Source organism: Gouania willdenowi, chromosome 4 (assembly GCF_900634775.1).
Source record: "Gouania willdenowi chromosome 4, fGouWil2.1, whole genome shotgun sequence".
Classification (NCBI taxonomy): Eukaryota; Metazoa; Chordata; class Actinopteri; order Blenniiformes; family Gobiesocidae; genus Gouania; species Gouania willdenowi.
Genome location: NC_041047.1, coordinates 10,589,228 through 10,708,879, shown reverse-complemented (window position 1 = coordinate 10,708,879; position 119,652 = coordinate 10,589,228). Strand labels below are relative to the sequence as shown.

The 119,652-nt window shown below is 39.2% G+C and overlaps 4 protein-coding genes and 1 pseudogene across 6 annotated transcripts; 3 read left to right on the top strand and 2 right to left on the bottom strand.

Annotated features, from left to right (window-relative positions):
• Positions 1-5,375: 5,375 nt before the first annotated feature.
• gtpbp3 (GTP binding protein 3, mitochondrial) lies at positions 5,376-27,810 on the bottom strand. Its single transcript, XM_028445630.1, has 11 exons — positions 27,533-27,810; positions 26,093-26,373; positions 24,591-24,677; positions 20,438-20,520; positions 19,379-19,498; positions 17,438-17,510; positions 15,343-15,486; positions 12,811-12,976; positions 9,928-10,058; positions 6,740-6,914; positions 5,376-5,864 (listed from the first exon to the last, which is right to left on the bottom strand). The coding sequence occupies exons 1-11, from the start codon at positions 27,592-27,594 to the stop codon at positions 5,633-5,635; spliced, it is 1,554 nt and encodes a 517-aa protein (XP_028301431.1). The 5' UTR covers positions 27,595-27,810; the 3' UTR covers positions 5,376-5,632.
• Positions 27,811-31,770: 3,960 nt separating this feature from the next.
• On the top strand, positions 31,771-94,084 carry ano8b (anoctamin 8b). Of its 3 annotated transcripts, XM_028445575.1 has the most exons (20): positions 31,771-32,156; positions 60,504-60,614; positions 61,718-61,850; positions 66,484-66,622; positions 66,932-67,028; positions 67,161-67,277; positions 69,178-69,305; positions 69,392-69,553; positions 70,817-70,969; positions 73,527-73,653; positions 73,788-73,843; positions 73,923-73,997; positions 74,150-74,284; positions 81,105-81,352; positions 82,234-82,393; positions 82,480-82,863; positions 85,049-85,240; positions 86,614-86,745; positions 87,459-87,569; positions 89,539-94,084. In XM_028445575.1, exons 1-20 carry the CDS (start codon positions 31,967-31,969, stop codon positions 90,247-90,249), a joined length of 3,561 nt encoding a protein of 1,186 aa, XP_028301376.1. In that variant the 5' UTR covers positions 31,771-31,966; the 3' UTR covers positions 90,250-94,084. The 3 variants fall into 3 exon arrangements, with proteins under 3 accessions (XP_028301376.1, XP_028301377.1, XP_028301378.1); XM_028445576.1 differs by lacking the exon at positions 74,150-74,284; XM_028445577.1 differs by lacking the exons at positions 31,771-32,156; positions 60,504-60,614; positions 61,718-61,850 and adding an exon at positions 64,076-64,217.
• A 3,605-nt stretch (positions 94,085-97,689) lies between these two features.
• On the bottom strand, positions 97,690-101,876 carry dda1 (DET1 and DDB1 associated 1). The gene is made up of 5 exons (XM_028445686.1): positions 101,561-101,876; positions 99,527-99,607; positions 98,408-98,459; positions 98,249-98,310; positions 97,690-98,123 (listed from the first exon to the last, which is right to left on the bottom strand). Exons 1-5 carry the CDS (start codon positions 101,567-101,569, stop codon positions 98,019-98,021), a joined length of 309 nt encoding a protein of 102 aa, XP_028301487.1. The 5' UTR covers positions 101,570-101,876; the 3' UTR covers positions 97,690-98,018.
• Positions 101,877-103,656: 1,780 nt separating this feature from the next.
• On the top strand, positions 103,657-108,575 carry LOC114461670 (uncharacterized; annotated as a pseudogene).
• Positions 108,576-114,337: 5,762 nt separating this feature from the next.
• Positions 114,338-119,344, top strand: LOC114462635 (zinc finger protein 23-like). Its single transcript, XM_028445629.1, has 2 exons — positions 114,338-114,635; positions 117,286-119,344. The coding sequence occupies exon 2, from the start codon at positions 117,557-117,559 to the stop codon at positions 119,120-119,122; it is 1,566 nt and encodes a 521-aa protein (XP_028301430.1). The 5' UTR covers positions 114,338-114,635; positions 117,286-117,556; the 3' UTR covers positions 119,123-119,344.
• The last annotated feature ends 308 nt before the right edge of the window (positions 119,345-119,652 follow it).

Below are 119,652 nucleotides of genomic sequence, written 5' to 3'. Positions count from 1 at the left end.
GATTCCACTTCACTCTGTGATGGTTACAAACTCAGAGAAGTGATGTAAAGGTCCAGATGCTGCAGCGGCCAGTGAAGCTTGAACAAGCTGGCAGAAGGAGGAGTGGATGTCTTCCACTTTGGTTGAGAAAGAAAATGTGAATTTATGACATTGTTTGACAGTGTTGTTAGTGAGTGCAACAGCCTGGGATTGAAGAGGCTTGTTTACTGTGGTGAAGAGCTGCTTTGAGTTTACAGGGTTATTGTTAATGACGCTGGAGTAGAACATAGACCTAGCTGCAGTGAGAGACTCCATTACACTCTGCTAACTTAATACAAGTGATTAGCAGAGAACTGATATATCCGACTCAAGTTCAAATTGGACTCAGTGACAGTGTGTTTTAGTTTGTCCATCAATTCTTAGAGCAGGGGCGTCAACCCTAATCTAGCAGTTATAAAATGTGTTAATCCTGCTCCACCACTGGCTATGTGAGAAAAGCTTTAGAAACTTTGAGAAGGATTTTCTCTGATTTTTACTTTTGAGATTCTTAACATTTAAATGGCCATAAATGAATCAAGCAGCTTTGCAGAAAGTCTGTGTTGGAGCAGCTCCAGTCTACCTGGCACTTTAGGAGTGGGGTTGACACCTGTGTTTTAGAGCTCACAATGGGATTAAAAACCAGTTCAGTCAATAATCAGGTCAATTTCAGTCATCAATTTTTTTGAAATTGTAACATCAAATATCAAGAGCTCTCAGAGAACGCAAACCTCCACCAGGTCCCAAAAATCCTTGTTGTCAGATATTGGCAGTTATCTAGAACAGTGATTCTGATCATTCATACTTTAAAGGCTTGGAACAAACAAATATCCCCAATAAAATCAATACAGTTTTTTTTTTTTTTAATTATTATTCTTTATTTAACAAGGAAAGTCTCATTCAGATTAAGAACCTTTTTTTCAAGAGAGTCCTGGAAGCACTTATGTCTAATGTTGCATTCACATCGGATGCGTCACGAAATGTTTGTGCGTCCAGAAAAAGTCAATGGATAGACGCGGCCCAGAGGCAAAATCTTTCCTGTGCGGCAGTGCGGTACGATCCGTGCGTAAGGAGCGTTGGCCGTGCGAGTGCGCTCCCAAGTTTTCGTCATATTTGCAAGAGTTGAAATTATTGAACTCCGGCGACTGTTTTGCATGATGCGCTGCCAGTCAGAGTCCTCGTTGACAATGACGTCAGGCCATCAATGAGAAGACTGTTCTTTACCGCCAAAAAACTCCACATAGAAGAAGAAAAAACCATGCATATAGCGCTGCAGACAGATATTGGATTGAAGCATGGAGGATGTCGCAGGTACCGCTGGAAGCGATCATCATCCAGGCGCAGCACCTGGAGCAGGCAGTGAAACTCACCAAGTTGGATGCGTCGCTGGTTCACCTGGTGAATCCAGGAACGCCGGAGGCAAGTTTTAGTTTAGTGTGAAATAGAAACAGAGCGTGGTTGTCGCCTTTTTTGGGAGTCTGGTGGGTGGTGCTTCGCTTCAGACGCGCATATGGAGTGAATTGGGGACATTTTTTGATCCTACGAAACCTGCGGAATGTTTCGTGCTGCAAACGCGTCCGGTGCCGCAGAAGACTCATTCAGTGTGAACGCAGCATAAGGGACTTGCTCAAGTTCCCACAGTGATAGGACACAATGGATTCAAACCAATGACCCTCAGCTTATAAACCTGCTGCCTAAACCACTTTGCTACTCAACCTCAGAAGCTTTGTCACCACCATTTTTTTTCCTCGAAAAATCGCGATGAATTATGAACCGAGATGAGAATTTTTTTGATATTTCAAATTGTAATTGACAAACGTAATTGACCCCAACTCTGATAGCCGTCCATGTTTAGTAAAATTATGCGTGCTGCTTAAAAATAGCATTAAATGCAAGCAATCGTTGTGCGTCATGTCAAATTATTGCAACCTTTATTAACAGAGGAGTCCATGTGTTACATGAGCTCCCACCTTGAAAACATATTGTATGGTCTTCTATATGTTGCATAAGTAAATGGCAGGAGGAACAACCTCTGACTCTGTGCATTGATGGATGTGTGTTTGTCACAGGTGTGGAGGTGCGTCTGCAGGAAATCCTTTGTTTGACGTTAAGTGTTGTAAGTATAGCATATACATCCCTAAGTACACACACACACACACACACACACACACACACACACACACACACACACACACACACACACACACACACACAGGCACTGTAAATAAGATACAGGGTGGAGTTAGCTGTACTGCTCCCTGCTGCGTTCATCAAAACAATCTAAGATGATGATCTTCCATGACGGTTACCATAGAAATGCAAAAAACATTTTACGTACACTATATTTTCTTTAATTTTTGGAGAAAAAGATTTTTTTTACTTCTTTTTACTCCGTTTGGGTCATGCATATACAATCAGTACCAGTTGTTTTCATTGGATTATTGCTTTTGTATTGTCTGGTATTGTTTTTACTTTTTGTATTTTGTATGTTTATTTTTTTTTACATGTTTACTTTTTTCTTAAAATACAACTATTTAAACAACTATTTAGCATTTTCTGTTTGTTACATGGCAGTTTTGCTACTTTTGAATTGTGATTTCAGGAGAATTAGAATAACACATTGTGCCATAGGAAGCAAGAAGACCAAGGTTCATTTCTTGATGGATGTTCTTTACATAAATAGTTAGAATCGTATTGTTCCTGTGATTGTGTGCGTTCTGAACATTAACTCCTGTTTCCACCCTATGTAAGTCCCACATCATGTGTTCAATGCATTAATGACAGTTTTCTACATGTGTTGAATGAATCTGTGATGTAATCTCCGTCCAGCTGTGGCTACACATATAGCTTACCTCCACTGGTATGCTGTATGATGTTATTGACTCATTTCCGTCTGTGCTTCTGAGTTCCTTCGCTGAAGATTTAAGTGTCAATCAAATCCAAACCGGGATTTTAGCCAAGTTTGTGTCTTTCAATCAGGATTTCATACACATGATGCAAACGTGACATAGAAAGACTCAAATTAATTGATCATTAATTACAATTATGATGTCATTATAATTGTAAGTGTGATTGAACAAATCTGTTGCTGTTGTAATTGTAATTGGAAATGGAAATTCTATTAAAAAAAAATATCAATTACATTTTAATGAAGTGCAAAACTGGGGAACCATGTTACAGTTCTGTGGATTATCTTACACAGTTAACAATGTTAATAATCAATATGTTTCAGATCAAGTTTTCCCACTACTTGTCAGTTCTCTTGAGTTTCAAAAGTTAGCATTCAAAATATAAACATACTGATGGAAAAAAAAGATTCAAACGCCCACACTAAAAACATTAATACCAATATTTTTGTGAACAAGGAAGCCTAACAAGGAAACCAAGAGATGAGAAGCAAATTGGATGATATATATGTTTGTTAGTGTCTTTTACAGCTGATTTTAGACATGGGACAAAACCGACCTGTTATTTTTTCATTAGCCTTTATTTAGTCAGGAGAACCACATTGTTATTAATAATCTATTTTACAAGTGTGTCCTGGCAGCAGTACATAAGACAAGTTTACAGTGTCAAAAAAACACTAAAGCCTCTTATCATATTAGAAAGCTAACACAAGCGGTAGGGTACGTTCTCTGGGGTTGTTTAGTTCAGACTCAGTAATTGTGATTCATTGTAATTGAACTTTAGTAATTGAGAACAATTATAATTGACTTTCAGGAAGGAAAATAACAATTGCCAACAATTTTAGTTGTAATTGAACATGAAAAATTGAAGACGTAAATGTAATTGACCCCCTAAGATGTTAAGACATCAAGAAAATCCTCTCCCCTCAAACATGATCAGCTGCACCTTTGTAGTTTAGGAGGGTTAGCTAGAAGCGTTAAGTTTTATGAGGGTTATTTATTTCGTGCTCAGTAATTGTGATTAATTGTAATTGAACTTTAGTTACTGAGAACGTAATCGTAAATGAGTTAGAATTGAACATGGCTCACTGAAGACGTAATTATAATTGAAAAATGTAATTGACCCCAACTCTGAAAGACTCCATATCCACCCGTCAATCAACGCTCGGCTGAACAATTACAGCAGTATTTCACAGATAAGCTGGTCTTTAGTGCATTTTAAACACAGGACAACTTTGCACTGGTAGAATATGAAAGAAAAAACAACATAATTTACTATCAGCAGTCTGTGGCTCAGCACCACTTTTAGCCCAAACTTCCCCAGAGTTGTAATTAATCAGAGGGACATGAAAGAGAGCTGGTGAAGAGGAGAGGAAAGGTTGAGTGGGGGGAGAAGGAGGCAAAAAGGCAGCGGGGGCGACTGTTACTGAGGGGCAACATGTCGTCAGAGGCCAGAGGAGGAGAAACCAGCAGGGGAAGACGGGTGAGGAGTTCAACCAGGAAACATAAATATTTGATCGTAAGCAGATTGACAGGCAAACAAAGGGCACGGGCGCCATCGCCTCCAAAAATGACCCATTTCCACCAAAGGAACAACTGGTGTTGTGTTTAAGTTTATTTAAGAAACGTCCAGATAACAAAGGAAAATACAAACGGTTTAATTATGAGAGAGAAATAAATGCAACAGTCCTGGTAACAGCATATATAATGAATCTTTTCAGTAACACTCCATAAGTAATCATATTTAATCAAACCAGTCACTTCACCAAACCAGTGGATGAAATGGTGAGAGATTTTGAGACATCTTTAATCCTGAATATTATGAGGCAGATTATAAAGTTGCACATCCTTAAACAGCAACTCTTTGCAAAATGTAGCAATAAACTACGTTCACAAAACGCATGTGAATATTTTTTATGTTACTTTTGACCAGATTTGCAGCAATATTTGTGAAATTTGCTCTTGTAAAAATATAATGTCAATGTTAAATCTAAATGTTAAATGTAAACTTAACTGATAAATGTTAAATCTAAATCTAAAATCTAAATGTCACGGGTGAAACTAGATATTTAGCTAATATGCAAATTTACCGTTTAGATTTAGCATTTAGATTTTGATTAAGATTTAACTTAAATTATGTTGTTAAATTTAACATTGACATTATATTTTTAGGAAAAAAAAAAAAATCACAAATATTGCTGTAAATCTGGTCAAAAGATTCACAAAGGTTTTATAAAAATGGTTTGTTGCTAAATGTTTGCTTTAGCATTTACTTTACTTTACAATCGGCGCCCCACACTTCATTAGTTTGCCTTACACTATTTTATTTCTTTTCATTTAATACCTGATTTTCATTAGTGCTGCATTCATGTTAAAAAGGCTGGAAGTTCAGATGTCCAGTGGCTCCACTAATATAAAGGATTCATCTTTGGAACAAAAAGAGAATAAAATATGAACATTTTAAAATGATGTATTTATTCAAATGACAGGAGACAACAACACACTTAGAGGTAAAAGTAGTTTCTGGTGTTAAACACTTTTCTGTAACAGTTTCACACCAAATATCGTGGTCTTTTTGTCGAGATTCTCTGAGGTAATGTTCATAAATCAAAGTCTATTTTGAAGTTGTAGAATTTATCTTCTCCGTCACTCCCGTACATCCCATCCTTTCATCATTGTGACTTCCTCTGCGAGCACTCCTACGTACGTTTCTATTTCCCAATGCAGAAGTCTTTGAAGATAATATCCAGGATCTCCTCTGCCCCGACGCGCCCCGTGATCCGGCCCAAACACGTGAGGGCCAGTCGGACGCCCTCGGCTGCCAGCGCCAGGTCAGCGTCACGGTAACGCTGATACTGAGCCAGAGCCGCTACGGAGCGCTGCAGGTGAGTCCTGTGACGGGCCTGTGTCAGCGTAGGGGAACCAGACAGAGGGTTCCCACAACTACACAGACAGAAAGTTTAAAAACAAAAGGTCAAATCACAGCTAATTTACTCCCAACAAGTACAACATCTTTGTTTCTGTTTTTTAAACAATTATTACACTTTCATTTCTATTTTAAAGCAGTTTAAACAGATCGCTACAACCACATGGAAGTACTATACATTTATTTTGGATTGAACAACAAGCAAACCCCTCAATGACACAAAGTGTACACAATGTATGTTTGTCTGCTAATTCCACTGGTGCTCAAACTTTTTCTAGGGGCGCGCCCCCCATTTTGGGAACCACTTTGCAAAGGTTGAAAGCTCGTAGATTTTCTGACTCTTTGGTCTGAACTGAAACTAGAGGCTGCTTTCTAGGGCGAGAGATTTTTCTCAAAAATATGAACAAATATATCCACAACTTTGTGGATTTTATATTTTTTTTCAGATTTTCACATGGTTTTTTTTCTCACTTCTTTTTCTGATATTTATGTTTTACTGTTTTTGTTTTTTAATTTCCACGTTTTTTTCAGATTTTCACATGTGTTTTTTTTAGATTTTCACGTGTTTTTTTTAGATTTTCATATGTGTTTTACAGAAACGTCATCGACACACAAATTACGCATGTGAAAAATCAGAAAAATACACGGGAAAATTGTGGACATATTTGTGAATATTTTTGAGACAAATCTATCCCCATAAATAAAATCATTCCCCATAGAAGGAAAAACTTGTATTTTTTTAAAGATAACCCATTGGGATAATGTGAAAACCTCTGCAGTAAAATCTAAAAATTGGGAAAACTTCCTGACTACTTTAACTTAGAGTAACCTAATCTGATTTCCTCATTCATTGACAGTGTGTTGCGTGAAGTGCAGCAGAATGTGAACTCACAGCGTCTTTACTCGGCTGTGCAGTGCAGTGAGAAAGTCTGTGAGTCCTTGGTGAGTCTGACAGGAGATCAAACAGAAAGGAGGGAGACCAGGAACACTTTGGAGTCCAACAGCCAACTTCTCTCTCTGACTGTCAGCGATCAGATCAGTTTTATTCAGCACCAGGAGGCATCTGTCTGTGAGAAATGATACATACAACAACAATCCTCCTCCATGAACCGCCACCTTAACGTGGTGGAGGGGTTTGAGTACCCGAATGATCCTGGGAGCTACAGTATGTTGTCGGGGGCTTAATGTCCCTGGTAGGGTCTCCCAAGGCAAACGGGTCCCAGGTGACGGGTCCGACGAAGAGCGGTTCAATAGCCATATATGTACATTAAACAACAAAGGCAGTTCACGTCGCCCGGATTGGCGCTACCGGGGCCCCACCTTGGAGCCAGGCCCGGGGTTGGGGCTCGAGTGCGAGCGCCTGGTGGCCGGGGCTTTGCCCACGGGCCCTGGCCGGGCAGAGCCCGAAAGGACGACGTGGGCCCGCCCTCCTGTAGGCCCACCACCCGCAGGAGGGATCATATGAGGCCGGTGCAATGTGGATCGGGCAGTCGTCCAGGGTGGGGGCCTTGGCGATCTGATCCCCGGCTACAGAAGCTAGCGTTAGGGACGTGGAATGTCACCTCTCTGGCGGGGAAGGAGCCTGAGCTTGTGTGCGAGGTCGAGAAGTTCGGACTAGATATAGTCGGTCTCACCTCGACACATAACAAGGGCTCTGGAACCAGCCTTCTCGACAGGGGTTGGACTCTCTTCTACTCTGGAGTCGCCAATGGTGAGAGGCGCCGGGCCGGGGTGGCTATACTTCTTGCCCCCAACTTAGTGCCTGTACGTTGGAGTTTACCCCGGTAGACGAGAGGGTAGCCTCCTTCCGCCTTCGGGTGGGGTGACGGATCATGACTGTTGTTTGTGCCTATGGGCCAAACAGCAGCTCGGAGTATCCACCCTTCTTGGATTCCTTAGAGGGAGTACTGGAGAGTGCTCCTTCTGGGGATTCCCTCGTTCTGCTGGGGGACTTCAACGCTCACGTTGGCAGCGACAGTGACACCTGGAGGGGCGTGATTGGGAGGAACGGCCCCCCTGATCGGAACCCAAGCGGTGTTTTGTTGTTGGACTTCTGTGCTCGTCACAGATTGTCCATAACAAACACCATGTTCAAGCATAAGCGTGTCCATATGTGCACTTGGCACCAGGACACCCTAGGCCGCAGTTCGATGATCGACTTCGTAGTCGGACTTGCGGCCGCATGTCTTGGACACTCGGGTAAAGAGAGGGGCGGAGCTGTCAACTGATCACCACCTGGTGGTGAGTTGGCTCCGATGGCGGGGGAGGATGCCGGTTAGACCTGGCAGACCCAAACGTATAGTGAGGGTCTGCTGGGAACGCCCGGCAGAGTCTCCCGTCAGAAGGAGCTTCAACTCCCACCTCCGGGAAAACTTCAACCATGTCTCGGAGGAGGCGGGGGACATTGAGTCCGAGTGGGCCATGTTCCGTGCCTCTGTTGCTGAGGCGGCTGATCGGTGCTGTGGCCGCAAGGTAGTCGGTGCCTGTCGTGGCGGCAATACCCGAACCCGTTGGTGGACACCAGGGGTGAGTGATGCCGTCAAGCTGAAGGAGTCCTACCGGGCCTTTTTGGCCTGTGGGACTCCGGAGGCAGCAGACAGGTACCGACAGGCCAAGCGAAGTGCAGCCACGGCGGTCGCCGAGGCAAAAGCCCGGACATGGGAGGAGTTTGGTGAGGCCATGGAGAACGACTTCCGGACGGCTTCAAAGAGATTCTGGACCACTATCCGGCGTCTCAGGAGGGGGAAGCAGTGCACCGTCAACACTATGTATGGTGCGGATGGTGCGCTGCTGACCTCGACTCGAGACATTGTGGATCGGTGGGGGGAATACTTCGAAGACCTCCTCAATCCCACCGACACGCCTTCCAATCAGGAAGCAGGGCCCAGGGACCCGAGAGTGGGCTCTCCTATCTCTGGGGCTGAGGTTGCCGAGGTGGTTAAAAAGCTCCTCGGTGGCAGGGCTCCGGGGGTGGATGAGATCCGCCCGGAGTTCCTCAAGGCCCTGGATGTTGTGGGGCTGTCATGGCTGACATGACTCTGCAACATCGCGTGATAGTGTTACCCATCCTGTTGTATACATTGAGTTCCACTTTAAGTTAAAGGTATTGTGGGGCGTTGAGGGGATCCGGTTCGGGGGCCTCAGTATTGCATCACTGCTTTTTGCAGATGATGTGGTCCTGTTGGCTCCAACAGACCGTGACCTTCAACTCTCACTGGATCGGTCCGCAGCCGAGTGTGAAGCGGCCGGAATGAGAATCAGCACTTCCAAATCCGAGTCCATGGTTCTCGACCGGAAAAAGGTGGAGTGCCTTCTCCGGATTGGAGATGAGGTGTAGGAGTTCAAGTATCTCGGGGTCTTGTTCACGAGTGAGGGAAGGATGGAGCGAGAGATCGACAGGCGGATTGGTGCGGCGTCTGCAGTGATGCGGAGTCTGCACTGGTCCGTCATTGTAAAAAGGGAGCTGAGCCAAAAAGCGAAGCTCTCGATTTACAGGTCGGTCTACGTTCCAACCCTCACCTATGGTCATGAACTTTGGGTCATGACCGAAAGAACAAGATCACGGGTACAAGCGGCCGAAATGAGTTTCCTCCGTAGGGTGGCTGGGCTCTCCCTTAGAGATAGGGTGAGAAGCTCAGTCATTCGGGAGGGGCTCAAAGTAGAGTCGCTGCTCCTCCGCATCGAGAAGAGCCAGATGAGGTGGCTCGGGCACCTAATTAGGATGCCCCCTGAACGCCTCCCTAGTGAGGCGTTCAGGGCACGTCCCTCCGGAAGGAGGCCCCGGGGAAGACCCAGGACACGCTGGAGAGACTATGTCTCTCGGCTGGCCTGGGAATGTCTCGGGGTCCCCCCGGAAGAGCTGGAGGAAGTGGCCGGGGAGAGGGAAGTCTGGGCCTCCCTACTGAGGATGCTGCCCCCGCGACCCGAAAACGGCTAAGCGGGAGAAGATGGATGGATGGACAACAACAATCTGCATATGAGACCCAGATCGTCCCACCTACGAGGACAATTACAGCTCCCATGTGTTGGTATCTAAGCTCTCCAAGTGTCACTAAAAGCACTTTATAACCAATGTCATACCTTCCTCAGGCAGCTGGTCAGAAGGCATCAGCTTGTGAAGGTGCTCCCTGAGGAAGGAGGCCGCTGGTTGGACATCAGCAGGAATGTGAGAACAGTCCACGACCATCAGTGTTAGATCAGCCTGCTCCAGCCTGGACAAACAACGTTTTTATTCTATAATGCATATTACTTACACAAAATGTAACGCTTAATATTTGCGTTTCCGTTTTCCTGTGGAAAACATCATGGTTTTTAAAAACAAGGACCTTCTGAAGTTCTTTGATGATACAGACTTTGGAGGTAGATGTGAAATACTGGCAAGAGGAAATAACTTATCTTAGATCAGATGCTGTAAATAGTAGAAACTAACTCTAACGTATTCATGTTTACAGTAGGAATAGATCCCACAGCACTGCATTACAACTGGTGGAAAAGACATATCAAATGATCGTTTATAGGTTTTTGTGAATCAATATCGGGCCATTTGAAGTAAAATCAATTTAAATTGATAAATTAAATTATTTTAACCCAGCGCTACTAAATTTAAACACTTTATTAAACTAATTTATCCATTTATTTTTTTTTTAGTCTCAATGATACTCTTGACTTTAGCCTATGTGCTTTACATATATTAGTGTACAGTACATATTTATTGAGATGGTTTTTAAAAAAAATCATTTTAAAAGCTAACAATGAAGTATACTTTGAAAAGGAAATGAACTGCAGTTCTTAAAAATGTGATAAAAAAAGAGAAAGGAAAAAAAAAAGCACTATCAATTTTTTTGATATTTCTGACATATTTAGTGCTCCAACCTGGAGAAACACAAAGTTTTTTAATGCATATTTCTTCCACAAATGTAAAGCTTAATGTTCGCGTTTCCATTTTCCATTGCGGTTTTTAAAAACGAGGACCTTCTGAAGTTCTTTGATGATACAGATTTTGGAGGTAGACGTGCTGCTGAAACACTGGCAAGAGGAAAGAACTGAGTGATGTACAGTTTCATGACCATATTTATTATACAGTTGCCATTTTTGTACAGTTACATTTTTAATTTGCATTAGCGCGCACAGATTAAGGAGTGACTAAATGTATTGTGCTGCGTGATTAGGACTTACGTCAACTGTTACAGGATGAATTGAACCCAGGTGATGGAAACAGTAACTATCTATTCTATGGAAAACTCCAGTCATTCCCTGGCTTTAACGTTTCTCCCCAGTTATTTAGTCTGAGTGCTGTTGATGTGTGATGCTCCCACTGTGAGGTAGCAGCGGAGGCAGCGGATGCTTGGACTTGCCACGTCCTTCCTGTAGTGACCTGTGTCACGAGCCTCTGTCCTGCTCACTGAGCAGAATGTTTTTTTTTTTTTTACATAAACTTCTCGCCCTTCCTAAAGCTCCACCGGGTCACTCGAATACCTCAAACAAACAGCGAAGGGAATTTATGCATTCACAACGAGGATAAATGCATTAAATCCATTTATTCTACAAGACTTTCACATCAGTAATTATTTGAAATATAGAGAATCTTTATGAATACATATTTTAAATTCAGCTGTGATTTTCTTCTAAACAGTCTTGTTTTAGTTTCAAAGGAGTGACGCAGATTGTTGATGTTTTCAATGTGCAATGAACACAAGCAGTTGTCACGTTTTTAGCTAAACATGTTTTTTTTTTTTTAACAAATATGTTTTACAAATCAACATTAAGAAACAATCACAGCAAGGAAAGACCATTTTGCATAGTTTTATGTGTTTAAAAGGTATGCAACTATTGTGGCACATATTTGGATTTTTAAAAAGAACATGTAAAACATATCACAGGGCTGTGCATTGGGATCACTTATTATTTTATACCTTTTTTTATGTATAAACTCTCAGATAAAACATATTTAAAGAAATACAAGTCACTGTTTTGAAATTTGCTTTGAATGTATTTGTAGTTTCTCCAGATATGTCTCAGAAATCAGTAAAATAGGCATTTTAATCTCAAAAGATTGTTTTTTTTTCTTCCCATTTGTGTGGTTTATGTCTAATTTTGTGTCGCTCCCAAAGTAAATGCCCAAATTGACTGCAAACACACACAATGACAGAACTATGCATAAGAAGAGAACAAAAAAAACACAAAAATGACTCCAAAAACCAAAACGACAACATAAATGCACAAAATTACTCTAAAACACACAAAATGACAGAAAAATACACAAAACAGACTCAGAGAAAGACAACAAAAATACACCAAAGACACACAAAATGACAGAAAAATACACAAAACAATAACAAAAATACTCAAATTGGCTCAAAAAATACATAAACTGACAAAAAAAAAAAAACGAAATGTAAAAGAAACATATCCAAAACGACAACAAAAAAACACAAAACAACATAAATCCACAAACCTTTTGTTCTTTCCTGTAATAATGCTAAGATTGGTCATAATTCTAAATGCTGACATGATAACGTGTCCCTCCGATCAGACATGCTGTGATAAAATCAGCCGATCGCTGATGTAGAGAACACGAGTGAGTTCCTTACGTAAGTCATGCACATGTATTGGTCTCTGTAGTAACTAAACTGCTGCCAATGAACAACATTATACATGTATTTCTCCTAATGACAAAAACTCTTCATTATGCAACCTCCTGAGTGTGTTTGTCTCTGTGTATTTATAACCAGGGCTGGGTTGTAATGTAAACTCTGGAGGTTACACAGGCATGAAAAATTTGTAGCTTTATGTCGCGAGGAAAAGAAGTGAATGATTTCTTCCTTTCTTTGTTTCCAAGTGCCTGATGCACAGCTGCCCGGGCTTATTTTGTTTGTTAACTGATCCATGTGTGAACGCTGCTAAAGCTGTAGTGCAGACACCATCTATTGTCCCGCATCCTGAAGTCATCTTAAGTCGTCCTACCTCTCCACGGCCCGCCGTATTCCCTCTCTCTCCACCAGGTCCGAGCTGTCTCTGAGACCGGCGGTGTCGCTGAGGAGGACGGGGAAGCCTCCGATGTCCAGAGCCGTGTCCACCACATCTCTGGTGGTCCCAGGAATAGGAGACACAATGGCTGCAGGTCTCTGGCCTGAATCAAAATAAAAAAACAGCATTTTATTTATCAATGACACAAATAATAACTTCTTGTGTAGAGTTTGCATGTTTTCCCAGTGAAAGTTTCCACCTCTTGATTTCTTCTACACTAAGAAATAATGTATGTGGTGAGGTTCAATGGCAGAGTAGAGCTGACATGAATCAGTGCTAAAGGTGGAACACATCATCCAAAAGTACATATTTGACATTTATTTATACAAGGGACATTGTACGTTGTATTTTAAAATTTGCTTTGTAAATACTTACAGCGTCTCCAGATACAATCAGTAAAACTGGCACTTTAATCTCAACTGATTGTTGTTGGGTTTTTTTTTTTTTTTTTTCACGCAGTTCATGCCACATGCGACACTCCCAAAGTATATGCACAAAATGACTGCAAAACTATACAAAATGACATAAATATACATAAAACCAGAACAAAAATGACTCCAAAAACCAAAATGACAACAAAAAAACACAAAATGACAGAAAAACACACAATACGACAATAAAAATGTACAAAATGACCAGAAATACACAAAATGACAGAAAAATACATGAAAAGGAAAACAGTAATGCACAACGTACAAAAACCACTAACCAGTATAGACATTTAGGGCTAGATTATTGCTTTATGGCTAATTTTCATGCGCAATCCTCGGAAAGGCTCAGAAACCAGGATTAAAAACAGCCAATAACTGCAGTCATATAAAAAGTTCGCTGGAGTTTGATTTTGATCATGCATCGTATTCTGGGTCGTGACAATGAGCAGGTAAAACAGACTGAAGCTTCACCTGGAACATCTTCCATCTTCAGCTCTGCTTTGGCTCGGTGTGAAAAGAGGAAAATTAAGCAGAAAAAGTAAACGTCACTGGTTCCTAAATCACAACCGTAATAATCTGTTCACGGGCCAGAGTGGCTCAGTCTGTAGAGTAGATTGTCCTACAATCCCAAAGTTCAAGGTTCGATATTGGGTTCAGCTCACAAATATTCTGATGCATTAGTGATGAATAAAGTTTGGTTCTTGTGTACAGTGGTACTTTTTGGTGAATGAAGTGAACACAAACTATGGAAACACACTAGTTGCAGTACGGCAGCACTACTGCACCTCCAGTATCCTCATGTGTCCTCCACATACTAACGCAGCCGGCTCATTATTCATCCGACATGTTTAGGAATGTGTGCAGGTCATAACAAAGACTAATCGCAACAGGAAAAGATAACAAGGTTATTTCTTCAGTTTGATTAATACACTCATTATTCTCCTCAGGCAGAGTTGACTCGGCATTCCAGAATCACTTCAGGAAACAAACGCAAACAGTAAAACTTCATTAGATAAGCATGAGCACACAAAAGAGTAGAGGTGATATATATATACTGTATATATTTTCAAAAGGGACTTTTAGACCTGACATAATGATATATTGACTCAAATTTAGCGTCACGTGTGCTTTTATCACCAACACAGACTTGAATGGGTTTCTACAGATCCTCCAGTTTTTTCTCATGGTTCAGATAAAGGTCGATAAAGGTCTGGATGAAGCTGGTTTTAAACAATGAATGTGATTTCAACTTTTCCTTTTTTTCTATAAAGCATTTGAGATCATAAGATCTGTAAAAAGTCTCTTCAGATTTTCACAAAATGTAAACTATCCATCATTAATAATTGTGCTAACTCAGGAGGAAACAGATGGTCAGAGTTTATTTTATCTTCTTTTTGAATAACATGTTAAAGTTTCATTTATTCAGACGTTTTTTCAGGAAAATTTACTTTGATCTCCTGACATGTTTCGACTGTTAACTGCCAATCAACTGCCATTCTGCTCATCGCTTCCATGTTTTCTTGACTTCTGCGTAATAATTCCAGCAAGTTCATTTTATTTTCTTTGGTTTCATTTATTCAGACCACTTTTTTTTGACAAAATGTACTTTGATCTCCTGACATTTCTCGACTGTCGACTGCAAGACTTCTCCAGAGGCGTCTGCTGATATCACGCTTTGATGTTTTCTTGACTTCCGCGTAATAATTTCAGCAGGTTCATTTCGTCTTCTTTTTGAATCATACGTTAAGGTTTCATTTATTCAGACAACTTTTTCAAAAAGAAGACAAAAATAACTTAGATTTTAGTCAACTAAATCTGATAGTAATAGTAATATAGTAAGCAGGACTATTTCATATGTCAAGGCTTCATTTATTCAGACAACTGCCAGGCTTCTTCAGAGGTGTCTGCTCATCGCTTTGATGTTTTCTTGACTTCGGCATAATAATTCCAGCAAGTAATATGTTAAGTTATGTCTTCATACATCACGGCTAACTACGCAGTGACTCAGCAGAAAGGTGTGGTTTGCAGGTGCTCTTACACAGTGTGTTCAGGAGGCTGCTCTTTCCTGCGTTGGTGGCACCGGCGATCACCACCTGGACTCCAGTGCGCAGCCGCTCCCCCCTCCGCTCATCCTTTAGGTGCTGCTCCATCTCTGCCTGAAGCTGCGCCACCGTCCTGTCCACTGTGAGAAGAGAAGAGGATGTGACGTGGGGCTTGTTTGACCTCGCTTTCACGGCCTTGAATAAGGAATTTCTTTCCTCTGCAGGAAAAAGGCCAATTTGCCTCAGTCTGACACCGTTTATGTGGAGCAAAACTAGGCCAAGGACATTTCGCTTTCAAAACAGAAAGCTATTTTAGCAACGCAGGGAGTCGATAATAAAGAAAATACATAATGTAATAATAAAGAAAGGTGTTCAATGTCTGGAAAATACAATTCTGCCTAAAAGACGATCTGCATGCTTGTCTGCCCAGTTTGGTATTATTGGAAACAAGTGCATGTGATTGCGCCAGGGTTGGGTTCAACTACATTTTTTAAATTACAATTACGTCTTCAATTAACCATGTTCAATTACAACTTAATTACGGTGACCGGCATTTTTTTTTTACAATTACAATTACAATTACAATTAAAATTAAAATTATTATTTTCCCCCTGAAAGTCAATTACAATTTTGTTCTCAAGTATTAAAGTTCAACTACAGTTAATCACACTTACTGAGCCTGAAATAAATAAATCCATAAAATGTATTCTTCCTCTTGTGTTAGCTTTCTGTTAGCATCTCTTATGATAACAAGTTGGTTTCTACCCATGTCTTAAATCAGCTGTAAAATACACTAAAAATATTATCTATCATCTAGTTTGTTTCTCATATCTTGGTTACATTGTTAGGCTTCCTAATCAATGAAAATATTGGTATTAATACTTTTGGTGTGGGCGTCTGAGCTTTTTTCTATCAGTATATACCCCTAGATTTATATATGTTTTTACATGCTAAAAGGATCATAAAGAGAACTGGGTAACACTTTACTCGAAGATTTATACATAAAGGCTGACATTACGCTGTCATTATGATGACACAACATCTGTCATTGGCATTGGTTACCAAAACATTAACCCTATGTCTACCTAACCCCGTTAGATCCCCCCACCTAACCTTAAACATGCCAACATAGCTCCAAAGGTCTGATAATTTAGTAAACGACACTTAATGACACCCTTCATGACACCTTATTCATGCTAATGACAGATGATGACAGTATAAAGACAGCCTTATGTATAAAACTTCCAGTAAAGTTGATCTGAAACATGTTTTAATACTTGTTAACTACGTATGTGAAAGCCATGGAACTGTAACATGATTCCACAGGTTTGCATTGAATTAAATTGTAAATGACATTGTAAATGTTTTTATTGAATTTTAATGCCAATTACAATTACAAAGTCAATTATCTAAACTCAATTACAATTCAAATACTATTACAACAGCAACAGATTAAACAAAAAAAATATGTATATATACAATTACTCCAACCCTGGTTTGTGCTGCTGAGAAGAGTGAGCTGACATTTCGTGACACCAAAATAAACATTTGAATGCTGCGTTTCGTTTATCGTGTCTAAACTTCCCAACATCTGAGGCGTGTGGAGAGCTGTGGCTGAGGCTGAGCCAGACAGCTGGCGACAGACCCTTGGGGGACATCCCTCTCTCCGGCTGCATAGGGACACGGATACGCAGACACACACTGTGGGTTTCATGGGAAACCCGGAGATAGAGTAAAAAATGTTTGGGCTGTATGTGCTGCTGCTGCTGACAGCACTGTTTCTGTGACTGACGTGACGGGTTGCCTTTGAAGGTAAGACAAATCCCTCTACTGTCCCAGCGGCCTTCTCTCCACGCTTCCTTGAGGAAATTTGTCTTCAGAATGGTTTTATGTTGACATTTCTCCCTGAAGTGCAGAGAATGAAGTAAGATCTAAACAGGAAAGCATGCCGGACTCCTCTCCCCTTAAAAAGAAACAGAGCCCAAAATACCCGCTCCACATGTAGCACCAGTCACCACCATCCCAAACTCAGAGGATGACTGTTCTGTTTTGTTTTTTTTAACTATACAAAACGTAAGAGTGCAAGTGTACCTTCAGTTAGAATCCCATCGTCAATGAGCTCATCCTCACTGAAGTCTATGAAGGCCTCTACGTGTGCCAAACACTGAAACAGCAACAAAAAACACTTAAAAGCACCATTTAATCAAAGTATTTGTCTATTTCCTTCTGGTAAATGACTTTTTTTTCTTGTTAAACAATGTGAAACCAAGTAAACAATGATTATATGAACGTAATCCTCTAGGAACTTGATTCACAGGTAGAGATTTAGTGCTTTTTTTCATTGTATTTCAAAAAACTGCAGTTAATTTTTCTTTCAACACTATATTTCATTGTTACTTTTTTAAATGACTAAAATATATATATATATATATATATATACTGTACACTCAAATGTAAAGCACATAGTCTAAAGTCAAGAGTATAATTGAGTACAAAAAAAATGGGTAAATTAATAAAAATTTTAAATTTAGCAGGGCTGAGTAAAAAAAAAATTATTAATCGATTTGAATTAGTTTTCCATTGAATGGCCCAATATTGATAAATAAAATCCAATAATCAATCATTTAATACTTCTTTTCTAACAGGTGTAATGCAGTGCTGTGGGATCAATTCCTATGTAAACATAAATATGTTAGTTAGTTTATACCAGAGTTGGACAACTTTTATCAGCGTGGGGGCCACAATAATGTTTTTGTTTGATCAAAGGGCCACATTGTGTACATTTATGTCAGCAATGAGAATAATGACATTAACACTGCAAACAACAAAGGGTTTTTAGAGTAATTTTGTGTGTTTTTCTGTCATTCTGTGTATGTTTGTTTATTATGTGTCATATTGTGTATTTGTGTTGTCATTTTGCTGGTTTTTAGTACTGTGGGTTTGCGGAGTCATTTTTTGTGTATTTCTCATCTTTTTGTGTACTTTTGTTGTCTTTTTCTGTAATTTTGTTTTAGTTATTTTGTGAATTTCTGTTTTTTTTAATTTTTGTAGTAGTTTGGTGTGTTTCTGCAGTATTTTCAGTGTTTTTCTTGTCTTTTACTGTATTTTTTGTAATGTTTTTTTTTTTAATACCATTTTGTACCTTTATTTTGGGGGCTGCATACAAGTAGACTGAGGGCCACATGTGGCCCACGGACTGCCAGTTGACTACGTCTGGTTAATACTATTTACAGCATTACATATCTGAGAATCACTTCCATATTCAAGTAAAACTGGAATTGTGATTAAAAAATCCTTAACCAAATTGAAAATCAAACGGAATTGTGAATCGAATGAAATCGATCAGGGAAATCTGAATCAATACTCACCTCTAAAATTTTGGAATGTAAAAAATGACTGTGTGCATAATGGAATTGTGAAGGTGATACTTAAAACGTGAAGGCTTCTCCAAAAGAAATGTAGGAACATTAGTGGGTCTTATCTTAATCCAATTAGGTGAAATGTTTTATCATAAATAAGCCTAAATGTTTAAAATAATCACAATCTAAAATGGTCTAAACATTACAATATAATTATTAATTTCATAATTCTTACTGCGTTCCACAAAAACCCCAAAACGGAGATTTTCAATTAAAACATAATCCACTTTTGTTTGTGTCTGAGAGTGAACCAACAAAACATTTCCATAGGTGATTTCCAATGTTGTAAAAAAAAAAAAAAAAAAAACTGAACAGAAGGAAGTTTAACATTATATTCACACAGTAAAAACTACTTCTCTGTTCCGTCCGTGTCTCTTTTTAACCTACAGACGGAGAAGCACTTAAGTATTTCCACTTCTGTGCTGATCCGTATCTTGACTGACATGATGTAAAATAAACACAATAATAGTATAACTGCACAAAAACAGGAAGCATTGTATTCCCTTCACTTTAATCCATTGGGAAGCCAATGTGCTTTCACACAGACGGGCCACACTTCGCAGAAAAGTCACAATATTCCAGTGGTGGAATTTATCTTGCCTGGAAGACCTACCCGCTTCATTCTGTGGCTCCAGGCCTGGTAAAGTCTTCCCAGATCTCCAGACATTTGTCGTAGTGCTTGTCTCCTCTGGGCTTCAGTCTCTGCATGGATCAGATCACCGAGTCCTTCCACCTTCAACAAACAGCCGTTTACACTCCTTTTTAAAGAATCTGTACATTTGTACAGCTTGCTTCTATTTCTATCCTGTTCGAGATGTCTCCATTTGGATGTGTTTAATGTGTTTCCTTTGTTTTATGTGATTACCACAGAGCAGATCATGATAATCTGTTATAGGCGTTAGTCAGACTAGTCAGACTCCCCATGAATACCGTTATGTCTCATACAGTACATGATTTTATACAAATGTATTAGGGCTGGGCGATATGGACCAAAACTCATATCTCAATATTTTTTCTCAAAATGGTAATATATGGTATAAATCTCAATAATTTTAATTCAAATGAAGTCTGACCAGAAAGACAATTCAGGATTACATTTGCTGATGCAAAATGCCACACAGGCACATTTATTAACAAACGGCTGCACAATATGTGCCACTTTTGGCTTTTACTCCTTTCAGGGACAGCATGTGTGAGTGTGAGTTCTGTAGTGTGACTTGTTTAGGGGGAAGGACTGTGTTACGACGCACTCAGAAATCCATCAACTGTGCTTTTCATGCTGTTCTGTGAAGCATTTTGATACAAAATTAACTATATATATATATATACTGTATATATATTGACATAGGCGATATTGTAATTTTCTAAATCGCCAAAATAGAAAACTCGTGATATAATGCCCAGCCCTAAAATATATCTAAAATCGCAAATCCCATATCATTGCCTGCTATCTTTTTCCTAAAGCTAAAAATAAGGCCTAGCACAACAGCTACATTTACTCATTATCCTATGACCCACACAAATCATTCCCAAAGGGAAAATTGAGTCTAGAGGAAATGTGTAAACTCCCTGTTTCCACTCTCTGAGACAAGTCTAAAAATATATCACTTGATACACAAATCCACAAATCTGCCACACGGCAGGCATTTGATTTCGCATGCTCATCACTCGCCTCGGTCAAATCCAATTTTCCAGCTTGAAACGCTCTCCGTGTGAACTCTCCAGCTTCTGCTGGCCTCACGCCTGGCACACTTCCTGAAAATCACACACACACACACACACACACACACACACACACACACACACACACACACACACACACACACACACACACACACACACACACACACACACACACACACACACACACACACACACACACACGGGAACAAGAGAGTTACTCAGAGTTCACATTGTTACAAAAAAAATGTACACCATTAAGTCATCCTAGATTTATTCATAACTTAGGTTATAGAATAATTTTGCCTAATTTTTCTTTAATTAAATACATTTTCATAATAATGATAACAAGAAAACATAGTCATCAACATCCTCCGCCAGATTGGTTCTCATTATAACTCACAACCTTTTCCTGAATGGATTTGAAGATACCAGACTAAAAAAAAGAAACAAGGGCAATAACTCCGGAAAAAATTATTGCGCGCTTCTCATTTTCAAACTCAATCAAGGTATTGATACCCTGAAGCCACACACCAAATTCTGTTATCCTATCTTAAAAGGTTTCTGAGAAAAGCTCTCCCTTCTAACTCAGATGGACGGATGCTTGAACAGAGTAAAAAAAACGGAACAAGGGCAATAACTCTGGAAAAAATAATGACGCACTTCTCATTTTCGAACTCAATCAAGGTATTGATACCCTGAAGCCACACACCAAATTTGGTTATTCTATGTTAAACAATTTCTGAGAAAAGCTGTCCCCTTTAACTCGGACGGACGCACGGATGGACCTAAAACCTAAATCCCCCTTTCACTTTGTGGTGGGGGATAATAATAAAACATTTTGTACATTTTACTTATTATAAGTTCATTATAAAAACATTGAAAATATTTGTTAAAACAGCACAAAATGTGAAAATCCAATTGTACAAACAAAGAGAATACTGTGTTACATTCTGTGAGTCATTTTTGTGTCATTATTATATTGTTTGGTAAAGAAGATCAAAATCCATGTTGCGCTACTGTGAGACAACACTGCCCTCTACAGGTCTATTAGCAGCAGTGCAGTAAATGACCAGTGATGAGAGGATTGTCATGCCTGTCAGAGTGGATATTCCAACTGTGAGAAATAAGACCTCATGTGACGTTTCAGGAATAAGTCCCACTGATAGATTTTGTGATGAGATCAGAAATAGCAGCTCAGATATTGGGAAACTGAAGTTTAAAGACTCACAAACTAAAGCCACTCAACAAAGTGGAGCACTTTTCTTTTACTATTTTCAACATTTAGTTATTTCACGTGCTTCACCTAGAGTTAAAACATTGCTTCTCAAATAGAGATGTGACGTTTTCTATTTCATACCAATATTTATATAGTCCTAGTGGCATGATAAGACAATATCATTTTAATAAATAACAGAGTACTTAATGATCATTTTGATATTTTACAAGTACAAGTGTTTTTTTGCATTCAAACACTTTTTTTTATTCTTTGATTGAAATGTTTCATTTTATGATTAGATAATAAAGACACAGATGTACTACCCATAATATGGCCCAAATACAAAAAATGTTACGTTAATAAAAAAATATAAAAAAACAAATAAAAATACAAACATTTTCAATCAAAGAAAAAAGTGTTCAAAAGTAAATTGTTTGGGTATCAAATATGTTTTTGCATTTGAACACTTTATTTCTTTGATTGAAAATGTTATTTTTTGATTGAAACACTTTTTGGAAACAGTGAAAAAAAAACCTACGACTACCTACATACTGTATGACTTTAAAAACCTTTCTTCATTGACAATAAAGATCATTAACACAAAAAGAAAATAATAACGAGAGGCCTAATAAGAATTTATCAGAAATAAAAGGAGCAATAAATGATTAGACTGCATTAGAGATTAAAGATTCTTGAGAAAGTTGTGGCAGCTCAGCTCTGTGAATTTCTTCAAAACAACAGCCTGTTCGAGGACTTCCAGTCAGGTTTTAGAGCTCAACACAGCACAGAGACTGCTTTAGTTAAAGTAACTAATGATCTACTCTGGGCTTCAGATGAAGGACGACTCTCAGTGCTGGTTTTATTAGATCTTAGTGCAGCTTTTGACACTATAGATCACTATATTCTACTAGAGAGATTAGAGAAATTACTTGGAATCACAGGGACTGCCCTAAACTGGTTTAAGTCCTACCTATCTGATAGGTACCAGTTTGTACACGTGAATAATAAGTCTTCTGTGTACACTAAAGTAAGCTACGGGGTTCCTCAGGGCTCTGTGCTAGGTCCAATCCTCTTCTGTATCTATATGATCCCCCTTGGTAATGTTATGAGAAAATACTCTGTTAACTTTCACTGCTATGCTGATGATACCCAACTGTATGTATCAATGAAGTCAGGTGAGACAAATCAGCTATCTAAACTTGAGGCCTGTCTAAAGGACATTAGGGCCTGGATGGACCAAAATTTTCTTCTTCTCAACTCAGACAAGACTGAGGTCATTGTACTGGGCCCGCGACACCTTAGAGAAACCTATGCTAGCCTAACTGCCCTAGATGGCATTACTCTGGCACAAAGCACAACTGTTAGAAACCTTGGGGTTCTATTTGATCAGGATTTATCCTTCAACTCTCACATAAAACAAACTTCAAGAACTGCCTTCTTTCATCTCCGTAACATTGCTAAAATCAGATCTATCCTGTCTCAGGGCGACGCCGAAAAACTAGTCCATGCTTTTGTTACCTCTAGACTGGATTATTGTAATTCTCTTTTAGCAGGCTGCCCGAGCAAGTCGCTTAAGACACTTCAGCTGGTTCAAAATGCTGCAGCACGTGTACTGACTAAAACTAGGAGAAGAGATCACATTACTCCTGTATTAGCCTCTCTGCATTGGCTTCCCATAAAATATAGAATAGAATTCAAGATTCTTCTTCTCACTTATAAAGCCCTAAATGGACAGGCACCAGTCTATCTCAAGGAGCTTGTAGTGCCATACAATCCCCCCAGAACACTACGCTCTCAAAATGCTGGACTACTCGTTGTTCCATTCATCTCTAAAAGTAGTATAGGAGGAAGAGCTTTCAGTTATCAGGCCCCACTTCTCTGGAACCATCTACCAACCACGGTTCGGGGGGCAGACACCCTCTCTACCTTTAAGGTTAGGCTCAAAACATTCCTCTTTGATAAAGCTTTTAGTTAGGAACCAGCTCATAGCTCATAATTAAGATGCAATAGGCATAGACTGCCGGGGGGGGGGGGGGTCTGGCATGCTCGGTTGGAGAGAGGTTGGAGAGGGCGTTAAGAGAGAGGTCATTTAGGTTAGAGAGGGACCGGAGAGGGTCCCATTCCTCTTTCAAACACTCCCTCTATGTCTGCTTACTCCCTTGTGTGTTTGCTCCTGTACTCCTTCTGGCTTTTGTCTTGCAGGTCCGTGGGATCCTCAGTGTGGAGTTACAGAGACTCAGCGGCTCTGTCTCCACCCTTTTCTCTGCACACACCCAACACAGCATAACGTGGATGGCTGTTCATCATAGGAATGGGATCCACACAAGGTTCCTGCTGCTTAACAGAAGGTTTTCCTTGCCGCCATGATGAATTCATGTTGGGTGTGGGATACATATGTATGTGTATATACGTATATATGCATATGTGTGTATCCATAAAATGAAGAGTCCGTCCTTAAGACTGCTCTACTGTAAAGTGCCTTGAGATACCATTGGTTATGATTTGGCGCTATACAAATAAAGATTGATTGATTGATTGATTGATTAGATATAGACCAGGAACAAAATGTAACGTGGAGAAAAACAACAATTGACGTCGACATGAAGCGGAACAATAAACAAACTTTCAATTGTATAATTAATTTCCTTTTTTCTTTCCACAGATTGGAAACAATGTTTCTTTATTTCCTGTATTTTTGACTGCTGCACTGTTTTTTTTTTTTTTTTTTTTTTTATGAAGGTGATGAGTTTAATTTAGTTGTGGAGCCTGAAAATTCACCAATTGGTTCAAAGTGGGAAAGTTTAAGAAACACTGAGTTCAGATGAGTTTCATTGTCATACTGTATGTTTTTGTGTGTATAAGGTCAACAGACTGTCACAGGAGGTTTGTTTGCTTCCTTAAACTCGTGATGACAGCAGAATGATACCTAGAGCCTGAAGCACTGAGGTGATGACAGCAGGTCCACCGTGGATGTGAAACTCAACACTGTCTTCTCCAGAGAAACTGTGAGGACCTGAAACACACACATTAACATTTAGGTGAGGATTCATGAAAACATCAAACAAGAGGATTAACCGATATTACAGCCTTACGTATTAGCCGATACCGATATCAATCCGATACCATAGCAGCACGAATCATACATACTTTTATTATTTATTTTGTAGTGTGAAATGTTAGAAAAGGTTTGATCTAGTGATGTTACTCAAACAGAGAACAACAGTCAGCAACAGTAGGTATGAGAAAAACTGACCCACTTATTAATAACTAAATCGTTACACACATTTTAACCTTCAACATAATATCTACAGTATCTTACAATTTAATAAAATAAATAAAAAATAAATTATGATACCCTGAAAAATATATATAAATAAAATGTATTATTATTATTGATGGGACAAGCACGATTTCCGAGTGTGAAAAGGACAGTATGAGTTCTCACTTTGAAAAGGTAAATTTACGAGGTACACCATTCACTAACCAGGTCCATGATTATTTTTATGAAGCTATTATTTTAGTTCAAATTAGGTCGATAAGTGAACCAGAGTCACCTACGGATAGAAGTGCTGCAGCGGAAAACGGTCTGCTTATCATAGCGCTTATATAGGAGATTTTAGATGCAGCCCGATAAAATCCGATATTCGTTTTCTGGTTGATATCGGACCGATAGCCAATATCGAATCGGGCGCGCCTTATCAATTATCAAGTCTCACTACATTCATATATATGGCCATACCAGCCTGTCATTGCCTGATCCCGTTAGATCTCGGAAGCTAAACAGTAGTTGGATGGGAGACCACTGAGAATTCCAGATTCCCTTTTATAATACTTAAAACTTAATTGTAAACTTTGTTCAACATATACTGTATGTATAGTGAAACCCTATTTTTCTTTTATTATTTTGCATATTTCTTATTTTGTGTGTACATCATTCTATGTCACACTTTCCTTTGCAATGTAAACTTGTTTCTCAGGCCAATAAAGCTGTTTAAGTGACTTGTACCTGTAAACAGGCCTGGGATTTAAAATATATCGAGATTTATATTTTGGTGACATAGAAAAGTACAATATCGCCTATAACAACATATTTTTATTTCATAGCTTATTTTGAATTAAAATACTCATTTCAGGAGTCGCTGCTTTCACTATTACTACGTGCGTTCTAACCCAGACCTTCCCCCTAAACAAGCCACACTACAGAACTCACTCACACGTGCTGTCCTTTGATATTGTGCAGCTGTTTGTAAATAAATGTGCCTGTGTGGCATTTTTCATCAGCAAATTTAAACCTGAATTTTCTTTCTGGTCAGACTTGAGAATTCTTTTTTATTTTTTTGAGTTAAAAATATCGAGAGTGATATTGCATATTGCCATTTTGAGGAAAAATGATTGAGATGAGTATTGGTTTATATCGCTCAGCTCTACCTGGGAACCACAGAACCAGTCCACGGTCTAAGACTTCATTGGAATGAGGGTCTGTGATGCTGCGTAACACAGCAGTGCGTGGAGGAGGCATGAGGCCCCGTCTGAACCCAGCCATACAGCTGAGGGCCGTAGGTGAGGCAGGGCCGCTGACACGCACCACTGCCACCCCACACCTGCCGTGACCCGATGACAAAGCAAAGATGGTGTCTGCGTCAGCCATTCCAACCGAGGCGCCATCCAGGGATGATGAGTGTCTGCAGCCTGGAGTTCCTCTGATGTCACTAGAACAGGAGAAACACAGCATAAACACATAAATATATTGCAGGCATTTTCATGGAATTGGAGTTACAATCGTTTTAATTTATTATCTCATTTGTTACTCGATTTGTTTTTCTTTAAAGTGATTTTTTTTTTTTTTTAATGATTTATTAGAGTTTAGTTTTTCAAGTAAGCTTTTCATGAAATTAAGTCTAGCTTATTACAATTAATGTGGCTTAAAGAGGTGTCATCAAATGGTTAAAGGATGTATTCATTAATGTACCTACTGTACCTGCTACATCCTGCACAGCAGTGGTTCCCAACCTTTTTTGGGTTGAGACCCCCAATTTGATTGATATCACAATTTCTGGCGACTCCAGGTATATTTTTATATATAGATATTTTTATACTGTATTTGATTTAAACTAGATTCATATTCAAGGAATTTTCGGTATATAATACAGTTTTATATGTATTGTGTGTGATGTGTTAATTTAAAAAATAATAATCAATTGAAAATATAATTCTAATCAGTAAATGTTTTTTTTTAACCAATTCCGAGACATTTCAGGTGACCCCATTTTAATTCCAGGCGACCCCACATAGGGTCACGATCCAAAGGTTGAAAAGCCCTGCTGTACATGGAGACAGGGCTCTGATGATCCTAGAGAGAAAGTAGAACACACTCACACTCTCATTCACTCCCACAGGCCATTTATTGACTCCAGTGAATCCAAACACAGCTAAATGATTTTGGACGGAAGGAGGAAACCATGGAGGAGAACATGCAAACTCCTGACAGCACAAGGAACTGGATTATAACGTGTTTTAATCTGTAAATCACGTCTTTTCACGTCATCTGTACTCCTGTTCCATGTATACAACACTGCTTGCTTAACCTGTGCAGTTAAAAGCTTGGTCACCAAATACCACAGCACACATCACAGCTAGGTTTAGTAAAGCCCATGTTTAGAACATGTCACAGACATTCAACTTTAGATGTTATTATATAACGTCACATGAAAAGCCATTGACATTCTGTAATCCTCACTGAGGGCGTCTACTTACTGTTCAATGTGAATGTTTTTTTGTTTAGTTACCATGTTATGCTGTATGATTGGTGGGATTGGCGTCAATGTGTAATAATTATAAAATTTAAAAAGGTAAACAACGTGCACAGACCTGGTTCTCATAGAGCGGACAGCAGCTCTCCACATCCCACGGCACAAAGACGTCAGCGGCATTGAAATGTAATAAACTAACCCTACTATCTACTATATTTAACTGTCAAAGCGAAGCTTCATCTGAGCTGAGCTTTGGAGTTTTTACTAAAATATCGAACATCGAGACACAATGAGGATATATATTAGTGGATTACGACCGTCCACATTTTAAAGATTAGTATAGTTGTTACATTTTTATTTCATTGATCAACCATAAAGTTGACTTTACTATCACTATGTGGCCCCGCCCTCTTTCCACTGTGATTGGTCAACTGCTAGAAGTATCTGGGTTTCTATTGGCCGAGAGTCTATCCGTCTATAATAAGTAACGCCTACTGTGTGCGCTGAAAACTACTTCCGCAGAGCAGAAGTTAACGATATTAAGGTTCCGCTGTGCCGACGGTTGCCAGTTTGGGTGAAAGGAAAACTAATTAATTGCAGGGTTTTTTTTCAGAGTTCATTTTAAATTATTGTAAGGATTTTGAATTTCATGTTACATATTTTGTTAGTTAGATTTTAATTTTGACATTAAATACCTATTACATATATAAATTATATATATATATATATATATGTAATTTTTGTTTTGTATTATTTTCATTATTTTTCAGGGTTCATTTTAAATTGGAATAAGGATTTCGAATTTCATGTTCAAATTTAATTTAGGTTTTTTGTTAGTTAGATTGCAATTTTGACATTAAATATACCTATATTTTTTTATTTTATTTTCTTAACTATTGTATGTACTTTTTGTTTTGTTGCACAGCACAGTTTTTGACAACCATGCAACCAGTGGCGTGTACAGGACATATTACCTGGGGTGGCCCATTCATATTCATATCAATGGTGTGGCCACAGTGAGTGTGGGGTGGGAACTACTTTATCGGTGTCATTTTCTACAGTTTTTACATTGTTTTGTGATACATGCCAATGTTTTGTTATACATCCCAAAAATAATAATAATGATAAAAATAAAAATTTTGAATAGTCCTTCCTCAAATTTTTAAAGTTTTTAAAGTCAACTTTCATCTGAAAAAAACGTTCTGTCTTATGTGTCTGCCTGCATGCATATGTGTATGATATCCCACTAAAGTGTTCTGCGGCTGTGTCTGCCCATTGGGTGGTGACTGGTGGTGAGTAAGCAGATATTCTTCTGTACATCATGGTGAGCAATGGGCTGCTCCCTGCCTGTATTAATGCAGCTCAGTGAAACACGGCGTCCGGGAATGACATCAGGCTCGGTAGCAGTGTTGAACCTGTGGACTTAATAATTCATACACTGCTCCATGTGGGCAGAAAAGCATGACAGCTGCTATATCACAGCTGCTCTGTAAGACACAAACAATTTTCTTACTTATAACCAAGTGATGATGTGCATAATTCTGCTATTTAACATCCTCACATGTACACTAAAACTCACCCAAGGTCATTTTGAACTGTGCCACTGGAAACATGTCCAAAGTGTATGAGCTCCATGGCTTAATAAAATTAGAAAGTATGAAAATGAAACAGTATATGACAAATAAGATGAGAAAAATGATGATTTGGAATGACAGCAGCTGTTTGTTTTACATAAAATCACCAAGAACACCATGTTTGATACTTGCTTCATGCCTTCTACTTGCATGTACAGAATGTCAATATCACTACAATAAACTTAATTAAAACTAAGGTTCTTTCTTCAAATGGTTCATCTTTTAAAGGGAAAATTTGCATTTGAACCTTCACATTCTGACAGAGCTCCCTTAACTCTCCAGACTTCTCATTTAGTATTTCATTAATTATGTCAAACTTATACATCTATACAAAGATTGTCCATATGCTCAAAAGATTGGGTCTTAAAGAAAGACTTTCCCTGCCCCAAGGTGAACAAAATGTCTAGAAATCGACTGTGGTTCAGGTGGTAGAGGGTCGTCTTCTGATCGAGAGGTTGGGGGTTCGATCCCAGTACCTGACTATGTATCGAAGTGTCCTTGGGCAAGACACTGAACCCTAAGTTACTCCCAGTGGTCGACTCACGCCTTGCATGGCAGTCCTGTCCCATTGGTGTGTGAATGTGAGAGTGATTGGGTGAATGAGCTGATACGTAAAGCGCTTTGAGACTGCTTCAGTGTGGGGATAAAGCGCTATATAAATCAAGTCCATTTACCATTTAGTCCAAATCACTGGAAAAAAATGATAATTTTGGTTTCTACCTTGGTCCTGTGTGACCTGCCATGCACTTATTTTAGCTATTTTGTGTGGTAGATGTTGCTCATATCTTCCCACAGGAGGCCCATCAAATCTGCTCAATGATTGTTTCACCAATGTTTGTTTAAGGCGGAGGCTGCTTTTATCATTAATGTACTGATGTTTGTCTTAACTGTTTGATAGCAGGGTTCAACATGTGACGATGACTTACTTGGTGCTTTGTATTTGGCCTTGAAATATATTGACATTGGGTAGGTGTGTGGCCTATAAATTGCTTCAGCTGTCGATCTCTAAATCGATTATCATGAGTTTGCATTAAAATCACAGCATGAGTTTAGAAACACTTTCTGAAATCATTGTCTGTGATTGCATATTTTTGCATATTTTAGGAACGTACAGTTTACATTATAGCCGATTGGTGGAAAAGAGAGTTTCAAGGCCAATTTTCTATTAGAATCATTCTAATAGCTCAATCCCTAGAGGCTCCAGTACCCAGAAGTTACCTTGATGAAGACAAGTGGGTAAACACAAAAAGAGACATTACTCACCACAACCTTCTCTAAAACGTGTTTGTGTCATTAAATTAAAATGGAAAAACAATAGAAATTAAAAAAAAAAAAAAAAATGCTAAAAAGTTATGATGAACAACAACAATATGCCATATAGTGCTGCACTTGTTAGCGTCTGTGTCTCACAGGATGAAGGCCCTGGGTCCAACTATGCTGAGACACCTTCTCCACTTATAATTGGAGGATTGCAGATTCAAATCTCCTCTTTGATTCTCTGGGGCCACTTTGAGCATGGCCTTTAACCTCAACTGCCCCTACACTGTAAAAATAACAAATGACCCCAGCGCAAAACAAATAATGAGCTGTCCAACAGAAAGACAGAAACCTCTGTAACAGTTCTCAGGCCCTCAAAATGCCTCAGTTGTGCTCAATATTTCTGGGAAAGGTGTGACGTGACGAATTTGCACAAAGGAGAAGGGAGCGACAGAGGGGGCGTGGGACAGAGCTTCAAGTTTAATTTCGATCGTTATACCACGGGCTCTGACGAATGGTCAGGTGATGTGTTTCTATTAGTGCGAGAAAGACGCACATACCATCCAGGCTTTTTGCTCGGCGCTTTTGATCCCCTACCCTGTGATGTCGCCCCTTGTGCTATGATTTAACCAACGTAGGAGGCTTTTTTTGTTATGTTTTCCTTTTTTAAATAGTACCGTCATAATAATTGTTGCACACTCGGAAACAAAAAGGACTTCCAGGCATCCATGTGTTGTTTTAACTCTCTTTATAATCTGCATAACCGAGAAACACATACATCAGCCGCATCTATTGAATGCAGATGATATTGTCCATAACAGTCCTAATATTACTGCAGGTTAAACATAATACCTCATTTAAATTTGAAAAGGGCGTCTTAGAATCGGTCTTTTGAATAAAATGTTATTTCTTGTCTTTACGGCGTCTGTGAGTATTTATTAGTGGAAGACCTATACCAAGCATGAGTAACTGTCTAACGCTTCAACAAATAACTTTCGTCTTTAAAGTAAGGCAGTAAAAAAAATATATATACATGTATATATAATTTGGACGTCAGAGGGTTATACATTTTAAAATTTTCTGCAAATTTCCTACACTGTGAAACATTCCTGGTGAGAACCCTGATGAAGACATGTGATTGGTTCTTTCTGTTCTGACCGAATGGCAGAGATTGGTCAGTGTTTTTACTGGATTCCAGCGGCTACAGAGGTTTGATTTATTTTGTTCCTTTTACTGAATAAATAAAGTATTGACTACTATCAACATGGAAGGACCATTTCACTCAGAATAACAAAATAATTTTTTTTTTAACAGGATTGTACAGAATTTAAACGGCCAAAATTGCACTTTTTCCTGATTGAGCTTGTGTGTGCGTGCGTGCGTGTGTGTGCGTGTGTGTGCGTGTGCGTGTGTGTACACCCTCCTCCCTACCCTACCCCCGCCCTCCGTCTCTTTGTCCCTCCTCTGTAGACGGTGAGCTTCTCTCTGTGTCTCCATCCTTCCCCCCCATCAACAACCTTCACCTCACTTTCACACTCTAACCCGCACCGGCCGCCCCTGCCTCACTAATGCTCTGCCCTCCGCCTGCGATGCGACACCGCTGCATGCTTTCCCGGAGTATAACACCGTTATTTTCCGTCACTCCTCGCTGATAGAGAGCCATGCCGGACGCGGGGACCACGGCAGCGGGAGCGGGAGCCGCATCCCCGGCGGCCGCCAGCGGCTCCTCAGCCGGGGACGGTACGGACAGCTCCTCCCGGCACCGACACCGAGCTCAGCAGGGGGACGCAGGTGAGAGGCCGGAACCGGGCGCTTCACCGGCGGCTCAAAGCTCCTCCGGCGGTGTACTGGGTGAGTACATGTCTGTGTGTAATGTTTGTGTGTAAAGGACGGGCAGGTGTACCGCACACCTCGTGCGGCACCGTCCTTTTGTCTCCACGAGGGCGTCCTAAAGCAGAACCTACAAACACTGCAGTGTATCAGTGGAAGATATTTACTTGGTTGTTATAAAGTGTCCTCTTAATCTCTTCTTTTCCCTGAAAATGGCTTCATTTGGTTCCCTGAGTGAGTGGTGACCTTACTGTAGGGTATCTATTATCTATTGTGTGGCCTGTCCCGAATGTTTATCAGTCTTCCTCAAAGCTACTTATTCCTGCTATTTTCCATATTAATTAAAAAAAAAAAAAAAAAACCTGAACTGATATCCCTCATAAGGGATGTTTTTCCTCCCCAGTTTGAGCAGTCACTACTCCAGTGTTGCCCCAGCCACAGCAGCCCATCACTAACACCACTGTTAGTCACTTGGTGCATGTTTTTCCACAATAACAGTTAATGCCTCCTCCTGTTTCCTTGTTCTCTTGTTTACCTTTGCCGCCTGTAAAAGGATAACATCTCTTTTTCCTGGCAGAGCAGACGTGCCTCGTCTATGACACTGACAGCGAGCTTGAATCACATTGCATCCCATGCTATTTTTGGAGCAGACCACAATATTATCGGACAGGCTCCCTCGGATGCCAAGCCGAGGCTGTTTTCCAGCATGTATGCCCGCCTGCCTCGCAGTGAAAAGCCTGTGAGCTGCTGCTGCTGCAGATTGATGCAGTGGAGCAGCAGGCTGTCAGAGAGCTCCTCTCCACACTTGGTGGAGGTAACTTGAGCAGGTCTCTGCTGACTGTAGGAGCAGCCTGATGTCATCCTGTAGAGTGCGGCTCTATTTAAAGTGCTTTCAGAGAGTTGCTGCTATAGTTTGCAGGGGGAAGACAACTAAGCATTTTTTTGAATTCGGATAAAGCTTCAGCTTTGACTCATAGTTCCCCAGAAATGTAAAATGCTAAACTTTGGACTCTAACCTTGTGTTGTTATAATTCATGTTGATGGCAACATTTTCTGACCAAAAATGCACGAGTAATCAGCTAAGGGATGTGTAAAAAGTTCAACTTATAAGGACTCAACTTTGTTCTTCTCATCAGTAACTACAACGTTTATTCCGTTTTTCTTGGACTAGAAATGGTATAGTTTGTTTTGGCTGAGATTAATATGATTTAAACTTATGGAGTCACAATACAGGCTCAACTATCAAAGGACACCATTGGCAAAAGTACACATATGTATAACATATACGTATAAGAACAACAATCAATGTAAGAAGTTTCTCTGCTGTAATTCATATTAATGAAGAGTATAGAGCGATTGATGCTTCTGCGTCACATCCTGGCAAATAACACATTTTCAAACGTATTGAAACAAAAGGGAACAAATAACACAATGTTTCATTATAAATCAAAAACTAAATTAAACTTGCCACTTGCTGCATAGGTACACTATTCAAAAATACAGGAAAATAAAGACACATTGTTTTCAGTCTGTGACTAGTCTGTGCTAGTTAGAAACGAGCTAATAGGAAACATGTTTCATGAACAAATAAAAACTCAAAAATTAAATTAAACTCATTCTTTGCATGAAAAAAATGCAGTAAAAAAAACAGGAAATAAAGAAACATTGTTTGCAATCTGTGACAAAAGCTTCAGAAAACTAAAAAAGGAAATACATTTTTTAATTCAGCTTTTGAAAGTTTGTTTATTTTTGCACTTTAGTTCCACGTTACATTTTATTCCCAGACCATATCTAATGCAGTCTAATCATTTAATGCTTTTTTAATTTCAGCAAAATTTTTAGGCTTCTCATTATTACTTTATTTGTGTGTAGTCAGCAAGAATACCAATATATTTAGATTATTTACCTGGCTTTTCCGCCCTGTCCGCTCTATTTCCTGTGCATACTGAGACTTTTTTTCACATGTTCACTGCGAATGAATGTTTAGGGATTTCAGTGGGATTACAATGATGTCACACCTTCACGCGTCAGTCACTGAGCGACACATCCGAGTAGCTTCTCTGAGCTGGTGAGTTTGGGCTCACAGTCCAGGAGGATTTTCTTTGTTTCATTGTTTTTTTTTTTTGCCTCTCTTCTCAAAAATTTCTCTAATCCCTCCCCACACTAGACTAGAACGACTTTGATGTACTCTTCCATTCCTCTATAGCTCCAGTTCTGTGTTTCAAGGATTAATGAGGCACCCGTCATTAGAAAATGTAATGTGAAATTCTCACCAATTAGTTTGTGTTCCCTCTGAGGCCACTGTGGATGAGATCCTTCGTTACAAAAACCAGGTCATGTAATTTGTGGTTGGCTAGTCATCCAATAATGTGGTTTCAGATTTAGGACACTCACTTGGAGTCATTCTGACTTTTGAAAAAGATTTATTGGGTGGCAGGCGGCCACATGTGTGGATTGATTCAGCATAAAATCACACTGAACCATCCTTTGTTTTAATTTTTGTATTTAATTCAGAACTGCATTTTAGCTCTGACTCACCATTTGCATTGTATGGAGGCAGAGATTGGAATAACTTACACAATGCGCAAAATACAACAAATATTATTACAGTGAATATTTATACATGCCAATTAACTAAAGCGATTTATTGCTGTAAAAAAATTCCAATGAAAATACAAGACAGACAAACGTCAAATAAATTACTTATATATCAGAATCAGTTTTATTGGCCAAGTACAGTTTAAAAACAATACAAGGAATTTGACTTGGTGGATGGTGCGAAAAACAAACCAGAAACACTATTATAACTAATGATTTACGTCATCAACGAGACAAAACAGTGCGCACCAAATCCCCGAAGCAGCCATGTACTATCATTAATAGGGCAAATTTGTTTACTGTAATCGGCCCAGGCCTAATACCAGCATCATGTTAACACCGTACTTTGACTTTTGTCCATGACTGTAGTATTTGACAGTTTCATTGCCTTTAACTGTTTAGCCATATTCAACCAGAGAACACACATTATTTGTAGTATGTTCAAAGAAGAACTTTTATTTGGAAGACTTCCTGAAACTGCAGCACAATCACGGTACTGTAAACTTATAGGTGTCCTTAGAGGCAGTGCTAAAGATCCTGGTTTCATTTTATTATCTTATATAAACATATTTAGCTTCACCCTTTATCCTTGGAATTAATAAATGCACTTTACGGTCTGCAAAATGCATGAGGAAGATGCTTTAAACAGGAATCTGCACTCGTATATGGAGAATGGACTCCAGGCCAGGTCTCTGTCTGTTTTTCTGTCTCATTCTGAGGTGGCTTTAAATACAGTGGTGAGAAGGAGAAGAAGCATCGCTCTGAACCTCTTAAGGTGTCTTTCTGCAGCAGGCGGGCTAAGCTGCTGCTGCTGCTGCTGTTGCTGCTTGTTGCTGTGCCATCCCACAGCTTTCTAAATGAAGGGTCCAATGAATGTAATGCCATCTGAGAAAGAAACAGCGATGTGTGGCGCCTAATGACTCTAAACCAATTGCCTCCCTCTGCATTTACCATCTCACTCTTATTCATGGTGAGCTTGTCAGAGATCCTTCCTGTTCTCCTTCTTCTTTGCACTGAGCTGCACATTGGCGGCTTTAGCCGGAAAGGAATTTCATCTCTATGCTCTGTGACCTTGCTGCTCATGATGGGACGAGCTATATTAACTTCACCTGTTAGGAACAGGATAGAAACACAGCTGACGCATCATTCTGAAGAAATTGAATTTCGTTTACACAAGACACATTGCAATGAAACAATTATGCACACTATCAGGAGGGCTATAAAATTAGACAAGCTGCTCTAGAGTTGAGATTTATTGGGATTATTCTGCCTATGAAGTAAGATCATGACTGTAAGGGTTGATGCAACCTTAGTGCTGCCATAATTTCATGGATTTTCTGTTGATGATGGTATACTTCTTCAGGATGTTGGGCTCAGTGTTTGTGAGCTCTTTGGTTTCATCTTCTTGCTCTACTGTTTGATTTTAATTGTTATGTCGCCAGTAACATAAAGCGTTTCTTATGTTGCTTGGAAGGTCAGCAATGTTCTGAATAGATGACGTTTTTTTCCACATGCCCTGAATCATCAACCAACATACATTTAGATTGACAAACTTGACATTTGCCAAAAAATATTGTCAATAGCTGCTTTTCCATTTCCCTAGTAAATGCGTAAACTCTAAATTGCGAAATAAAAATTGGTAATGAAAACACCCGAATTTCGAAAAAACACTCAAATATCGTTAAAAAGATTTTACACTTTCATGATGAGGTTTTTCAGACATTTGTAGGGATGTAACAATTAATCGTAAGGCACTTAAAAATTCATGTATCACGTAGGTATCGCGGTTCACATCGATACTGTGAAAGTTGAATCACAGTACTTTTTTTAAACAGCAGAGGGCGCTATCCAGAAGTGTCGGCGGCGGGCGGAATCTGCTACTACTTTCTTTCTGGCCGCCTTCTACTCTTAAACATGTTCATAAATTCCTTTATGAAATTCCTTACCCCTTTAGCTCCGAAAGAATATCTGTAAAAGTCATGTTTTTCTATTAGCTCTGTCTGCTAGCGCATAGCATCTCTTCTTCACTGCTAGATTAGCTACATGCCAACCGACCACTGGGTTACTAGCGCCCTCTGCTGGTCCAAACAAATATCTGACCTAAATACAGTGCAATGACTGTTTGTTTTTTTAAGTCCAATTGTTAAGGCACAAAATACATTTTCAGTTGCACTTTTAAAAAGAAAAAGAACTATTATGCAGTTTTGCATTGTTTAATGGTAAGTGGTAAATGGACTTGATTTATATAGCACTTTATAACCACACTGAAGCAGTCCCAAAGCGCTTTACATATCAGCTCATTCACCCAATCACTCTCACATTCACACACCAATGGGACAGGACTGCCATGCAAGGCGCTAGTCGACCACTGGGAGCAACTTAGGGTTCAGTGTCTTGCCCCCAACCTCTCGATCAGAAGACGACCCTCTACCACCTGAGCCACGGTCGCCCTATAGATTGTTTACTATAGAACCAGAATTGAAATTAATAGGCTTCTTCTTCATTTGTATTATTCCTTTATTTATTTCATTCAAGATTTATTTTTAGTTAAATTGCAATGTTTTGAATAGTTTATCAAGGGATTCTTTTGACAATGAAAAATAAAAGGAAAATAGTACATTATTTTCTAGTTTCCCCAAAAAAATAAAGGAATATTTTTCATCATCATTTGTCTACAGTCCCATTTTGTAAAATAAATCGTGAGAGAATCGTATCGTGAACCCAGTATTGTGAATCGAATCGGGAATTGAGTGAATCTTTACATCCCTAGACGTTTGATATTAAAATGCATTGGAAAACCGCAATGGAAACACTTTTTCCACAATTACACATCACAGAACGTGACGTACCTGGTCACATGACCACTTCTATTTGAGAAAACATGGCGCGGTATGTGTAGACAGAAGAGAACATGAGATGTTTCTGAGCATTATACTTTAAAAACAAAATTATAACTGCCATATTAGGCAGCAAACAAAAAAGGAATGTGGAGTGTTAAAGGAAGTTTGCATCGTAGTCTCAAGGAATTAGATTTCACGGGAGTTATGAAGCTTCTGCCTAAAACAACCTTCAACGGAAACACGATCAAAGAGCAATTATACTTTGTCGGAACTTTCGAAATATCACTTTTATTTTGAGAGAAACTGTGGAAACACAGCTCATGAAGTGTCAGGGATTTTTGTTTCTGTTCTGTGTGCATAAAGGACATTATCAGGATACTCTTGATTACTTTCTGGAAAACGATCTGCGAGAAAAGTACTTTTCCCATTTTTGATTACACGAAGGGACAACAATGCTTTCTATGAATATCTTTCACACAATGCCTTGCATGAAACCTTGTACTATAATACAGTGCAATACTTGTAGTTTCCATTCCATGCTACCTAGCAGCTTGTCTTTTGAACAATAACGGGACTGGACAGATCCAGAAGATAGCTTAATAAATGAACACCTCCTGAGGTTTCAATAACACTGTTGTCTTAAACAGCTAAAAGACAATTTAAGTAGGGCTGGGCGATTTTGCCTAAAAAAAAAATCTTTTTGCATTTAGTGCAAGACTAACCTCTGATGGACTGGATTTTTTTTAATGCACTTGAAAAGGACTGCAGACATCAGATATATTGTCAAAAGTGCAACTTTATTGCTGTGATTGTCCTCAAAAGTTAAAATGCATAAAACAATCCAAAAATAAAAAGTAAATAACGCTCTGTCATTCAGCAATTTCAAGCTTTAACCCAGGTTTAGGAAACAGTGCAACGGCAACTTCACAGTAGCTTAAATTTTCTGATCAAGAAATCTGATAACTATGTATTTTATAACATATAACATTACAATTAAAAAAATAACAATCTCTTCCCTTAGTATCTCAGCATAGTGCGAATAAAAAATCGAACATGCCTGTGGCGCACACATAGCCTACTCAAAGGGTAAACAAATGTAAACAAAGAGGGGGCTGCTCACATCGGAACGTGGAAAAGTCTGAAAAAACTGTGGTAGGAAAAAAATTTAAACACTCAAATTTGCAAAATAAAATAGTTTTTATCTGCAAACTCGATTAATCGATTAAATCGATTTTTAGCCCAGCCCTAAATTTAAGTCATTGTTTTCACCTGAAAACATTGTGTAAACAAAGCCTAAGGTTGACCATGGGTCATCATCTGTGTCCTCTGATGGACTGAAGACTTGTCAATCTGTCCCTTCATCTTCCCCAATGTGTCATCAGTGAGTAAAAAAAAAATAAAAACCTTGTTGAAAGTACATTTGGTTAGTCTTGCACTAAATGCATTTTTTGTTTTTGTTTTTACCATAATTGAAGCAACAGGAACTAAGTGACAAGCCAACTTATCGTTGAAAAACTCATTTGTTTTTCTTGTCTAATGTTTTGTCTGAGATTTAACTAGAGCTAATTTTATTTATATATACTACATAGCAGAATATGCCACCACTAGAAAAAAACAGTTGAAAGTAATCTTAGTAACATAATGAGGAAATTTCAGCTTTTTATTTTTTATTTTTAATTAACATCTTCAAATAACATAATAATATTATGTTTCTGATGAACTTGTTTTAGTTTCCCACATTTTGTCAGTCCATCCAAACAGTGTTTCTGTTGGACAAACTGGGCGCTGCACACTCTGGTGAATTCACATCCGTGTAAAGTCGGATCACTGTGACTCCACCCTCCAAACAGCTGTTCAACGTGTCTATTTGTTTGCTGGGCTGTTTCTTTAAACGTAAAAATGACTCAGCACAATGATATTCATCCTTTTTATCTGCCCTGTTTTAATTTTTTTTGAAACATTTGGAAACATTTTTAATGTTTGTGTGTATTGAAATTTGACTGCAGTACTCACCTGAGTGATGCCTACATGCTGGTGGTATTATCTTAGTCCTTGTTTGTTTGAGCAGTGCATCGTTGGTTGGAATATCCCTGCAGCAATGCAGCTGTGTGTCTAAATTATGAGATATGTATCTTACGAAGCCCATGTTCTCCCCAAATTATAATAAACCATCTGTTTTACCATAAATCATAATTCACTCGGCCTAGATTCTTGAGTTTTTTTGCTTGAAGCCAACTAACTTCTAAATCCCCAATTCATAGCCTCTGGAAGTTTACGCTTTCCATTTATAGTCGTGAAGATAATCTAAGCGTTCCGAGGAAATGATAATTCTCCCTCAGGAGCTTAATTAATCTGAAACGCACAGAGGACTGGTGCTCCTTCCCCCTTTGTGCAGACAGTGGCATGTCACAGAGACTTTAGCATTGATTTAAAGCTTTATTCAGACTTCAAAGTAAGGACAATCTTCAAGTATTCAGCACGGTCACTCTGATTCTGTGACTGCACTGACTGGGGCGGGATTTAGTTTCCTTTTTTATCGTTGCCATGCAAAGCTTGAACAAACGCAAAGACCACCGTGAGGAATGCTGCTTTCCTCTTGGCTGCTGGAAGTTGCTTCATATGAACCACTGTGCACTCAGACTGCTTTCCTTCTTTTTACATTTTAGAATATTCACAGTCTTTATGATAGTGATGAAAATACATTGAGAAGCTATGGAAGCTCTTGTTCCTGTTTTTATTCATTTTCCTGTTTTTTGGCTCTTCCATCTTCTGCTATTCCTGGTATTTGGTTTAAAAGCCGTGTTTTGGAGACTTGTGTGATATGGGACGCAAGCTGTGCCATCAGCTCCCCCCCATGCTCTTGTTTTTAGGCTAAATGTCAGAGTTAATAAAAAACGAAAAAACAACATAATGTCGGAAATGTCAAGCTGATAACCTCACATATCAAGAGTCTTTGGTCTTTCCTAGATTGTCTAACATGGCTTTACGTTTTCTCTGGTTTAGGCCTCAAAGGGGAACTTCTACCTTAGCTTAAAGCAGACAATTATGTTTCATTAGCTTCATTTAAAAAGAAAAACTGTGTGAAGCTCTGTACAGAGAAAGGAGAAGCAGCATTTTGAATTCATAAATTAGGATAAATCTAAGTTACATCTGAAGATGGCAGATGACGGTCTAGCTGCAGGTTTTCAAATGAAAGTGTGTAATAATTTAAACCAATTGATTGATTCTGATATTTTAAAAGGTATTTCCGATATGTTTATAAAAATTGTTCTACTTACGCCACAGTTTGTTTATAGAAATTAGAATAAAAATACACATTTCTGTTTTTAGGTAAATCAAAGATTAAAATGATCAGTTTGAGTTAATTTGTTTCAGTCTAACAAAATCTGCAAACATAAAACACAATTTAAAAATATATAAAAAGACTGAAACAGGCAGAAGAAAAAATATAATATCAAAACATAAATCAATACATTTAGGTTGAAAAGAAATGCAAGCATTCAACAAAGTACATTTGAGTTGCCCTTTTCAAATAATGCAAAAAATAAAATACACACACAGTGATGTTGATAGGTTTTCAATGTAGTGAGTCCCGGGACCCACAGGTGGTGATTTGAGTGGGTCCCCAATAAAAAAAAATGTATTTCTTTATATTTCTTATATTCTTCTATTCCTTAAATTGTAGTGTTAAACTCTCTTAATGGTGGTATGATGTGGCTATAATTATATATTCATGTATGTTCAAAATGTATCTGAAATTAAACAAATACAATTCCAAATCTGAAAAGTTTATTGCACAACTGTCACAGTGGCAGGTTTTATTGCACGTTTGTAGCAACATAAAAGAGCACCAAAATAAATTGCTAAAATTCAAATGAAAACAAAATGGTGTCTGTTGTACAAAAATAAATTATCAATAAAAGTGCTGATTTTAACACAAACAAAACATTCTCGTCACCATGACGGAGTCACAAAATAAATTGTCACCAAAATAAAACCAAAATCTTCTTGTCTGAACATCAACTAAATCAAATGAACTGAGTCAATCACTATGAAACTTAAAACACAAAAATGTAACTAACAGTGCAAAGTCTGTTGAGAAAAATAAAAATGATGTAGATTTGTTTGTGGTGTATTGTAAGCAGCTAGTCAACTGGCTAGTTGTTGTAGAGGATAAACTAGCATGTACTCAAGGAGATCATGTCTGCGCTGAGTTAATGGGTAAAGGGGTCCGCTGACTGCTAGGTTTCTTTTGCTAGTTACTGTGATTTTAAACATAAGTTGTTGTTCACAATGTATGTTACCTAGCAACAACACTGCATACTACTAAGAAGTATCTTTGACAGTTGAAATGAAATCCACTTTAACTGGCTAGTTGCTGTTGTAGCAGCTAAACTAGCATGTACTCAAGGAGATCATGTCTGCACTGCGTAAAGGGGTCCGCTGACAGCTAGGTTTATTTTGCTAGTTACAATGATTTTAAACACAAGTTGTTAGTCACAATGTGTTGTTTTTCATGGGGAAAAATGAGGTGCGTCCCTGAGACGCACCTCATTTTTCCTACCTTGCAACTACCTAGCAACATCACTGCACACACATACTGTATATATATATATTTTTTTTTTTTCCCTTTATACAACATTTAACAAAGAACTCTTTATACTCTTACAAACATATTTTTACTGCTTTACAATACATAACTTTCTAAAATATATTGTGACATTTTCCTTTTGAAAATGAATAGTGTGTCACTCGTTTTTATTTTTTTATCAACATTATTCCACAATTTAACCCCTAGAACAGACCGACATCTTCATTTGGCACAATAAACATAAATTGATCTCTTAGGCTACATTTGCTGCTCTGTAGTGAGACGTATTTTTGAGCTTTGAACATTATCGGATATTTTATAATAAACAATATTTTTAAATTTTACAAGTTTTGTTTAAACAAATAGTCCCTAAACATTCATTTAAAAACTACATTGAGCCTTTTCCCCTATGTGCTCTGTTGTTCCTCTCTGTGCACAGAGACTCAATGAAATAATGACTCACCTGCTGTTGGAGACGAGGAACATGCAACATGTTGATTAATCCAATTTTACTTAATAAAAAGTATAATAAAAAAAAACACAAACAGTTGTAAACACTAAATTAAGATGTCAGGCTTCATTGGGGGAAATTATATATATGTATATATATATATATATATATAGATATACAGTATATATACTGATTACTTTGACCATCAATGTTTTTAATTATTTCTGAGCCATTAAATCCAACATGAAATCTTGAGTTTGTTTCTCAGAGCTCAGCTTTCTAATACTCTCCTCCATGTTTTGTCAGGAACTTGGGGTTCAACCGCTGATTGGGGTTTTTTTTAAATGCTAAAGTCTGTCCACAGATGCAGGGAAATCCTTTGTCCCTGCTCATATGTTTGAACATTACTTTTCCAACGCTTACTGATGAGGGCTTCCACCAGTGAAACATGGGCTGTCATTGGGCTTCGTTTTTCTCCTCCTTTCCATTCTTTTACATTTGCTTTGACCAGCATTTTTCATACATTGGTAAAGCTATTCTAGTCATCTATGCCTTTAATTGTAAGTTTTTCTTTCTGTTGCAGAGGAGAAAAACTCAGCATGAATGACTGCACATTTTTTTCCTTGCAGCTTGTTTCTAAAGGACTGACTAAGCACACTGTGTAATGATGTCTTCCTCCTTGACTTTTTTAGCAGCTAAGAAAACAAGAGAAATGTATGTTCGGAATCACTGGTACTTCTATACTCGCTATTGATCCAATTTGTATCCATCTTTCCTGTCTTGTGTAACGTCCATTAATGCAGATCAGCTGTCACACTGACTGAGTCATTGCTGCTGAATCACTCCTTAGGATGCACTCCTCATCTGTGAAATCCTTTTCTTTCTCTTCTACATTTTCTAGGGATGTTCCGATACAGCCTTTTCACTTCCGATACGATACCAATATTGCAACCTTGAGTATTGGCCGATATCGATACAATACGATAACTGCACGAATCATACATACTTTTATTACTTATTTTGTAGTGTGGAATGTTAGAAAAGGCTTGATCAAGTGATGTTATTCAAACAGAGAACACAGCAACAGTAGGTTTGAGAAAAACTGACCCATTTATTATTAACCAATTAGTTACATAAATTTTAACCTTCAACATAATATCTACAGTATTGTACAACTGAATAAATAAATATAATATTGTGGTGAGCACTTAGGGACTATTCTCTCACCCAAGGGGTTGATGGGTAGGAGCATCAATCAAACGGCGATTAGCAACATCCACTAATAAACCATTTGCACACAGAAAATCTGCACCTATGATGGGAACTGCAATGGAAGCAACAACAAAATCCCATTTAAAACTGCGCCCATGAAAAAAAAACAGTCACAGACCTGATGCCATAAGTCTCAATAGATGATCCGTTCGCTGCACTCAGCAACGGCCCGCTGCTCCGCGATGACAGGTCTGACTTTGCTGGGGGAAGAAGGCTCTTCTGAGAACCAGAGTCTACCAAGAACCGTCTCCAAGAACGGGAGTCCTCCAAAAACAGCAGCTCCTCTTGCTCGCCAACACCCACAGCTGCTACTGAGTGCTGGCTTTGGTGTTTCCCTGCACCTCAAAAGCGCAAGGAGGCATGCAGCGCCGTGCCTTAGAGCCAAAACGCAGGTGGAAAAAACACAGGGAGCCTCTGCGCTGTCTCCGGCTGGAGACTCCAGCCACCCCCGCCGAGCTCTCATCCACATCCGTCTGCTGCAGGTGTTCCGACGCCACGCCCAGCACGGAGAAACGTCTGGTAGCCAGCAGGACCCGATCGGCCTCTTCGGCCAACCCTCGATAATCGCCAGCAGCCAAACTTGGGGAGTTGGCTAAGGCAGCGCGCACTGGAGGCGGAAGCTGACGGAGGAAAATGTGCGGGAAAAGGAAGCCTCCAATCATCCGATCCCAGTAACGACAGCATGCTGTCCATTAAGTCGACCGCCGAGCCATCACCCAATCCCGGCAGGGAAAGCAACTGATCTGCCCTCACCGCGGCAGACAAGCTGAATCTCCGGAGCAACAGCTGCTTGAGCGCAGAGTATTTCCCACGGTGCGGCGGGTTGCACAGCACCTGCATGACACGGCGTGTGGACTGCTGATCCAGAGCCGCGACAACCAAGAAGTACCTGGAGTCGTCCGCCGTGATTCCTCGCAGGTGGAACAGCGCTTCAACATGCTGGAACCACGCAGCCGGGTCGCTCTGCCAGAACTCTGGAAGCTTCACAGACGCGGCGAAACCGGCCAGCTGTGAGAGTTGGGGCGACATGGCTGACGAAGAGACACTGCCTTCTCCTTCCTCGAACATGTTCGCCATGGGGTCACCAATGTGGCAGGATAAAGGAACAACTCAGGTGGAGGTTAGTACAGCTTTAATCCTTTCAGCAGCATCACACGAATAAGGATACAAAGCGCGCCAAACATTATATATGGCGTAAAACCACACCTCCTACCCATCGACCCCCTACACAGCCCCCCCCCCCCCCCCCCGAACACACAGAGGGGCTCCCGGGGCAAAGTTCAGTCCCTCACTGGAGGCCTGATCAGCCTGCCAAAACGGCTGCGCCGCGCCACTTCCGACTCAGCTGGCGGAACCAGTCGACGTGGACGTCCACACGGGCGACGGGCAGAAGAAACTTCATCCAACACAGGTCCCGAATCAGGGCACTGAACTTGCAAGGGCCCTTCCAGGACCCTGGTAGGAGGCCGACCACGACGGGGGACCTGGGCCGGACACACAACCTCATCAGACAACATGTGTGCAGGTTTAAGCTTGTCCAACGTAACCCGCTCCCGGCGCCCACCCACATGCAGCACAAAAGTCTTAGAACCCGCCTCAAGCACCCTAAATGGGCCATCATAAGGGGGCCGAAAATGTACAAAATGTCAAGAAAAGTACAAAAAGTAACAACAAAAACACAAAAATATTTTTAAAATGATTCATGAAATACACAAAATCACAACAAAGACAGTAAACAACCACTTAAACACACACAAAATGACTACAAAAACAACAAGATATGGAAAAAGACTTCAAAGACACAAAATGACAGAAAAATACACAAAATGACAGTAAGGACAGAAAACACACAATGACTTGATAAACAGAAAAAGACAACACCATATTGATGAGAATTTAAAAACACAAAATGTGTGTTGTATTAATGCTCAGATTGGTCTTTCTTCTAAATGCTGACATCAATGTTGATAATGTGGCCCTCGTTTCAGACAATCCCGTTTTTGTGATAGAAGTTACCCATTTCTGTATAAATGTGTTAACTGTGTGATCTGATAAATAAGATGATATCGTAAAGAGCATTGGGACTACTTCAGTTGTAATAAAAGCGCAAAGTCCATTTATTTATTCCAATGTGTGATGAAGTACTATTTTCTTTTGGGCTGTTGTAATATACCACATGTTCATATTATCTTAAGAGTAGACTTTACATTTCGTAAACACTCCTACTGGGCAAGTCTTTCTCCGACATTAGATCTAATGCACACAACACGTTTGCATTGTAACGAGCTGTAATCCATGCCTCTTTGTTCTGTGTGATTGCACAGAAATCTCCTCCTCACTGGCACTTACCCTCCACTCAACTGGGACGCCTGTTTGCGCCACAAATGCTTCTATTCACTCACAATATCACATCATTAGCGCTTGGTTATTCATCATTTCTAAGCCCTCTTCTCACCATTTTCACTTCAGCCAGTTAGACACTGTGTGCGTGCGTGCGTGCGTGCGTGCGTGCGTGTGTGTGTGTGCACTAGTGAGTGTGAAGGAGCACTGATGGGGCATGAAAGACATCCAACACTGGCTCTCGTTGTGATGATTAAAGCCCTGACAGAAAAGCACAGTAAAGGTTTTTTCTCATTAAGCCCTGGCTTTGTTTGCATGACTGCTCAGTAACGAGTGCGTCATTTTCTCGCTAAGGTGGCTTTCTTATATTAACCAGCTAACCTAGAATGAACCATCAATTAACCCACTTGGCTGATATACTAACGTTGCACTAAAGGGAAAGTATTTATGTGTGAGGAACTCTGACAAAAGTGATGTTCAGGAAAGATATGAGTCCGATAGGGTAAAGTGATATTTGAGTTATTGCGCTGTGTAAGCACCGATGCTCTGTCCTTGTCCTCCTCTAGGCTCCCACCCACCAATGGCTCCAGTGTCACAAGCAGTCATTGTTATGCAGGAGCCAAGGACAAATCCCTATTATTGTTTCTGTGATTGTTAATGAGGAAACTGCGGTTATGATGTCCACTCGCACTGATTTTTTTCATCTTTAAAACTGAATCCTGTGTTCGATCCTGATGAACCAGTGACTTGCCTAGTACCTACTGTATGTACTGGACATAGTTGCAACCCTAAAATCCTTAAAATTTCTCCAGGTAGAATAGAATGTAAATATATAAACCGATTGATGAGTGAACTTGAGGTTTAGTATGAATAATACACTTTTTTGACTTCCTGAAACCCTAATAACCCCTAGTTATTTTTGGCCGTGTCTGTTGTTTTCTTTACAATAGTTTTATGTATACTGTATAATATAACTAATTATATAACCATGTATTTCAGGTAGGGATGCTTCGAATATTCGGTGGCCGAATATATTGCAAAAATAGCCACGTTCGGCCTTTGGTTTAGTGAGTTAAAAGCAAGGCCGACTCGTAGCGTATGACGCAATCAAACAACGTGCAGTGATTTTGAGTCGAAAGTGTGTGCACGTTACTGCAGGAGCAGCAGCAGCAGCTGCTCCTTTCCACACACAAACACAGCCAGACTCTCTCCTTACCGCTCTCCGTTGTAAAAGTTGGAAGCCGTCCAGTTCCACAAACAAGTCCGTTGTTAGCGCTGTGAGCCACGAATCCGTAAACATCTCCATATTTTCTTCCTCGGTTCACAAGCAATGTCGGGTCTCACTACATAGGCTGGTGTAGCATTAGCATGGAGTGCTAACAGCTGATGTGTGTGAACAATGGCCGTGGCTCCAAGAAGTGACTCGCAACACGATCGGCAGCAGAAAAAGTAGTGCAGTTTGGGCGTCCAGTAGTGCAGTTTGTATAAACGTATATGGCAATAAAGTATAATATATATTCTTTATATTATAACAAACCACAATGTTGTTTTAGCTGTTAGATAGATGGAGAGGGAGGAACTCACATTCAAGGAGGCGTGTTAGGTGAAGTCACCTGCCAATGTGGGCAAAATCCAACTCGCCCGTTTGGAGCTGACTTTTTACAAAATGTGGAATGACGAGGGAGGAAACAAAACTTTTTCAGCTTTGACCCTCTGAATGAGGCTAAAGGGATATCACTGTAGCAAAACCATTATGAAGTGATTTTTTTCATCATACCTCCCCTTTAATGCACTTTAGCTTTTTTGGGTGGGGAATGCATGTTTTGTTTTATTTGAAGGGCTAATATGAATGAAAAACTTTGTTGTGCTTTTTATGAAAAGCAAAAGCTATTGGAATATTTAAAAATGTCAGAATATTCAATAAACATTTACTTTCTTTAAAAAAACATGTCTAAAATGCATTCTAGGCTATTTATTCACTATAAAAAAAAAATAGTGAAAAACTTAACAACCGCATTCGATATTCGGCCGAGCGTTTATATTTTATTCGTTTCGGCTTCGGCCACAAATGTTAATTTTGGTGCACACCTAATTTCATGTGATCCCTACACTAAAAGTCATATTCCTGCATGTTTTGATGCATCTCGGCTCCAATAATTCTGATATTGACAAGATGATTATCCAGACTTCTACAGAGCTGAAATCATTAAATCCAATCAAAAAAATTTTTTGAAAAAATAAAAACTGTGACTAATATGGAGTTAAATCCCTGATATTGATCACAGACTTCTTAGTAAAATACAATACATGAATATATTTAATTTACCGTTCAAATCCACCATTGTGTTTACCTTGCCAGCTACTGTAATTTGGATAGTATTGATTACGATAATGAATGAACACACCAAAAGACACTTTTAAACTCTAATATGTTTTGAATTCATAGACATACTTGAGCTATATTATTTATTATATCCAAAAGCTGAATTGTAAGTTATTTTGCTGTCCTATATGTTTTTATAAATGCTGCTTAATGTTCTCATGTGCATTTTTTAATATCCAGATGCAAAGACAATTGCATATTCCTAATAAAAAAAACACAACAAAAAACAGTACAAGAGAATTGGACCAGGGAGGTAACTGACTGTGTTTACTGTAGCATTACACATCCACCTCTTTGCTCTGCTTAGTATGAAGGTATAATCCATATAGGAGCTCTATGCGCACAGTGATGACAAATACCTCTTGAGTAAAGCTGACTGAGAGAGAAGGCCTACGAGCTGTGAGAGATTTAAAAAAGAGGATATCAGGAGAAGGAAGGAGGATATTTCTGTCCAAGAAGCTCCCTTGAGAAAGGTTTTTGACGGGAGGAGGCTACAATGCTAACGGGGTAAAAAAAAAAAAAAAAAGAAGGGCTAGAGAGTGAGGGGTTGTGCTTGAAGAGAGAGAAGTGGTCTTAGGTGAAAGAAGATAAAGAGATGAGTAAAGCAAACGATTACCTGTAATATTGTATAATAATCTTTGTTTTTTGTTAAAATGGTTGTGTATTTATGTGCACAGCGCAACAATGTGCACAGTGGAACTAGGCCTGTGCAATATATCGAGATTAAAGATATTGTAAATTATATATATATATATATATATATATTTTACAATATCGCCTATAATAACTATATATTTTTATTTTATAGCTTATTTTATATTTTGTTTTAGGAGTTGCTGCTTTTGCTACTTTTCAGAGTAGCATGAAAAGTACAGTTAGATGGATTTCTAACCCAGACCTTTCCCTAAACAAGCCACACTACAGAACTCACTCACATGCTGTCCATCATAGGAGAAAAGAGTCAAAAGTGGCACACATATTGTGCAGCTGTTTGTTAATAAATGTGTCTGTGTGACATTTAGCATCAGCAAATTTAACACAGAATTGTCTTTCTGGTCAGACTTTATTTAGTTAAAACCTAGTGAGATTTATATCATATATCGCCTTTTTGAGAGGAAATATCGAGTTATGACTTTTAGTCCATATCGCCCAGGCTTAACTGGATTACAAACAAAGGATGAAAAAAGGTGATGAGAAGCAGCTTAAATGTTAGTGGCAGAACAAAATCCCAACCTGTTCTTGGAAAAATGGACAAAATCCCACCAAATTTTAATTTATTTAATCCGTGGAGATTTTGATATGGATTCATTGATGGTTATGAAGCTATTTCATAAATAAAGGGTTACTACTATTACAACTATTTGGACTTTTCCTTGAAGATGTTTTTCGAAGCCTGTTCAGATCTGAAAATGACTTCACATGAGTGTGGTGCTGATGATGCTTAAGTGCCTTTAATGGGGTCATTACAATGACAATGGGTGGTTATCAGTTGATTCAGGCGGTGAATGGATGCTGAGCTGTTTAAGAAGTAAACAGATGGTTAAATTAACAGTGACTGCCTTGGTTTCTTTCTTTTGTTCAAAGATGCTTTTTCCCTTTTACTTTCTTTCTCTTCCCTGAGCAGATGATCTATGTCCTTATAGAAAATGTCCTTATGTCCTGTTTGGAGAATATCTATCTAATATACTGTATATGTTGGGCGACCGTGGCTCAGGTGGTAGTGGGTTGTCTTCTGATCGAGAGGTTGGGGGTTCGATCCCAGTACCTGACTATGCGTCGAAGTGTCCTTGGGCAAGACACTGAACCCTAAGTTGCTCCCAGTGGTCGACTAGCGCCTTGCAAGGCAGTCCTGTCCCACTGGTGTGTGAATGTGAGAGTGATTGGGTGAATGAGCTAATATGTAAAGCGCTTTGAGACTGCTTCAGTGTGGTGATAAAGCGCTATATAAAATCAAGTCCATTTACCATTTTACCAAGTCCATATGTTGTTCATTCTTCAAAGAGAGCGTGCCTGCTGCATTTTGACCCCTTTCCTTTCCTTTCCTTTCCTGTTTTTACGAACCTTCTGGATCAGATGGTAAGGTCCTGAAGACTCCGGGTCTAAACTGCAGATGCATGTCTGTGTGTGATGGTACTTTCTGGTAGTCCATGATGCAGAGCTGGTCAATATATTTAGATTTAAGATAAGTTTTCTATTTTGTTAAATACAATATTGCCTATATCGATATGTTTTTATTTCATTTGCTTATTTTGTATAAATAATACTCAGTCACCGCTTTCACTACATCTCAGAACAGCATGAAAAACACAGTTAGATGGACCTCTGAGTGCATCCTAACCCAGTCCTTCCCCTAAAAAAGCCACACTACGCTGTCCCAGTGTGCATCTGTTTGTTCATAAATGTGCCTGTGTGGCATTTAGCATCAGCAAATTTAACCCAAATATTGAGATTCATATCGTATATCGCCTTTTTGAAGAAAAAAAAAATATTGAGACATGAGTTTTCGTCCATATCACCCAGCCCTTGCGCCCAACCACTGTCGGCCAAGCTCTCTAAAGATCTACTGGGTCCATGTTTCCTCTGACCTAATATGAGTTTGACACTTTGGATTTGAAGTGTCTGTGAACTCCAATGTTTCATCAGAGCTTTTTAACCTTGCACTTTTTATCACCCAATCACACGAGTGCTCCTACTAGACACGGTCACGCTCCAAAAACATCCCACAGAAAAGCTTCCGAGGGTGACTCAGATCACAGAGAGACATCCTGCCCGTTACTCGTGCCTGGCCGCTGTCTGATAAGCGTTTGCTCAGGAATAGACATCTTACAGGGAGAGGCGTGGGTTATAAAAGGCTTTATCTGCGTCCCTGCTGGCTCTGGGGCCAACCTGCTCTGCAGGTACCCTGTTTCTCCTCCCTGGAATTATCTTTTGTCAAAATAGCTTAAACTTTTTTTTTAATTCAACCTCATTTAATATGAATATGAGATAAACTTTCCCCCTATCTTATGTCTTAAACTCACTAATGAGTGAGGGTGAAGGAGAAGATCGATTTGGCGATTTAACACGATAATCGTATTGATTCAAAAATGTCCAAATCAATTTTTTAATCATGTTTTTGTACAAAAACAAACATTTGATTGCGGTAGCTAGCATTTAAACGCCTGGTCACTAGGTGTCATTGAATCACATCAGACCTTGTTAAACTACCTCACTCCTCAATGCATTTTAGCTGGAAGTTGATTGCACTTTATTTTCATTAAACACACTGGACACTTCTACAGATGTATGTGGTGACTTTTTTGGAAAAATTGAATTTGACACTGATAAACATACCACTTGTTTTTTATATTTGTACTTGAATTACAGTTGGTTACCATTCACTTGTTTTTGCAAGTTTAAAAAACATGAAATAAATTGTATTTCATACCATTTTGTACTTGTAAAGATGAAATTTGTAAATATTGATATTTATATATTGATATTGTATTGTTTAGTATCGGGATATATCGTATTGTGACATGCGAATCATATCGTATCGTCAGATTCATGGCAATACACAACGTTACTGATGAGGTTATTTATGTTTGATCCATCACACGCACAGAAACAGATGCAAATACAATATAACATCAAAGAGACATTCAGACGAAATGTTAAATCATTCCATTTTTAGGAATACTGACCTAATGTAATGAAGAAGAAAAGCCAATGTTTTCTAAACGTTTAGAATAACAGTGACCTTTTCCCAGTCATGAAGATGTTCGCTGATGGTGAAAGCACACGTTATGTATGCACATGCACACACGCCGTGTATCAGACAGATCTAGTGTGTGCACCAAGTGAGTCTCATAAATCTCACACACACACACACACACACACACACACACACACACACACACACACACACACACACCAGCTACTGCTGCTAACTGTGTTGGGATGCATAAATTAAAGCTTTCAGTAAGTGTTTAAACCTATCGGCTCCTTGAGTCCTCCATTCTGTGTGTGTGTGCGCGTGTGTGCCTGTGTGTGTGTGTGTGTGTGTGTGTGATGTCCTCAGCAATGAATACAAGACTCATTAGAATTGCTGCCATGTCGATGCACAGCCTGCAGCGTTTCGTCTGAGGTACATCAGTGCAGCCGGTGGCTTTTTATTCACTGCAAAAGGAACCACAGATTAAGAAAATAAAAAAATACTTTGCTTTTGTTTGCTGTTGTTTAGCCTTTTACTGCGTTTGAAAGTGTTCTTCAGGAGAGAAAGGCAGCGCGGAGCCACATGAAGTTCTCATAGATACTTTGTAAGTAACACTGAACAGTATATTCTATTATGGGATTAGATTTCCTCATGATTGCTTCAATTTGTTTCGTTTTTACTCATCATGCCTTTGGCTCCTTTATTTAAAAAAAAAAAAACTATTTTAAATCAAAGGATTAAGAAGTTTTTGATGGAATCTGTTTCATCCCTGGTTCCACATTTTTCTTCTTTTACAGTCAATTAATTGGAATATGTCTGAAACAGAAAATGTATTTGAGATAGTAAATGGACCAAAGAGAACATGAATAGAAAGAAATAATTAAATCAATATTTGTAGGTCTAATTTTCTATATATATATATATATATATATATATATATATATATAAAGGATTATCTCTATGAGAGACGAGACTGGTGGTCCAGGTCAATCTTATTCCTTCCTTTGATGCACTGTAGAGCACTATTTTGGTAGAATAACCAAAGACAAAGACATCTAAATTGTGTAATATGATCAATTTAGCCTACAGAGAGCGCCATAGAGGCTAACCCTTGAAAAGGTCATTAGTTCCTCAGAGACACACAATGTAATTTCCTTACCGCATTTGACTGAAAGGTGATTGAAACATTTACGTAACGAATAACAATAATCCGAACATTTCTTTTAAGGCATTATTTCCTTTGTTCTTCTACATATATCTTGCCATATTTTCTTCACTTCATCTGCTGTTCTTCTTGTTTTCCCCAGAGCATTGTCTTCCTCACAGGTAGCATTTGTCTATTGCTGCCATTTCACTCTTTTACATCAGAGCTTGAGCGCAAAGCTCTCATTCAAATAGGGCGGTCTCCACCACATTTAGAACTGCTTTCATTTGCACAGGCAATCTTAGTCAATCACATGCAACAGGTGAACAAAGATAGTGTGCAAATATATCTACTATAGTTTAGCACTTTTTGATTAGGATTTCTTAGTAGAAATGCACAGAAATTCTGGCCACCGAAAATGCACTTTTGGGCCATTTTCGGTTTTCGGCCAAAACACAAAAAGACGACCGAAACAGGATGATGTAATTAGCGCAACAATTTATTTCGGTGTTTTGGTTTTCCGCCTTGGTTTTCTCATTTTCGGTTTTGGCCAAAAATTTTCATTTAATTTCATCCATCCATCCATCCATCTTCTCCCGCTTAGCCGTTTCCGGGTCGCGGGGGCAGAATCCTCAGTAGGGAGGCCCAGACTTCCCTCTCCCCGGCCACTTCCTCCAGCTCTTCCGGGGGGACCCCGAGACGTTCCCAGGCCAGCCGAGAGACATAGTCTCTCCAGCGTGTCCTGGGTCTTCCCCGGAGCCTCCTTCCGGAGGGACGTGCCCTGAACGCCTCACTAGGGAGGCGTTCAGGGGGCATCCTAATTAGGTGCCCGAGCCACCTCATCTGGCTCTTCTCGATGCGGAGGAGCAGCGACTCTACTTTGAGCCCCTCCCGAATGACTGAGCTTCTCACCATATCTCTAAGGGAGAGCCCAGCCACCCTACGGAGGAAACTCATTTCGGCCGCTTGTACCCGTGATCTTGTTCTTTCGGTCATGACCCAAAGTTCATGACCATAGGTGAGGGTTGGAACGTAGACCGACCTGTAAATCGAGAGCTTTGCTTTTTGGCTCAGCTCCCTTTTCACAATGACGGACTGGTGCAGACTCTGCATCACTGCAGACGCCGCACCAATCCGCCTGTCGATCTCTCGTTCCATCCTTCCCTCACTCGTGAACAAGACCCCGAGGTACTTGAACTCCTCCACCTGGGGCAGAACCTCATCTCCAACCCGGAGAAGGCACTCCACCTTTTTCCGGTCGAGAACCATGGACTCGGATTTGGAGGTGCTGATTCTCATTCCGGCCGCTTCACACTCGGCTGCGAACCGATCCAGTGAGAGTTGAAGGTCACGGTATGTTGGAGCCAACAGGACCACATCATCTGCAAAAAGCAGTGATGCAATACTGAGGCCCCCAAACCGGACCCCCTCAACGCCCTGACTGCGCCTAGAAATTCTGTCCATAAAAGTTATGAACAGAATCGGTGATAAAGGGCAGCCCTGGCGGAGTCCAACCCTCACCGGAAACGATTTCGACTTACTGCCGGCAATGCGGACCAGACTCTGACTCCGGTCATACAGGGAACGAACAGCTCCTATCAGGAGGTTCGATACCCTATACTCCCGGAGGACCCCCCACAGGAATCCCCGAGGGACATGGTCAAATGCCTTTTCCAGGTCCACAAAACACATGTGGACTGGTTGGGCAAATTCCCATGACCCCTCAAGGACCCTGCTGAGGGTGTAGAGCTGGTCCACAGTTCCACGGCCAGGACGAAAACCACATTGCTCCTCCTGAATCCGAGGTTCAACTATCCGGCGGACCCTCCTCTCCAGTACCCCTGAATAGACCTTACCGGGAAGGCTGAGGAGTGTGATCCCTCTATAATTGGAACACACCCTCCGGTCCCCCTTCTTAAAAAGGGGGACCACCTCCCCGGTCTGCCAATCCAGAGGCACTGCCCCCGCTGTCCACGCGATGTTGCAGAGTCGTGTCAGCCATGACAGCCCCACAACATCCAGGGCCTTGAGGAACTCTGGGCGGATCTCATCCACCCCCGGAGCCCTGCCACCGAGGAGCTTTTTAACCACCTCGGCAACCTCAGCCCCAGAGATAGGAGAGCCCACTCTCGGGTCCCTGGGCCCTGCTTCCTGATTGGAAGGCGTGTCGGTGGGATTGAGGAGGTCTTCGAAGTATTCCCCCCACCGATCCACAACGTCTCGAGTCGAGGCCAGCAGCGCACCATCCGCACCATACATAGTGTTGACGGTGCACTGCTTCCCCCTCCTGAGACGCCGGATAGTGGTCCAGAATCTCTTCGAAGCCGTCCGGAAGTCATTCTCCATGGCCTCACCAAACTCCTCCCATGTCCGGGCTTTTGCCTCGGTGACCGCCGTGGCTGCACTCCGCTTGGCCCGTCGGTACCTGTCTGCTGCCTCCGGAGTCCCACAGGCCAAAAAGGCCCGGTAGGACTCCTTCTTCAGCTTGACGGCATCCCTCACCCCCGGTGTCCACCAACGGGTTCGGGTATTGCCGCCACGACAGGCACCGACTACCTTGCGGCCACAGCACCGATCAGCCGCCTCAGCAACAGAGGCACAGAACATGGCCCACTCGGACTCAATGTCCCCCGCCTCCTCCGAGACATGGTTGAAGTATTCCAGGAGGTGGGAGTTGAAGCTCTTTCTGATGGGAGACTCTGCCAGGCGTTCCCAGCAGACCCTCACTATACGTTTGGGTCTGCCAGGTCTAACCGGCATCCTCCCCCGCCATCGGAGCCAACTCACCACCAGGTGGTGATCAGTTGACAGCTCCGCCCCTCTCTTTACCCGAGTGTCCAAGACATGCGGCCGCAAGTCCGATGACACGACTACGAAGTCGATCATCGAACTGCGGCCTAGGGTGTCCTGGTGCCAAGTGCATATATGGACACCCTTCATTTCCTTTCTTTGTAAATGCAGCCCTAAGTGTTTAGAATTTGGTGGTAATGCTAAAAGAAATGTTGAATTAATAAATCACTACTGCACATCTATCTGCTGAATCTGAGTAGGATAATAAAAAGAAACTGCACTGGTCAATGTTGGTTCAAAGTCAAAAGAAGGTCAATTGAAGAATGATGAATGTGTGTTACAGTAAGATGATTAAAAACCATACAGTGTGTTTGTGAAAATAAAAAATGATTCTTTTAATTTTCTGTAACCTGCCTCAGAATCCTCACTGTGTCTCTCCTGTCACTTTCACACAAAGAGCAGGGACACAACGATGATGTCATGTGGCTGTTGTGTACCGAGTAAACCTAGAGATAGTGATTTACAGCCTCATGCTAACACTGGGGATATCAGCTCTATTATTAGCCCTTCATGGCCTTGAACTTTGTGTCTACATTCACTCTTGTAAGAGTAGAAGTGATGCCTGAAGGGTTCATTGAAATGATCAAATGCTCAGTTGCTGCTCTTCTTTGTTTTACATTATGTTAATGGCATTGATACTGAAAAGGCTTGGTTTTCATTATCGGACAGTGACCCACACAGCTAAGCCTCATAAAACCCACTTCTGAAACAGTATTATTATCCCCCGCCACAAAGTGGAAGGAGGATATAGGTTTGGGCTCTGTCCATCCGTGCGTCCGTTCATCCGAGTTAAAGAGGACAGCTTTTCTCAGAAACTGTTTAACATAGGATAACCAAATTTGGTGTGTGGCTTCAGGGTATCACTATCTTGATGGAGTTTGAAAATGAGAAGTGTGCAATTATTTTTTCCGGAGTTATTGCCCTTGTTCCGTTTTTATTTACTCTGGGTGAGTTTGTGTGTTTTGACCTACCACTGTTGCTGCAGAAGTCGGAAGTCGCCATCTTGAAAGCCCATGGCCTACTGGTCTCTACAAACTAAGTTCTTGTATTTACGGCTTGAAAAAACATATGCTTGTGAGTATGTTTAAGTGTACTATTTGATAACACTCCTACGACTGTGTTTGTGAAAGGTAAGCATAAACGGTGTTATATAAATCACTGCCGATCACGGTAAATGTGAGCATATACATGGGTTTTTCTATAGACGTTGGCATGAAGCTAGCAGAGTTTTTGTTTAGTGGTATTTTTTATCCCCCGCCACAAAGTGTGGAAGGGGGATATGGGTTTGAACTCCGTCCGTCCGTGCATCCGTCCGTCCGAGTTAAAGGGGACCACTTTTCTCAGAGACTGTTTAAGATAGGATAACCAAATTCGATGTGTGGCTTCAAGATATCAATACCTTGATGGAGTTTGAAAATGACAAGCGCACAACTACTTTTTCTGGAGTTATTGCCCTTGTTTCTTTTTTTTTTTTTGGCAGGGGATGTTGATGACTATCTGCTTGTTAAAACTCAAGCCACAGTGAATGGTTTACACCAAGGGTGTCAAACTCCTGTTAGTTCAGGGGGAAAAAGAACAACTTTAACATTATTGTACCCTTGTTTTCAATATCATTTCAATTCACTTAAAAAATTATGATTTTGTTCCAGATTTTTGTGCGATTTAGAGGAATTTTGTGGAATTGTTTGTGAGAAATTGCAAAATTTGTGAAAAAATTGAGAGATGGTAGCATTTATGTCATCTAAACAAAGTTAGAATGCAAGCCCCTAAAAATATTGTGGAGTTACTGAATTTGAGATATCAACAATTAGATTATTAGGTAATTTACACATTATATCATGTTTGCTCTGTTTTTTTTTACTTTTTCCTGTGGGCCCAATCGTATGCTCTAAAGGTACGGATTTGGACCCGGGCCTTAAGTTTGACACGTGGTCTACGCTAACAATTTTGTGACAGCTGACAGCTCGGGGGCCGCTGCTTGCAGATTGCATGGTGCTGCTCAAAGTATTTGCACATCTCAGTGGAAACGTGAGACTCTGCGAGTTCAGTGATTGATGAAGGGCTTCACAGTGAAGATGGATTTCCTTCAGATTTCCATGACGCTACTGTAACCACAGGAAACAAAACAACTAACAAATAGCATAGAGTACTGATATATCCTACTTAAGTAGAAGTACTGCCACTTGATTGAAATAGTACTTAAGTACAAGTCCTACATAAAATACTTAAGTACAAGTAAAAAAGTAGCTCAATTAAGTAGTACTCAAAGTAAAAGTTACTAGTTACTTTCACCCCCACGTTTATTTTTGGTCATAAATCTTGCCATGGTTCCCTTGCATAAAGTAAACATCTCATGTATAAACTTAAATAGGAAATAAGAAATCTTGCACAATTGGAGCTTAATTTATTTTCCACAAAGACATCTGTGATTCTGTATATAATAAAAGGTTTGTCCAAATGTGCAATTCTTATTTAAATAAAATAACACCAATGAATTAATTTCAATTTAAAAAAATTCTCAGGCTCTAAAAATACCTAAATCTATGAACTCTAAAACAGTGCCACTTCAAATGTGATATGTGGGTAACAACATAATAGGTAGAAACCACAACCTGAACTGAAGAAAGTGGCTCAGCTTTTATCAGAAATGGCATGACTAAGAACATATGGATTATGTTCAATGTGCCTTCATAACCAATTCTGATTGGTCGGCTATGATGTGATGCATTTGATTGTTGTCTGGTCATTTCTTTTTTTGTTGTTTCGCAATGTCCGTTGATCATTTTACAACAAAAAAAAAATACTTTACTCAGTAACGGTTGGGTGTAGAAATGTAACAAATTACTTCACTTCTTTTAAAACGTAATTAAAGGGCCAATGTTACGCTAAATTGACTTTTCTGTGCTTTAAACATCATAAAGTGCTATTAGGGCTTCATACACATGTCCAAAGTGTTTTTTTCATAATTCCCTCAATCGTTAGTTAGAGGGTGATTTGCTCCTTTCTTACTACAGGTCGAGCCCAAACACCTCGTTTCAATTTGATGACGTGTTCCCACTTTGATGACGAATTTGACGTGGCACTGAGCTGGAGAAGCCGCGTCTCCAGGAAGCTCTTTGTCGTGATTGACATGTAAACAGACACGCCCACAAAGGGGGCATTTCAGCATCCTTTGCGCAGTGCTATGTATGTATTTTCTACAGTCTATGTATGTACCAGTGAACGCCCCGCCCCCACGCTCTGTCTCGTGTTCATAAAGCAGTATGAGCTCGGCTACGTAGTGGGTGGGAGGAAGGTGGGCCGTCTCCTACGTCACTGTGCGGGGAGGAGGAAGTCAGTGTCCCGCCTATAGACACGCCCACTCATGAATATGCATAAGTAGGCCGTAAATCAGCCTGTTTGTGTAGAGTTGCTCAGAAAGTGACCTTTCAGAGGCTAAAACAGGAGAGTTTGGGAAAATAAACATCAAATAATGTGTTTTTGGGGTTCTTAGAACAAATGGAGATGGGTGAAAAATAGCATGACATGGGACCTTTATGTACAAGTAAAATTACTGATTTAGAAATATAAGTACCCATAAAAGCTACTAAATAACAGTAACGTGAGTACTTGTAATCCTTTACTTTCATCTCTGACAACTGGGCTGTGTACTCTACTCTCCCTCTGAGAGCTGCGTGGGGGAGGGGGGCGGGGCATGTTAATGCGACACAAGTTTATATCAGTTTATATCTCATACAAAAGTGAAATTTAGTCAATGGTGTGCATTCAGAATATTTGAGATTTTCACCTTGAGACTGAATTGTGCTTGATTTCTCAAGGTGTCATTTACAAAGAAGCTTTATTAGGATGATTAGTCAAAAAAAGAAGAAAAACAAGTGAGTGTGAGACGAAGATTGTTGACGATGTGTGACCTCTGTTTATAGCGGGGCCAGATTATTTCTGTCAGCTGTGTTGTGAGGTGAAAGAGCCTGACATTTCAGTCTGCTCCAGTAATACCCTTTGTGTGTGTGTGTGTGTGTGCGCGTGTGTGCGTGCGTGTGTGTAGCTGTTCTGCAGGGGTTCTGCCAAAACTTTAGAAAATGTCATTGGTCCTTCCTTACTTTCACTTTGAAAAGGTGACTCTTGTTTTTTGTCTTTTGTTCTCTCTTCCCCCATGTGTCCCCCATCTCCCCCCCCCCCACTCCATCTGCACCCACTTCTTTCAGATAAGTTGTTTGGAAAACGGCTGCTGCAGGCCGGTAGACACGTAATGTCGCATAAATCTTGGATGAAAACGGTACCCACGGAGAACTGTGATGTTCTCATGACATTTGCAGGTCAGGCACTAAACCACACACGCACACACACAATAAGATGGTATTTTCAGATTTTTGACAAACGGAATGACTTGATGGTACTAGAGCATCACCACTAAATGAAACAAAATCCTAAAATAAGCTGGTTTTTCAAAAATGTCAATGATTGTAAATCGTTTATAAAGAACTAAATAATAATGATGCACCCATATTGTTTCTTATGAAGTGATCTGATGACCAATAATTTCTGTGGCCAATTGAAAGCACATGTTACGTTAAAGTTTGACTTTTTAAACACATCCAGGATTTTTTTTAAATAAGAAAAACCTTTGTTGACATATCCAATAAGTGACACAAAATAACAATATAGAACTGAAGTGTTTTTTAAAATGAGTCTTTTTTTGTGTTTTTTGCCAAAATAAAATACCGCTTTTTTTTCTTTAACGTGTGGTAGTTGGGGACCGCTACTTAAGCACACAAAATAATTTTTATCTAAAAACCCAAACATAACACACAAATTGTATTAGTTAATGAAAAGTGCCTCCATTTAAGGATAGTTGAATCAAATTTTACTCAAATCAGATGATGGATATTCAATTTGTAAATGCACAAACCTAATAGTATAAGTAATTAAGGCACATGAAAAATGCTTCTAATAATAAAAAAACTTCATTATTTTTTCACAGCATTTTTTTTTCTTTTAATACCAAATCCACAATTATCTGTACAAAAGCTGCAGTATGCAATAAATCTAAAAATGACTTTAGGAAACCTACGCCTCACGCATATTGTCATGACATGTCACCAGTTTCCCCAAGTTTTGGTATAAATAGTGTAAAAATACTTTTGATTTTTTTTTTTTTCTACTTTAAGTTGTATTTATATTGTAACCCAGTTATAATATAATAGTTTTACCTTTTACACAAAAAAGAAAGAAATGGTTGTTTACTATGTACCGGTAAATTCCCTTTTCTCTCTTTAAATTTTCATCTCTTACATTTGACCTCCAGCTGCTTCTCATGGATTAGCAGCAGAAGACCGTGGGAGTGTTGGGCTGCTTCAGCTCTCATCCCTGTGTGGGCTCATCTAAATTGTTGTTTTTTCTTCTTCATTTCCTGCCCCAGACAGTACAGATGACCACACGTTACTTTGGCTGCTCAACCACATCCGGCTGGGAATCCCAGAGCTCATCATCCAAATCCGACATCATAAGCACACACGAGTCTACGCGTTCTTCGTCACGGCCACATATGAAAAGTAAGAAATCCGCCCCGAAATTCTCTTTACATGAGCAGCTGTGTATTGTTAGCGAGATGCTGTGGATGTTTTCATCGGGGGTGAAACATATTGTTTCTGCCCATGAAATAATCATGATTCATAACATTATGTCTAATACCAAGACCAAAGGTACTTTCATGAGTGAAATATTCACGCAACGTAATTAACACCACGATAAATCTAATTTTGTTGTTGAAAATCGACTGAATCTGTTGTTTTCTTGCTGAGTATTTTTTAAAAATGGGCCGAAAGTAATGTTATGATGAGTTATCGCCAAAGTGCAGTCAAGTAGGGAAGAATTTAAGTGTTTTTTAATGGTACCAACTCTGTAATGCTTTTACCAATGAATTTCTAATAATAAAAAGTTAATTTCACTTGTGATTGAAGACAATAACCATATCGCTTGAGTGCAAACCAAACTATAAAAGAAATCCTTAATTACGGTAGTTTTTATAACCCGTTTTCCACTCGATCTCTGAGGCTCTGCATTTCCCCAGGTCCCAGTTGTAAATAAAGACCTTAATGTAATCTTTCTTGCCTGGTGAAATAAGGATTAAACTGACTAAATAAAAAAAACAACAATAACACTTCAAGTTTTATTATTCAGCTTTAAACCTATCATCTAAAGTGCATTCATGTGATGGTTGTGTGTCACTTTAATGCTCTTAATTAAAAGAGATTATAAATTATGAGACAAAATTGACTTTTCTGATAATGAACACTTACATCAGTAAGTGGCACCAGGTTGTGTGTGGAAATAAAAAAAAAATGTCTGAATTTAAAGCAATTTAATCATAAATACATGAAATTTATTTTCTTGAAGCATAAGTGTTAAAGGGAAAAATATAAACAGGTGTGTATATACTTATGTATGTGTGTATTTGGACAGATGAATAGGGATGTTCCGATACAACTTTTTCATTTCCGACATGATACCGACATTACAGCCTTGCGTATCGGCCGATACAGATATTGATCCGATATCAGCATGAATCGTACATACTTTTCTGCCTTTTTTTTTTTGATAAAAAAATAATAATTACTTAGTGTGGAATGTTAGAAAAGGCTTGATCAAGTGATGTTACTCAGAGAACAATAGTTAGCAACAGTAGGTATGAGAAAAAAATGACCCATTTATTATTAACCAATTGGTTACATACATTTTAACCTTCAACATAATATCTACAGAATTATATAATTGAATAAAATAAATAAAAAATTAATTGATAAAAATAAAAAATCAGAAATTTTAAAATTTGATTTCGATATACAATATTAGTTTTCAGGCTGATATCGGACCGATATACGATATCGATATTGGATCGGGACATCCCTACAGATAAATGAATAGTGGAATACATAAATTGTATAATTATATAGATATAGATATATATATCAATGAATTATATCTCATTTTATTGTGTAAATATGTGTATATTATAAGAAGATGAATGTACAGAAATAAAGTATAGTACTAGATATTATATAAAGATCATATAAGTTTATACTTCCTCCCACTCCTTTTCAAACATGTACAGGCTTCACTTGCAGGATTTTGTGACCATTTATTCTCTTTTTGCTTTGTTTGATTTTTGATTTCTTAATTATTATTATTATTATTTTCTCATTGTGGTAAATATACTGCTGTTTGTGGTCATGTTCGAGATAAAAATTAAATTAAATCAAATCAAATCAAGAGCAGAGAAGTACAGAATAAAGAAAAGAAGATGGAAGGTGCAGTCGTAGCTTTAATCTGTTGAACTAAAACTGTGAACCTGCTGTTGAATAAGCAGTCGTGTGTATCACATCTTCCTGCTGTAGCTGAAGGTGTTGTTATTTTTACATTGTGTTACGAGATATGGGATCTAGGGTACGAAAATATCTTAGCTGATGTGTGCTAGTGTGAAGTAGCAGCTTTGTTAGGTTACCGTTATATATTTAGCTGTAGCTGTTGTGGGAACAGTGATAGTGCTCAATGGTAGTGACGCTGGTGTACTACACATTTAAAGGTATGCAAGGAGTTTAGACCTCTGGTTAAGTGTATTTGGTGAATGATATATACAGAGAATTACAATCTTGAGTAATGAGAGTGAAAGTTGTTTCATACCGTGTTTCACCTTTTGACGAATGCTCTACTCTTTGCTGACTGTGCATTTAATAAGGGGCCTCTTGGTAATGAGTGGATGACTCAGGGACAGACAGATGACCAGAGGAGGAAGAAGAAGGTGGAGTGATAAAAAAAAGAGAGCTGCAGATAGAAGGATGCAGAGGAAAGGCGATGTGGTGGGAGGAGGAGCAGAGTGCTTTCTGAAAGTGAGCCAAAGTGTTTTCACTGAGGTGACGAAGGTAAAACGACCCAAACTCAGTAACACACATCTACTGTTGGACTGACCTACATTTGGTTACATAGAAACATTAACCCAGAAAGCCTCTCTTCTTTAAGCATTCGCTTTGTACTGAGAGATGGCTTCTCTATGTGTTTTATTAGCTGTCTGTAGGTCTGACATCCACCACACTTGGAAATTCTTCATTTCACTAAGTGTTTTGGCTTCAGTGAGATCTGCACAGCAGAGGTGTTTTAAAAACCCACAATCACATACTTCATCCATCACATTATATGCACACTAAGCATTCCTGGTGCTTCATGAAAGAGCCTTGTTCACCTTTATCAGTCCCGTGTACAGGACCCATCTCTGTAGCACTCATGAGGGGGCATCAGCGGTTGAAGAGCACACTGTGGTGGTGATCAGGTTGGGAACGATGATGCTTCCACCTCCTCTCACCCAGCTCTCCTGCCTGCCCTAGGATTTCAAACCTTGAACCTCTCGTCACAAACCTACTTCTCTATCTTTTTGGGTTGTTGATTTACATTATTATTGATTTTGACTCCCAAGGCATTTTCCATTCTCAGTTTACGACTTCTAATGGAAGTTTTGTTTTAATCTTATTTTAGTATTTGTGGCTTTAGGTGACTACATTTGAAATGAGTCCCCACTGCTTTAGTTAGTTAAATAGACTTTTATGATGTTTATTTAACTGATTATTCTATTTACCATAGTGTTCCACTTCTTCACACTGATTTACCATTTATATCAAACTTTTGCCCACTGATTAAATGGAAATTGTTATTAATTTTAGTGTTTCTGATGAAAATGTCAATATTTGATAGTTTTGGTCATCCTGCGCGATCTATTACCCCCCCCCCCCCCCCCCCCCATTCATTGTTAAAATGAAAACTATGACATAAGATTTAACTCAATTCATGTTGTTTTTATGCTTTCCAATGCTTATAAGCAATGCACTTATTTCTTTAAAGTTATTTTAATGCAATATTAAGTTTGATGAAACGTAGAACCTGGCCACACTGCTTCCTGTTGTTTTGCCGAAACACGTCACATGTTTAGGTATAAACTTCTACATAATTCCCAAATGTGTTTTATCTCTCTCTTTGCTGACAAACCACACATCGACTCCACATTAACAAGGTTATTATGGCATATATTGCCCCTGTTTCTTAATCTTTAGATTAGAGTTTTTATATTTGGGTGGTAGAGCACAAATGGTATATTTTTGGTGAAATAAAAAACCAAAAGAGTCTCTTAAAGCCACTGCAGCTATCGGCTGTGATTAAAACATATTTGGTTTACGAAAGTACAAACAATTTATTCACACAGAAAAAGGACTTTAAGGTGGTGAGGCTTTACTCACTGATGCAATCTACCACTGTAGTGTTTGTACTTAACTGCAGTGCCACTCCAAGTGCATCGAGCACCATGATGGATTGATATTAGAAGCTCACCCATGCTTTATGCGTGTGTGTACGTGCACATGTCAGAGTGAGGTGAGCATAGTTGGCCAGTAGGGAACAGAGGGTGTGGCTGTGCATTAATACTGTGATTTCAGCACAAGGCCTCTGGGAAGGACAGAAAGAGAGACGAGAAGGATGATGGGATGAAAGGACGGGCGGTGGAATGGATGGAGGAGATGGATGAGGAGCAAAAGCAGGGGGACACAGGGAGGAGGAGGGAAAGGAGCGGGACGTGGAGGAGGAGTTGATAGGAAATGAGATGATGATGATGGCGAGCGGGAAGGTTAACATGTGAGGAGATGAAGGACAGACATGGGGCAAGCTTCGATTCTTCTCCTCTGAATAATACGATGTAAGCTAGGGCTGCTCGATTATAGAAAAAATTATAATCACGATCATAATTGAAATCAGGATTATTCAAACGATAATTTGTCAACCAAAAGTTATTTCTATTTTGTACAAAACTATGTAAAACATATTCTTTAAACATAAATACAATTCTTCAAACACTAAAATCAAGTATGTTCACTTGTGCACAAAACTAAAGATATATATTTTTTTAATATTATTTGAATGCAAATAATCCATGCAAACTCTATGAATGTTGTTTTTGTCGACTTTTTTTTACTGGACAGCTACCAGCAGCTTAAAGGTCACTCACTTATGCTTTGTTGGCAATATCCGGCATCTAATGGAGAAATCATCACAAACAAACTGAGATCAAAATGTTAAGCTGCCCAGACAAACTAGAGATGTTGTTCTCTTTGAGCCTCTGGTTCAAGTGAAGTGTTGTTGTTGTTGCAGTTTGCTGCGGGGTGCTGAAGAAATGGGACTGAGGAAGCCTGTGAAGCATGAGTTCGGAGGAGGAACGCGAAGCTTTTCTTGCGAGGAAGACTACATCTACGAGAACATCGAGAGCGAGATCTGCTTTTTCACGTCACAGGTCGGTGCGCGCGTACGTTTGTGTGTATCGCAGACGGGCATTCATACAGATTACAGACACGTGCAGATGCTTGAATAAAGACCAGGGTTGGTGTCAATTATAATTGACAATTAATTATGATGTATTTATGATTGTGATTTGCTTTTGTGATGCTTTTATGCTTTTTGAGATAACATTTCCTGAAAAACCTTGTCTGAATAAACAAAACCTTAGCGTGTATTTAAAAAAAAGAGAGAAAATTAACTTGCTGGAATTATATAGACGTTCATTCACTGTTGCTAACGCTGCTGCTCTGTTTGGTGACTGCAGGAGAGGCAAAGCATCATTAAATACTGGATGGACAATCTGCGTGCCAAGCATGGCGAGGTGCTCCATAATATCAACTTCCTTGAGGGCCAACCAATCAGTGAGCTGCATTCCTCATCCTCAAAATAGTTTTCATCTTTGAAGTCAGAGGCAGCTTTGGTTCAGTTTGTGATGGATTGTAGTCAACAGTTGTAGTTTTGACCAATAAAATCCTCCACTTTCCTCCCCCCAGTCCCTGAGCTGAGTGCCAGAGGTGTGATCCAGCAGGTTTTCCCTCTTCATGAGGAAAGGATCCTGAGTCAGCTGATGAAGTCCTGGGTTCAGGCTGTTTGTGAGAAACAACCCTTAGGTAAGCAGCAACGCTGGGCTCACACACACACTGTGTGTTTACTGTTTCCTGGTGATTGAATAAAGTGTTTTGTTGGTGAGACAAAAGAGAGCTCAGTGGTTGCCAACCTTTTTTGGATCGTGAGCCTATGTTATTATCAAGAATTTCTGGTGACCCAAAGACATTTTGTTTTTTCTAGAGTTAATTTTTGATCATGTTTGTTATATAGTTGCATGATACCCACTGGGCCTGAGCGGCAACTCTGCCGCGGCGGCGTCAGTGGCATCACTAATTTTGCTCAAAAAACCAAACTCTAAAAGTTCCATTTGGGGCTATTTTGGCTTTAAACAAGGCAGAGACAGTAAAGCAATAGGAGATCCACTGTGCAGGCGCTGTCACCAGCTATAGGAGCCAAAGGAGGGAACACATTGTTTGTTTTGGTTTTTTTTCCACACGGACTGAGTAATCTTTTTTTTTTAATTTAATTTAATGTTTTTTTCTTTTTACAGAGATTTTTACAAGTTATATACATACAAAGGAGGGATCACTTCCAATCCCAGAAAACACCAGTGCCGTCACCCAGAAAATGCATACAAATCTAGTTTTCTCAATGAATCAGTTCCTGTTTATTGTATTTTGCCCTCTATGGTCTATTATGTTGGAGAAGAAGCATTATTGTCAAAAAGTGTTTTTTTTTTTGTTTTTTTAAAGACTGGATTTGTTATCCAAGTTGATTATATTAGTTAAACAAATTGATTATTTTTTTAATTTCAACCATATAAATTCTAAATTCATTTATTAGTTTTTTTTTATTGCTTATGGTTTTTTGTTCATGTACTTTTATCATGCACCAAACAACACTATAAGTAATTAATAAGTATTGCTAACTTGTACATATACATTGCAGTTCATAAAAAATAATAATAATGAAAAAAAGGCTTCAGTATCGCGATTTTACCCGGACCGTGATACTTTGTCTGGTATAGTATCGTGGTTACTCATTTTGGTATCGTGACAACTCGTTTGTTGTACTGTACTACAAATACAGAGTATTTTTTACTGCATTTTAGTTTGACTAGATTTAAATTTGACAAAGTGAAAAGTGTAGAATGCAGTTTGTGTGTTGTTTTAATAGAAAAAAAATTATAATAATGATTTTATTTTAATGCAAGCACCACAGAATGAAACGCACTGACTATCCTCTGTCAGAATATCATAAGTCTAATATGTGTGAAGGTTTTTGAATCCTCAACCAAAGCATGGAGCTGGTATTTCATGAAACTCTGCCTACTTTAGGAGCCTACAGTAGTGGCTACCGTGCCTACAGTGCTGTGAGAGGAAAACACACTTTAAACCAATGATTCATATTGGTTTTTGAATGATCAGCACAGGGTTTAAATGCTTTAAATCCAGTGAACACATGCCAATTTAGAAGACATCTGATTTCTGCATTAAATGGAGTTCAGTATGCATAACCATTAGTTCCTGGCAAAATAAAAGATGGGCAAGCTTCACATTAAAATGTTTCTTATTTAATTCCTTTGATACTATGATCTGTTTTCCTGCTGAAAACAAATGTATTTGGGTAGGAAGAAGTGTTGCTATAATTGAACCTAGTCCAATATTTCATATTTTAGTCAAGGTATTGATGGTAAATTTGGCATATTTTGTTGTAAAAATGTAAGAGTGACTGCCCTCTACAGGTTGAAACCGGCTTTTAAAATTGGATTTTTTTATAGTGAGTATTGAGTAGGTAGTTAGCATGGCTTTAGTTAGATTGTCCTATAGAGATTTTATAGTGTAAACTGGGTGTGTCTTATCTGCTCCAGGAGCCCCCGCCCATAATCAAGGCGACTTAATTGTTTAATTACTCTTTAAGTCTGATTTCACTGAGTGTAATACCAGTTCTTGTCAATGACAGATGATATCTGTGACTACTTTGGGGTGAAGATTGCCATGTACTTTGCCTGGCTGGGTTTCTACACCACTTCCATGTTGTTTCCTGCTGTGATCGGCTTTGTGCTGTGGATGCTCACCGAGTCGGATCAGGTGAGTCCAAGTGTAGGAGCTCCAATATTCAGCTGAAAATAAAACAACCTTTAAAAAGCTGTGCTACATGTTTTGTGTTTTCTCAGACCAGCCGTGACATCTGCTGCGTTGTGTTTGCACTGTTCAATGTGGTCTGGGCCACTCTCTTCTTGGAGCGGTGGAAGAGGCGAGGGGCTGAGCTGGCGTATAAATGGGGAACACTGGATGCACAAGCTGAGTCCTTAGAGGAGCCACGGCCTCAGTTTAGGGTGAGAGAATCCAGTGTTCTGCTTCCTTCTTGTTTCTTGTCCTCTCGTGCAGTGGTTCTCAAACTTTTTTGGCTAAAGTACCCTCTTTCTCTTATTTCTGAATCCTTGTACTCCTTTTGACCACTACAACATTTTGCTTAGAAAATTATTTAAAAACAACTATAGAGCATGATGGAATGCACGAGTGATAACACACATTTTAAAGAATCTCATTTTGTAAATAAGTGGAAAGAAACAGTTGTTAGTGGTTCCCAACCTTTTTGGATTGTGACCCCATTAGAATATCAATATTTTTTTGCGACCCCAAAGGCATTTTTTTCTAGAAATAGTATTTGATCATGTTTGAGCTCAGGTATTTTTTTTTACTACATTTGAGTTGAGATAGATTAATATTTCACAAAGTTAAAATATAGAAATACAGTTGTTTAAAATTGTGTTTTTATTATTATTTTTTAAAAGAATAATTAAAAAAATGTAAAAAATCTTTTGAATTTTTCAGAAAAATCAGGCTAACCCACATGGGGTCCCGACCCCAAGGTTGAAAAACACTGATTTAGTGGCTCCTGAATAGATTTATTTTTATAGTTTTGATCATTTCCGTTCATCTTACGTCTGGGATGGAACCAAGACTGTCACTTTATTTGTTAATTTTCCACTCTCGCTCTCATGTACCCCCTGTGGTGCTACACGTACCCCCAAACTTTTTTGTGTGCTCCTCACTTTGAACGAAGGTGAACTTTCAAGCCCCACCTGCACCTAATGTTTTAAGTCAGCTATTAAAAGTTTGTTTGTTGTTCCGCTTCACTTAACATGCCAACCTCAATCAGTAAATTTTGCACTTCAGTTCCACATTACATTTTGTTCCCGGTCGACTATCTTATGCAGTCTAATAATTTATTGTTTTTTTAATTTCTGCTACATTTTCTGGTTTCTCATTATTACTTTCTTTATGTGTAGGCATTTAGTTTCGTGTTAATGATCTTTATTTTCAATGAAGAAAGGCATTTTAGAAGATTGTCATGAAATTAAAAATGCCACTCACTTTGAGAAGCACTGCTCTAGTGGGAGAATCGAATTAATTCTGTTTTTGTTGAAGTTGTTTGCGCTCTCATCCACAAGGCCTCATCATTTCAGAGAACACAACCAGCAAGCCTAGTTCTTTTTATCTCTCTTAGTTTTCCCACATTTACCAAGACATGTTGACTGAAAACCTGCAGAATTTCAGGAACTTTAGTGTTTTTTTTTCCCCCTGTTTGCCTGCAGGGAGTGAAGCGCTGCAGTCCAATAACTGGATGTGAGGAGTTTTACTATCCTCCGTGGCGGAGGCGTGTGTTCAGGTGGCTAGTGAGCCTACCAATCTGCATCCTCTGTCTCTGTTTTGTCTTCCTGGTTATGCTCATCTGCTTTGAGCTGCAGGTTAGTCGGCTGTTGATGTCGTTGTGTCCCGCTGCTGTTGTCGGCCGTGCATTTTGGGCTTAGTTACAATATGTGCTGCCTGATTTATTTCACTTCTTAACGCCATAACGTCTTTAGAAATTATCAGTAATGTACAGAAATGCAGTTGCATCAATGAATAGTTACTCGTGTAGCAGAGAATTCATTACGCCAATTCAAACCGCAGTTTCTGATATTAGGGCCTAGTAATAATAACTACACATTTACTGAGTTAACCGTCTTATACAAAGGCTTTGCCATGATACACATAGGTGATATACCTTTGGTTAATGCTCTATGGTGGAGGCACATATGAAAGAGAGGTTCATATATATACAGATATCAAATTATCATTAATAAATAGTTAATAACACAAACTAATAACTAAGGGCTTTATTAGAAGAAAGTAAAAACCAAAGCAGTAACACACATGATTATCAGCCAAACTATTAATCCAAATGTCACAAATCAACCTTTGACATACGCTTTCTAGTTTGCTAAACAATATTTAGAAAATGCTCAAAAACAATTGAAACTAAGAAAGCACTCAGAGAGCGCAGACCTCCGCCAATCAGCTCATTTCCACCCATATTGTGATTTCAACACAATCTTGTATTCCTACGATGAATTTATATACACTATTAGATTCATTGATAATCAAAACATACCTTTAGCATTTGAAATAATGATATTATTAGTTATTAAAATTTTGCAACCTTGTTACAGATCATGCTCTGTGAAGGCCAGTTATGTTTTTGTTATTTTTCTTTTAATTAGAACATTGATGACATCATTAGCAAACCGTGTTCTGAGAGAACCTATGACGTCATGAACATGAAATTCCATAGTGTGAATGGGAAAACGAATGGGATATATATTTTATATTTTCTTTTGGTAGCCAGAACATCACCAAAATGTTATCACCTGTTTCTTGTCTCATTTATCAGTTTTCCTCAAAATATCATTCAAATTCCTTCATAATTTTTCAAGTTATTTTGCTGACAGACAGACAGACATAAGGCTCACATTACGCTGTCATTATCTGTCATTTGCATGAATAAGGTGTCATGAAGTATGTAATTAAGTGTTGTTCACTAAATTATGACATCTTTCGCTAAATTATGACACCTTTGGAGCTATGTTGGCATTTTTTAAGGGTTATTACGCCTTATTCAGGCTAATCAATGTGGCCTGGTGGTTAAAGACAGCGGGCTTGTAATCGGATGGTCGCCAGTTCGAATATCACTGTGGGATGTTGAACAAGTCCTTTAACCCCCAACCACACCATGGCTGCCCACTCAAGGGATGGGTCAAATGCAGAGAACAAATTTTGTATATGTGTAAACATATATGACGATAAATAAAGGTGAAAGCCCCGATTCTCAAATGAGTATGTAGAATAAATATTTCAGAATAAAATGATCACATTAATAACATCTAGAAAATTGTTTACAAAAAAACAAACATAACTACACAAGCACTCGGAGAGCAAAAACCTCCGCCGAGTGATTTATTAAACCACAGTGCACTATTTTATTTCAATGGTGCCACTTTTTTTTTTTTTTAAGATTTGTCACAAATACATATGGAGTACAGCACGAGTACCGGGCGGGACATACACACAATGCACTTCCCTACCACTACTACATTACTCATAAGCCACCACGCTTAAAGGTGCCGGCTCAGGCACAGCTCACATCCACCCATATTGTGATTTCTACAATTGATATTTTCTCATTTTTGGTAATCCAGAACATCACCAAAACCTGACTCAGCACAACGTGCACGGCGCATTGCCTCACGTTTTTGTCCTCTCTTTGTACGATTGGTTTATCGGCATGTTAACATCTACAGGCTTATTTAGAACAGGCAATGTCAACATTAAACATATTCTAATGCTCTAATATAACAGTGTCACCACTGTATCGTCACTGATGACATCATCAACAGTGATGATGTCAGAATTTTAAAGAAGTTCCACAATGTGGATGGGAAAATTAATGGGATACACGTATATATATCTATATATTTTCTTTTGGTAGTGAGAACATCACCAAAATGTAACCACCTGTTCCTTCTCCCATTTATCTATTTTCCTGAAAATTTCATCCAAATCCGTTTCAAGTTATCTTGCTAACAGACAGAAAAACAGAGGTAACGATGAGCCATTGACATGTACGGCTCCGTATCTGTAAGCCACCACGGCATCCAACAGGTTTGTGAATATTATGCAGGAGGTAACACAATAAGGCTTCAATGCCATGTGAATTCTTTGATGGTGTCCTTTGAGTATGAGTTGCTGAAAAGATGGTATTAAAGATGGTAAGAAGATAGTCAGCGTTCCATAACCCTGCTGGGTTTGATATAAGTTTCTGCTTTGCCAGCCAATCACCTGATAATAGCATCATCGTAGCCCACAAATTGGATTGAAGGATTGACCAGTAGAGTGAGCTTTAGGCGAACACAGCTGCTTCACACCCTGAATGTTTGCTGTTCCTCTTTACAATTGGCAGTAAGAAACACATTTGTTTGTCTGCAGGAGTTTGTAATGGGGATCAAAGAAATGCCTCGACTTGCACGTTTCATCCCCAAAATCATGCTGGCTATCACTGTGACTGCATGTGACGAGGTGTACAGGAAAATTGCCTGCTGGCTCAACGACATGGGTAAGAGCGTCTGAACACATTCTAATTCTCCTGTCTTCTCTTCCAGACGGAAATCAGTACCTTCACAGCTCTTGGCACAATTAGTGTTTCTGTTTTCAATCTAATTAAAGGCTAATGTTGTTGTTTTTCCACAGAAAACTATAGACTCCAGAGTGCCTATGAGAAAAATCTCATCATCAAAATGGTTCTTGTAAGTGGTGGACGTAACGAAAACTACTGATTGGGTTTTACAGCATTTTTTACTGACATCGTTTTTCCTTCACTCTCAGTTTCAGTTTGTAAATTCCTACCTAAGCCTTTTTTACATTGGATTCTACCTCAAAGACATGGAGCGCCTGAAAGAGGTAAGAAAGCCTTTGCTTGCTTGTTCATTATCTCCAGTCTCTCCATCACGTCCTTTCAATCCCATCGTTAAAAGCTTTGCTCTTCCTCACACGTGTTTGATTTTGTTACCCATTCACCCACGCCATCCCTTCCGTTTGTCCATTTGTGGAAGATGCTGCTTGTGTTGTTTCTGGCACAAGGTCTGCAGCGGCAGGTCCGGGTCAATGTGCTGCCGTTCCTCTTCCTCAAGATCAGGATGCGTGCCGCCTCTGTTCCTTGGTGCTACATGGCTTTGCTCAGGTCCAAAGTATGACTCCCAGTGTGAGGTCAGATCTTCATTTCTGACCATGTCATTTGGCCATTTGCATGACTCAATGAAGATCAAGGCTGCCTTGAACAAAAACATGTTCTGTTTGATTGTCCGATGAAAGCTTGCTACTTCTGGTCAGGTTGTTGATGTGGTTTCAAGTATTTTCTAAAGGGTATGCAGTCTGTGGGCTTTGTAACTATATCTGATCACAATTCCTCAAAGACATCTCAAAAGTAAAACTCTTCTACGAAACTATAAATATTATCGTAGTGAAAGATAAGCCTGTTTTAGGGCAGATTATGCTGGTGAGCAATTTCAGTCAGACGCATTATGTATGGATCAAAGGTTTTCAGATTAAACTTGTTGACTCCATGAGTAGCAGGTCTTCTCCAGGCACTCCTGCTATGTAAAAGATTGAAAAGAAATGGACACATAATATAGTGTGTCGGGTCATCACGACATGATTTAGTGTGGAAGGCTAAAATGGAAATACAGTGCAGTGGGAATATTTTATCCTAATGTTGCATGTTTATCACAGTAGTACGGTAGTCACTGATTCATCATTTGGTTTTATAGCTGAGAACATAATCTGGTTTCAATCCCTAATTCATGACAACTAACACAGGACAATGGAGAAAAAAGGGTAACACTTTACTTTAAGTTTTATACATAAGACATTACGCTGTCATTATTATGACATGACACCTGTCATTAGCATGAATAAGGTGTCATGAAGGCTCTCATTAAGTGTCATTCGTCACCCTAACCACTAGATGCCTCCACCTAACCCAAAAAATGAGAACATAGCTCCAAAGGTGTCATAATTTAGCGAACAACACTTAATGACAGCCTTCATACTAATGACAGATAATGACAGCGAAATGTCAGCCTTATGTAAAAAGCGTATCCGTATGTATAAAACTTCAAGTAAAGCGTTACCGAAAAAAGTGTCTTGATTTTTCATTCAGGAACTCAAGAAAATAAAAAAAATTAAAGTGACATCGAAAGATAAAAAAGGGTATGTATATCTACTGAAAAAAAATTGCATAAAAAAAACCAACATTAAAGGTGCGGTAATATGCTATTTTTCTCTCTATTTGTTCTAAGAAACCCAACAACATAGTATTTCAGATTTATTTTCCCAAACTCCAGAGTTGCAGCCCTCTGAAAAGTGAATTTCTGAGCAGTTCTAAAAATGGGCTGTTTTGGGGCCTACTTATGCATATTCATAAGTAGGCGTGTCTGTAGATGCAGACTTTATGCCTTGCTCTTGTGAGGCAGATCAGTGATCACCGAGGCGATTTGGTTTTTGCTATCCACACACTATTGTTATTGTTTTCAGCCAAAAAATTGCGCATTACAGTAAAACACATGGCTATTTAAGTGGCTATTACGATTGTGAGTCTGTCTCAGTGCTTCAGGCTGTCTGTTTATCACAGCAGCAGCAGCAGCAACGGAGTAATTCAGCTGCTTCAAACCGGAGTGTTAAGATGCTCAGTCACTTTATTCTCCTCCTCAACTCATTTAACTACAGGAATAGTGCGTTTAAGGTGATAATAATTTGTTTTGTCCAACTGCTGCGTCGCATTGTTTCACAAACATGTCAGATGCGACGACGATTCTACGAGGCGATATAACGAGTACTAAAAATGGAACTGCTCCACTACACCGATGCTGCTCACTGCTCCTCAGGAAGGGGTTAAACGCAGAGAACCAATTTTGTGTATGTAGCTTTACATAATGACAATAAAGTATAATGTATATTCTATATTGAACCGCAGTGTTTGTTTTAGCTGTGAGCTAGTTTGAGAGGGAGGAGCTCACATTCTTCTAAATTTCCCCCATTGGGGGATCAATAAAGTTTTATCTTATCTTATAGCGTGGGAAGAGTGAGGATTGTCAGGAGGAGGAGTTTCCGCTCAATGATGTCAGCGAGCGGGGAAAATCCAACTCTCCTATTTAGAGCTGACTTTTTACAAAATGTGGAATAACAAGGGAGGGAGGAAAGAGAACTTTTTCAACTTTGGCCCTCTTAATGAGGCTAGAGGGATGTATATTGCTGTAGCAAAAGCATTATAAAGTTATTTTTTCATAATAATACTACTTTAAAACTGCCACCGATTGTTAAAAGTAAGAACAGATGACATATTGCTGCATAATTAGATTCGCTTCACAATAAGAGCTTAATTTGGTGCAGATAGGTTTTAGTGATTTTCGGACCTTAACTTCCAGTTGGAGGACAAAACTCCAAATCCTTTGAGATTTGGGGGAAATAGATTTAAAAGACTTGTTCTTTTTGGCAGAAAACATTTCCCTTAATGACTCAAACATTATCAAATGTTGATTGTTATAGTTCATAGAGACAGATATTTTTTTTATTTACATTTGAGATGTCTATTTGCACATTCTTCCCAGATTTTCCTTTTGTACAGCGGTGTCAAATCAGGATTTATGTGTAGATAATTTTTCTGTTGCTGGTCTCATCACTCGAACATTCTTACCGACTTTCAGTATCTGAGTCTCTCTCAGACTAATTGTCTCCTCACTGAACTAAATCCCTTTCCTCATTATTCCATGTCAGCATTTCCGAAAGCTGACAAACATTTACAGTTTGTTTATTAATTAGGCATTTCTGTTGTTTGAGCAGTTACAAAATGTGCCTGAAATGCTGAGCTGGCCGCTCCAGTCGAACACGTCAGGTTTAGTCCCTCCAGAGAAAGAAAATCACTCAATATGGACCAAAGGAGGAAAGAAAAGTACCTGGAGAAAACCTGTACTTAGTCATTGAGAACATGCAAACTGCTCAGAGAGACTTGGACCTGATATCAAATATTATAGCTGATATAAAACAGTACACCACAGCGCTACTGATTGTTTGAATTTGAAAGGAGCCTAAAGTGTTGGGGTTGATGAGTTGTTGACGTCTCTGCTTTGAACGGCCTTTGAATTTGGATTTGACTGGTTTTAATGGTCTGTGTATGATTGATAGAGCAAAGAATATGGCTGCTGTCCTTGTTTGTCTCCTCATCACTTGTTATGTGATGGGGCAGGGTTTGGGTCAATTACATTTTTCAGTTACAATTAAATTAAAATTAAATGACAATTTTTTTTTAATCCTCAGAAAGTCAATTCCAAATATGTTCTCATTTAAAAAAGTTATATTAAAATTAATCACAATTACTGAGCCTGAAATAAATAACCTAATAAAAGTTAACCCTCCTCTTGTGCTAGCTTTCTGTTTGAATCTCTTAAGATAATGGGTTCTAAATCAGCTGTACACTAATAACAAATATATATAATCTAACTTCATTCCTAGCGATTAGTTACCTTATTAGACTTCCAAATCAATGAAAATATAGGTTTCAATAATTTTGGTTTGGGCATCTGAGCCTTTTTTGTGTCACTGTAGCCCTTTATTTGATTTTTTTTAAATGGTAAAAGTGTTGTGAGACCCGAAACACCCAATTAACCCAGGATACAACACTGATGTGTCTAAGTTGCACTAAGAGTGTTTGTTAGAACTAGTTGATCTGGCCAAGCCACTGACCTCCGGGGAATAGGCTGGACAGCTGACAACTAGAAAGACAGTAACAGGGACAGAGAGGGTCAGCAACGCAAACTGCAGCCTTGTGAGGGGCCACCCATAAGCAAGCTACGGAAAACTCTACTGAATTATATCCCCAGGGGTGGCCGAGAGGGGGGGGAGAATGAGTACCCTAACAGGACGGACAAACAAGGAACAAACCATGCTAACGGAAAAACGACGACGAGTCTGTTCATGTCGCAAAGTTTGCAAGAACCATCATGGCCTGAAGATCCACCAGGCCAAAATGAAATGTTTGACGGGGAAGCAGGTGGAGCAGTGCACAGGTCCAGTACCTGGTGAGACGCAGGATGAGCCTGGCCAGGAGCCAACCCACAGGGTTGTGTGGCCTGCTGCCAACAAGGAAAGAGAGTGGCTCCAGTTTGACGAGGACCTGGATCAAGTCCTTGAAGCTACTGCAAAGGGAGGTGTAGACCAGAAATTGCGGATGATGGCTGCAATGATCATCAGCATTGGTGCCGAAAAGTTTGGCATAAAGAAACAGCCAACCAGAAGTCGAGGGGAGCAAAACAGAAGGGAGGTGAAGATAAGCCAACTTTGGCAGGAACTTAGACTGCTTGGGCGGCAGTTTATGCAGGCAAGGGAGGAGGAGAAGGCCGGGCTGGCAGAGCTTCACAGTATCCTGAGGAAAAATCTCACCACCCTTCGTCGAGCCAAGTGGCATAGGAAGAGGGGCAGGGAAAGGGCCAGGAAACGTGCAGCCTTCATCTCGAATCCTTTTGACTTCACCAAAAAGATCCTCGGGCAGAAAAGAAGTGGCCACCTTGCCTGTACTGAAGATGAGGTTAACAAGTACCTCAGTACCACTTATAGTGACAGTGCAAGAGAGGAAATTCTTGGGCCATGCAGGGCCTTGATAGCTCCGCCAGAATCCACCTCGGCATTTAACATCAAGGAGCCAACTTTGAAATAAGTTGAAGAGGTTGTCAAAGCTGCGAGAACCAGTTCACAACATCAGTCCCGGGCTGCAGATGGATCTGCAAGGACTTGAGCGTCTCATCAGCTGGGCACAGATGGACTTCAAGGCAGCCAAGTCCAGGTCCCTGGTTGTGTGGAGGGGGAAGGTCACAGACCAGTTTCTTTTCTCGATAGGAGGTGTCCGGATCCCATCTGTGGGAGAGAAGCCAGTCAAGAGCCTAGGCAAGATGTATGACTGCACCTTGAAGGACACTGATCAACAATAGAGGAGTTGGGAACCTGGCTAACAGCGGTGGATAAGTCAGGGCTTCCAGGCAAGTTTAAAGCCTGGATTTACCAATATGGCATCTTGCCACGACTCCTCTGGCCACTGTTGGTCTATGACGTGCCAATGACCACCGTCGAGTGTTTCGAGAGGACGGTCAGCTGTTTCCTCCAGAAGTGGTTGGGCTTACCACAAAGTCTCAGTAGCATTGTACGGTAGGAACAACAAACTAAAACTGCCCTTCAGTAGTCTGAAGGACTGAGGAGTTTATGGTTACCCGAGCAAGAGAGGTGCTGCTGTATAGGGACTCCAGCGATATAAAAGTCTCCTCGGCAGGCATAGAAGTGAGAACCGGTAGGAAATGGAAGGCTCATGAGGCAGTCAACCAGGCTCAGGCACAGTTGCGACACAGCGAGCTGATGGGAACAGTGGCATTAGGACGGGCAGGTCTCAGAAGCAATTCAAGACCTCAATACAACAAGTCCCAGGGAAAGGAAAGGCGTCAGCTGATCCAGGAGGAGGTCCGAGTGGAGGTGGAGGAAGCCCGCTACGGTAGGACAGTGGGGATGCGGCAGCAGGGTGCATGGACCCAATGTGATGAGGCAGCTGACTGGAAGATCTCGTGGACAGGGCTATGGAGATCTGAGCCACACTGGATCAAGTTCCTCATACAGTTGGTGTATGATGTACTCCCAAGTCAGTCCAATCTCTTCCGCTGGGGCTTGGCCGAGATCCCACTGTGCCCTCTCTGTCAGAAAGCTGGATCACTGGAGCACATCCTGAGCTGCTGCCCACGGGCTCTTGGAGACGGACGTTACCGCTGGCGCCATGACCAATGCTAGAGGTCATCAACACAGGGATCTCCACCAGCAAATACCAACAACCAACAAGGCAGTCCATCACCTTTGTTAGGGCTGGGGAGAAGCCACAGCAGCACAGGAGTCAAGCAACAGCTCGGGACTGGCAGCTAAAGGTCGACCTAGGGAAACAGCTCAAGTTCCCAGAAAACATTGCGGTAACCACACTCAGGCCAGACATAATCCTGGTGTCTAAAACAACGAGGCAAGTGGTCCTGCTGGAGCTGACTGTTCCCTGGGAAGACCGGATGGAGGAGGCCTTTGAGAGGAAAAGGCCAAGTATGAGGAACTGGCTGGCGAATGCCGAAGCAGGGGATGGAGGACCCGATGCATCCCCGTCGAGGTTGAGTGCAGAGGGTTTGTCGGCCAGTCTCTCATCAGGGCACTCAAGATGTTGGGAATGAAGGGACTACAGAGCATGAAAGCCATCAGAGACATCACTGACGCGACAGAAAAGGCATCAAGATGGCTGTGGATCAAGCGGGGGGATCCGTGGGCCACATACGCTACTAAGGCACAAGCCGAGGCCTGATCAACCTTCGCTGGGTCACCTGGGCGAGGGTGTCTGTTGTGAAACCCGAGACACCCAATGAACCCAGGATACAACACTGATGTGTCTAAGTTGCACTAAGAGTGTTTGTTGGAACTGAGAAAGCTTGATATGACACATATTTTAATAATTGTTACCTGTATATGTGTAGAAGTGTACATAGAACTGTCACTTAATCCCCCTATTTTGCTTAAATTACACTTTTTATAGAACTTTTATGACAATTACACTCAATTATATGAACTCAATTATAATTTAATTATGATCACAACAGCAACAGATATTTTTTAATTAGAATTACAATTATAGGTACATTAAATTGTAATTAATCATGAAATACACAATCACAATTATAATTGACCCCAACCCTGCTATGAGGTGTTAAGCGTGTTAAATGTGTGTTATTTTGTGGTATGTGAATGATTCTGATTGGTTCTTTTCTTGTGGTTTCACCATCACAATCAGTTTTTGCTTTGCTCTGCCTCCAGTTTCTGTCCTGATCTGATAGTTCTTTGTCCGCATTAGTCAAACTGTGCATTCAAAACAATTTCTTCCGTTTTCAAAACTGGATCATGTTTTTTTTTTTTTACCGTTTTTTGAATGCCGTCCTCTCTCCTTGTCAGATGCTTGCCACTCTACTCATCATACGCCAGTTCCATCAAAATGTGAAGGAGGTGCTGCAGCCTTATCTGTATGAGCGCCACAGGCTGGGAGAGCTCACGCTCAGAGCTGTGTGGGACCTGTTGCTCTCAGCTTTGCCTAAATATGCCCGACTGGCAGCCGGTAAAGACCAGGACTGTCCCACGGAGCAGGATATCACCGGCCACGAGCTCAGAGGAACCAGGCTTGGACTGGGGCAGCCACTGCGAAGGTGAGCTTCATCAAAATGACTGAAGGAATTAGAAACCTTTGATGATTTTACATTCCGCTCACAATGCATCATGGGTCGGTTGAGTATGACTAGTGTGCCCACTGTGCATACTTAAAAAAATGTCCCAATATAGTATACATTTGAGTATTTCTCGCGTACTCAGTCTTTCCATACTCTAATTTTGATGTCAGACTTGGTCCGTTAGTATGCGATTTTGAATATACAAGAACATACAAGATATTCTGTCAATCACTTCCAAAAACCTTAAAAAAACATTGAATGTAAGAAAAGGTATTATGGCCTATATCATTTTAAATATTAATTTTAGGTAATTTGATTACTGTGACAGACATTTATCACTATACCCAGTATGTTTAAATGGGTATTTACTAATTGAGTAATACAAAAAAAAAAAACCTGAAAATAACATTAGTTTGTAGGAGACTCTGAATCATGTTTAAATACTGTGTAAGTTTTAATAATAGTAATAATAATAATAATAATAATAAATCAGTTTTATTTATAAAGCACTTTTCAGACAAAGAAAATGCAGCTCAAGGTGCTTAATGTTTTAAGGGTGCCTGTAAGTTGAGATTTATCTTGCCTCAACTTACAAATCAGGATAAGTGGATATTAAAGATTGATGTGTTTTACATGTAATGAATAGTTTACTTATTACTTGCTTGATATGTGTCAGAAGAATTCACTTAAAAGGAGCTGAGAGTCTTGGTGTCCCTGTGAAGTTCAGATAAAAAGCCTTGCTAAAGCAACACTCTTGTTATTATTTCTATCATCACAGAATCAAATTCTGTCTTACCTGCTCCAAACAAACTCAGATTGGGTGGCCAACACATGCTCTTTTTAATTCCTTTTCCTCTCAGGGAGAAGAAATGTTTGAATGGGGGCTGTGGAGTGCCTGATGATGAGGAGGGAGGAGAGCGGGATGAAGCTGACAGTGGGAGGTTTAGTGAAGGGGAAACGGAGGAGGAAAGTTTGATGGACTGTGGTCTGAAGCTGAGGAAAGTCAGCTTCATTGAGAAGGTGTGTGTAGCATGTGCTCATATACAGTATATAAGCTGTCAGCAACAAAAAATAGTAAATAATTTGATGTGTTTGATTGATTGAAGGTGGACAGAAGGATATCCTGCAGTGTTCCCCCGATGGAAAACAGCTTTATGGAGGAGGGGAGTCCCACCATGGTGGAGAAAGGAATGGATGCCTCCCCGTTGTTTGAGATGTGCGATGATGACGATGATAACGGCATTCACGATGTGAAGGACTCCAGCGGAGGTGGGACTGACGGCGCAGCGGCGGCTCCTGCTGTCAGCACTGCTGCTGCTGCTTCTTCCAGCTCTGAGAGCAACGCGTCGCTGCGGCACAGACGGAGGGGGCGGAGCTCCGAGAGGATTGAGCTGAAAACCAAACGAGAGTCATGGATCAATCCTCCAGAGCAGAGAGAGTGTGTTACACTCACTCAGGCTGAGATGGAGAGCTGCATGCAAACGTACACGGTAACAATAACCGTTGATTTACCTCCATTAAAGGGATTCTCCACTGTTCTTACAATGTGGCCTAAAACATTTGAAATGTATTTATTAGAAGATATATGCCTTACAAAATGGATTGTTTTGTGCCATATTTATTTTAATAACTTTTAAAAATGGGACTACTTTACAGTTTTAAAACATCTTGAAATCACGTGATTAATGATGTCACACCACCCCCATTTGCCTGTAAACATCCCATTGTTGGTTAGCAGCTTTTTCATTCAAAATGACAACCTGTGCTGCTTTTGGTTGTTCTAAATCACCGATCCTAAACTGGTGGGTTGGGACCCAAAAGTGGGTCGTGGACCTGTACTGGGCGGGTCTTGGGCAGCTTGTCACAAATAGAGAAATACTTAATGTCTCTAATTGTTGGACTTGAAAGAAACCTTACTTATGACAGGTATGCTGTGAAATTTATGTTGCACACTAAAATATATAGATTTATGTTTTCAAGAGCTGTTTTTGTAAAAAATAAATTTTATTGGTCTAAAAAAAGTGGGTCTCGATTTAATTACCGTGGCAAAATGTGGGTCCCAGGGTGAGACCAGTTGAAAACCCATGCTCTAAATAATCAGGAAAAGTTAAAAATGTCAATGTAACCCTCTTTTGTTTACCGAAAGACTAAAAATAGTTGTGACCCAAAAAATAATTTATGACCGCAGGGAGTGACAGTTCCAACTCTGCAGTCTCTTAGTATGAATGAAGTATAAAATGAAGCAGAGAAGAAGAGCTCTCCTAAGGGACCTTTTGTCTCGATTAAACGGTGCACAAACACAAACCCTGAGAATAGAAGTTCCATCACAGATCTTCTAAGTACATTTCAAAGGATTTAGGCCCCATTTGTAAAAACAGTGGAGGATCCCTTTAAATCTGACTGATGTATATTAGTTTTAATAGCTTCAATCTGTGTCATTTTTGTGTAACTTCATGTTCAGATATTCAATCTAAATCCGAATCAGAAAGGAATTTATTCACCAGGTACAGTTTAAAACAGCACAAGGAATTTAACTTGGCAGTTGGTTTGAAGAACATGCGCACCAACACACCGAGGCAGCCATCTGTGACGCCATCATGTTTAGATGAAAAATGGAAAACAAGAGGAAAGGAAATGAGAAAAAAGGCAGGTCCTAAACTATGTTCCCTTAAGGGAGCACAGGTGAGGGTTGAGGGTTCGGGGTGGAAAAAAGGATTGCAGCCAGCCGCTGGGGGGGCGCGCACATGCAGCCTCTTACAGGCACCTCGCTCGCCCCTCCTGCTGCCACTACGTGGGAGGGAGGGGAGACGGTGGGTCAAAGAAGGCGTTGAAACATGATCCTTATCGCTTCATTATGTACAGTTCAGCCCATCGCAGATGACGTGAAACAACCTTGGGTAGATCTGATTCAGACACGAACATCCTGGAGAATAGACAGATAAGCTGCCCTTGAACGGCTGGCTTGTGGGGAGCCAATGAAGATAATGATTTGTTTTCGGTCAGGCTAAGCACAATTTTCCATCAGCCTTGGGGTCCATCTCTCAAGCAGTAAATCCATTATGGCGGCCTTATCTGCAAAGCTGAGCTGTTAACTTCTCCAAGTTAGATTCCATCCCACGTAGATGTTCCAAAGTAGCATCTTGCTTATTTTTTAGTTTGTTTATCGCATGTGTCTGCACAGTCCATCAGAAATCTGGCAGCCTTCCCAAAACAGCTGCTGACGTAATCCGGACTTGGCGATAGGTCAGAATACTGCCAGCTCCAATCAGCAGCATATCTACTATCATAATTCCAATTATGTTGACGTCTTCAATGTCCTCAACGGAAAGGATAGACAGACACATGATCCTTCACCTCTCCCAGGAGTCCATTGTGTATCCTGCCGGCAACGGTCCATCCGGACAGGCGGGCTCACCTCTGCCCGTTCTTTTTGTCGAAAACATTTGGTCGATTGCATTGTGAGATGTAGAGAGAGGCTCCTATTAGATTCTGACAAAAAGACAGCACAAGTCAAAGCAAGCAGCAGCAGGGGCAGATAAGGGCAGGGAGGGAGCAGAGAAAAAGCGTCCGCCTTCGTTGAGAGCAAGAAGAGAGAGAAAAAAAGAAATGTCTCGTTTTCACATAAGCACTACAACTCATGCTGGTGTCTACAGGTACTTATTTTGTGCCTCTCAGGACACTTTTCAGGACTACCAGGAGATGTTTGTCCAGTTTGGCTACGTGGTGCTCTTCTCCTCAGCCTTTCCTCTGGCTGCCATGTGTGCACTCATCAACAACATCATTGAGATCCGCAGCGATGCCTTCAAGCTCTGCACGGGCCTTCAGAGGCCCTTTGGTGTGCGAGTGGAAAGCATTGGGCAGTGGCAGGTCAGACAAACACGAGCAGAAACGCTATCTGCTTTTCTAGTTCATTTTTGTTTGTGCTACTTTAAAGTAAAAAGCTACAGTCATGGACAAAAGTATTGATGTCCCTGGAATTTTTCCAGAAATTACACCATTTCTTCTGAAAACAGTTGCAATTACAAATGTTTTTGGTATACACGTGTTTATTATCCCCGGCCACAAACTGTGGAAGGGGGATATAGGTTTGAGCTCCGTTCACTCGACCGTCCGTCCTTCCGTGTTAAAGAAGACAGCTTTTTTTAGAAACTGTTTAAGACAGGATAACCTAACTGGGTGTGTGGCTTGAGGCTGTCAATACCTTGATGCAGTTCGAAAATGAGAAGAGCGCAATTATTTTTACCGGAGTTATTGCTCTTGTTCTGTTTCTTGGACTCTGTTCAAGGTGTCTTCAAAGGGGACAGCTTTTCTTACAAAGTAAGTAATTTTATTTTCTGATGTGATAGTATTTTCTTGTGTACTGTATCAAAGTTCTTAGATTTAGGACCTTTAGGAAAAGGTTGAGAGTTATAATGACAACCAATCTGGCAGTGGAGGTTGACTGTTTTCTTTATTTGCATTGAAAAAACACAAAAAAAAACTGTAGATAAAAGCCAAAATGTAAATGATTTTACACAAAATAAAAAAAAATGGACCAGACAAAATTGTTGACACCCTTTTAAAATTGTGGATAAATCATTTTATTTCAAGCATGTGATGCTCACTTAAACTCACCTGTGGCAAGTAACAGGTGTTGGAAATATAGAAATCACACCTGAAGCCAGTTACAGTATAAAAGTTGACTCAACCTTTGTGTTGTGTGTCCGACCAAGCATGGAGAAGAGAAAGAAGAACCGAGAACTGTGTGAGGACTTAGGAAGCAAAATTATGGAAAACTATGAATAATCTGAAGGTTACAAGCCCATCTCCAGATATTTCCAAGTTCCTTTGTCCACTGTGTATAATATCAATAGACGTTTATAACCCATGGAACTGTGGCTAATCTCCCTGGACGGTGATGGAAGAGAAAAATTGACGAACAAATGCAATCCAGGATTTTTAGAACGGTGGACAAACTTCCTGCCTACATTTTTTTAATTTGATGTAAAATGATGTACATTTTGGCTTTTTTCTTTTTCTTTTTTGTGTTTTTTCAATGCACATAAAGGAAATAAAGGCGTGTATACCAAAAACATTTGTAATTGCAATTATTTCTGGGAGAAATTTTGTAATTTACGGAAAAATTCCAGGGGTGCTAATACTTTCGTCCATGACTGTATATGATGCGTGTGTAAATGTAGGTTGGATCCCCTAAACAGTGGATGAATAATGTAAATCACCTTTTTCCCCGTCCTCCACAGACTGCGATGGAAGCAATGGGAGTGATTGCCATCATAGTGAACTGTTACCTGATTGGTCAGTGTGGCCAGCTGCAGCGCCTCTTTCCATGGCTCAGCCCTGAGATGGCCATCATCTCCATCGTCATCCTTGAGGTGAAATCACTCTTTTTTTTTTTTTTTCCCTCCAATAAACAGCTCTTTATTGACCTGATTAAACCTAATCCTGTTGAGCAAAAAATACCTGAACTAGCATGTCGTGGTCAGAAAGCTGCAGGATGTCTTTAATTACTTTTTTTCTTAATCTCTTAGTTGCTTTTTTGTGTTATTGCAAACTTTAAAATAGTTTCCTTTGCTGACTTTTACTAAATTTATTTCCACATTAAGCCAGTGAAGCCGGACCGAAAGGAGATGGTTTCAAAGATCAAACACTGTAATAAAAAAACTAAATAAAAAATCATGTTTACCTAAAATAAAGATAACATACATCCATAAATCAAAGCAACATATATTTGAAAAGAATTGGGTGTCCTTTATTTAGGACAAATTTTCGCATCTCTTGCAATTTTTTTTTTCTTTCTCTATTTCTTTTATATGTTTGTATAAAACATGTGATACTGAACTGCTTTGAAGGTATGAGTATAATTAAAAATTGTATCACTTTGAAAAAGCCCATAATGAATTGTTTATGGTTTAAAAAAAAAAAAACAGATAAAGTCGCCTAAAATTCAATAATCCCTCCCTCACCCAACCAAGTCTGCTGTTGACCTTCACAGTATTATTCTGCAAAGAACAATATCATAGTGTAATAATGATATTATATATTATATATATATATATATATATATATATGTGTCTTCTATTTGCAGCATTTTGCGATCCTTCTCAAGTACGTCATCCATGTAGCTATTCCTGATGTTCCTACATGGGTCAGTGAAGAGATGGCTAAACTGGATTACCAGCGCAGAGAGGCCTTTAAGGTAAAGGATAGAACACTATTTGATTATTGTATTGATAACTACAGTGGATGTGGGTTTAAAAAAATAAAAATAAAAATACATTTTCGAAATTGGATTGTTGATGTTGCTAATAAGTTAAAATTGGAAGATTATTCCTATGGATATCCGTAGTAAGACGTTCAAACTATTGTATGCTGTAGCATTGTTATTTAGTGCGAGACATTTAATATTTTTTGTCTTTTGTTTTTTCATTTGTTTGCACACTCGAGGCGATGATGAATTTGCTGTAGTACAATTGCAGCAGTGCCATTGTGTTACAACACGTGTCAAACTCAAGCCCCAGTTGCCAAATCCGGCCCTTTGGAGCATCCAGTTTGGCCTGCAGGAGAACGTAGAAATGACAGAGAAAACATGAAGAGTTGTGTAAATGAAACTCAACAATAGTTTCTCTGGCTCACAGTTTTCCCAGTGTTTATATCACATGGTAACAGTAATTTTTAATGTTAAACTGTTGAAAAGCCTCAAAATTCTTACAAAATCCTTAAATTTTCCTCAAATTATGACATAATGTTTCTCTTAATTAAATAGAAATTAGTCACAAATTTCAAGTGAAGACCTTGTTGGGACTGATGCTGTATATGTCACTTATTGCTTGGTTTCTTACATATTTTGTATTTCATGTATACGTAGAAGTGCAAACTAGGGTACAATGATATTGAAATTACTAATATTCCTGCAAAAAAATCTGTGGCCCACTTGAGATCAAACTACTCCGTACGATTTTACAACACAATACAAACAACTGTAACATCACATTGCACTCTCACCTTAAAATAGTCGACTCATCCCCACCCCTTCTATTTTCCTACCCTGACTTCCTCTTCCCTGTTCCCTTCTTCCTCACCTAAGTGTAACACTGCCCTCTTTTTTTTTTTTTATATCCTCCCTTTAAAACTGCAGTTTGCAGAATCCTCTCTCCGCTCCATTTTGAAACCAAAACTTAACCTCCCTTACCGGTGTCTTTTGTGAACACTCTTAGTGACTTTTTTTCTCAATATAGACTAATGACAAGTGTATGGACTTCATCTTGTTATTGGAGATTTTTCTGGCGTTTTAGAGACTTTAACATGAACACACGTGTCACTCTGTAGTTACTGTCCTGAGCAGCGGTGATCCCAGCTGCCTGTTGCTCTGAGCGAACTGATAACCATCACTCCACATCCAGACTATAAAAGTAATTCACCTTGAATGAGCTTCTCTTGGTTTACACGCGATTCATCCCGTCTGTTCTCACTCTCTCTCTCTGACACCAGTGAAAGTGATCCGTTCCTCCTCAGTGTTTGTGGCTTTAAACTGTTGCTTCTCCACCTCTGTCTGTCTTTTTCTTCTCAATTTGCTATGTAACTGTCTAACGCTGTAAAGGAGAGTTCTGCTTGGACGTCCATCATTTCACTTTTACTACCGAGGGTACCTGAACGCGTCTGACTTCAGTCGAGCAGCCAATAGTAACGCCAAAAACAGCTCATGGAGCACACGTGTTTGTAGAAAGATCTCTGATTGGCTGAAGTCCAGTGTCGCACTCCTGGATTTATAAATGTTATTTTACAGCCAGGAGAAGGAGAATAGATTCACTGTCCACTTAGAACAATTTGATTACAATATGCTCAAAGATGATTATGGATTTTTGACCAAATGATGCCATAAAAAGTTACATATTCCAGCTTTAATAAAATAGTTTTTCTTACCCTTCCTCAGGGAGAGCTGGTGTTGGTCATAATTTTGCAATCAAGGAAATTCATTTACTTAAAAAACTGAACTAAAATGAGTTTGACACCCCTGTGTTACAAAGACAACATGAGCAAACAGGACAGTTGTGCTGCACTCCTGCACCTTTTCTTCCTGTAGTCAGGGGTTTGTGAGACGGGTACTGACAAAGCCAGCGCACTCACTGATAACCACCCTGTGTGAACGTTTGCCTTTTTCCCTGCAGAAGCACGAACGCCAGGCGCAGCAGCATTACCAGCAGCTGCAGAGGAGGAAGAGGGAGGAGGAGGAGCGGCAGCGGCAGGCGGAGCACGTGGCTCGCCGAGAGAAGGAGCGCGAAGACGGGAAAGGCGGCGACTCCGGAGACCACCACCACGACAAGAGCCACGGCGGCAGCAAGTCACGCTCTGGAGGAGGAGGAGGAGGAGGAGGAGGAGCAGGGGGCGGGTCCGACAAACCGAAGAGACCGAGCTCCCTGCTGGCCAACAATAACGTGATGAAGCTGAAGCAGATCATCCCTCTGCAGAGTAAGTTCTCCTCCAGCGGAGCTCGCTCCCCTCAGTCCCCCACCGGTACCGAACCCAAACTACCCGGGTTCCTCAGCTTCAAGTTCCTCAAGTCTCCCGAGAACAAGAAAGAAAGTTCTTCTTCCGCTTCTGCCACTACCAACGCTACACCAACGGCGTCCTCACTATCATCGTCATCATCTTCACTGTCTTCATCATCAGGTAGCAGCTCTCAGGAGCGATCTCAGTCACCCAGCAAAGCCTTCAATCCTGGGAAACTGTTTAACTTTGGGAAGTCTGAGGGAGGGGTGTGTTTGAACGGGGCGTCGACCTCACAGCCTTCAAGGTCAGACCTCAACGGGGTTCCAGATGAAATTCCGTCTTCTGGGGCGGAAGGATGCGAGAACGGCCATTCAACAGACCTGGAATAAAAGGCTACATCCCTGTGGACGACAGGAAGCGGCAGCAGATGTTTCTACAGACGAGCGTAACGCTCGTCTGTAGAAACATCTGCTGCCGCTTCCTGTCGTCCACAGGTCCAGAGGCGAAGATATGAAGCTCTTTTTATCACAGAAAAACACAAAGAAAAAACAGCCTTCAAGACTGAAGACACACATGCACAGAAACTCAACAAAACACAAATTCCCCCTATTTTTTATTTTTTATTTTTTTTTGCAATACGCGAAGAAAATGCCCGAGCGAGCAGCATTTCTCCGATTTATTGTTCATGCCTTCAAAGCAGAAAGCTTTTCCTGACTTCTTCTTGTCACAGATTGTGAGCATCTCCGTTGGCTCGGAAGAGTAAAAGCAGGAAGAAATTACATTTTTAAAAATGCAAAAGGTGGTTTCAAAGTTTTGTTGTTATTTATTTTATTACATCCAGGTCATTTTTACCATGAGTATGGAAGCCCGTTCCCACCAGTAAAAGTAAAAAAAAAAAACAAAAAAAAAACAAGGAAAAGTAAAATAATAAGGATACAAAGTCATTATTATCAGAATCAATTTTATTCGCCAAGTGTAAAAACAACACAAGGAATTTCACTTTGGTGCGAAGAACAAAAAAACAATAACAACCAGAAACACTATAATAATAATAATAATTATAATAATAATAGAATAGAATACACCTTTACTAATCCCCAGAGGAGAAATTCACATTTGCAGCAACACAGTATAAGAGTAGAAAGTAAAAACAAAAATAAATATAAATACTAACATAGGATAATAGTGCAAAAAATACATACATACATACATACATAATTAAAAATAATTGCAATAAAAAATAAATATAAGAGATGAAGGATGGATATAAACATATATACAAGTACTGCAGGTAATATTGCAATTAATTATGAGATACTATTTCGATTTTTTTTTTAATTATCATTTTACTTTTCCTAGTTTTTCTTGTTTTTTTTTTTTTTTACTGGGCTTCCATACATGAGGGATTATAAGGGCCCATCTTTTTTCTGTACGGAATTGAAAGTTGGAAAAAAGCAATATCAAGTCTGCGTTTTAATAATCATCCATAAACACGAGTCGTCACCTGTTCATCCTCCCTGTGAGATCACCATCTCTCTTTCTAAAGCTGCACCTTTGTGCACTTTCTCCCAGTCTGTGGGCGACAAAATACCCTCTTAGTTTAAAAAGAACACACGTCTACTAGTAAGTTGTCAGCAGGAGCGTTTAGCCCCAAAAAACCAAACAAAACACAAAGTAAATGAAGCGGCAGAAAAGAAAGAGGTGATTGTGAGGAAGTGGAGCTCAGATGTCTCTATCTGATCAGTCCTGTTCTTCAGTGGAACCCTGGCAACACAGATGGTGATTGGTTGGTTCTACACATGCAGCCTGTCTCTGCAGATGAGCAGGAAGGTAAAGATTGCACTAAAATTCCTTATGAGAGTTTGTCAGCACCCATCCCTCCTGTTTCCCTCCGTCTAGGATTGTACTTCTACAGTATCTCTACTCACAGCCATCAGCCAATACAATTTTACATGTTAAATAATACATCTACAGTACTTTACAATCAGTTAAGGCACTTTAATGACACTTTTTGTGGAACGATATACAGTTACTACCAGAAAATGTGATGTAATAGCTGTCAACAAAATGTCTGCCAATGAATAAATTTTAAAAAAAGAAAATAAGTTCATAATATTGTAATAAAAACTATTGAAGTATTTATTTCACTAACTTTGAGTAGCATTTTATGAATCATTTGTGAAGTAATAACTGCACCAATTATGGTAATAATGCATTAACACTAAACTCTAAACTCCATCAGTCATTAGCTTCCGGTGTCAGAGCTTATTTGCACAAAATAAATTACATTTTTTTGGCTTCATGGCATTTAGAATGGTCAAATGTGTTATTTTGTTGGCAGTTATTATTGTTTTTGGCCAATATTTTATTATTAAAAGGTTAGAATATCTCCCACTGTCCCAAAGTGTGTGTGTGTATGTGTGTGTGAGGTTTTCACGTGCTCCAAGTATGGTATGGTATCAACTGCTCCAGCAGTTGATAAACGGAAGTTCAGGGAACAAAATAGGCAAAAGAATGATTTTCTTGCAGGCGTCCAAGCTTCACTTCCTCTCTTGGACTCGGTTTAATCTGTTTAATCAGACAATTTCATAGCTGAAGCTCACGTGTAGAGTTCGAGCCATTGCATTATCACTGAAACAGATCTGAGGTTTGTTGGATGGATTTTTTTGATGATTAAGAAGAATCTAATCTCAAAAGTGCCTTAAACTCTTGCACAGTACTGTATTTTCTTTACAATATACAAATCACAGTTCAGACCACATCTTAAACCCTTGCCTGATATTTAGTTGGTGTCTCGAGTTTATCTGCACACACACACACTAAAGTTTAACTGCTTGAAAGCTGACATTTGAGAGCAGATCCAGGAGTGAAAGGATGTCAGAGTCTAACTATGCATTCTTATATTTTCATTTCCGGCAAGAATTTTGGCAAACCCACAAAGAATCCCTCAATGCATCATATTCACTTAGAACACGTGTCAAACTCAAGGCCCAGGGGCCAAATCCAGTACTTTAGAGCATCAAATTTGACCCACCCAAAAAAGTAAAAATTAAGTAAAACATCAAATGTTTTCTAAATGATCAATTTATTCAGTTGTAGTTATCTCAGCCCCTCCAAGTACAAAAATGCAATTAAAATCCACAATATTTCCTTTCAATTTTTCCAAAACCTATAACCTAATATCCCCAAATCAGGGAAATTTAAGTGTAGATCCTGCAGAAACGGATGTACTCGCACACTTTATTATTTTTACGTGGAAGTGGAAATCATTGATGTGGAATTTGCTCTTTTTCCCACCTGAAATCTGTGGCCCATTTAAGCTCAAACTGATCCGTATTTGGCCCCTGAACCAAAATGAGTTTTTGACACACCTGACTTAGGATATCCTGGTATTTCACTTTATCACTGTCTGAATCATATTCATGGGAAATCATCGAACCTCACCACAATCTCATCCATTGGCTGTTAGGATGTGTAGTTGTTTGTGTGTGAAGTCAATTTCAGAAAAAATGAACATCATACTGACATCAGTGCAATACAGACCGAGGGCATCGACTCGTGTTTTAAGCACCACTTTACTGATGAATTTTAATGTTCCCGTTCAGTGTAACTGTAAATGGAGACAAAAAAATGCAATATCTTTAGTGTTTGTGTGTGAAACATCTTAAGAAAAGGAGATAGGACATTATTGTAGCTGAGCATCATCACAGAAAACTGTTTTTTTGACACGTCATGATGGGAATGTGACTTGTGTAGTGTAGAGAAGACGAACAGTCAGGGGTTGGGATGTTTTTGGAGAAACTGAGGTTGAAAACTTCATTCTTTTCCAAGAGCGGCATTATCAAAGGACAGCAGCATCAAAGGACGGTGACGGCTCAGACATGAAGCATCTGCAGCTCTCTGAAGGACTTTTATCGTTTCTAGTCACAACAATTAAGAGTCTAGTATGAGCAGCAGTGTAAAGGATTTAATGATTTAGAGCGTTTTTGTGCTCGGGAACAAAAAAAAAAAGGGTGGGATTCTCACCATTAAACGTGACTTTGACTGACCTTTGAAATGTTGACATTTTCATAAAAAACCTCACAGAAACATCACATGCTCTTCCAATGTACCACTGTACAAAGTTAACTTTCAAAGACAACTCCTGGGAAATGGGACTATTTATTTCTTTTAATTTATTTTGTCATATTTTTGTAAAAACTTAATAAAATTATTTGAAATGCTTTCAATGCCTTTTGATAATTGAATTATTTTTGTTTTTTTATTTTTCCTAACTAGGATGTTTGTGCCCATGGTCTAGAAAGTTTACTCACTATATTATTGGCCACAACTGCACAAAAACCCACTGTGATAGATGAAATTATTCTAACTGCTGAAGGTGGTACACAATTATTTGAGTGAAGCATGGCGGGGGCAGCATCATGCTGTGGGATTTGCTTTTGACTGCGGATTCTCAAACGAATTAAAGACCAGAGGGAAATAATAATGTCAAAAATTCTGGACTCTGCAAAAAAGTTACTTAAACTCAACTGATGAAGCTTTTTTTCTCAAACAATCTACAAAAACCAAAAGAAGAGGACTATACTCGGGGCTTTAAATTAACACCTGCCAACTGCGGGTAAAAAATTAACTTTGTAGCGTTACTAGCCAGTTTGGCTCATGAAGAAAGAAAAACAATTACCACTGTGTCTGTTTGAATCATAGACTGTAAAAAGAATGCATGTGACAATGACGTCCCCCATAGTTCCCACTCAACGTTCTTGAAGCCAATATACAGCAGTCATTTGGAGCCAGAGTCTGCGCAGTAGGGTCTTGTGGGAGGAGCCCTGGTAACACGCCCCGCCCATTTAGCCTACTGTCCAATCATCAGCTGTCAATCATCGTAATATATGGCGTCAAATCCCGTTTTTCAACCTCAAATAACTTATTTAAGACAAACTTCACAGAAAAATTAGCTCTTAAACACAATGTAGGGTGATAATAACTAATGATCACAGCAGAGTTTAGGTTTGGAAAAAAATTATGTGACGAGTATTTTAACTTTACAGTTTGACCCACATCCCATCCTTTATCATTGAGGAGGCGGGGTTTATGACCTATACTGCAGCCAATCAGCAGGGGGAGCTCTAAAAATAAAAGCTTCACTTTTGGAGGAGCTTGTTGCAGTCTAGTTTGAGTCGGCAGGCTGCAGAAACGATGCGACATGTTGCCAGATTGGGCTTTTTTTCTGCCCAGAAATTTGAGGGTTTGTGTGTGTTTAGACTTTAAAATGAGTTAGAAAACAACAAACAAACAAACGTGGGGATCGTTATCGGGTGTTGAAAAACCTGAACTGCCAAAAAAGGAAAGCTGCTGCCGACACAGGGGAAAATGAAAATAAAAGAGGAGTTTAAATACTAAATGGATGTCGGGTAGTGAGTGGTAGTAAAATGTGCACTATACAGTTGGTGGGATTTATTTACATTTGAAGAGCATGCATAAATAAAATAATCAGTACATATATTTCTTAGTACAGATTACTTTCCATCCGAGTTAAGTTTAAGTTATGAGAATATACTTTTTAAAAGGTTCACTTCTCCGACACACCCAACGTTCCATATTGCACCTTTTAGGCATTGTAACAACATTGTTTTCAAATTAAATGTTTATATTTTTACCATTTTAGAAACGTGAACGCTAATAATGTAGTTTGTTTTTGCTGGTGGAAAATCTGGTTGGTAGGTTGTTAATTATTTAGTCAATTTGTGACTGAAATAGTTGGGTGGACATTTTGCCATCCCAAATCGTTTTGGTGTGCCTGATGATAGCCTTCATTGAATAGGAAAAAAGCACAAAACTCAGCTTTACTAAAAATTATATTTATATTTACCTTATAACCGAGAGGATTAATTTAATTTAATCTTCATTCTGGTTTTAATGGCTTGCAGACTTGGCTCCTCAAAGGATGAGTACAAAGAGCAGACACTTCCTAGGGAGAAAAACATCTAAGGACACAGACCTAGTGTGAAGTGGCCAAAGAGAGTGGGAAACAGTTATGGGACTCAAGCTCAGGCTTGATCACCCTGTAGCTGGCCTCCTTTGATGAGTGTCTAATGTTAAAAAGGCTAAAACACCCCGATTCAAAGAAACACTACTGATGATGCGTCCCTAAATTTACATCCTTCCCATTTTTGAGACACAGCTCCCACACCACTCTGAAACAGTAAACCTCATGTTATTACCGTCTTTTGGCACAAAAGTTTTGTAGATGTTTTTTGGTTCTTTTTTCCAGACATTAAGTGTAGGAGTAGACATTGTTCTTTACCTTTTTCTTGATAGTTTCGGTGATGTCTCTCACCTTCCTCAGAACTGACAGCGTGATGTGTCAGCCGGCATGTGAAAACATGATGGACGTTTTTGAGCTACAAAAGTCCTGTGTTTGATTCTTTTGAATCTGTATCATTCACCCACAAGTCATTTGAGATGGATTCTTCTAAGTAGAAATAAAACATGCACAGACAGACATCTGACATCTATTCCTTTGCGAAAAGCTAAATTACAATGACATGAATTTTGAGAGCAAAGTTATACTTCCTATGAGCCTAATGGAATCCGTAAATATATAACACAGGACTCGGAAATTTCAGCCCAGTTTTATTGGAGCGGAGCTGGAAAGAACATATGTGATGGAACACAGGAGAACAGGCTCAGCAAAGCAAAGAGTGTTTGAATTATTAGAAAAGAGAAAACAGGGTTTTAGCACAGCTGCACGAAGGATGTCTGAAGAATTTTAAGAACCAGGCTTGAAGGCTACTGTAGGACAATGGTAGTAACCAATAGAAAATAAGCTTAATGCCAACTGTGTCCTAGGAAAAAAAAAGCAGCATGGCGGCTGCACTTTGCTGAGCATCCTATGGTTGAAATGTTAATGTTGCTTTGCTAAATGCGCCCCCCACACCCCCTTCCGTGTGGTCATCCAAAGCAGCTTACAGATAAAGACCATGCACAACAAGCGCTGCTAACCTGGGCCCTGAGCTGGGGGAGAGGAAGTGTCCAAATAATGACTGCTTGTAAGGCCTCTATAGGTTAACCCCTCCCCCCCCAAAGTTACATTTGGTGACATCATGACACCCCTAGAATCTTTGTTTTGCTGAGCGTTAACATGCAGGGTGCGGTGATGACACCCATTGGGGCTTCACAGCGAGTCGTTTTCTAAAAACATCCACGGGAATGAAACTTTTAACAAAAATGCAAACACAAAGATACTCCACATAAAGCACATCTGCTTATTATTTACACACATTACATCTTTTTTTTTTTGTATCCCTTTACCACACGTTATACATTTTCTTTATTTATCTGTGCTGTTATCAACAAAGCAGACACATTTTTGTCATTCAGATTCAGGTGCAACTCTTTGTTTTTACGTCTCCCAACTTTGAAATTCATGAGTCACGGTGTTGATACACTTCAGCACAACATTAGCCATAAAAGCACGAGTCCTAGAGCACAATGCAGATATGACAATTCACCATGAGGTGGCAGAGTTTGTCCAAGAGTTGCTTTTACTTTGTGCTGTTCCTCACAGTGCGTTCCAGGTTCTGTCAGTCAAAAAAATAAAATAAAATTTAAAAAAAACAGTGAGGAGAAATGCCGCAGTTTCCCCATGTGGCTGCAGTAGGATGTGAAACTGAGAGGGCGTGTACTGGGGACTGGGTAAGGCAGGAAGCACATTGCCTTACATAATTGAGAAGAGTTACAATAAAATAAAAGAAGCAACAAAAGTAACTCTGGTGACGAAGCTACACCAGTCACAGAGCAGTTGTTTGTTCAGATAAACGTAATTTATCCGTTTGTCTCTCTCATCTGAAACCTGCTCACACTCACACAGCTCAGCCTGCACAAAACACACACATTCACAAACACACACAGAAGATATACGCCAACATGAAACACCAGTCTAACATTTTTTTTTTTTTTTTTTTTAACTGTCCATTTTTTTTCCCTCAAAGACTTTTTTCTGTTGTCATTTTCATGCCAATAATCATCCTGAAAACATTGCTGACTTCTTATAATGGCTACAGGGAAGAATGACCAGAATTCAGAAGAAAACGTGGTTGGTGTTGTTGGCTATACCTCGTATTCGCAAACACTTCCTTTTACACACACACACACACACTTATGAGTCCTCATTCATCTCTTGGCTATCTGTCCTGGCAATCTTCCTTGGGGGTGCTGGGCTGTCGCTCTCTCCCTGTTCCTGTTCTCTTTTCTTTGCTGCATTCTGTTGGGCACAAATATTATTCTTTGGTCAGGAAAATCACATTTAGTTTCATACATTTAATCTGGAACCAACACTGTGTAATCCTGACATCCAGGCTCAAGTAGTCAAAGAAATGCTAGTTTTACCTTTTTGTCCCACTGCTGGTGGAGGTAACGCAGTAGGATGTTGGTTTTCTCTGTTACTATTACTGGAAACAAACAATGGCAGCAGTCGATTATACACAAATGGGCCTTTTTTTTTTTTTTTTAATTCTGGATGATTATTGGAGGTTTGCACAGACTTACTCTGTTCAGAAGGATATTCTCGTGTTGGAAGATACACTGATGGTCTGCGATTCTGTATAAATAATTCAGGCAAAGTCAGAGGAATTCCTCCACAATCATGTATGAGTGACAGGGTTGGGGTCAATTTTAAGTTGAATTGATAATTGACTTTGCAACTGTAATTGCCATGTAAATTCTATAAAAATTGTCAATCATAATTTTAACGCAAAACTTGGGAACAATGTTGCAGTTCTACACATACATAGTTAACAATTAATAAAATGTTTCATATCAAGCTTTTCCACATTTTACCAAAATTTTTTAAATCGACGGGTATACTGACACAAAAAAGGCTCAGACGGCCACAATAAAAATATCAATACCAAATATTTTCAATGATTAGGAAGCCAAACAAGGTAAACAATAGATAGGAAAGAAAATGGATGATAGATATTTTTTAAAGTGTTTTTTTAACAGCTGATTTAGGAGTCGTTATCATAAGAGATGCTAAACAAAAGGAGGAAGGTTAACTTTTATTTATTTCAGGCTCAGTAATTGTGATAACTTGAACTTCAGTAATTGAGAATGTAACTGTAATTGACTTTCTCAGGATTAAAAATAATAGTGATTTAATTGTAGTTGGAAAAAATGCTGCTCAATTGAATTGCAATTAAACATGGGTAATTGAAAACGTAATTGGAACTGAAAAATGTTATCGACTCCAACCCTGATGAGTGATCACTAAACAATTCTACATGTTATGTTATGTTGGTGCTCTGTTTATCAATTATCATGGTAGATCTACATAAAAAATGTAATTCACTTCCTGAAGTGACAATATTTTAGTTTTTTTTAAATTTTCTATTATTCAAAATCTGCGATAGACTGGCGCTCTGTCCAGGGTGTACCCTCGCCCAGCGCCCAATGAGAGCCGGAAATTGGCACCGGCAGACCCCCGCGACCCTGATAAACGGGAATTAGCGGGTTTGAAGATGGATGGATTATTCAAAATCAAGTTGAAATTGCTATGACACTGTATATACCCTCACAAGTATGTTTGGGAAAAATATCACATATTTACATGCAATTTTGGAAAATCACAGCTAGTTATGCATCTACTTTACGGCAAATAATACTTACAGATGCTTTACAAACGGAATCTGCATGAAACCTGCTGAAGTTGCTCTTATTGTAGACAGGAAGTCCTTTCAGGAATTCAGCCTGTGAAAACAGAGGGAACGCAATTCTGACATCCTGGAGCTCCATTACAGTTTTGAGAGAATCATCCATTTTAAAGTTATGAACCTTGCGCCTAAAATTTACTTAATGCAGTTAAATGAAGTTCGTATCATATTAAAAACAGAGACAAGTGTAATTTTAGGGCAGTAATGCTCTTTGTCTTCAACAGGACCCATTATGTGCACTTGAATAGGTGAACTCAATAATGTGGACATTAGGGGTAGAGAACTAACAACTGCAGCTTCCTGAAAGCTAATCTTAAAGTTTAACAAATCTTTATGTTGACGTGAATGTGCAGGTAGAAAAACATATTAACGTCCATTCCTGTAAATCAACCATAAAGCTGAATATTGATCCAGTCGAGGCCGGCTCTACGCAGGGGTAAGAAGGGGCAGTGCCCCCTCAAATCAAAATTTTCAAACAAACGAAAAAATCCACTAAAAAGGGGACACGAAGACGATATAGTATCAGCTTCCTCTCATCTCTCTGTCCCTCCGCTGTGTGTGTATTCACATCCAACCACTGTTAGTATGCAAATGAGCCAAGACGTTTGCCGGACAGTGTGGTGTCAGGTTTCAGCGTGGCCATGGAGCGGAAGGACTTTGAAGCAGCAGCTGCATTTTCTCAGTCACAACAAGCACAGAAATGAGTCCACGTCCACTGCATGTGACAGACTGAAGACAAATGACTGGTTTTTAACAGACCCCTACGTAAAGCCCCACCCAGGGCTGTAGTTCTGCACTGCTTAGTTTCATTTAATCACAGCGATTTTTTACAAAGCCAGCTTACTCAGTTTCCACTCCAGCTTCCTGCAGCTCACAAATAGAAAGTTTATGATGTGTAATGCATCTGTTTTGTTTTTTTTTAAAGCTTTTAAAAAGTGTGTGGAGTGGAGAGAAATGAGATTTTTTTAACTGTTTGGTTGCCAACAAAAAAAGCCTTTTTATTTCTTTAAAAAAATAAATAAAAAAATATTCTCTTCTATATCTCTTGTGTTTTATAAATTAGTTTGAGGAGTATTTTTTTTTTTTTGTATTATTCATAAGACTACCTTTCAGTTTTGTAAATATTGATTATGGTGTGTGAAGTATTACTTTAGGTTAAAATTTATTTTAGAAATAGGCCATCCAGTTAAGATATTTGTTATGTTGTTGGTTGATACAATCTGAATGAAGACTAATTTATTTTATTTTTATGTTTCAGTTTCCCCCCTTGAGGGATTGCCACCTTTGATTGGTCATGATGACTACATCATCCCCCCCCCCCCCCATATATGCCTGCCTACAACCGGCCCTGGATCCAATGCTGGGCGTTTCCTCAGCCCAGCTAACGTGCCTATGCTGTGGATGTTAACGTCTGTGCTTTGCGTGACATCAGTCCGTAGTTTTCAATGACGCGGATCCTCGCTAGGCAACTCGATGCTGGTGTTACACATTTAACAGGTCTATTGACAAATTGTGGCTAACTTCCGGTTTTGTGTGCTGTTGCGCAAGCTGGAAACAGTGAGGAAACGTTATTAAATGTAGATATGAATAACATGTAATGTTAAGATTAGACGTAGAATGGTTTCTAGATCAACCCAATACTGAGTAAGGTCAGCTAGTTTTAACAAAGCCTGTAGATGTGGCGTCAACAGGAAGAAATGTTGTTAGACACTTGTTCATTAGAATACATTTCTTTAAAAGTCAACTTGTAGTGGTTATTTTCAATACACTAGATGATGTTTTACAAAGTTGTACACGTATTGAACCACAAACACCGATCACAAATCAACAAGACAACCTTTAAGTCCAACACACTCGGCCTCTCCGTAGGAACGAGCAGGGCATGGCTAACGGTAAGCTAACATTCATCACTGGTTTGCCTAAAAACCAATCTCATTGACAGTGTATTGAAAGGAACACCTACGTTATCGTCATATCACATGTGCATTACCTTTTCCATTATGGTTACAGATGCTGCTGCTCACGAAGAACCGCAAACGACTCTGTTTCTGTTGTTGCTAGTTGTGTTAGCCGCGCTAGCTCACCGGCAAGCTCGCTAAAGCAGCTGTCCAAACACGTCCTCTTAGGAAAGCCAGCTGTTTACACGTACAATTCTGTTTCTGCAATAGATCCAAGTGTTTCCGATAAAGACAACGTTCGGCTCATCACAATAAGCAGACCATGGCTAGCAGGAGTTCACGGAGCTACGAACACAGGACTTTAGCTAGTATCATGGTGGCTAACGGTGACGAGTTTCCTTGGACCATAGATATCAAAATAAAGGATAGATGTTTTACGGCGGAGTTTCTAACGTCATCACCGGCGGCCATCTTGACACAGGCAGCTCTGACAGTACAGTTTATATTCAGCATCATAATTATGAATTCCTTCAATATCTTGATGTTAATAATGAGGTCGGCCATTAGCTAAGTACAAAGAATGAATAATTTAGGAGATATTGGACATCCTTGTCTGATACCACATGATATATTTATTCTCTGGGATATATCTGGATTGTGAGTGAAATCTAACTATAAATATGATGATAAAATCTTTTTATCATATTGCAAAATTAATCACCAATGCCAACAATGTGTAGTTTCTGTAATAAAAATAAAAGTCATGTTCTATCTATCTATAAATAAAAGGAATGTCTGTATGCGTGCGTGCGTGCGGCGCATATCTCTCTGACGCAGTGTCTGATCGACCTGAAACTTTTTTAACAGCTTGCACATAGCCCGAGGGTGTGCATCCATTATTTTGGACTTTAATAGTTACATTTCAAAATGTTTATTTTAATGTCATTTTTAAATCAACGCAGACAGACATGAGAGGGGGGAGAGGCATCTCAGCCGCACTCACGCTGGCAATAGGCTCGTTCGAGATGCAGCTGCGGCTCGCCTGGATGATCGGCAAGAGTAGACGGGGCGACGGGGGCTACAACTCTGCTGCCAAGTCGTACAACGCAGTCTACAACACGATGGCTGAAGTCTCGTTTGCTTACGTCCTCGAGGAAGAGTTTATAATGGAAGATATATTGGACTACCATCTTTACGCAGGAGATCATGATAATCAGCAATGATAAGAATCATAATCGTATATGATGGATAAATAGATAGATCGAATGGTTCTTTTACAAATTCACAAACCAAACATTTCTCACCAGCCACACAGTGCAAGAATGATAATAATGATAATGATTTATATTTTATTTTTCAAATTTTTTTTTTTTGAGTATTTCACTTGCTGCATGGTTATTTATCCAAATCCACTTCTGTTTATTTTTCCTTTTTTGTTGTCCTTGTTGTGGGTACCATGAAATTAAACTCAGGTGGTTGTATACTGTGCCGGAATTAAATTGGGCGTTTCAAATCTTTTTGTCACTGAACTCTGATCCAATCATCTGTCAATTCTCTGCTGACATGTGGGCGTTTTTCCCGTCATGCACAGGGCCATGTAGCCACTGCAGTTGCTCTTGGGGAACTGCAGCGGCTGGTTTCTCGAGCTTTCTGTGCCCCACGTGCCCATAACATCAGAGCAATTCTGGAGCAAGTTGGAGAGAAATCTAACCAGCATGCACCGTGCGTCTGCAGCCAGCTGTCAAAACTGCGTCCATCTGGCTCATCTCGAGCGAGCCTATCAGTGACGTGCAGTCAGGGTAGGGAAGGTAGGCAGTGCCTACCCAAGGGTGAATTTATATTTTGATTATTTGTTTTAATTATAATATAACTATAAATTATTTATTTTTCCTATTCCGATAGCCTACAGTACCTATAAGTTTGAAAGTGTCAGCATTTTGTGCGTTTCATAGCCCAAATGACTAAACAGCGCTATTTCCTGCTACAGCAGAGACGCTGCACAGACTAACTCCACTGTAAGGCAGGAGGAGGCCACACCCTCTCCCAAAAGCACATTGCTGCTCTGCCTCTGTTCCCAAAGCGTGGTTTTATGTGTTTGCGCATGCGCAGTCAGCTCCCCAAGATGAAAACCATTTAGTAAAAAGGCAGCTCTCTACGCTGCCTTTGGATGTAACCTTGCTATACTAAATGCTATATGTAAGTTCACAGTGCATTCGTGAATTGATACAGCGTGGCTGCTGCTACGTTCTCTAGCTAGTGGGCGGGAAAACACTACAGGAAAGATGACAGCGCTAAACTTTCTTTTGAGGAAAAACGACAGCTTTTAAAAGATGGGAGACCAACACCTGAGCTACCAGACCTTCAGCAAAGGTAAGGTCAGAAAATGTTTCGTACTTTCCACAGTGAGTGGTACAAAAGGAAGGATTGACTTTGTGGATGCGCCTGACTGAGGCTGTTCCGAGTTGTTGTCATTTTCTCTGTTTCCAACACAAACAACGGATGCGCTGCCATGTCATGAGATATATATTGTCGGGAGAATATGGAGGCTATATTGAATAATTGTTTATGTTTCTTTAATGGTGTTTTACGATGTTGATTTTCTTAGATTAACACTTGCCAGCAGAAACATATGAAGTTGTTATTGGTGGTCTCGATTTGCAATGCTCTGCCTACCTAACCCTAGTGTTCACTCACGGAACATCACTGGAGCCTATTGACCTTATTTCGGAAGATCGGAAGTTAAATCCAAGACAGACTCTGATTTAGTGTAGTCTGTAATAAGAATCCTCCAGCGTGTTGCTCTTTGCTCTCCTCAATGGAGAGCACACAGAAGGGCTGTAATCTGACCTCAAATGGGCTATATAAGCAGCACCTTTGGCGCAAAATAACCTACATTATATGATATTTTAGAAGCAAGTATTCTCAGTAGTTCTTCATTGAATCAAATGCAATTTCGCTGGAACCAGAAGTCTGTTTACTATGGAAGAGTGGGACAGAAGTAAAAGTGGGCAGGGCGGAATAAGGTGAATACTACCAGGTTTTATTCAGATGATAGCTTGTTTTATTAGTGAGAACAAAAAGATGGCAATCATATTTTCATAAACATTTTTGGACTAAACAATGTTCCCTGTTCCCCTCCCCCTCACCCAGGTGTAACACTGCCCTCTCTTTTTTTATCCTCCCTATAATAAAGTGTTTCTTACCCTTCCTTAGGGAGGGCTGGTGATGGTCACAATTATGCAATAAAATATAATTTATTTAATTGCAATAACAAATGGTTTATTGCCTCCAGAATAAAAAAAAATATCTGATGTCCTGACCCCGGTACGCTATTGTTGATATGTTATTGGTGTTACTGGAAAATATGTGATACTATTTGATTTTACTTTATTTTATTATTATTTATTTATTTGATTCTCAACCTGTGAAGAGAGTATGTTTGTTTGTTTGTGTAATGTTCATTATTAAAAAATAAAATAAAATAACTTCCGCTGTCACGTCAAGGGCACTTCCGTCAAGCCAGGGGCACATCCATAGACTATGGCCATAGACATTATAATACGTAATGCCGCATCAACTGCCGCCGCCCACGAGAGCGGTGCGTCAACAGGGCGGCCATCTTGGACCGGTGGCAATCGCACATACAGTGCATTACATCTATAGAGAAATATCCAAAATAGGTTTAAATTTGAGGTGGAAAAATGTCATCTTTGTGACCATAGACACCTTCTCATTTCAAGTCTTACAAATTGGATTGTCCACAACAACAACAAAAATTGACTTTTTAATAAATAGCATTATTATTCTTTCTAAATTCTATATTCACAAATGCCGTTTGGCAAAAATCTCCTCTATAGAGGAATGATGTGCTTACACAATTCAAGTTGTCATAAATCGCTCAATTCTGAAGCAATTTTCACGGGGTTTTTTTGTAACAAACGTCAGACATGATAAATAGATCGATATAAATAGAACAAAAGAAACCCAGAAAACGTCCAGATGTGTTCAGGTTTTTATTGACAACATTGTTTAAGGCTATACATTGCATTTGACAATTATTATTATTATTGTATAATTGTACTACTACTGTATTATTGTTATTGCTATACTAATAAATATCATTATATTCTCATATTATTGTATTATTATTTTTATTATTAATATTTTATATTATAGTTACTGGTATTCTCATTGTATTATTATTATGATTGTTATTGCTATATCATTATATTATATTCTTATATTACATTATTATTATTATTATTATTATTATTATTATTATTATTAATAATAATAATAATAATAATAATAAAAATAATAATAAATTGTTCATTATTAATAATATTGTTTTTATTATTGTTACTGGATTCTGATTATATTATTTTGTTATTACAACCATTACTTTTACTATTTTTACGATCTCGATTCTGCGTCGACGTATATAATGTCTATGACTATGTTTTTTTTTTTTTCAAACTTTATTCAAACATATAAAACAGTGCAATACAAAAAGTGCAATTACAACCGCCAGGGGGAAACATTCAGATGCACCGCTTCGGAGTAAAACATTATACAAAAATATTGAAGAGAACACATAAATCAAGTCTTTCACTTTCTTTTTTTTTTTAAATGAATATGTCATTCATTTAAATTCACCCTGGGTAGGCACTGCCCACCTTGCCTACCCTGACTGCACGTGCCTGGCACTTTTATAGGCATACTATATGTGATTACTTAAAAAAAAAGTAATTTGACAGTTTGATAAACACATCACTTGTTTTTGATTTTGGTATTTGAATTACAGTTATTTACCATTCATTTGTTCAAGTTTTAAAAAAATGAAATAAATTGTAATTCATATAATTTTGTATTATTGACATCGCGGTATATCGCTATGTATATCATATTGTTTAGTATTGGGATATATCATATCATGACATGCAAATCGTGAATTGTATTGTATCGCCAGATTCATGGCAATGCACACTCCTACTACTAGGTTACTTCAGTACAGTATTAATATGTGGTATTGTGAGTGAGGTGTTTAGTGCAGTAACACAAAGCTAAAAATAAAACACATTTAAATACATTTAAAAATAAATTACAAATGCTTGTTTTTTTGTTGTTGTCTTGCTACAGAACACCATCGTACAAGGCTGGTGTGTGAAAATGAGCGCCTGAGACTGGTGTGTAAAAATGATTCTGTCCTTGCCATCTTCTCAGCATCCTTTGGACATCTGCCTCATGGAGGTCAAAGGTGTCATCAGGACCAAGGATCCCACAGCACAATGGGTCTGACTTTGGAGTTTAGGTGTCATCTAGTGGCAAAACGCTGAAACACATGCTTGAATGAATTCTGTGATTGAAATAGTTTTATTGAACAGTTTTTAGTTTATAGTTCTCCTGATCACTTTGAGTCATTCCCACAGAGTGTTTGTCGCCCGTGGCTCTGAGGAAAGTCTCTCGCAGATGTCACGGCAGATCAAACTGTTCAGTTCTAGCTGACACTCACACCTTTGGAGACCCATGCTTCCCGAACACCAGGAAACACCTGAGGGTGTCTTTTACATGTGGTGGGTGAAAAATAAACATGTTAATAAGTAAACAACTCCAGGTTGAAGGCTTTCAATGACATTTTATTGTTCAGTGCCTCGATATCTTCTTAAAGAAGTGGATTGAGGTTCTACAGATACCTTCATGATCTCAGAGACTCATACAAAGAAACTTTCTCTCAGTTTGAAAAGTGTTCAGTCCTCAAACAGACTAAAATTTGCTTTATACTAACTCATCAGATGATTAAAAATAATGATGCTTTTTGTTTTGTAGCACTGGTGTAATTACAGATGGTTGAAGCAAAAGCATCCAAAAAGATAACAGTGGATTAATTTACCTTTCAAATTTTGAAGAACTTGTCTTAATGGCATTAAAGATTAAAAATGATTGGTGATTTTATACATTTAGCTTTGGGGGCCCGTGTTTTTACAGTTTACAAGTTTTTTTTAAAATTCCTAGTAGCCAATTCTAAGAAAGCAACAAGTTGGACTTTGGTTTCTGTTGTAACTGGTGGTTTTGCATTCTGGATGAACTGTGATTATTACCAGTGTCCTCTAAACCAGTGGTTCTCAACCTTGGCGTCAGGACCCAATTTGTGGTTGCGGGACACTGAGAGTGGGTTGCCAGATGCCTTGAAGAAACTAAAAATGTTTTTTGAACAATTTGAGCCCATTTGAGCTTATTTTTTTCTCTTTTTCTGCAACAACACCAAAGTTACCATATTCTAATCTAGTTTCATCACTTTTTCTTGCCATATTTTTGCTCCTTTTAATGCATTTTTGCGACATTACTCTTATTTCTGCCACTTCTCCATCAAATTCCAATGCTTTGTCTTAACATTTTTTCCTCTTTCAAAACCATTTTGGCACCCAATGTCGAATATGTTCACATTCACAATTTGTCATGCTATTATTAAACTAATTGTTCCTACTTTTGAAATTACATTACCCCAGTTTATTGAACTCTAACAGTAATTTTCCATTGCTATATATGGATTTTGGGATCAGTTGTATTTCATATAGGCAAAACCAGATTTAGGCAGACGTTAGTGACTCTTTGACACAAATTGCATTTTATTGAAATTAAACAATGTAGCTTTAATTTTTGGTGCAAAAATAAAGAAGTATTATCAATCTTTTGTAATGTGCACATGTAATCTCTTCTTCCAGGTGTTTCAGAACCAGTGACTCTATATTTTGTGTCTGGTATCTGCTCTGGTCTGGTGTTCCTGCTTTGCCTGTTTGGATTTCGCTCCACAGTCATCAGTGACATTAAAGATGTGGTTTGTGACCTCAGACATGAGATAAAAGCTTCACGCAGGCACAGTCAGGAGCTGAAGCAAGACTTCTACAACAGTGACGTCTCAGAGACGTCCTCTTTCTGTGGCCTCACACAGTCCTATCGAGCTGAAGACATCCTCAGCCCATCTGTGTTAGTGGTGGAGACGGTTGACCATGAGGTGGAACGAACACGAAATCTGCCAAATGGATTATATGGCCACGCCAAGTCTACTGTAAAAACACCATTCACAAGATCATGACCTGCCAAGGCTGACAGAAGGCAACAAATCACGGTGAAGAACAAACTGCAGCATTATTTAGCCTCTTAATGCTAATTACTGCTCAGAAAACTGTCTTTTCATTTTAAAAAACTACATTTTCATTTGTTGTCTTAACACCTTAGAACTGTGACGCTCTACATTTTAATATCCAAAAGCTACTTAACAAATAGCGCAACATTTGCAATTCCATGTGACATAATGATTTTGAATAGAAATAAATACCTGTGCTTATTCTTTTTGACTTACTCACTTGCAGCATAAAAAATCTATATAAAGTATAAATCAATTTTACGCTTAAACTCTCTGAAGAAGGTATAGGAAAAAAAGGCTTTAACAATGTATTATGTGCTTGGGCCAGATTGAAGTCATTCATATGAGAATACACAGAGTCGATCACCCAATAACAGCCACTTATTACAATCGTGTGTTAGTGCAGCAAAACATGCAGGACTGAAGCCCTCCAAGACTGGCTTTGAGCAGTCCTGTCCAGCAGGTGGAGCTAGAGGTGACTTTATTATTTATTTATTTATTTATTCAAAAGCCTTATTTAACACTTTGACAAATCGGGTTTACATTAATAAGTTGTTAATACACATCAAATACAATATAAGAAAGGGGGACAGAATGCATGTATAACAGATATACAAATAAATACATCAAATCACACAAAACACACATTTAAAGTAAGCATGACAAAAAATAAAAAGGATCAGGACATTGAAAATGTTCTGTTACAGATTCTAAATACAAATCTTATTTTAATGTGATATGAATAGATTAGCACGTTTCTTTTTTTCACTTCTACAGTTAAACCATACATGATATGATATATGATGTTATACATTAAGACAGTTGCAGGAAAACTGGGGATTTTACTTCTAACATTTTATTTTGGATTATTATTATTATTATATGTATTATTATTATTCATTTTACTATATTTCTTTAAAAATCCAATGTTATTCGAATTGTCTCGGAATACATTTCAAATAGCAATTTCTAAAATAAATGTATTTCTAAAATATTTTTCCGTCTAAAATTATACTTTTAATTCATAGTAGAATGGTTTGTGGTATCATTTGTTTCTTATATTTAATGCTAGTGTAGACAAAACAATCTGATCTGTTTACTTGGAAACAATAAAACTAAAAAAGGAATCAATGTAACAACACATGTGTATCATCATTATTATTATTATTATTATTATTATCATTTCTCTTTAATCTTTGTTCATGTGTACACTGCATTGCTTTTTGTGTTTGGAGGGGCTGATATCTCTACAAGTGAATTAGTTGGTAATTTTCAAAATGTTTCATGTTTTTTCTGTCATTTTTACTTTCTGCACAACTCGTTGCTAATCTTTGTTATACTCTGTATTTGTAACACAGATCACAAACATGATCAAAAAGTGATTCTAAGAAAAAATGTCTTCGGGCTTGCCACAAATTTTTGATATCGAAATGGGGTCACGATCAAATAAAAGGTTTAGAACCACTGGACTACCAGGAGATATAAAAAACACTTTTGTATTTTCAAAGCAAGACTTATTAATGTATAGGCCTATCTGTACATGTTTCTTTCTCTTTACACCATTCAATAACAAATAACAAACATGTATACCCACACATTCATACAAACCAGTAAATTTATGATACTCATATATTCATCTATATGAATCAGCTACTACCCAACCAATGGTTCTCCCATTAGCTGTCTAAGGGTAGTTTTTTTCAAAATGGGGAGGCTGTTGTGTTGTCATTACAGCAGTTGTATTCACCCACAGTTGTCCTTTTTTTTTTTTTAGCATTGTACGGCACAGGCACTGAGGACGTACAGGGCATCACAGCAGGCTATGCAGGATGACTGTCCTATTGAGATATTCCTGCAGCTTCTGTCTCTTCTTTCTCCTTCCTTTGAGGATGCAAACTGCACATTCAGCTCCAGATTTCTCTTGTAAGTTTTGATTTTTTTTTTGTTGACATTATTAGTTAGTCACAAGGCCAATGTGTTGATTTTTGGTGGTGCAGGCTTCCCAAAAGGAAGCTTCAGAAAGACATTTCCTAAATTAAACATCTGCACATCCGGTTGTAAAGAAGAAAGAGAGAGTCTTGAGGTCAGATCCTGAAATCAGATGTTTCTTATTATAGTCAAATACATGCATGTGGTAAATACATTATCTTATTTGACACTGACTCTGGCATGTAAAAGTAGGTTTAAAAGTGCGTTGATGTATGACATTTCAGTTGTGAGGGAGTTATGTACTATACATAAGAGGTATTCTGGTATTCTATTTGTGTGTCTTCTAATAATAGTCTATTAGTGAGTGCTTGGCACAGACATGCACGTAATTCAGCGCACTATTGTTTAGCTCTTGTTTTGGGAATTTCTCCCATTTTTTCATTAGAAATAACAAAGTCTCCTCCCGAGTTATACATTTAATAAAAATCACCTAAGGTTTGATTTGGTGTGTCTCAGTGATGACTATTTATATTGTTGTTTAAAAAAAAAAAAACTAAAATCACGAGTTATGCATGAGTACACACAATGCAGGGTCCAAGAACAGGAAACACACATGGGAGGGGAGACTTCACTCTGATGTGTATGTTCTGTTGTAGAGCTTGTGTTTGTATTTGGTCATAGTCCAACACATTGTCAATATGCCCAGTAACCAGGACACCACCCTGACTGAGCTGTCAAGACTAAAGAAAGTATTATGAGTGAAAGGAGTGAAACAATCGACAAAAATTATATTGTGACTAACCGTGACACAGTCAAGTTTAAGACGTTTGTGAGAAATAAAAATGTTTATGTTTGACAAATATCAGAAATAACCAACTAGCTTTGGTGGATTGAGGTAGTTAGCAGTGAGGTGTGTTGGTAAACATTAAACACAGGCCAGTGCTTCTAAACCTGGGTTCGATCAAACCCCATGGGTCCATTGAGTCAGTCTCAGGGTTTCAGCTGGGGTCAAGACTAGACACACAAAGTAAAAATGTGTTACACTAAATACATTCCAATGATTAACTATCTATCCATTCATCCATTTTCAGACCCGCTTGTTCCTGTTTTTCAGGGTTGCAGGGCCAATGATTAACTAGTCTATCAAAAATAAATATCAATGAAAAAAAAATCTAAAGTGTTTTGTACAAAAGTAAAATGTGTGTGTTGAACCCTTCTCAACAGATTAATGGATGGTGTGAAGGAAGGAGATTTGCATTTATTCTTCACTGTGAGAATGACTTGTATGTTGACCCTAATTACTTGTGCCCAATAAATTAAATAAAGTAAACTTTAACAGATTAAACAGGTAGAAAAAAAGACAGAATAATGGTTTATATTGTTTCATTAACATGGACATAAACAAGTATACTTGATGATCCTAAAGTTTCACAATACTCTCAAACCCAATTCATCAATAGTATTTTAGGCACATTTACTACAGCACGTTAATATGAATGTCAACCATTGATCATTTCAGTCTTAATCTTCATTTCCTTTCAGTGTATCTTGATAACATCCTGAAGAACCAGACTGCTCATGCCTGTGAAGGAGACACTCTATCCATTAAATGTCCCTCCAGGATGACTGTGGCCGTGCTGTCAGCTTTCTATGGATTCCATGTCCACAGTCAGTATGTGTTCGTGTGTCCTTCTGCCAGCGCCAACACAACCATGGAGGAGGATGCACAATGTACATCCCAAGCTGTGGAAACCTCACAATGAGATCAAAGTCAACATGTGTTTTGTCTTTTGTTTCAATGAAATGTATCATGACCAATAATTTCTGTCCAATTGTTTATCAGTCACGTGTGTATTTTTCCTGAACGTGCAGAAAGTCATGTCCAAGCGTCAGGATCGCCACTCCTGCCACATTCCTGTCTTCAGTCAAGTGTTTGGACAAGACTCGTGTCCACGCACTAGCAGAAAGTACCTGCTGGTTTCCTACAAGTGCCGTCCAGGTAACACACACACACAACATGAAGTGTTTGAATAAGTATTGCTACAAGTTCTCAATCTACTTTCAAATCATTGCCTAAGAGTATCATCATCAATAATATAATTATTAGTGTAAACAGCTCTGAGAAAATTACAATAGCACTAACAGATTTGTTACAATAGTAGCCAACTTAGTGTGTAAGAACATTTCGTGATTGTAATGACCAGTTCATTGGTGTTTATGTTTGTGGGTCTTAATTGAACATGTCACAGACTTTATATATGTGAGCCACTTCCAGGACATCGGGTTGTTGCTTGACAAGGTGGAGCTCAAATGGTTTCTGACCGCAACACCGCAACACCACAACACCGCATCACCGCAACACCGCATCACCGCAACACCGCATCACCGCATCACTGCAACACCGCATCCGCAACACCGCAACACCGCATCACCGCATCACCGCATCCGCAACACCGCATCACCGCAACACCACATCACCGCATCACCGCAACACCGCAACACGAGTCTCTCTTTCTCAATGGATATGAGAGCCAGTGATGAAAGTCTTCCTTGCTCTGTTCTGTTGCGGCTGTAAGTTTTGATGCGTTTTAAAGCAGAAAATGACCTCTCCACCGATGCTGTGGTGGCTGGAATGGTCAACACCAACTTCAACAGACTAGACCTTGTCGGTGATGCCACGGCCGCCAAACAGCAAACACGTGAAGCAGAACAGCCGGTTCCGTGAGGCGCATCCACAAAGCCATTCCTTCCGTCTGTACCATTCACTTTGGAAAGTCCGCACACTTTTCTGAGCTTTCTTTTGCTGAAGGTCTGGTTGCTCAGGCGTTGGTCTCCCATCTTTTAAAAGCTGTCGCTTTTCTTCAAAAGAAAGTTGTGAAAATGTATTTATCCTCTCCATTGCTGTCATCCAACCTGTAGTGTAATCCCGCCCACTAGATGCGGCCACGTGATATCTGTTTTGTATTCACTATGCACTGTGCGTACGTATTGGATTAACATAGCACGGTTACGTCCAAAGGCAGGGTAGCGATTTGCCTTTTTGCATAAATGGTTTTTCATAGTGGGTCCGTGGGGAACTGACTGCGCATGCGCAAACATCCGTTCACGTGATATGGGGCTAAACTTTAGCCGCTAAAGGCAGAGCAGCAGTGTGCCATCGGGAGAGGTGTGTCCTCCTCCTCGTAATACAGGAGTGTGCAGCGTCTCTGCCGTTCCAGGAAATAGGCGCATTGCGATGTTTAGTCACTCATTTGGGCTATGAAAAGCACAAAAATGCTGACACTTTCAAACTTATCGGTACTGTAGGGTATCGGAAATTGAAAAAAAAAAAAAATTATGATAAGAAAAAAAAAAAAAAAAAAAAATTAAATTATTATTTTTTTTTTTTTAAATGAATATGTCATTCATTTAAATTCACCCTGGGTAGGCACTGCCTACCCTGACTGCACGTGCCTGCTGACATCGTTGTATATTGAGTTGTTTAAAAACCAATGTGATATATTGATTATGTCTTCAAGAAAAAATAAATATGAATACTTTACACTAACAGTAGCCTACAAGTGTTGTGATGAGCAGGAACTTGGTCATTATTTGAAAATAAACTCAGGGGGTACACGAGACAAAAGCCGTCTGAAAACCGCCGAGTTATAGCAGCAGAAGAAGAAAAGGCAGAGGAAAAGGAATGTTTTTTTAAGGATACAGAATTTTATTTTATTTTCTTAGACAAGCTAAGCTGATTGAGAGGATATAAGTTGTTGTTTTTTTTTTGTTTTTTTTTTTACATATTATTATTATTTTATTTTTTACAAGAAGTAGACCATGTTAGATATTCTGATCCACACTTCATACCAGTAGGTGGCGGAATGTCTGTTACTGTGAGTCTAAATGTTATTAATGTCCAGCCTACAGACGGAGTCAGGCCACACTATAATAGCGCCTCAAAGCTCCAAAGTGAGAGAGCACAACATGGTGTCAGAAGACTGAGTTTCAGAGACACAGAGAGGCTGGAGCAGAGTGCTAACCGAGCTAGCAGAGTGCTAACTGAGCTAGCAGAGGAGTTAGCGCTGCCGAGAAGCTTCCTACAGGATAGAAAGGTAAATACACCAGAAAAAGTGGATGGATTCATGGATGGTTGTTGTTTTTTGGTCCATAATAAGCCTATTTTTTTGACCAGTTGTATGTTTGCATATTATGTATGTCAAAGATCAGGGCAACCAAGTTTCAGAAAATGTCGAGAGTGAGACTTTAGTGACCTGATGCGTTCTGGCCTTTTTTTTTTTAAACATGGCTTTGGCCTGTTTTAACGTTGATTATACCTTAAGATAAGACTGACGTCCTCACCTCCATGCCAGCGGCTCTCCCTGCACTGTTGCCTCCTAATGCTAGTTTTAATCAACCAAATATTAGAAATGAAAATTGTAACAAGAATATTGACTAAATATATTTATTTGTGAATATTTCATTTCAACCAACTCTCCATCATTTAGCTGGGGACATGTCTCATGTTGTAGGCGTTTGTCACAGATTTTGATGCCTTGATGACAGAGGCAGGGGGCTCCCACTTTAAACACTGTGGCCCAAGGCAGTGCTACGTTTACCTCAGCTCTCCTTGTCTGCAACAGAAAAGGGGTCATTAAAAAGCAAATCATGTAAAAAAGAAAGAAAAGAAACAAAACATTAAAACATCAAGTGATTTCTGATTGAATGAATGTCTTAGCAGCATACTCAATGTCCATAGAAAGGCATTATTACATACAGAAATAATCAGATAAGAACAGTTCAAATGGACATTAGATTAGACAAGGCATTTGTTTCATTGTATATGTACTATGTATTTATGCTGATGTCACCTACAAGTGCTATTCAGCTACTAGCAGTGTTCATAACACTGCTAGTAGCTGAATAAGAGTTTTAATTTTAATTAATTTGAGTTATTGTATAGCACAGACACACACACACACAGGGGTGATATGGGGGGGGGGAATCGTATCACAATTTGTTCTTTGTAAAATCATGATCACATCACTCTTTTTTTTTTTTTTTTATTCAAATCATTTAGACTATTTAAAGTTATTTACCAATAAAACAAACAAATTCACCTACTTAAAATCATCGCCCAAAATGGAAAAAAGGAATAAAAGACAATTTAAGACAAGGTCATTTTCAAATATTTCATTTAATTGTATGTAAACAATTTATCAAACTGGTTCCAAGTACAATAACATCAAACAAAATGGCTGACATGTTCTCACAGTCACACACAGTCTTTTTACTTGGTTTAACTAAAGCGGTGTAACATTAGCAACACTTGCTACATAACAAGGCAGCAGATAAGTCTAGTGATTTCCATTTGCTTTTTAAGTAACTTTAAACAGTGTTTGAACCCCTCATTTCACACAGTTTGGACAATCATATCCTTTACAAGATACGTTACTGTTTTGTTACGTTAGGATTTGGTGACATGGACCAATATTCATATCTCTATATTTTTCCTCAAAATGGCAATAGGTGATATAAACCATTTATTTATTTCAATAGTTTTACAAGAAAAATAATAATGGGTCAAAGTCAGTGGAGAAAAATGCCACAAAGACCCTTTTATTAATCACTAGCAGCACAATATCAACATTTTTGTGTCACTTTTGACTTTTTCCTTCATTAAGGCTGAAATGTAATTCAGTTATGTCGTGTTGCTTCCTTCAGGGCAGCTCTGAGTTGTGTACTTCTGCCTTATTTAAGCACTTAATAATTCTTCGGTGTCTGTAACGCTGACATGCTGACTAGCAAATGGTGTGATTTGGCAGAGAAAAAAACCTTTGGATGTGCTGTGTATGGACCGCAGACACGGCACCGCAAGGGTTAAAATGTGAACTACAGACGGTTCTACGATCTCCGTGATTTGGGTGATTGTCGTCATGTTTTAATCCTTAACGATCTAATATTGTCAGATCGCACACCCTTATACAAACGTGAGTGAGAGAGAGAGAGAGAGAGAAATTGTTAGTTTTTTACACGAGTACACTAACACACACGCACAGCAATATAAACGGTGCACAAAATTGGGTTTTTACATATCATTTCAGATGGCGTCTGTCCTCTAGAAACTTTCTTTCTAAAAGCATGTCGACGAGTCGGTGCGTGTTGTGAGGTGTCATTAGAGATGGCTCGTCAAGACCCGCCTTCCATTGCTTCTGATTGGTTTATTATTGCGTGATGCCTGCCGGAGTTGGTTAGATTTAGGCACAAGGAGACATGGATTGGTCTGCGATTGGTTATCTCTGTCAGTCAATCAGAGTTACTCGAGCTACAGCAAGCCTCAAGGACCAAAGTTTATCATGAAAAAAATAGAGTATTGAATAGGTAAATATAAGCGTGAGAAATGTCAAGTGTGGTGTGAGAATGCGTCAAAATGAGTGACTGTCACGCTCAAAGGGTGAGGCTTGGCATCTCTGTCAATGATATTGATCAAAGGTTTAAGTTTCAGTTTGCAATACAGCATATCAATGATAAAATGTACAAAATATACAGATATACAAAATTTGACTAATTAAGGGGAAAAAAGGGAAATTAAACAATCTATGCTTATTTTATTTCTCTAATCCATCTTCACAGTGAAAAGAACAATGATTTAAACATTTATCTTGTTTCTTCGTATCATTTGTTGTCTGGAGTTGTTAACACTAACAGTAAATCTGTAATTGTTTGAAGTCTAAAAGTTTTTTTTTCTGTTTTTTTTTTTTTTAGGTCTACAGGGACAAGGCTGATCATTGGGGGAATTCTGTACTGTTTTGTGGTCACATATCCAAATCATTATCATCATTTATATATTATTTATAAATGGAGCAGTTCAAAGCACCGTCACTTCTGTCTCTCACCAGGAACCCTGTTGATAAATGGCACAGCTGGGAACAAAGCTTTCGGAGGTATATAGCAGCCTCAGGGGAGAAATATTAAAATGTAAAGATTGACATTTTACTCCACACTGACGGTTAGAGCTGAGGGAGAAGAGCAGACAATGGAGGATGTTCTTCAAGCCTTTAAAGATTACTGCAGTCCACAGAAAAATGTTGTCTTTGAACGAGTTCAATATTGGTCCCATCAGATGACAGCAGGGACATCAGTAAACAGATTCATAACCGAGCTGCAACAGAAAAGCAAAGACTGTGAGTTTGGAATAATTGAGGATGACATGCTCAGAGATAAGCTTGTGTTTAGCATCACAGACTCTCACCTAAAAAAGAGACTGTTACAGGAAAGACGTCTAACGTTCTACAGAGCAAAAGAAATATGCAGAGCAGCAGAGCAAGAAAACACTTCATTACAAGCCATTAAGACTGAACACGGAGTGCACGAAGTTCCAGTGGTTGCTGAAATAAAAATGATTCTTCCTGACAAGAGTTTCCATCATAACACCAGTAGAAAATTAGGTTCCCAATCTGTTCCAAATATAGATCAAACAGAAAAACTTGTCATGGCTGCCTTCATGCCTAAAGTTCAGCTGCACAGATTACAGCTCCAGCAGCCGTCTGTCACTGATTGTGTTTTCAGTGAGAAGAAGAACGAGGAGCAACTGCTCCCAGAGCGTCTCCACATAAAGGAGAAATCAGAGATGCTCAGTGAAGGTCAGGAGGCAAACCAGCTTTGTGTGCAGCAGGAGACAAACAGTGCTACTTGTCCTGTTAAATGTGAAGATGAAGAGGAGAAGCCTCAGGCCTCCCAGCTACACTGGAGACAACTAACAGAAATCAACATGAAGGACGAACCTTCAAACTGCATTTTAAATGAATTATTGACAAGACAAAGTGTGAGAATTAACAGCAAAGAACCAGAAGCAGCTCAGAACCCAGATCCAAGCAGTTTAGTACTACAAGGTTCTGATGGAACGGAAACAGACTCGTGTCAGACTGAAGATAGCATTTATTATGAAGATAGTAATGAAGACTGTTGGCCGAAACCTTTTTCAGAGTCTGAAGCTGACTCAAGTAAAAATCCTGAAATGGGAAGTAAAGCTTCCAAAACGCAGATGAGTTCATTTCAACAGATTTCTTCAAAGAAGTTCCAGGTAAAAATGACAACTGATTGTGTGGGTGGTAAGAACGCATCACTCAGTGCAGCTTCTAAACTGACAATCCACACTGGAGAGAAAACATTCAAATGTGATGTTTGTTGGAAATTTTTTAATGTTCAGTCCAAACTTAAGCGACACAAGATAATCCACACTGGAGAGAAACCCTTTGAATGTGATGTTTGTAGGAAATGTTTTAACGTTCAGTCCAGCCTTAAGCGACACATGAGAATCCACTCTGGAGAGAAACCCTTTGAATGTGATGTTTGTAGGAAATCTTTTAACGATCAGTCCAACCTTAAATCACACATGAGAATCCACTCTGGAGAGAAACCCTTTGAATGTGATGTCTGTAGGAAATGTTTTACTGAAGTGTCAACTCTTAAGCGACACATGAAAATCCACACTGAAAAGAAACCCTTTGAATGTGATGTTTGTAGGAAATGTTTTAAACAAAAGTCCAAACTAAAGGTCCACAAGAGACTCCACACACAAGAAAAAAACTTTCAAATGTAATGTTTTGGTAAAGATTTTCTTATTAATTGTTTATTGTTTTTTGTTGTTTTTATACACAGGTTTAGTTATAGTTGATGTTTGAAGTGTAGTTAGAGGTTTGTAAGTTAGATATTTCAGTAAGTTAATAGGAATGTAACGATTCATTCAACTCCCGATACGATTCGATTCACGATACTGGGTTCACGATACGATTCTCTCGCGATTTATTTTACAAAATGGGACTGTATATAAATGACTGAAAAATATTCCTTTATTTTTTGGGGGAAAATACTATACTATTTTTCATTGTCAAAAGAATCCCTTGATAAACTATTCAAAACAATGCAATTTAACTAAAAATAAATCTTGAATGAAATAAATAAAAGAATAATACAAATGAAGAAGAAGCTTATTATTTAAATTCTGGTTCTATAGTAAACAATACAAAACTGCATAATAGTTATTTTTCTTTTTAAAAGTGCAACTGAAAATGTATTTTGTGCCTTAACAATTGGACTAAAAAAACAAAACAAAAAAAAAAGTCATTTTAC

Bases quoted from the DNA above. Each gene is read 5' to 3' on its own strand.
- gtpbp3 (XM_028445630.1), bottom strand. From the start codon at position 27,594: ATGCCGCTGACGTCTTTGTGCCGTGGGATGTGGAGAGCTGCTGTCCGC. The intron at 20,521-24,590 runs GTATCATTCTGC...TGTGATTTTCAG, and splicing joins CTCAGTGCTTCAGGCTCTAG to GAAGTGTGCCAGGCGTGAGG. The intron at 15,487-17,437 runs GTACACTTGCAC...CTCTTCTCACAG, and splicing joins CGATGGGATTCTAACTGAAG to TGGACAGGACGGTGGCGCAG.
- ano8b (XM_028445575.1), top strand. From the start codon at position 31,967: ATGCCGGACGCGGGGACCACGGCAGCGGGAGCGGGAGCCGCATCCCCG. The intron at 61,851-66,483 runs GTAAGAAATCCG...TTGTTGTTGCAG, and splicing joins GTCACGGCCACATATGAAAA to TTTGCTGCGGGGTGCTGAAG. The intron at 73,998-74,149 runs GTAAGAAAGCCT...CATTTGTGGAAG, and splicing joins ACATGGAGCGCCTGAAAGAG to ATGCTGCTTGTGTTGTTTCT.
- dda1 (XM_028445686.1), bottom strand. The intron at 98,460-99,526 runs GTAAGTATTATT...TTATTTATACAG, and splicing joins ATTCCGTTTGTAAAGCATCT to AATCGCAGACCATCAGTGTA. The intron at 98,124-98,248 runs GTAAAACTAGCA...TGTGCCCAACAG, and splicing joins ACCAGCAGTGGGACAAAAAG to AATGCAGCAAAGAAAAGAGA.
- LOC114462635 (XM_028445629.1), top strand. From the start codon at position 117,557: ATGGAGGATGTTCTTCAAGCCTTTAAAGATTACTGCAGTCCACAGAAA.